The sequence below is a fragment of the Carettochelys insculpta genome, chromosome 5, assembly GCF_033958435.1.
Source record: "Carettochelys insculpta isolate YL-2023 chromosome 5, ASM3395843v1, whole genome shotgun sequence".
Lineage (NCBI taxonomy): Eukaryota > Metazoa > Chordata > Testudines > Carettochelyidae > Carettochelys > Carettochelys insculpta.
The window spans coordinates 19,177,806-19,321,984 of record NC_134141.1 but is presented as its reverse complement, the minus strand read 5'-3'; the positions used below and the strand labels follow the sequence as shown (position 1 = coordinate 19,321,984).

The 144,179-nt window shown below is 41.6% G+C and overlaps 1 protein-coding gene across 2 annotated transcripts; it reads right to left on the bottom strand.

Annotated features, from left to right (window-relative positions):
* Window positions 1-49,274: 49,274 nt before the first annotated feature.
* TLE1 (TLE family member 1, transcriptional corepressor) lies at window positions 49,275-143,479 on the bottom strand. Of its 2 annotated transcripts, none has more exons than XM_074994719.1 (20): window positions 142,962-143,479; window positions 141,827-141,927; window positions 140,130-140,193; window positions 139,976-140,020; window positions 116,233-116,295; window positions 115,215-115,319; window positions 97,224-97,428; window positions 96,465-96,481; window positions 84,974-85,090; window positions 80,959-81,012; window positions 77,863-78,015; window positions 76,807-76,951; window positions 75,899-76,089; window positions 74,364-74,440; window positions 61,165-61,414; window positions 59,247-59,494; window positions 53,879-54,026; window positions 53,356-53,506; window positions 52,800-52,876; window positions 49,275-50,431 (listed from the first exon to the last, which is right to left on the bottom strand). In XM_074994719.1, the coding sequence occupies exons 1-20, from the start codon at window positions 142,983-142,985 to the stop codon at window positions 50,324-50,326; spliced, it is 2,343 nt and encodes a 780-aa protein (XP_074850820.1). In that variant the 5' UTR covers window positions 142,986-143,479; the 3' UTR covers window positions 49,275-50,323. The 2 variants fall into 2 exon arrangements, with proteins under 2 accessions (XP_074850820.1, XP_074850819.1); XM_074994718.1 differs by having other exon boundaries at window positions 115,245-115,319; window positions 142,962-143,122.
* Window positions 143,480-144,179: the final 700 nt, after the last annotated feature.

Genomic DNA, 144,179 nt, shown 5'->3' with positions numbered 1-144,179 from the left:
GGGTTCTGGTTCAGCAGGCTCCAGCCTAAGAGTATACGTGGGTGGAGGGTGTTGAAAGCGAGAAAGGCATGGATGTGTAAGTGAGAGTCAGTGATAATGTATGGCAGAAGAAGGGGGGAGCTGTGTATTCTGGGGTTAGTAATGAAGAGGATCCAACAGATTTTTGCCTGTGCTGACAAATTGCCTTTGCAATTTCACATGATTAGATAAGGGGGGGGGGGTGTGGAAAAAATCAGTGGACAAAGTGACAAGCAGCATCAGCAGCGTTATATCTATTCAAAAACTGAGATGTGACAGATTTTAAAAGTCTACATTGGAAGTATGAAGGTAAGTCTACACAGCATAGTTATTTTAAAATAACTATCCCAGCATCTACACAATGCAACCTCTATTTTGAAATGATTTCAAAATAGCAGGTGTCTTATTTAGAAAATGGTAAACTTCATTTTATGAGGAATAACACATTTTGAAATACAAGCTGTTAAGACAAGAAATAGAGCATATTTTGAAATAAGCCATAGTGCATCCAATAGTTCTATTTCTAAATACACTGTGTGTGTAGACACTGAATTTCAAAATAGCTAAGTGCTATTTCAAAGCGCATTCTGTGTGTAGCCTGTGTTATTTTGTAACATGCTATTTCAAAAGAGCTCTTCCTGAATACCTTTATTTTGAAATAGGGCTGTTGTAGACATGTTGGCTATAGCTAGGCTGTGTCTACACTAGCACTGCACTTTCAAAAGAGACATGCAAAAGAGGTAATTGAAAATGCCAATGAGATGCATATTTACATATCAAATATGCAAATGAGGAACTAGATATATAAATCTGCACCTCATTTGCATGCCTTTTTTGAAAGTCCGATGCTAGTGTAGGCACAGCCCTACACTAGCATTCCTCTTTTGAGAGAGGCATGCAAATGAAGGAAATCAAAATGCAAATGAGGCACAGATTTAAATATCTGACACTTCATTTGCATATTATTCCAAAAGAAAAGAACAGCAGTGTAGATGTAGCTCTTTCGAAAGAAAACCCCATCCTCAAAAGAACCCTTCTTCCTAACAATAAATAAATTTATTAATATTGTCATTATTAATAATAATAGGAAGAAGGGTTCTTTCGAAGATGGGATTACTTTTGAAAAAGCCACATCTACACTGCTTTCCTTCTTTAGAAACAATATGTAAATGAGGTGCCCAATATGTAAATCTGTGCCTCATTTGGATTTCCTTCATTTGCATGCTTCTTTCAAAAGAGGAATGCTAATGTAGACATAGCCACCCTGAAATACTATCTGAACATCCAGGTTGTTCCACTTGTCCTTTGAATAGTACTCTCGGCAAGCCATAAACTTTTACGTCATTACTGTTTTGTGCTGGATCTGAAGAAAACCTGTGTGGACCATCATTCCTCACTACCCTATTTTAGAAGCAGCTTTTCCAGACAGAATAACATGGGTGATATTTGTTTATGTCTCCTTCCCAGAATTTCTCTGGGTTCTTGCTTTGGTTTTAAAGTTCCTGCTAAGTTCAACTTTTTAAAAATGGAAGACATTTTGAGCAAGTAAAGGCAGGCTTAGGGGACAAGGCATTTCCCAGGGTGCTCCAGAATATTTAGCCCCTCTTCTCTTTTATGCAGTAGAAGATTAAGCAGAGAATCCAATCAAATATAGTTTCGAGCCCTATGCTAGCAACGGGCCTTAGGCCTCACACAATTTAGATCTATAGATGCATCTAGGTAATTCTTCTCCAGCAATGGGACTTTGCTCAAGGGGGGATTTGGAACATATGCCAGGGCAGCCCCATTTATCCTCTGAAGCCTTTTGGTTTTGAATTTAGCTTAGTACTATATTATGATTTATGAGGGGTTTCATTCACACCAAGAGTAAAGCAGGTAAAGCAGAACAAGTGACTTTTTCACTAATCCCTGTGGATTGCTGCATCCCTGCATCTGAGCTTTTTCAAGGTTAGCTCTGTACTCTCAGTAATACTCACTCCAGGGACCAGGGGTCTCAGACTTCACTTCAGCTGAGCATGACATTATGTTTACATCACTGAGGTGGTGGTATTACAGCAGCATTCACCCATCATTGCTTCTACTAGACTTGGATCTCCTTCCTTCCTTCCTTTTCCCATTGGTTTTTGCCTGTCCAGTTACCACCAACAGAAATACTTTGTAATAGGTCCATTGTTTGTAGTTTACATGCCAACTTGTAAGGCAGACATCATTTTGAGCTGCAAGCCTCTAAAAATAGGGTTCTCTAATTGACAGGGAAAATGGCACCACTATGATTTAATAAGTTTTACTTGGCCAAGCCTATCATTTTAATAGGGTAAAAGGTTTTAAAATGTATTTGTTTAAAAATGATTTATTTAGACCACCACTGAAGCCTGCAAGATTGAAGACAGCTTTCAACTTGTTATTCAGCCGGAGGTTGCTTGAAAGAGGTGGTGATAAATTTCTGACATAAGTCCTACAAGTACAAACTAACTTCTCTACAGAGAGAAGTATTTGATTGCTATTGAAATGCAATTGGTTCTTATCAGCTTAGATTTCCCTGTAATTTCAAAAGCTGTCTGGAAGGCTAATCAGGTAACTTCTCACTTGAACTCCAGCAAGTTCTTGAAGGCAGAACCATATGGGATGAAATTCCAGGGCCCTGCTATGTAAAATAATTCCTTACTTGAACATTCTGCTAATTTATGATCCTGTGCTAATGTCTCAGGCTCTTTGAAGAACTATTACATAAATCTTTTGAAAACTGCATCATCATCTCTTGCACACAAACCATAATTTATTCTAAGGACTTCAAAGGTCATCCGTTATCTTGGCTGCAGCTCCAGCCTGCTTGGCAATCTATTAGAAACAGAAACACTTTGCCCAAAGTTTTGCACTTAACAGTTTCAGTCATCTGGTAATTGAAAGAGCTCACTTTCAAACACATAGTTCTCATATTTTCAGCATCTTAAAAAGCTTCTGTTCTACTTCTGCAATCTATTAAGACATCAATAATCGTCCTTGTGGTCCTTACACATGCCATGCAATACTCCATTTAGGATATGTGAATGTATACTTTGACCTCACCAAGTTCTGTTCTTTTTATCATTTTTGAACAAATAAGCCCATAGGACTGGAACATGCAACAGAGTCAAGCAGCTTTTTCTTTGCCGCTGGTTTGAATTTCCTCTTTATATCAAACGACTAAACCTTCTGTAAAAATATTTTGAATGTTTCTCATGCAAAGTCCAAAACAGACCTCCGGAGGAACTGAAACAATATACAACCAAAAGAGAAAACAAATAAAGGCTTGAAAGCGAATCAAAGAAAGGGATTTACCAAATGAAAGTGGCGCCTGTAATAGTTGAACTCCCTTTATCACTATGCTAACGAATAACAGCTCCTGTGCTTTAAATATTTAAAGTGAAACCCAAGGATTTATATATCTTACAAAATGCCAGGGGCTTATCATCTTTATAGTCTGCATGACAGGAATATTCATATCATCTGATTCCTCTAAGACAACAGGAATTCCTCCAGGTGCTAATGGTAGATAACTTGCGTGCTGCTTCAATAATCTACTAATTATAGAATCCCTCAGGTAGAACAATGTCATTAATCTGATTAAATTATTTATATTGCTGGAAAGCTAAATCTTATTAGGTTCTTGGTCTTTTATTTTCTATATTGTGCAGCTCTGCATGTAGTGGATGAAGTGTAGTAGTGGTACTGTACCTCCAACAACTGTTACCAAAACAAGCAAAGAAAGGTTGTGGGTAAGGATGAAGCAATGCACCACCCAGATACAGATACTGACATTTGTAATTTCTATGGTCCATTTTTGCTTTCGCACGGTGTCCATTTGTGGCTTCCCCAGACCTCTTAGAGCTATTATGCTTGAGTGCCTATTACTATATTATGTCAGCAATATCAGGCATCTGATTAGGTTTGTCAGAACATTTTACTGGTAGATCTACGTACGGGTTCTGTTACCAAGTACACTGGTATAAGTGTGTTAATGTCCATGGATTTACAGTGGTGAAAAAGAGAACAGGTTCAGACCCCTAACCTCTAAAGGGAACTGTGAGGGTTCCTTTGCATTGAGAGCAATAAAAAAACCATCAGTCTCTTTGTATGAAACATCAAATAAAAATCGCTAAAGCAGGGTGCAAGCCCCCTTGGAGGAAGCATGAAATTTTCTAAGGGGGGGTGCAGCACGATCGGCTTCTGGGTCTCAGGCTCACCCATCCTCATTAAAAATGTTGAAATCTGTTACTGCTTTTATGTCTGTGTATTCACATTTACACACCGATTAATAAAAATTTTACTTTCTATATACATATTTTCTTACATGAGCCAACAAGGGTTTGGAATTTTTTTTTTGTATGAACATATCTGAAATTTCCATCCATTTGGATGACATTAAATGGGGACGGGAGGAAGGCTGCTAATTGCAGGGATGAAAAGTTGGACCCGACGTAAAAAGTTTGCTCACCCCTGCTCTCAACCTAAGTTTTCAGACAGGACGCAGAGTAGAAGAGTGGCCTCCAAAGCTTTTACGCCCAAGATTGCTTTTTGAATTTATGATCCACTCTTCCCCTCCCCTGAGACTCCACCCCTTCCCCAAAGCCTCACCCACTCCACTACCTCTCCTGCACCTCATGTGCATGTGGCTGGGGAAGGGGTTGTAGGAGGGGATGAAGGCAGCAGGAGGGAGTATGGGCATTAGTGAGGGCTCCAGGCTGGGCAGAATGTTGGGTGTTGGACATGGTCAGGAGTATGGGTTCTTGGAAGGAATTTGGGTGCACAGAGAGGGGTCAGGAGTGCTGGCTGTGGCCAGGAGGTGCTTACCACAGTTGGCTCCCAGTCAGCAGCACAGGGAGGGGCTCAGGCAAACTGTGTTTGCCTGGTCCCATGCAGCTCCTGGAAATGCTGAAGTTAAAGAGGGAGAAATGTAGGCTGGATATTAGGAAAAACTGCTTCACCAGGAGGCGAGTGAAGCACTGCAATGCAGTGCCTAGAGAGGTGGTGGATTCTCCATCCTTTGAGGTTTTTAAGTCCTGGCTTGACAAGGTCCTGGCTGAGATGACTTAGTGGGAGTTGATCCTGCTTGAAGCAGGGCGCTGGACTAGATGACCTCCTGATGTCCCTTCCAGCCCTAGGATTCTATGCTGGCTTGGTGCAGGCATCCTGTGTGTGTGACCCCATGGGTGGAGGGGCGGGGTGGAATCTCCATGAGCTGTGCTGTTGCCCGTTCCTGGCCAATGGATGCTACTGGGATAGGGCTGAGGGTGAGGCCAGCACAGAGCTGCATCACACCTCCCCTCTCCAACCCCAGGGACTTTAGAGAGGAGCCTGAGCTCCATCCTGCACTCAGCCAAACAGCTGCTTCCAAGAGCAGTGTGGAGCCAGGCAGAGGCAGCCTGACCTGAGGATTGTGATCAACTAGCACTAGTATCTACCAGTTGATCACAATTGAGGGACTGGTGATAATGATGCAGAACAATACTATTTTACCACCATCATCCATTTCTGCGAGCTTAGGTCTGGTAAGTGTGGCAGTGGAAAACAGCTTGCTGTTTGCCTCATAAGTTCAGCTATTTCCTGTAATAAGTACAATGAAGATAATGAGATTACTTACTGATTTAGATCATTTTTGTATAGTTCAGTGCCACCCTTGGTATATCACTTCTGGCTCATTAGCTTATAGAGTATATTAATTTGCTTAAAGCTTATGCTTTTATATATCTATTAATCCTAGAAGCTTATGCGTTATTAGCAGTCGAGTGAATTTAGGTCAAAAGGGAAGGCCTATTTTTCTGTCTCTTTCAGCTGTAACCACAAGAAACCTACGGAAGGAATCTGCAAGAAGTGGCTTCTCACAAAGGGATTTTCCCCTTAGAACAAAGTGTTTCTCTTTTTTCTGTTTATGGTAGATTAGCCTGTATTGATGAATATCTACCTAGCTACATTATTTGTTTCAATTTTCCACCTTATTTTGTGCGCTGAATCCTGTCACAACCACCACCACCCCCATGCGCGCGCACACAGAGCTATTGACAGGAAGGTGTGATGGCAAGAACCAGCTACCACTCTGTTTACTCAGGAAGTATAGTTAAAGGTCATTCAATGTCATTGTGTGGTACTTTCCAGACCTCCTTTGGGAATTTGTGCACGAGGACTGACATCATACCTACTGCACAGGTGTATGGTCAAAAGAAAAACCCTAAATTAATTTTACCATTCAATTCTGGATATCTCAGAATTCCAAAGGGAGAGGATGCCTAATTTAGCATAGGTATTTAAGCACAGTAATGAAAATGGCCTATATAACACCCCGCCATATGTGGGGAAGATCCAAGTCCCACACCCAAGGCAGAACAGACTCACGCTTGTTTGAGCTCATATCCTTCCTTCTATATCTATCTTTAAAATCCCTGTTCTCTACTCATACTTCTGTCATATCCCCTTACTGGCTGTGGAGTGGAGCAGGCCTTGTCTCCAAGGGCTCTGAGGAGATGGTGAGTATGGCATTCTCTCTTATAATAAATGCAAGCCATAGGTGCAGTTAGTTGAGCAAGCTATATTAGAATAATTAAATAAACCAATTTTGTTTGTAATCTGATACTTACTCTGTAACTGAACATCATTCAGCTTGTATCAGTTATACCTGAGTGTTCGCTTGTCTGATACCATCATGTCACTAAAAAAATAAATGACCCATAAGCATTGCTGACAGTGCTGCCTGTGTGATCACCGGGATTCTTGAGAACCACCTCAAATCCAGGGTTTCTCTCACTTGGGTCTAAAGTTGACCAAGGGAAAAGTTCGCACCTTTAATTTTTAAATTAGTTTGGTGAGCCTATCCAAACAAATATTCCCATCATCATTGTCTGTGGTTAATACACTATAGCCGTGTCTACACGTGCACGCTACTTCGAAGTAGCGGCACTAACTTCGAAATAGCCCCGTCACGGCTACATGTGTCGGGCGCTATTTCGAAGTTAACTTCGACGTTAGACGGCGAGACGTCGAAGCCGCTATCCTCATCAGGAGATAGGAATAGCACCCACAATCTGGGGGATGTTGTTGGGGCCCGCATCCAGGCGGGTGAGGAGACATCTCCAGTGTCCTTTCAGGCGGCCAAATGAGCGCTCCACCACCTGGCACGCGTGGTTCAGGTGGTGGTTGAAGCGCTCCTGCCTGGCGGAGAGATGGCCCGTGTACGGGTGCATGAGCCAGGGCTGGAGGGGGTACGCCACATCTGCGATGAGGCAGAGAGGCATGGTGGTGTCCCCCACAGGGATCTCCCACTGGGGGATGTAGGTCCCCGCCTCCAGCCAGCGGCACAGGCCCGAGTTCCAGAAAACCCGGGCGTCATGGGTGCTGCCAGTCCAGCCCACATAAATGTCCTGGAAATGGCCCCGGCTGTCCACCAAGGCCTGGAGAACCACAGAATGGTAGCCCTTGCGATTGATGTAGCGTCCTCCACTGTGATGCGGGGTGTGGATGGGTATGCGAGTCCCATCCAGAGCCCCAAAGCAATTGGGGAAGCCCAGCGTGGCAAAGGCCATGATGGTGGCATCTGGGTCCCCCAGCCTCACGAGCCTGTGCAGGAGCATGGCGTTGATGGCACGCACGACCTGCAGGGAAAGCACATGGGAGAGCACCAATGAGGGGTGAGCCCAGTGTGCGTGGCCCTGCCCTGCCCTCCCCCGCCCTCCCCTCCCCTGCCTGGGCCCCCCTCCCCTGCCCTGCCCTCCCCCCGTGGGTCCTCTTACCTCCATGAGGACAGCCCCGATGGTGGCCTTGCCGACACCAAACTGCTGTCCCACGGATCGGTAGCTGTCTGGAGTGGCCAGCTTCCAGACAGCGATGCCGACCCGTTTCTCCACAGGGAGGGCATGCCATATGGCAGTGTCCTGGTGCCTGAGTGTGGGGGTGAGCCACTGGCACAGCTACATAAATGTCTGCTGGCTCATCCTGAAGTTCCTGAGCCAGCGGTCGTAGTCCCACTCCTCAAGCACCAGCCGCTCCCACCAGTCGGTGCTGGTGGGGTAGCTCCACAGGCAGTGGCGTGTGAGGCGGGTGGGGGGGGCGGGGTGCTGCAGGGTTGGGGGTTGAGCCCTGCTGCCCTGGGGGGAAGCTCCTTCTCCGGTGTGGCAAGGAGGTGCTCAGCTGCCTCCCACATGGCATGGATCAGGGCGAGCCCTGCTCCTGCCGGGAGGGCTGGGTGGACCTCTGGCTGCTGCTGCTGCTGCTGCTGCTGCTGCTGCTGGGGGTCCATGCCTGCGTCGCCCGGGGTGTGTGCGCCTATGGCTCCTCAGACCGCGTGCTGTGCAGGCTGAGTGTGTCTGAGAGGGGCCCTTTAAGGGAGCGGCTAGCTGTTGCCCCGGAAGCGCTAGTCCGCCCTGTGACCCTGTCTGCAGCTGTACCTGGCATCCCTATTTCGATGTGTGCTACTTTGGTGTGTAGATGTTCCCTCGCAGCGCCTATTTCGATGTGGTGCTGCGCAACGTCGAAGTTGAACGTCGACGTTGCCAGCCCTGGAGGACGTATAGACGTTATTCATCGAAATCGCCTATTTCGATGTCTCCAAATCGAAATAAGCTACTTCGATGTAGGCTTCACGTGTAGACGTAGCTTATATGTTGGCACATTTTAAAACCAGTAAGCTATGTGAGGCCATAATTATGTTTTCCTGAGTTTGGAAATAGCACATAAGTTGCACCAGCTGTGACTGGAGCCCCTGGGTGTTCCTGTAATAGAAGTCAATACAAATTTTAAATTTAAGACTAATTATCATTGCAACACAAATTCCTCTCCAATCCGTAAGCATTCAAGTTTCCACAATACTAATGGGACTTCTCACATGCTTAGTGTTAAGCAGGTGCTTAAGTATTTGTAGTACCATTCCAAGCAGTTCTTGGCTGGTTGGCAGGGGATGATGACTGGACAGGAGAGCGACTTTTCCCACCTAATTAGTTTTTCCTCCCGTCTTTTTAAAAGAAAAGAAATTAATATACACATATCCACACACACATACTTAATTTCCTGTTTTATTAGGTTTTTAGTATATATAAATGTTTAAAAATAGAACTTAAACCTTTTCTCCTCAGTCCAGTGAAGTGTCGAAGCCCAGTTGTCCAAATCTGCTAAGTATAGAGCAACTAGTAAAGAATAGCAGAAAAGAAAGAGGTAGAATTTTCAGTTGAGTGATTGATTTCTGTAACAAATCACTCTTCCTTGTAACTTCAGTTTCATGAGTCATCTTTGCTCCTGGCAATACTAAAAGTAAAAACACCAGATTTGCGTAGGACAGAGGTGAAGTGGCATCTAAAATGTGGGATGTTCCTCCTAATGAGAAAGAAGGTTTGTCTTTCAGAAACAGCTCCTGCAGTGAGTCATAGTGTATTATGATTTATGCTGTTTTCCACTTTTTCAGGCCAAATTCTCTGCTAGTTGGCAAAGTGCCACTGAATATAACAGAGCGATACACCGTCAGAAAATGTGGCCCTACATCGACCAGAACAATTTTTGATAGGCTTCCGAGAAGCTTTGTGTGTAAGTGTCAATAGGCTTCTGAGAAGCTGTATGTGCAAGAAAAACCTGTTCTCTCAGAGGAGTTCATGTGTAATCCCCAGGTGAGTGTGCTACACATGCCCGCTTGAATCACTGCCAGAGAGAATTTATAGTTCACTTTCAGGATGATAGTGATAATGGAAGGAGAGTTGCCTTAAGTCACTGGACTATTAAGCAAACCCCCAGAGTCAGAGTTCACTGCTCAATCACAGACCAGAATTTTCAAGCCTCAGTACCTGCAGTTAGGCACCTAAATCCAGGTATTTCAATTCTGGTGACTCATGGGATTTGTCCATCCTGAGGAATTATAAGGACAAAGCTCTTCCTTTTCTGTTAAGTTTTGCAATATTGTTGTAGCCATGTTGGTCTCAATACATGAAAGATACAGTGGGTGAGGGGCAAACATCTTTTACTGGACCAGTTTCTGAGACACCACCAACAGAAATTGATCCATTAAAAAAATATTTCCTCAGACACCTTGCCTTTCTGCTGAAGTCACATTCTTGTTTTAAGGACACACATTTACCCTATTTACAGAGGGTTTTTTCCCCCCCTAGAGGAATGCACCACAACAGTGTTCTTGGCACCCTTTTTCCTGGCACCGCCATTTTGGAAGTCAGCTGGGTGGCTCTTTAAGGAGCCATTTGCAGCTCCCACTGCTGTTGCCACTCACTTCTCTGGCTCCCTGCTGTACCGAAAGAGTAAGACACAATTTAATTAGTTTAGTGGCCAGCAGGAGAGATCCAGTCATTTAAACAGAGTCCTACTCTTTCACCAAAGCAGGGAACTGCCCTTGCCATGCTGTACCTAGGGGGATCCTTACAGCCACAGTGAAGAGGAGGTGGTGGCCAGCAAAGGAGCAGCAGGGGGCAGCAGCACATGGAATGCCTTGGTAAGGTAAGTGAATCCTGGTGTTGTGAGGAGCAGGTTGGGGCTGCAAGGGAGTTAAGCCTGGGGCTGTGAGGAGTTCTTGCACCTTTTTTCCCTAGGAGAAAAGCACCGCCTATTTATAAAAGATGACCTTGTGTTAATGCATTTTGGAGAATGCTCAGAGAGCAAGAATAAGTTTGTCTTCAATTCTTTTTATAAATTGGGTGGAAAATTATTAGGTTTTAGGGTGGTTGATTTCCAGTGAGATTGAGTTTGAGGATCTGGTCCTTTATCATCAACCTGTGTTAATCAATACAATGTAACTGGAGCCACACTGATTTATACCAGTGGGGGCTCTGTCTCTAAAATGTTCGGTAGGCCTGCTCCTCCCCCCATTTAAAAAAAAAAAGGGTTCTTGATTCCTGAAGTTGAAGAAAAACCTGTTTATACAAACTACATTGGAGAAATTATGCAAGAACGCTTTATTCCTAGGTTACTATAACCCTTTTCCAGATCCTTTGTCAATGAGGCCTACTATATATTTGCAGCAGATGCTTATGGCATGTAACAAAGAGACAGAAGAAGAGGGGAAAAATGTAATCTCTCACCCTCAGAATTCTTTGCCTAATTTTGCTGTTTATACTTTTACATTTCACAGTTCCATGGCAATTGAAATGTCACAAGGCTGATTTCTGGCACAGAATTTGCTTCATCCTTTCTGTGAATATAGCTGTGCAAATGCTCTGTACCATATGAAAAATGTCAGTGCCCCAGCCAGGAACAGAAGCAGACTGTGTGAGGTTGAATGTTTCATCCCACATGACACTATCTTTGCACTGAAGAGATCTGTCATTTGCTCATTAGGCGATCTTGGGCATTCTTTTTCCAGGTCCACGAGGGCTGGAGCTTTTAAGTCAGTGTTGGGGCTGACAAGTTGTGTCCACTCCATAAAGTGCTTACATTACCTAGCAAGCTAGCAAGCAGAGACAAATACGAAGGACTCTGGCAGCATGCCACTAAATAAGAAGGGTAGGAGAAGTCAATGAAGGCAGTGCCATTTCAGCAAAACTAGATTAATTCCTTGCTTTGATCTTCCCTGCAGCGGATATGGAGGAAATACCCAAAAAGAGCAACTGTGATGGGGGTGACAGATGTGATGGATTGTCACAGATTGATATAGAAGAGAAAAAGTTGATAAACTAAGCAGTAATAAAGTCACCAGGAACACACAGTATTAAACAACAGTTCTGACAGAATTTAAATATGATATTGCAGGACTACTAGCTGTAGCATGAAACCTAGCAATGGAATTTATTGCTTTATTAGATGACTGAAGAGCAGCTAATGTAGCACTGTTTTGAAAAGGGTTACAGTGGTGATCCTGGAAGTTACAATCCAGTGATTTCAGTAATGGGTACATTACTAAAAATTATAAATCACAAAAATTGCCAGGTACAGAGATAAATATGATTTGTTAGGGAAAAGTCAACACAGCTTTCATAAAGGGAAATCATGCCTCACCAATCTATTACAATGCGTTGAGAATGTCAAGAAGCACACGGTAAGGGTGATTCCATCAATAAAGTGTGCCTGGATTATCAGAAGTTTTTTTGACAAAGTCCCTCACTAATGGCTATGAATATACTGACCAATCATGGGATAACAGGGAAAGTCTTTCTGTGGGTCAATAACTGGTCGTAAGCTAGGAGACAGAATAGGACTAACCGTCAGTTTTCATAATGGAGAGAGGTACAGAGCAGGGTCCACCGAAGATCTGTACAGGGCTTTATACTGTCCAAGATATTCATTCATGATCTGGAAAAGTGGGTGAACTGTGAAGGGTCAAAGTTTGCCAACAATACAGAATTATGTAAAATAGTGAAACCCAGAACAGGCTGAAGAGTTACAGATGGATCTTACCGAACTGGGAGTTGGGGCTGGTCAACAAAATGGCACATGAAATTTTAACTCTATAGTTGCAAAGTAAAGCACATTGGAAAAAAAAAACAAATCTCAGCTCCCTACAATGATGGGTTCTGAATTAGCTGATACCACACAATACACTGACTTCGGAGTCACCGTTGATAGTTTTCAGAATTCTGGTCAGTGAAGTCAAAAGGCTAACAGTATGTTAGGAACTTTAGGCTAAGGAAAGAAAGTTAGACAAGCCATTGTAATAACACTTTAAATCCATGATGTGGTCACACTTTAAATATTGTGTCCACCTCTGGTTGCTCCATTTCCAAAAAAAGACATAGTGGGGGTGAAAAAGATGCAGAGAAGGGCAACGGAGGTGGTCAAAAGGTACAAAATAGCTTCTATACAAGGCAAAACTGAACAGACTAGGGCTGTTCACATTCGGAAAAAAAAATAGTAGGGAGAAAAAAAATAATAAAAAGAGTCAACACACAATACAGGTTGCACCTCCCTCATCTGGCAACCCTCGAGACCCGAGCAGTCCCCTACAAAAGGATTTCGCCAGACTAGGAGTGGTCAATGCCTTTCCCCCAACCACTTTCAAAACTTCCTGCTGACTTCCCAGTTCCATGTCCACTCCTGCCCAACAGCTTCCCAGCAGCTCCCTGGCCTGCAGCTCCCCAGTTTCCCTCCACCCGTAACTCCCTGGCAGCTCCCAGGGGACCCATCGTTTCCCAGCCCAACAGCTCCCTGGCTGGCTCTCAGCGTGTGGTTCCCTGGATGGCTTCCTGCCAGCTCCCTGGTTTCCCAGCCCCACTGCTCCCTGACCATTTCCACAGACACCAGGGTCCCACTGCTCACCGCTGGCTCTCCGGGCAATGGAGCACACTGGCTTCTGCTCCCCAGCTTCTTTCTTCCTCCTCCTGTGGGGGCTCTAACAGGGGCTCTGACTCCAGACCTGAGCTCCAGCAGGGGCTCCCCCCCAACCCCCACTGCATCAGGGCTGGTGGGGGCTCCAACTCTGGCCTGGGCCAGGCTGCCGACTACCACTGTGGCCCAAGTCCCTGCCCTGCTGATGCATGTCCTGCCCCAGCCCCAGGACTATCTGGTCCTGCAACATCCATGGTCATGCCAGACCATGGATGTTGCCAGATGAGAGAATGCTGAATTTAAGAGGTTGAACTTGTACAAAAATCATGGGGAACTCAATGCAATTAACAGGCGACAAATATACTACTAATCAGAGGAAGTAATTTCACATACACAATGTGACACTTGGTGTCATTAGATGTTGTGATAGAAAAAGTGCAACTAGGTTCAAAACAGAACTGGATAAGTTCCTGGAGGATGGGTACATCAATAGCTATTTACCAAGATAGCCAGGAACACAATAGCATGCTTGGGGGATCCCTAAACTTCTGACTATGAGAAGCTGGGAGCAGAAGATGGGAGGATAATGCTACAAATTGCCATTATCTAAATTTCCCCTTAAGCTCTGACTCTCTGAGACACACGATACTAGCCTATATTGACAGTGCTCTGACTCAGTGTAGCAGCCCTTATGTTCTTACACACTCAATTCTTACTACCACCAGTATGAGTTATGTCCCTGTTTCCAGGCTATGACTGAGACAAAACAACAATGAAGCCAGAAACATCCCTCTATTGCATTGCTAGTTATATTTGCTTGCAATATGGGGTAGAAATATATTTGTTTGTTTTTTCAGGATGGTGCATGGGCCATATTTTTGCTATGGGGGATTGATTAAAAATTCTTTTACTATGAAAATTGAGAACAGGTGGGATTCTGCAATTTTAAGAGAGTCAGACAGCCTCGCAGTGTCTGTGCCGCTTGCTTGTTCAGACTGATAACCTCAGGTATAAAACAAAACAATTCACATTTTGGGCACTGATAAATAGCAAAAATAAAACAAACTCCTGGAAATTGAAAAATGCTCTGCAGCAATGTAGCCTCCAGTACAATGGATTTGATGTCCTTTATGTGAGTTAACAACAAATAACTGGAAGTAGGAATGTGCTCATTAGCAGAAAAGCACTCAGACTGTACAGCATCCTTTTGTCTGCTCTTTCATACAGGGGTTAAAAATAGATATTATGGTGTCACTCAGACTTACATCTTTCATCCAGAAAGGTACATTGTTCCTCAGTATATTGGACTGTTTCTTCAGCTCAGACTGTTGTAGGATCTGGTTAGTCTGAGAACTCTGATAATAAGAAAATTGTTCCCGACAGCCATGGCCAGTTTCCTAAGAATGTACCAGACCTATAAACCTAAAGACAGAGGTCTACTATACGAAAGTTTAATTATTGTGATGCATTAAACTTCATCAGTATATTGCGATGATACATCAACAACCTTAACTCTTATATGTTTCTAACATGTCCATCATCAAGCAGTGACTTTCTAGGCACCATTATTAATTACCCATACACACATTTTAAATTCAGGTCTTCAGTGTCAAAACATGGTTAGTCCAATAAAAAATGTAAGTATAAAATGTTACTAATAGGTCAGCTAGTGCAAAATTACATCCAAGGGTCCCTCAGAGACAATGGTCTGCTGGCATTCCCCTTCTTTTAAACAAAAGCAACTCCAGTATGAATGCCATAGCTAACTGTAATTACAGCACCACCACATAGGGAGTGACACACTTTTGTGGTATTTCCACTTGAATATGTTGCGCAGAATTAGATACTTTTAGACTACTGCTCACCAAAGGACAAAAACCAAGCAAGATACACAGCACCAGCTACGTGAATTGTGTGGCTGGAGTCGATATACTTTGCATCAATTTTCTGCACTGTCCCCACACATAAGAACGGCCATACTGGGTCAAACCAAAGGTCCATCCAACCCAATATCCTGTCTGCCGACAGTGGCCAGTGTCAGGTGCCCCAGAGGAGGTGAACTGAAGACAATGATCAAGCGATTTGTCTCCTGCCATCTGTCTCCAGCCTTTGACTAAAGGCTAGGGGCACCATACTTTACCCTTGGCTTATAGCCATTTATGGACCTAACCTCCAAAAATTTATCAAGCTCTATTTTAACCTCTGTTAGAGTGCTGGCCTTCACAGCCTCCTCCGGCAAGGAGTTCCACAGGTTCAGTGTGCGCTGTGTGAAGAAAAATTTTCTTTTATTAGTTTTGAACCTACTACCTATTAATTTCATTTGGTGTCCTCTAGTTCTTATATTATGGGAACAAGTAAATAACTTTTCAATATTCACTTTCTCCACACCATTCATGATTTTATATACCTTTATCATATCACCCCTCAATCTCCTCTTTTCTAGACTGCAAAGTCCCAGTCTCTCTAGCCTCTCTTCATATGGGACCCTTTCCAAACCCTTAATCATTTTAGTTGCCCTTTTCTGAACTTTTTCTAACGCCAGTATATCTTTTTTGAGGTGAGGAGACCACATCTGCACGCAGTACTCAGGATGTGGGATCACCATAGTTTTATATAGGGGAAGTATGATACTCGTAGTCTGATTTTCTATCCCTTTTTTAAAAGTTCCTAACATCCTATTTGCTTTACTGACTGCCGCTGCACACTGCGTGCATGTTTTCAGAGAACTATCCACTATAATTCCAAGATCCCTTTCCTGATCTGTTGTATCTAAATTTGCCCCCATCACATTGTATGTGTAATTGGGGTTATTTTTCCCCAATGTGCATTACTTTACACTTACCCACATTAAATCTCATTTGCCATTTTTCTGCCCAATCACTCAGTTTGCTGAGATCTTTTTGAAGTTCTTCACAATGTACTTTGGTATTGACTATCCTGAACATCTTGGTATCATCTGCAAACTTTGCCACCTCACTGCTTACCCCTTTCTCTAGATCGTTGATGAACAAGTTGAATTCCCTTACTTCTTGTGACTGTGACGAGTACCAGAATATGCAGGGCACTGCAGTCAATCTGATTTCACACTACTAGACACACTAAATTGAACCCCAAAAGATTGACCACCGGTACGTTGACCTGGCATTAAGTGTACACAAGCCCTGAGTCTAGACTGCAAAAAAAGACGACCATGGCATCAAGTCTTACAGCCTGTGTCAACAGACTTGAGCTCACAGGCTTTTGCTACGGGTCTAAAAACAGCACTGCAGACACCTGAGTTTGGGCTAGAACCTAGCTGGCTGGGACGCTCGGGGTGGGAGAAGAGAGGCATCTCGGAGCCCCGGCCCAAAATTGAACATCTACACTGCCATTTTTAGCTCCATGGCTGCACTCAAATCAGTTGATCCAGGCTCCAAAACTCAATACTGAGACATAGTGTGCATGTATAATAAATATAAAACAATGCAGACGTATCCACAGAGCACAGCGCTTTGGAGCTGGTTTCTCAGACAATTACTGCGTAAACCCCCTCTTGAATAGAGGCACATGCTTCTTCTTTTCAACATGATGCTTTCAGATATTCAGTTTCCACACATCATACCTCAATGAATTTGATGTAATTATAATTATATTTGACATATTGAATTTGTTCTACGAGCTTCTGTATGGTCATTGCAGGAGGAACATGCTTCATTGGTTAATATTTACGTACCTCTTCAGCATGTCTTTAGAACACCGTGGCACATCATACCACCATGTGCCATGGTGTTCTAAAGACACACTGAAGAGATACATGAATATTGAACAAAGCATTTTCCTCCTTCAATGACCATACAGAAGATCTTAGAACATCCTATAATACTTATGTGAAATTCATAGGTAATTCTCATAAAAGTCAGACAGAAATGAATGCAAAACATATGTTGCTGGGTTCTACTGTGCCTATGCAGCATGAATGCTAAACTAGCTGCATTATTAGCAAAGCCCAGGCACTATAGTTTACTATCTGCATTATTTTTCTAATAGTTTCACTGACCTGTGATAGTAGGTAAAGCTCAGGGATGCAATGACAGAAATAATTTTCTAATGCTGAAATTCCCTAAGAATAGGTTCTTGGCAGTTGACTGTACTGTAGATAATTAGTTCTAATCCTGTCCAGAATTTGCATTTCAGGACAAATATAGGCCTTGTCTTACCCAGAAAACCATGACATGCTAGCTACCAAGTGGTCCTTCTTGTGTGCCTGTAACACTACTCACATTCACACATAGAATTGCTCCCAGTGGTATGCAGGCATTCGTGTCATCATCTGAATTAGAGTTTCTACAAAGAATGCTAACCAATATGTGGGTCCTCCAGTCACCACTTGTACGGTGCCAGCAAAGACATGATCAACCAATACTCCTGTTATAGTGGTTTGAGTCAGGGGCTGCAGGCAATGACCAGTGGTGTTCTGTTCTTGGCACAGCTTTCTCTCTGTTACTCCTCTTATAGCTATCCCATAGTGTACCCCTATTTAGGTGGATCACTGCATTTAGTTTAACTGCTTAGCTGGAGCCGCTTAACCGAACAATAGAGTTCCACACAGTGGAAGTCAAGTTAATTCTTCAGTGGTCGACTTCAACAACTTCTCCACTCTGCTTCTGTCCCCAACACATCCAAGAGGAGGCCTTCCTATGAGCATGTTGCCAGCTAGCCAAAGCTGATGTGCAACCATTGGTGACCATCTGTGGAGATGAGGAGATCCACAGCTGGCTGGATTCTGTCATAAAAAGGTGACTTTGAGGTAGGACCATATGTTTGAATTGGGCATTACTCAGAGCAGCACACAGTTCCAAATACACTAAAAAGAGCAAGACACTTATTAGCCATTATAACAGGAAGTCTAAAATAATAGTAGTGGGTCCAGCATAGCGAGAAAAGTCTATTCATTCTATGATGATATAGAGAAAGGTGGGCAAGATCCATCCCATATAACCTCTTAAACCCTCCCATGGCTTGCCCATCCAGCATGAAGAACTGCCACTCAAAGTGGCTGGCTGGTTCCTGGAGCTCTCTGTGCTCTCAGCTCCCATTGGCTGGTTTCTGGCCTGTTAAAGCAGAGAGATTTTGCTGGAGGCAAGGCCAGTACATGAAGCCTCCTCTCACATGGCAGATAGTCACATGGAACAGCCAGGCTAAAGGTCAGGCAGGTGTCCCTGCCCGAGTGTCCTGCTGACCAGGAGCTGCACCTCTCAGCCAGAGCCTGCCTCTGGCACCCCATCCCCTCCTGAACTCCAATGCCCTCACAGACCCCTGCACCCCCTCCTATATCCCTCCCTCAGACCAGAACCTTCTCCTGCACCTATCCCTCCTCCTGGACCCTGCACCCTGCCATTTGTTCGATGTTGTGACCTGCCCCAATTCCTAACCCAAGCCCTCTGCACCTTCCTCCCCCACCACCCCAGGTCACAAACTCCTTCTCAGTCCCTGCACCTACTCTGACATACCTCCCCCAGGCCAGTATTCTCTCCTGATCCCATACCCTCTCCCTGCACCTCAATACCCTGGCCACAGGTCACAACCTTCTCCTTCACCCAAACTCCCTTTTCAGCTCCTGCGCAATCTCCTGCACTCCAGTCCCCTAGCTCAGCTCCCTTCTGCACCAAATCTCCATCCTAGACCCCACACCACCCCCTAGAAGAGTGCTGTTTGAACTAGGCACTGTACAACAGGGCCCTGTTCTCAATTGGGTTTTAGTGACAAAAGAGGAGTAACAAATACTAAACATGATTCCTGCGGTCACCTCTTTCAGCTGGTGAGTTATACTATACCTGCTCCTGTTGAGGAGACAGAGACATAACCCCCATAAAAAGGGCCAGTCACCTTATAACATTCCCATTTTGGGATTCAAAATAACTATTCCTCAGAATTTGCCTCAGAACAAAAACACAGTCAACTTCCAAGATGGCTCAGACATACAAGGCGGCTGTTATGGCATGACATAGCGAGTCAAAACTGGATTAAACAGGAGTATTGAAAGCAAGACATGGGAAGTCATTCCTCTACTCTACTCAGTGCTCATTAGGCCTCAGTTGGAGTATTGTGTCCAGTTCTCAGCACCACATTTCAAAAAAAGACGTGGAGAAATTTGAGAAGGTCCAGAGAAGAGCAACAAGAATGATTAAAGGTCTAGACAACATGAGCTATGAGGGAAGACTGAAAGAACTGAGCTTGTTTAGTTTAGAAAATAGAAAACAGAGGGGACATGATGGCTTACAAGTACCTAAAAGAGAAGGGGGAAAATTGTTTTCCTCTGCCTCTGATGAGCAATAACAGGCTTAACCTGCAGTAAGGGATGTTTAGGTTGGACATTAGGAAAAACTTCCTAACCGTCAGGGTGGTTGAACAGTGGAATAAATTGCCTAGGGAGGTTGTAGAATCTCTATCGCTGGACATATATAAGAGCAGGTTAGACAGACATCTATCAGAGATGGTCTAGACAGTGCTTGGTCCTGCTGTGAGGGCAGGGGACTGGACTTGATGACCTCTTGAGCTCCCTTCCCATTCTAGTGTTCTATGATTCTATGATGCCTGATGGGTTCTTTCTTGACCTACTCTGATACAGCCACAACAGCAGATTTTCTCTGTCCTTACAAGAAAGAGACCTTTCCTTCTGCCATCTGTGTGACACTGTGACCAGAGACAATCCACCCAACATTTGGGTGGTGCTGTGCCTTTCCTGGTGAGTGACCAGTGAGCTGCCAGCTGTGCTGTTGGGTGTGGTCTTCCAACATGCCCAGGGCTTCCACATGCCTGCCCAGCTGCTTTTGCTACTGTCAGTAGCATCCCATGCACCCCTAAGAGCTCTGTGGCTCTCCTGGATGATTTAAATGGGCTGTGAGCTCCCTGCCATTGTCACTGCTACTTCAGGAGTAGGGGCGAGGGGCTTTTAAATTGCCTGGACCCCTGGGCTTTTTCCCCTTTTCAGTAGGCTTGATTTTGACTATCCCAAGTTATATGCTGTGCCCCTTCTGCAGTGCTAGAGAGTCCTAGCCTTTGGGACTACGGAAGGGTAATCTACTAATTTGTTTCACATCTTCTCAGGACTACCCTTTGCCTGGTCTGCAATCCTCAGATAACATCCCATCAAAACACCTTCCGTACCTCTTGACAATGGTCTGTGTGCTGCGGACTTTTGCCTTTCCCAGAGATACTGACAAGTTATTTGTTTGGATAGAAAATCTATCAGGCCTTGTCTGCTTCTTTGCAAGGCTGACTTTTTTTACTTGCATGCAATTTGACATTTGACATTTCAGTGTTCTTCCCTCATCCACAAAGATTACCTCCTACTGATAAGACAGTTCAGGAAAGTGCAGTTTGCTGTTGATCAAGATTTGCAATCTCAAATATTACTGGCTACGTTCAGAAGATTGATACCCTGACAGTCACCTGGCATTTTATCTCAGAAAAATTTGAAACTCACTATTCACTTGAGTAAAAAAAAGGGGCTTACCTTGAATTCTCCAATTATGAAGCCTATGCCTTTACAAAGCTTTGGAGAAAAATCACCATTTTTTCATTCCTATATGGACTGTCTTATGCTTCCATAACCGATGTTAATTTTTTTCTTGCAATACAAAGCTATTCAGGGGCCTATCACATATTGAGGGAGATGTAAAATGCTGTTCCTGATGGCCTAATTCTTTTAATGTTTCTTGTGTCTTTGGGGAGAGAAGAGAAATCTTGCAACTGTAGTTTGATTTTCTTTTAACTGTGAGAATTATTTGCTTTGGTTTTCTTCTTTTGCTGTTTACCTTCCTCTCATAATACAATTGTTCATCTTTCAGTCTTAGATCTTTAATGCAACACTTAAGTTTTACCAGGCAACAGCAAACTGAAGTGCTGTAACTGTAAACCTCAGATGTCCTTAGAAAATTCAAAGTGCTTGAATTAAGCTGTTCTGAGTTTCAATAATGTGGGTGTTTGGAATTAGCACTTGTCACATTTATCTTGTGTCACAGCAGTTACAAATGTATCACTGCAATAATGACAGTTTAACAGGCTGCCAAGGGAGGCTGAGGATAGAATACTAATACCTACCTCTTATATTATACTTTTGCTCCATTAACCTCAAAGTACTTTCCAAAGGAAGGCAAGTATCATCCCATTTTACAGATGGTGACACTGAGGTACCATGATAAAGTGACTTGATCAAGGTGATATAATAGGCCACTGACAGAGACAGGACTAAAACATAAGACTCCTGAAGCCCAGTCCTCAATCCACAGTGCCACATTACCGCTAAGTGAGACTTCACAAATATCTAGCAGGGAAGGGTACAAAATAATTTTTCACATACTGTGTAATTATGGCTCTAGAACTCATTGCTACAAGACAACATCTTCAAGGCCAAAAATTTAGCAAGACTGAAAACAGGACTGTACTCTGATCTAGATAAAGAAGATCTACTTATAATAGTTAACACTAACATACATAGTAAACCATGCGCTTCAAGGCATAAACCAGTCTCTAACTCTAAGGCTATGTATACACTAGAGCGGTCCTTCAAAAACAAGTTATTTTGGAAGCTCTCTTGAGAAAAACTTTTCAAAAGATCCCGACCACACACAAAAAAAAGCAGACTGAAGAATGAATCCACTCTCTCAATAGACAGAGCCCACACCACATCCACTCTTTCAAAAGAACGGGCCAGGAAACACCACAGACCAAAAAATGGGATGCTCTGGAGGACTGCTCTTATGAAAAAAGGGCCTCCAGGGTGACTACACATGTTTTTTTCCCCCAAAAGAATCTTTCAGAAAAAGGTGCTCTTCCTCACCCAGGAGCGGAAGAGGGCCGCTGGAAATATTGCTTCATTTTTCTGATTTAATATCAAAAGAACACATGTGTGTAGACGTTCCATGGGATTTTTTGAAAGAGCTCCAGCTTTTTCAAAAAAAGAAAAAACTGGCTAGGGTAGACATAGCCTTAGTGATTAGAAAAAATTTTTAAACCACCTTATTATTAGTATCTGATGTCAACCACTGTCGGAAACAAGCGATTGGACTAGATGGACCCTAGGTCTGGTCCATTATGACAATGCCCTTTAGCAACTAAAATAATCCTCCCAGGTGCAGGAAGATTGACTGAGTAACCTAATAAATGTTGTCATTTCCAACCAAAATGATTCATTGAAATTATAAACCAAGAGAAAATGGCATTAAAAGGGATTTAGAGTTAAGAGTGTCAGTAATTTAAGGGTTAGACACAACACCACTGTCATGGGGGCCTCCCCATGCTTTATAAAAATTAGCTTATGAATATGCATAACTCAGAGACAATTTGGGGAAAATGGACATGACACACTTTTAAAGTTACAATTTGCTGAATGCATATATTCCATTTCTGTGCATGCACCAGTCTTGTATGTGAAGTTAGAAATATGAATTATGGAACTGTTAATAATTTTAGATGGGATAATGAATGTCATTAGTAAAGATGCAGAGACATAATGGCCCAGTGCTCAAGTAAGTGATCTGTAAATCGTTTTGTTTTTCCTGTAAACCCAAATGTTAGTTGGTCCCCTAACGATGCAGCCAAACCACCAGATGCAGGAACCCATTTTGGATCTCATACTTTTCCCACACACAAACCGTCAAAAAGCCAGTTTTCCTTCACAACAGTTTCAGCAGAAAATTTTCCACCAGCCCTGACCTGAACCAAGCAGCCATTGTACTAGCCACTCCTTTTCAAGGGGTATCTTCCGCATTTCTTCTGCAAGCATACAAAATCATCAGCTACACAAACCAAATTCCTTTGCTTGTTCACAACAACAGTAATTAATGTGTTAACTTGTTTGATACTAATGTCAATGTAGTATGTACTTCCAGGGTAATTTTAAAATGTGCGGGTCACTGGTATCCTCTACTGTAGTTTTCACACTGCCAGTGTGTTGCACTCTGCACATTAAAATGGGCAAGTCATGTTTTTAGTCCATGGGTTGTTTTTCATATAAAATGCATAAAGAAAAGCAAACATTCAGTAACTGAACTCTTACCATCCAAGAGTTTATACATTTACCCTTTAAAAAGATTTATGGCATGAATGCTTAAGATATTTACATGCTTAAATACACACTGGTTACATTATTCATTGGTAGCTTTGTGCAGTACAAATATTTAACAATCCGGATTGTGAGAGGCTCAGGAAGTCAACAACGGCGCCATCAACTGTAGTTTAAAGAAGGAATAAGATGCATCCAAGATGGTACCTGCAAAATAGCCCTAGTTTGAACTCTGTTGAATGACAAGAGGATGAAGAAGAGCAAGGCCTTTGTGTGGTTATTTACTCCAGCAAACAACAGCACATGGCAGTTCATAAGCCTCCTATCCCCTGAGCTAATATTTGGAATACATGGTATCCCAGAAGCAAATTTCTCAAGTCCTCTCGCTCTCTCCCCATGACACAATGGGGTTGGGAAAGCGCACTTATTATCCAAGGTCAGTATTAAAAACTCTACAGTAAATACAAGATGGACTATTTTAAGTGACAGCGAATAGTTACATTATTAAACATTTAAGCTAGAATCCATTTGTGACAATCAATAAAACTTAAGATTTTTTTCTTCTTAGAGGAAGAAACATTAAGTCACTCCTACCCAGTGCTCCCTCTAACTTTTTCCACCCATGGGCAGAATAAAGTTTATGTGCACCAAGGTCTGTGTGAATGTGCACCACCACACATGCTGCCAGCTGTAGATGCTCTGCTATCCAGCTGGGCAGCACCTGACCCTCTCCTCTGTAGCTCTGTCCCCCGCCAGACAGCTTTGTTTCTTGGCATGTTTTCACCTTAGAGGGCAGCCCCCAAAGCTCAGCACCTTCCTTTCTTTCTTCCTCTATTGCCCGTGCTACCAGAGTGGCATTGTCATCCCCATCTAGCTGGAATTGCTGTAGTTTGGCCAATTTTTTAAGAAGTTCATAATGGAAAATTTACTCCCTCTTCTGTGCTGAATGAGCAAGAGGGACAGATTTCTACGTTCATGTTTGGCCCTGAGGCCTCCTCATAATGGAAAAATTACAGCTAATCCAGCTTTTAGAACTCGCAGGATTTTTAAAGTCATTACACAGGCGTTGTTGGATTTGACCATGCTACCTTCTCTACCCTTTGGACAAGGCCTGGGGCTTTCCAGGTTTATAAACACCACGTTGTTACTTATTAGGGCCCTTCCACCGCTTCATTAGTACAGCCTTGTGCAGAGCACACCCACAGCTTCCCCTTAGCTGACTCTTCAGGGGAGTGGGAGGAACAGATCTTCTCTTCCTGATACCCTGTACCTCTCAGTTACTGTCAGCCTCCTGCTCTAGCTCTTCCACTTCTTCTACTGCTCCTGGCTGATGGTTTTCGTTAGTATATCATCTTCTGGCCTAATTAAACCACTGAGGTCACCCCTCAGGGCACCTAAGTGACCAGAAAGCTGAGTCAGTTGTACACTCCTAGCAGTCCGATCCAGGGACACATTGTACAGATTTCAAAAGTGATTTCAAGTGATTTCTACCTGCTTGTTTTTTTTTCCCAGGTGGCAGAGATTGGCCTGTGAAAGGCATTGTTTGTATGCCTCCAGGGATTAATTGTGAACTGCAAATGTTTAAAAATTCTTAATGATGTATCAGATTCATGTACCTCCCTTTTTATTTAAACAATAGCAACATCCTTCTATTTTGCCAAGTGGGATCTTCAGCGTAAAAGAGGGATGAAATTTTAGCAGGTTTGCGAAAGAATAGCTGAATGGTGAGGGGGGTTTGGAAAAACAACAATAAAACTCTTAATGGGATTCAGCTTCTCTCCTGAAGGCTGGCAGCTGTTTAAGATGTCTTTCGCCCTAGGGTAAGTAACCCCCATCCCTCGCTTGTAATCCCGAGATATAATTTATGATAGATTCACAAACAAATTGGTCAACGGTTCACTACAATCCAAACATGAGCAGAGACATTTCTAAACCTGTCCGTCATGCTGCTTACACAATCTGTTGATCCACTGAACAAATATAGGTTGAAAGATTAGGCGAGAGTTGACTGCCATTCTGTAAGATAAATGTACAATAGACTCATTTTCTGCCCGAGTTAACACTTAAGGATTTATACTAAAGGAGGAGAGGGAGAGGAATTCCAGCCACCTAGATCTTTGGAATGAGATAATCCTGCCAAGGACCTCACATGGAGGTTCCTGCCAACCCTCCTTCACATACTGAGCTGCCTTTGTTTTTTTCTGTGCAAAAGTGCTAGGAAAGTAAACAGGTACTCAAGAAGCACTAGCTCTGGTTAGCTGCCCTTTCCAACTGCAGAAGAGCAGGGGGGGAAAAAAAAAAAAAAAAGGCAAAAAGATGAAGAGAGAGTTTTCTGTAGTGTGGTTTTGAAATGAAAAGAGCCAGCTGGGCTGTCAAAGTCTCTTTGTTATACTGTTGTCTCACAAAGGAGCTGGAAGCTATTAAGCCAGAGTGAGAACTGAAGGCCTTTAAGTCGGAAACACAGTGCTCATGCTGTCCAGTGCCATCCCCTGGCAGAGAGCACTTCTAACCTTTACTCAGCTGTTTTTTGTTGACATTTTCACCAGTGTGAGGGATAAGGCAGGTTTCCTAGAGCTGTATTTGTCCAGTTTTGCCAGCTGAAGGAGACAGCCCTTGACTAACAGAACTTGCAGAGCTGTAACTAGGTATTTTTGCACCCAGGGCAAAATATTATTTATGCACCCCACCTCCAAATTAAAACATGTCCCTCATTTACTAATTGTTTTATCATTATCAAGAAAAAAACCACAAACAATTAATTAGCACAGTAATAAAAATATTTTCAACAATATTAGGAACGTGTTTCACATAGATAATCGGAATATCAATAAATAAAATAGGATTCTTAAACACTGTTGTAAATAAAGGAATATAATAAATAACACTTATTACAAAGTTACTTTATGTGCCTTTAGCCTAGCAAAGTCATTATAAAATAACAAGCTTTAAAATCCTCTAGAGTTCTTATTTCACCTATAAGAGCAGACATCAAAAGTTTCAAAGGTCTGGCCTAGTGCACATGGAGGCAGCTGCAACAATATGGAGCTGGGAAGCCCAGCCCCAGATGTGCAGAGCTACCCAGCTCCTGCCAAGGAAGGGGGCAGAGCCCCACAGCATGAGAAAGGGTGAACCCTTTAGCTTATGGAAGCTGTCCGCCAGACTGGGGAGGAACTGGCACAGACAGTCCAAAGAGAAAGGGAGAGGGGTCTTGCAATTTATTGGAGCTTCAACCTAATTATGCTGCACCTAGGGTTAGTGCCTGGCTTGTCCTGGCTGCCCAGCCCTTGTTACAGTGCAGAGAACCTGTTTTAAAACCTGTATGGCCAAGATTAGCAAAACTATCCTGATTTGTAAACCAAGCTGGATGGATGGAGGAAGGTATTTCTGTTTCATGCATATGCATAGCTAACATGAGGAGCACTTGTAGGCAATAGTCCCTATTCCTCGTGCATCGTAATAGTTACCCGAGTTGATCTTGATTTAGTTAAACAGATGAGGGTTCATTGTGCTAAGCTCTGCTTATCCTGCCTTCCAAAGTTTGTTTAGTCTATCTGTTCGAACATAGATTATAAATCCTTGAGCACAGGGTGTTCTTTTAAATAAATGTTTGTACATTTTCTAGCATAATGGACAACTGATCCCGAGACATACTGCAGTACAAATAATGTCTTAAAAGTCTGCAAATATTGTGTAATATTATTAACATCGTTGAGGTAAATTGTCAAAAGTAAGAGTAGCTGTAGGTCACTCAGGCATACAATCATCAGCATCTGCATTTCCTTTAACGGTAACTTTACGGTAAATCTCACTAACATTTTATTAGAGAAAGATGTTTTTGCTTATACTGACCTAACACATATGGCAAGAAATGCAACTTCATTGGCTTTTCCAATGTGTTTGATATTAACTTAGTTCTGCTTTCTGACACAGTCTGTTCCTTCTTTGATCTTTGTATCTTTATTGTGGTACTGTGGACATGTCAGATGGTTTGTGTGTCCCTGAATACTGGTGTCTTTCATTCTAAAACCATATTCCAAATGCAACATCATGAGGCTCAGCCACGGAAATCAGTCAGCCCTTGGCCTGGGCACAATCTTGTGACAATGTCCTGCTGTACGACTGTCACAGTACATTTGGAACAATACAAAGTGACACCTGGCACACAGCAGTGCACTTCAGTCAGCTAAAATTTGATGCAAGTGTTTATACAGGCAGTCTCAGCAGAGATAGTATTGACCGGCCATGGAGACTGAACTGCTCTTTCAGCCATACACCTAGTCCCTCCAGGTCAGGATCAACACAGATCTTTAAGGAGTAGCATGAAAATGCCTGCATTGCTCCTGCATTTCCTGCACTTTTTCCATGGTCAGAGGGGAAAGGAGACCGTTTCTTTGGTCATCACTGATGCTAGGTGCACTTTAAGGGACAAAAGTATTACCAAAATAAAAGTCAGTTAGAGGGAGACTCTTTAAGCATGTGACTTTCATTGCGCTACTTTTCCCCATTGATGTGTTAGTTACTCCTTTCAAACAATTTCCTGCCAGACAGTTCCGAGGACCCACTCAATTTAAAAGTCATGTCTGTTTGAATGTTTTAACCTATTACAGCTACGACTCTGCAAGTACATTTATGACTGTAAATGAAAGACATGAAAAACAACACTTTTCATCTATTTCCACCCCCACAACTTGAATTGGTGCATTAAACAGCACTTAGTAGATAATTTCACTTTTTCTCTTGGACATCCATTGTTCCCAGTGTTTGCATGGGTCTTTCACACAAGAAGAGAGAGAGTACCTTTCTGGTTTTTAATTAGAAAATAACTGTCAAACCCCAAATTTACCATGGGGACATGCAATACCTGAAACTGGACTGTTTACTACTATTAACTTGATTGTAAGTTGACACTGTCCTTTTAGAGACTATATGATAGGTCACTGGAGCTATGATTCCCTGGTGCTCATTTTTATTCTATTTTTCAGATATTTGCCTTTTCAGTTTATCAGTGAGTTCAGCATCAAAAATGATTAATGAATAACACAACACTTATTTGCATCAGATTTGTTTAAACTTCACTGCAATTTTTATCTTTAAGAATTATTTGAACCTCACTAGTGCCTCAGACTTTTTCGCCCATGTAGTTCTAAACTTATGTTAAATTAACTTATTTAGATTTCTAACTGCAAAAGAAAATACCCATCCCATGGACTTCAGGCATCCTTAACAGTATGGTGCATCATAAGCAGACCATGGATAGTTACCTATTAATAGCACTTAGATAGGAGTGTGTGTCAAGGCACCTGAATGACTACTGACAACCCACGTGACTCAGGATAATTCCCCCCCCCCCCATACATGTATTTAAAGTTTGGTACCTAAATACATGACTTAATTGTCAGAGCTTCTAAACATATGGGCTGGATCAACACGGTGCTCCGCCCAGCGCCGTTGCTGGCAGAGCTAAGCAAAATGAGCGTCTCAGGATTGCAAATGGCTACTCTCAAAGCTCATCACCATAGCCCCGCAAGAGTTCAGCGTCGGTGGAAGAGGGTACCAGCACTGGAGAGGCTATGTGGATGCGCCTCTGCCGGCTAAACCCCGCCTTTGTTGCCAGTCCTTTATGCCTCAGACATTTGACTCCCACCTCCCCAGTACAATTTTGGATACCACTTAAGTACAAATTACCAATGTACCAACCTGATAGCTTTCCTTGATGGGATAGCAAGTCTTGTGGATAAAGGGAAAGAGGTAAATTAAATGAGGTATACCTAAGTGTTAGTAAAGCATTTGATGCAGTCTCACGTGACCTTTTTGTAAATAAACTAGGGAAATACAACCTAGTCAGGGTGCATGACTGGTTGGATAACCATTCCCAGCATGTAGTTCTCAACATCTCACAGTCATGCCAGAAGCGCATAACAAATAGAGTTGCACAGTAGAGTTCTAGGACTGGTTCTGTTCAACATCTTAATCAGTGACTTAGATAATGACGTTGAGAATGCACTTGCCAAATTTGTGGATGATACCAAGCTGGGATGTGTTGCAAGTGCTTTAAAGAATAGGACTATAGTTCAAAAAGATCTGGACCAAGTGAAGAAATGGTCTATAGTAAATAGGATGAAGTTCAATATAAGACAAATGCAAAGTACTCCTCTTAGGAAGAAACAATCAGTTACATGCACATGAAATGGAAAATGACTACTTAGAAAGAACTGCAGGTAAGAATCCAGGGGTGCATGTACACTAAGAACTAACTCCGAAGTTAACTTCAAAATTAGGCACTACTTTGAAGTAGCAAGCAGAGAGTCTACACACATTTTCCCTTAGTTCAAAGTCCTTACTCCACTCCCAGGAATGGAGTAGTGCCCTCCTTTGAAGTAGGTTGCATGTAGATGCTCAGCTTTGAAGTTGTACTTCAAAGTAAGTAACTTCAAAGTTGTTTTTGTAGCATAGACACAGCCTACATGTCATAGCCACAAGCTAAATATGAGTCAGGACTTTAACACTGTTTTAAAAAAACAGCAAATATCCTTCTGAGATGCTATAGCAGAACTGTTGTACAAAGGAAAAGTAATTTTTGCATTCTACTCCACACTGGTTAGGCCTAAGTTGGAGTATTGTCTCCAGTTCTTGGCATCATGTTTCAGGAAAGAGGTAGACAACTTTAAGGAAGTCCAGAGAAGAGCAACGAACAGTTTTAAAGGTTTAGAAAATGTGATTTATGAGGAAAGAATGGAAGAACTGGGTTTGTTTAGTCCAGAAAAGGACATAACAGTTTTCAAGTATTTAAAAAGTTCTTGCAAGAAGGCATGTGAGAAATTATTCTCCTTAACCTCTGAGGATAGGACAAGAAACAATGTGTTTAATTTGCATCTAGGAAACTTCAGGTAGGATCTTAGGAAAATAAATTGCCTAGGAGGTTGCAGAATCTCCATCGCTGGAGGATTTTAAGAGGAGGTTAGATAAACACTTGTCAGGGATGGTCTAGATGGCACTTGTCTTCCACCAGGAGTTCAGGAGGCTGGACTTTATGACCACTAGAGATCCCTTCCAGTTCTGATTCTCTGATTTTGCAGTTACTTTAATTGTGTATCCTCTTATAGGCCCCTTTTTATATGCTCTACACCATAATCTTGTTATGGGTGCTTATCTCTAGCTAGACAGTAATTAAACTGATTCACTTGTAAGCATCAAGAGAACAAATTCAGTTACTGCAGTAGGGGAAGCAATGTGACATTTCTGAACTTGTTGTATATGGGAACCACACTGCTTCATTTAACGTACCAATCTATTCTTCACATAATATGGGCAATAGTCAAAGAACAGCTCAACATTTTTCTACAGCCTGCTCTAGACTGAGTCATACATTGAGAAGAACACAGAATAATCTCATCTCAGTGTCCTCTCTTTTCTCCATCCTGAGGTTAATCTCTTGCAGCTCCATTCTCTTACACCCCTATGTCTGCTAATTTAGCATCTTCTCTCAGTGTCTCCATTTTATTTACCTCCACTGTCCCTCTATCACTCCTTACTATGATGTCTCTTCTTCACCCTGAGGCTTGATGGGGTTTGCTGTAACTTGCTGTCACTACAGAATACTTGTTGGTGATGCTGTTGGTACAGGTGGGTTTCCTAGTTCCTACTGTACTCTTCGTTTTGCTAAAATGAGGCAAACAAAATGCAAACTGGGAAAAGGGAGCAAGATAAATGCAAGACTCGGGTAGCTCTGCTCATAGAGACAACAGTTAGGAAGATAGCCTTACACTTCATTAATTTTCAAGACAGACCGGGAAATGCAGATGATCAAAAAGAAAAATAATCTGGGACTTTCTCAATGAAATCTGGACTTCTGGTAAGAATGAGTGGGAAGTTGAGAGGGAGCAGGACCTTAGACACCTTTCTGCGGTGAACAAAAAGATACTGACTTTTTCCAGAATGAGGGTTAATTCAATAAAGGAATCACGAAGAGGCTAAGAAATGAGAACTGAGGGACTTGAGGGGGGGGGGAAAAGCGGGAAGGAAAACTAAAGGAGGAGTAGAGTTCTTGAATAGGACAGAAAGTAACAGTCAAGAATGAAAAGAGGAAGAAAATTCATTTAGTAACCTGTGGGGGTGAAGAATAACATCTTTGTGCAAGAACAATAACTGGTGGACATAAGGTGGGAAGCTTGCCTGTGTAATTTTGTACTTCTACCAGTAGACAGGTTTGGACCCATGGAGCCTATGCAGAAAGACTATTTTCTTTGCCTGCTTATATTTCTTTGAGGGCCTCTTGAAGATAGATCGAGCTACCAAAAGTACAGAACAGCTTCTCTTTCCATCCTACCTACCCTTGCTAGACAGCTCCTCATTGGTCCTAGAAGCAGCAAAATGCCAGAGTAAATACTGCTTCCATATCCTGGGAACTCAAAAGACAGGAATGATGGGATGTATTGCCATCCTTAAAAGCACCTCATGTATGAAGTTGACCACAATTTACCTGCTCATATGAAATAGCACAAATAGCCCAGCCCTTTGAAGAACTTTAAGTACAACTTTATTCTTTTTAAAACAAGAAAAGATGGGCGCATAATCTGATAATTTAATAGACCTTTCTTATCAGCTGCATCTAAGACTAGAGAGACAATCTCTTTTTTAAAAAGCTCAAATGACAATGGGAAAGAAATCAGTTGAAATAAAATCAAATTAAAGTTCCTTTGCGAGGAGGTGGAAGTTGATTGTTATGGGATACTCCGACAACTGCACTGAAGTGAAGCTGTTCTTATTGTTTAATTTCTGTTTTCTTTCATTTTGCTTTTCATAACATGAGTTTCTTCAGACCAGCGTAGCAGCAAGCTACCTCCCAGGGAGCTGGAGAGACAGTCAAATAACTGGCAATGTTTTACTTTTGATTGAATGTCTTGCTTGAGGCACATTTTCAGGTGTTGGATGAAAGCTTGGGAAATTGCTATGGATAAACCTGAGACTTTAAAGTAGCAGTGTAGTGGTGAACACACTGCTATAACACATATTGTAGTACATTCCAAAAACAACACAGGAGAGCACAGTTCTATTCTTGGTAAAAGAAGAGTCCAAGCCACCACATGTGAGATTTTAACAAAAATTAAGAAAACCCACACAACACAAAATCTATTCTGACATTAAAAAAAAAAAAAGTACCCACAAAACCTAAAAAAGCAGCAATATCTCACCAATAAGAAGTATATTTAGTTACGTTATCTGCCATTTTGCACTACATGGAGAAGAACAACTGGAAAGCATTTTTAATCATTCAATCTAATGTTTTAAAGGTGACTTCCCTGTAACACTCAAAAGTTTGGAGCACTTGCAGCAGTGACCTATAGCCCCCTTCATGTTCTTCTAGAAAACAGTCTGGTTCCAACTAGCACAAACAAAAGGGGTGAACACACAGCAGAAGTCTCATTCATACTTGTAAGCCCCTAGTCCACCTTACTCACACCCAGGACATGGGTCTATTTTAATAGGGAAGTGTGGAGACTTCACCTCACCCACTTAGCTCACATCTGCTCCTATTCCTTGCTAGGTTCTAATTCTGCTTAAGACTCTTAAAAACAAACCACACACATGGAAGAGCCATGATCTCCAGACCCTTTTACACAAACCTGTTAGTGTTATTGCAGTTACGGAGGGAGAGGCTGCAAGACAAAGGCCTATACAGCTCAAGCCCCTCTAGAACGCAAGAGATTATTCTCTAGGGAGACACCTAGGAAGCCAGCACATATGCATGTCTCTCTGGAATTTGATATTGCGGAGTCTCTGGTAGTCATTTCTATGATATTTTGAGAACATGCAGGATTTCTCTACTTTTCCTCAAGGGCCAATATAGTGAGATCTCCAGACTGTCTTAATCACATACAAGGTCCTTCCCCCAGCCCTGCCCTTCTACCCAGGCCCCTCCCCTTCCAGAAGCACAGAGATGATCTGCACCTCAGGCCCACAGTCACTGTCAACCCAGCTGGGACCTACCAGATTCATAGGCATAAAAAACATGTTATAGACCATGAAATCTGGTCTAATGTACTTTTACCTTATACTGTACAGGCGTCACAAGGGACAGATCAGCATTTCTGAAATTGTGGGTCCTGACCCCAAAGAGTTGTGAGGGATTACGGTATTATCACCCTAACTTCTGTGCTGCCTTCAGAGCTGGGTAGGTGTTGTCTGAGGGCCCAGCTTTGTCAGAGTAGCAACATCATACCATGATATCCTTATTCCCGATAGTGGTGGTGGTTTCAGAACCAGGCTCCCAGGCAGTAGCCCCAGTTCTCCAGCTCTGATGGCAGTGCCAGCACAAGTGCAGAAGTAAAAGTAGTGGTACCCCTTACAATAATCTTGTGACTCCTCTCCCACCCTCCACCTCATCCACCATCCCTTTCCTTTGTGGGTCAGGATCCCTAAAATTACAATTCCATGAAATTTCATATTCAAATAGCCAAAATCATGACATTTACAATTTTTAAAAATCCTTTGCCTTTGAAATAGGCCAGAGTGGACTTTGACAGGGCCCTAACTATAGAATACTATCAGCTGGAGCTACATACCATGAAAACCATTTCCTTGATCAAGTGTGGTAAACTACACAATGAGGTAAACACTTGCCCCAGTGAAGTTTGGCACTTCTTCTCTATAGTTTCTAATAACTGATTTCTGCTATAGGTGTTTCTGGGGCAGGAGGGTGAACTAGTACATTGCCTTCAGGTGTTCTATTAGGTGTAGCCAGAAAGCTGATGTTCTTGCAAACTGAGTAAAAAATCAAACCCTGGTAAATGGAAACACTGGTGAGTAACTTTCCTCCCTACAGGCTAACCAAATGAGTTTCAGATGTCCACTTTGACAAACTGGAGAATTGTTCTGAATTCAACATGAAGAAATTCAGTAAAGACAAGTACAAAGCATTTTAGTAAAGAATGAAGAAAAAAAATCAAATGCACAATTTCAAAAAGGGGAAAACTATCTAGACAATCATACAGCTGAAAAGGATTCAGGAGTTATAGCGGATGGCAAATTGAATGAGTCAACAACGTGATGCAGCTGCAGAAATGGCAAGTATCATTCTGGGGTGTATTAGCAAGAGTGTCGCATGTAACACATAGGTGGTAATTGTCCTACTCCACTCAGCACTGATGAGAGCTTAACTGACATACTGTGTCCAATTCCAGCTGCCAGGCATTGTGAGAAAATTAGAGTCTAGAGGAGAGCAGCAAAAATGACTGAAAGTTTAGAAATCCTGAGTTATGAGGAAAGTTTTAAAACCAGCATGTTTAGCCTTGAGAAGTCAAAAAGCTCACAGGCATGCTGGATGCCAATATAGAATTTAGTTCAGAATTTGTTCTACAAAATGTTAAAGCAACACTGTGGAAGCATAGGGGCTTTGCTTACCTCTCTGGCATCACTTTTCAGCCACTGCTTCAGTTCCCCTTTCCACATGTCTTCTCCTTTGCAGACAGCATCTTACTCTGGCAGCTTGGTATCATGGCTTTCCAATCAACTCTAAAGCCATCCTCTTCTGAGGCAAATATGGAAGTCCAAACAAGCAGAATGGTTTTCTTATTGTGGAGCTCAATAATATTTTGACTTCAGGACTCTATAATCTGTCCCATGAAATGTGCTGCAGTGAAATGAAAAGAGTAGGGCTCCTTTTTCTATTACCCTTAACCCACGTTGACACCATGCCTGAGCCCCTTTTGTTTGTCCAATCCTTTTTCCTTCACTTATACCTGCTTACAAATCAGCTTCCCTAGGGCAGGGGCAGGGCTAATGTCTCTTTAGCTGAGAGTTTTCCAACAGTCCTGTTAATCAAACTGCTACACCTCTCCAGAGCTCCTCATTCTAAGTTAATCACTAACCAGCCTCATGGGGGCTTTTAACCTGATGAGACCCAGCTATTTTGTAACTTTCTTCCAGTTTACAGCTACTACTTCACAGGTACCTCTAAGAGAGATCTTCTGTAGCCCTGGCTCCTTTCCCAGTAAGCTTTGCTCTTCCCTGCCCTTGCACGTTTCTTTAGGCACTCCAAGCTCCAGCATACCCTTAGTTCTGGACTGACTCAGGACTAGGGTCATGCTTACCATGTAGCCTGCCTTAAAGAGCCCAGCACACACTGTTACAGAAAGGAAGATAATTTCCCATTAAACTATACAAGATGGTTTTAAAGCATTTTAGAGAAAGGTTGTCATTAGTGCCTTACCAAATTCATGGTCCATTTTGGTCAATTTCACGGCCATGGTTATTTTTAAAATAATAAATTTCATGAGTTCAGCTATTTAGACCTGAAATCTCAGTGTTGTCCTTATAAGGCATCTGAGCCAAAAAGGAGTTGTGGAGGCTGTTGGGAGGTTATTGAAGGAAGGGATTATGGTACCACAGCCCTTATTGCTGCACTGCTGAGGGTGGTGATGCTTCCCTCCGAGCTAGGCAGCTGAAGAGTAGTGGCTGTCTGCCAGATCCCAGCTCTCCAGGCGTAACCCAGACACCTACTGAGTGTGGTACACTTTCCCATGTACTGGCACTTAGACACAGAGAGAGAATTAATGACTCTCCTTTACAGCCTTAGCTGAGAGCTCGCTGGCTTTTCACTCAGGTGGTAGAGGCTCATGCACAGAGGTCCAAGGTTCAGTCCCACCTCTTGGTATTACATAGGCAGAGCTGGCACCAGCAGTAGTGCAGACATAAGAAGGGCCTGTTAAAGCGTTGCCACCCTTTACTTCCGTGCTTGTGCCTGTAGAGCTGGGCCCTCAAGTCAGCAGCCACCACTCCCTACCCTCCCAGCTCTGGAGGCTGCAGTGCCAAAGTAAGGATGGCATGGTGTGGTATTACCACCCTTACTTTTGCACTGCTGCTGAAGGTGTGCTGTCCTCAGAGCTGGGTGTCTGGCCAACAGCTGCAGCTCTCCAGCCAGCCAGCTTTGAAGGCAGCACAGAAATTACTGGGTCAATACTGTAAACCCACCCCCACCTCCCTGCAATGCCCTTTTGGGTCAGGATTCCCATGTTAAGAAATCCTGATCTCCCTCCATGACACCTGGCAGTTAGTGTGCTGTTTGTCCTGTACTGTACAGATGTCTCAGGGCAGCAGGAAGACCAGATGTCATGGTCTGTGGAAGTGTTCCCTCTCATTTTTCCCATCCGTGGGTGGAATACATTTTGTTATGCACACCGAGGCATGATGGATTCACACCACCTACAGAAACATGATGCCTGTGGTGTGTGCCATGCTGATCAGTGGGCAGCACCTCACTATCTCCTGAGTGGCCACTCAAGCACTCAGCTTACAGGTAACACTGGTCTGTGGTACATTTCTCATGGCCATGAATTAGGTAGGGTATGAGGGTCCTTTTCCATAGGAGATAGCTCTTGGGGCACAGTGGCATTTATTCACTCGTTGCATTTGATTATAATAGGCACAATTATGGTTACAAATTTCTCCATGCTGTTAAAATTTTCCTAAGGGGATAAAGCACTTACACTGGTATAGGGCTAGGTGATATGTTCACAGCATACTAGAGCAAATGAGAGCAGCTTTACGAAACTCGGCCAATCAGAAACGTGGACAAATCTTGATGTTCCAGTAGGACGACTGAAAATTCCTCAGATAACAGCCATAAGGCTTTTAAAATTTGAGAGATTCCAGTTGCTTCTACACTCGCCACCTCCCACCGGAGGTGCCATGGTAATGAGGCAATTCGAAGCAGGCTAATGAGGCGCTAAAGTGCATATTCAGCACCTCATTGGCATAATGGCAGCTGCACGAATTTCAAAGAGCAGACTTCAAACTGCAGATTGACAGTGCAGAAAGGGGGCAGCTTCGAAATAAGCGCCCCACTGCGACATTCCCTTACTCCCACAAAACCAGAGCGGAGTAAGGGAATGTGTAAGTGGGGGCCTATTCAAAGCTGCCCACATCTACACTGTCAATCTGCAATTCAAAGACTGCACTTTGAAATTCGCATGGATGCCATTATACTAATGAGGAGCTGAATATGCACATTAGCACCTTATTACCCTGCTTCAAACTGCCTCATGACCATGCCACCTCTGACAGAAGGGGGCAACTGTAGAAGCAGCCTCAGGCCGTGTCTACACGTGCCCCAAACTTCGAAATGGCCACGCAAATGGCCATTTCGAAGTTTACTAATGAAGCGCTGAAATGCATATTCAGCGCTTCATTAGCAGGCGGGCTGCCACGGCGCTTCAAAATTGATGCGGCTTGCCGCCGCGCGGCGCGTCCAAACGGGGCTCCTTTTCGAAAGGACCCCGCCTACTTCGAAGTCCCCTTATTCCTATGAGCAGATGGGAATAAGGGGACTTCGAAGTAGGCGGGGTCCTTTCAAAAAGGAGCCCCGTTTGGACGCGCCGCATCAATTTTGAAGCGCCGTGGCAGCCCGCCTGCTAATGAAGCGCTGAATATGCATTTCAGCGCTTCATTAGTAAACTTCAAAATGGCCATTTGCGTGGCCATTTCGAAATTTGGGGCACGTGTAGACGTAGCCTCAGTGGGTTATATACGTCGCATGGTATCTCTTCTGGTTCCCTTATTGGCTGAGCTTTCCCAAAAGGGTCAGAACCATTTACTCACGGCAAGGACCTGTAATTGTGCTGAAATCTTTCTGAACCTAAAAAGGCCATCACAGCTTATTGCATATGCCTTTTCCCCAGAACCCCAGTTCAGCAAGGACCCAAAAGCTGATTCAGTGAACAAGGTGCTAACCTAGGCCTTTACATACCAGGATTCAATGCCATGATCCGCCAAAGGGTCTCTGGTTGAAGGGTGTCAGCCTGAGGCACAGCCTTAAACAAGTTTGTGTGGCTAATTCTTATTGATATGAATAACAACAGGACCTCAGTTTGTCTGTGCCTTTCTTCTGTAAGATGGCGCTAACAGCACACCTGAGAGATGTGATGAGAATAAATATATTGAAGAATTTGTGAAGCACTCTGGTAACACAGACTATGTTTGTACCTTCAAATTACCTAGTAAATACTTAGATATTGTTCAAATAGAGAACGAAAAGAGAATTGCTGTTATACACAGAGGCCATGTCTACATTTGGGCAAAACTTCAAAATAGCCATTGTTAATGGCCAAATCAGAGAATACTAATGAGGCGCTGAAATGCATATTCAGCACCTCATCAGCATGCTGCCGGCCACGGCACTTCAAAAGTGCCACGTTTCACTCGTGCCTAACTCATCTACACGGGGGTCCTTTTTGAAAGGACCCTGAATACACCGAAATGTAGCCTTAGAGTGCTGCATCTACACACTTCCCACTTAAAGACCCTGCCAGGTGCAAGGAAAGGGCACTGGTCTCTTGCACCCTGCCGAAGACTCTGGGAGATGGGGGCTATGAAGACCAAGTATTTGATCTATAGGCCCATCTCTTGAAGCACTTTGAGCATGTGTTCCCTCCTCCTACTAGGGGGCAGATAATGACGCTTGACCTAATTCAAACCAATACGGTTGTGCAGGTAGAAGTTCTCATAATCTTATCAGCCAGGAGAATCCAATTTTTAAAAGTACCCACTGTACGTCAAAGGGCAATCAGATTGAGCAAAGATGTGTCATCATTGTGGGAGCAGACAAGAAAACTTTCACCCTTTTGATGATTCAGCAGCAATCCAGTGTTGTTCAGTGGAATTATTAACATCTGCAATAAAGCTTATAAACTTTCTTCTGCCCTGTTTCCACTCCTAACTCCAAATGCCAGATTTTCCTGCCACAAGGTAGAAGTATTAGCTACTACTGGTCTATATGCAGATCTGCCAGATTCAGTGGTATCAGGTTTTTATTTCTGATGATTATTTCCTTAATAAGAAGCCTGAGCCAGCCCTCCACTTTATTGTGCCTCAAGATGTAAAAACAAAGCATCGCACAATTGCCTAGCAAATAAAAAAAAATACATCACAGTGAATAAGGTGATTACATCAGTTTTACTGGGCAACAGAGCCAAATGCTCTGGCTTTTTTAAAAGACTTGATAACGTGATGTGTGTTGGGTGAAGGCCTAGAAATGAATGTCTTTTCCATATGGATTTTAAAAGACCCACCAACTGTTCTGTGTCTGGTCATTAAAGCTATTGTACTACTGTATATGCTTAGGCAGTTAGGAGCATGGTGTCTTTAATGCTCAGGAAGAACAAACATCAACTTGATTCTTAAAGGTCTCATGTGAACGTCCTCTCTTCACCCTCCAATGTACCCACTACAGCGCATGGAATTTAAAGTTGCCTGCCTCAGCACCCTTTTTGGCTTTGGTGCTATGGGCAGCTAGGCTTTGTACATTACAGCAGGAATATTAAAAAAAAACATGTAGGAGTATCTCATATAGTTGGCAAGGTACCTTATAGGAATTTTCACCGTTTGAGGCCACAATGCAGACTTGGTCCAATGGTCTGAATGTGCACAGCAGATCCTTTGTTCCTACCTTGGCTATTTTAAAAGACAAAAATGCATGCGTCTGAGCACTGCCTTGAGTAGCTGGTGTTCAAGTCACTCACTGACAGATGACATCACAGCTATTTTCAATGCAGAAAAAATCCAGTGCAGCAGTTTAGCACATCCTGATCACTACACATGCTCATGCATTGGTATGATCACTTACAGCCTGTAAAAGGTGCCCAACTGACAGCCCTTCAGCATGAAGTCATATTTACTTTCCCAACAGCAACTTTATGTTAGCAGCAGTGCACAGGTCCCCCCACTACCCTGACAACATGCCGCAAGCCTGACCTCAAGGGATTACCTATGGGATAATTTGGTTTCCATGGCCCAGTCAATTCTGCGACTGTCAATAAAGCTGCCAGTTGTGGTAGTTTGATTCCAGTGTGAAGCATAAACCATTTATCTGTCACAGGTCATTGGCCTGAGAAAACAATGGACCTCATCTGTGTTCGAGCCAGCAACCTACCGAGATGCAAAAGACTTTATATCCCCCAATGCCCACCCTTGAACCTTTCAGCTTCCCTGGTCACTAGGGCATCTTAGGTTTACATTATCATCCTAGCAAAACAAAACTTCTTCAGCAGCAGGTTCTGAAATAGCTTTTATAAAAGCAAGGCCTTGAAGTCAAGCCAGCATCTGGATTTCTTTTAAGTACTGAACTCAAAATTAATGCTGAATGCACACAATACACAATCCTCCTGTGATATAGTCCATCTATTAGGCAGTTTCAGCTGCACTAGAAAAATGGCCAAACCACTTCTAGAAGTAAGATATGGCTGAAGAATTCATTGCATGATGACTTGTAAGATATGTGAAATGAAAATTAAAATTTTCACCTACTTTCTAGCTATAAATGTCCAGTAGAAAATTTCCTGGCAGAGATGAACTCACAAATTAAAGTTGGCAGTTGCCTTTCATGCCAGTCACCTTTACACACCCTGGCATAGGGGGAATTGATTGGACAAGCTTTACTGATCCTCCACCAGTGTATGGACCACTGAGGGTAAGTCTATACTAGGGAAATAGGTTGATTTCAGATACGCAATTCTAGCTATGGCATTTGCTTGGCTAAAAAAAATCAACATGTTAGAATCAACTTATTGCCCAACTGTAGTCTGAGCCTCTTTAGTCTAGCGTTAATATACCTTATTCCACATGATAGTATGGAGTACCGTGGTTGATGGCTGAGTCAAGAGAGGTCAATTTTTGCCATGTTTTCAGAGATGCAAAAATCAAACGCAGCATGTCGATCTTCCGGTAAGTATAAACAAGCCCTAAAAATTTAATGCCATTGGTGTGAGACAAGACAGACATTAGGCTAATTTTACTCATGCCAAGACAGGACCAGTGCAGAGGATTATCAAATTTTGCAGCTTTGAGATTAGCTTGAGAAATTTCTTTCGCACATTCTGCATTTCAGTTTTAAAAACTTGCTGTGAAACGCTAAAAGGTAGCTTCTGGACAGTCCTACACAGCCTTTTTTTTTTTTTTTTTTTTTTTGGCGCACAAGTGCCCCAGCTACCCTGTTCCATCCTCCAGCAGAACAAGAAAAAACCCTATCAGTGATATTTGAGCTTCCTGAGGCAGATTGGCTACAAGCCTCGCTAGGATAATAATTTGTTCCCTCCTTCAACCACACATAATACAGTCTTTATTCAGAAAATAGCAAAGTCGTTTCACACCAAGCCAAAGGTCAGTTCTTGCTGTATTAATAGCTGCTCTGGGAGGGTCAGTGTCGTGCTATCCTACATATTTTCTAGGGCCTGGAGATGCAATTTCCTACAATCTGCAGGCAATTTCCCACCAATTTTCTTGGGGAGCTAATAGGCTGTGACAGGAGATGGAGCTAGCAAACAGCAGGCGGCTACAGAAAAGACAAATTGCATCTCTGCCACCTAACTGGGCAATCTAAATCGACAGAGTTTATAGCTTTGTAGTGTTATTGGGCCCCATGCTAACAGCAAATCATTCAAGCTGCTATCTGAATTTCTCATTTTTTTTCTTTTGAATTTGTTATCACCACATATCACTTTGTAGCACTTTTGCTGGAAACAGTTAAAAATCGATCACGTATGATTAGGGGTTTAACTGTCTTTTAAATAGCTTTCTAGACATCGTTTGCATTTTTGAGAAGAACGTACAGTGTCATTGCTAAATGTGGAGCAATGTTTTCTCTTTATTTTCATATCTGTTAGGGGTCTTTGCACAAGGCATATATCTACAAAAAGGGATTCATCTGTTGGCTAAATTCAAACATACTTCATTAAGCCCTAAGTACACAAAAGGCAAGAACAACAAAGCCTTTGAGGGACTCACATTTTGCAGGTTTAAAAACCCTTAACTTAGACCTCATTGATATATATATTTTCATGAAATACAATTATTGAAGAATTTAAAAATAATCCTATATGGCCAACACATTTTGGTCATGGTCATTAGTATCAGTGAGGTAGCCGTGTTAGTCTGTAGCTTCGAGAACAAGTAGTCGTCGTGTGGCACCTTATAGACTAACAGATATTTTGGAGCATAAGCGTTTGTGGGCAAAGACCCGCTTCATCAGATGCATGACTGGGGTGGGTGGTTTCAGAGGAGTATTTAAAGAATGGGGTCCCAGTAAAAGGGAGGGCCAGAGTTGACAAGGTCTATTCAGCAAGGTGGAAATGGCCCAGTATCAATGGTACGTATCAAAAGAGGAAAAAACAAGTCAGATCAGAGAGTAGGATCTTAGCAAGCAAGATGGAAACATGGAGAGACTGTGGCTCCCATGACTTGAGAGTTGAGTTTAATCAATATAATGCCAAACAAACATATATGGACTTACGGACTAAACGAAGGACATATTTCAAACTGAAATCTTCTTCCAGATCACTCAACTGATATCAGCAACACACATATTACACACTGTATTAATATACTATACTGTTCTCTGATTAGGTTACTTCAGTGGAAGTCTGGCCTATGAAAGCTCATCACCTAATAAATTATTTTGTTAGTCTTTGAAGTGGTACATGACTGCTTTTTTGTTTTGATAGAATACAGACTAACGTGGCTCTCTCTTTGTCACTATTGACTGGAAGTACTTTGTGTAATGGGCTAGAACATCTCAGGAGAACTGATGTGCACTCAGCTGGATGGATCATGAGGTATGGTGGCACACTGGGTCGCTGCATGGAAAGTGATATTGCTCTATCCTAGGAAGAAACAAATGTCATTTTACTTTCATATGAGCTCGGAATAAGGAATTTGAATCATCTGACCCCAAAGTCTTGGAAATCTTTGGTGCATCTTATGCAAATGCCAACTTGAGATTAAGGTTACTAACATTCTAAGCAGAAATATATGGATAACACATCAGCATGGAAAATATTTTTAAATGCCAATGTTCTTTTAGAATTTGCCAACAATAAAATGGTGCATTTACCTTAAAACTAATTTTAAAAAAAGTACTGGGGTTGTATTGAACAAACAACTGGGATCATTCAGAAGAGAAAAATGGGCATTTTCCAAAATATATTCTGATACAGTTAAACTAATCACTCTTATTTTGTGGATATCATAATTGCAGCCAATTTGTAAAGTAATGGAGTAATCCACTCTGGATTGCTTCAAGGAAGTGGAACAAAGGGTGTAGTTTATTTTAAACAAATTAGGCTCACTCCCAGGGATGTAACAAATGATTTCTTAAGTTTTCCATGATATAGGTTAGCTTTCTTATGCGACTTTTTGGTCTGCTTGCTAATTTTTTTCCTGCCATTAAATGCTGTTCTTGAATAAATAATGTTTATTATTTTCAGTTGCAAGCACCCATCTTCATTTTCTATGCTCAAAAGAGGGTGCAGCAAAAAGCCGAGCACAGCAGTATATATGTTTGCTTAATCTCCAAACTAGGTTGTTTTAATCTCCTACTCAGTGATGGCAAAATGCACAGATATAAAATGTTTAGGAAATAGTACACCTTTATCCTGTGAAAACAGCAAAAAGGCAGCCTTTGGAAAGCTGCATACAGTACCAAAATTCCACAGTACTATTACCAGTATCTTGATATGAATTAGTGGGGCCTTCCCTGATCAATATGTGCATGGAAAATTTTAAAAAAGTGTTAGTCCCTCTAGCCCAAACTATATTATAAAGGGTACATATAGATAATGGACCTCTCACCCACAACACCTTAATAGGTAGCCCAAAATGAACCAGATTGGCAGAATGTTGAGTGTAAGAGATTACTGCATCTGTATTTATGCTCCTTGCTTTCAGACAAGAGATATACCACACCTAGGCTGTGTCTACACTAGCCCCAAACTTCGAAATGGCCATGCTAATGGCCATTTTGAGGTTTACTAATGAAGCGCTGAAATGCATATTCAGCGCTTCATTAGCATGCGGGCTGCCGCGGCACTTTGAAATTGACGGGGCTCGCCGCCGTGTGGCTCGTCCAGATGGGGCTCCTTTTCGAAAGGACCCCGTCTACTTCGAAGTCCCCTTATTCCTATGAGCAGATGGGAATAAGGGGACTTCGAAGTAGGCGGGGGCCTTTCGAAAAGGAGCCCCGTCTGGACGAGCCACGTCAATTTCGAAGCGCCGCGGCCACCCGCATGCTAATAAAGCGCTGAATATGCATTTCAGTGCTTCATTAGTAAACTTCAAAATGGTCATTTGCGTGGCCATTTTGAAGTTTGGGGCTAGCGTAGACACGGCCCTACTGTGGTTACACTATTCTATATAATAATGAAAACTACTCATTTTTAAACAATGATGAAAGTAGTGACCAAGTAATTACTATTGCTAGAGTGACCGCATTGCCCTATGGGAAATACGGCACACTGGCCTCTGGGGATGAGGGGCTGCTTTTCCAGATCAATGCTCCTCAGTGATGGGGGCAGCTGCCTCAGTGAGAGGCACCAAGGATGGGGACTCCACAGCCTCCTGATGAGGGGGCGCCAGGGAATGAGGCAGCCGCCCCATGGTAGAGCTCAACAGCCATGTGAGCTGCCTCTGTGGGGTGTCAGGGAATGGGACAGCCTGCCAGTGGAAGAGCACCCTGGCAGCAGGGGCTAAGGCCCCAAGACAGCGGGTGCTGGGGAACAGGAGCCCTGCAAAATATGGAGCAATTTACCCATTTTCTTAAAGTGAGACAGATTAAATAAGGGACTGTCCCAGGAAAAAACGGGACAGATGGTCACAAAATATTGCAGACCAACAAACTCATGTCTCACCATTTCTGACTGGAAGAGTTCATCTCCACCTATCATCTTACATTTACCCCACAGAAATCACCAGACAATTTTACTAGAGTGGCTTGTTTGACCCCACTGATTTAAAATGTATTTTTTCAAATAAGGTACAATGTGGATGTTCTGTTTGTGGAACAGTGGCACCTTCATACTTCAGGCTTCTCCCTGAACAGTTTTCTTTCCCTATGGTGAGCAAATAAAGATACTATAGTTTGCTCCTGTTAGAACTGCAGAGACAAGATTCAAGTGGAAGAACAAACCAGATTCTTTTCTGGCCCACGCATCACCAACAGATGGATTAACTAAGGTGCAATTGCAGAATCTGTACTGCTGCTGATCTATGAACCCAAAAGAACAGCTTGTTTTTCTACTCCAGGAGGACCTGTGGCACTAGCACTTACGAATATAAGAAAGCCATTTGTTTAGTTGTAAACTGTACAGATTTGACAAGATGTCACTGAGATAAACATGGAACTTTACAATGTCAATTTTAGTCATTTTTCAGAACAGAATTTCACTTTTAGCTCCAATCTACCTTTGTAAAGAATTATGGTCACATACACACTGCCCCAAAGAAAGCATAATTAACAATACTGGGGCCTCTTAACACAAACTGCTTCTCATTCATTTTTGTTATATCCTTTGTGTGTTTTCATTATTTCTTATGTTCAAATTTATAGCGTGGTCTTTTTAAAAGGATTTTTTATTTTACATCTTTCTTTGGTTATACATTTGCAGAACGAAATTTGCAAACACAATAAATACTAACAAGAATGAAAGCAAGACACAGAACAAAATGTTGTATTAAGTATTTTTTTAGTCCTATTACTGGACTAGATCCTAAAGGTATTTAGATACTTGAGTAACTTTACTCATGAGAAATATCTTGCAGTTCAGTAGCACACTGGCTAAAATTTTCCAAAGCACCTAAATGGCTTAGGTACTTTTGAAAATATTCCCCACATTGAAGAATGATGTTGCTAACATAGTGATTTCAGTCATAGCCCCCATTTTATATCTAAATATGTATGCTAGATTGCATTGTAGACAGAGAATCAGTTTTGACATTTATACTATGGTAAAATGTAATTTTACCATTTTAAATGTCTATGCACTTAATATTCCATTAGCTACACATACTTTGTTAGTAGAACAGCTCTTGAAATATTAAAGGCTCTTGAGAGAATCCTGCATAAGTATTCAGGGTCTGTTAGTGAGGGCTGGGGGCTTGTGTGTTGATGTGGGGAAAGTTCTTTGCTTTGAGTGATATACATAGACTATTACATAAGATACATTACTGGGAACTCTCTCTGACAATGTCGTATTGTAATTCATAATATAAACAGATAAAATAGATGGATGAACTGGTAAGATGACTTTGTTCAGATGACTTGATGTTTCCACAAATCTTTTCTCCATCAGTCTTTGTATTTACAGCTACCCACAGGCAGATTTGAACCCGGGACCTTTGGAGCTTCATGAAGGTGCTTCTAGAGTGCAAGTTAAAAGCCAGCTGGCTCTCAGTTTAGGCTGTAGGGGACACTCATTCTCTCTTTGTGAAGTTGTCTAGGTGCCAGTACATGGGACAGTGAACCACACATACCTGTGTGAGTTACACATTGAGAAACAATTTCTCATTGTAAGGCTTCCCCGCATCTGTCTGATATCAAAGTGCTTCTGTGTGCTGTTTAGGAGATCCAAAATATTAAAGGCCACTTGTTAAGTCAAGAGAGGTTTCCAGAAAGGGGCTACGAAGGAGATTATAACTGAAGGCGTAGAAAAATAGTGAGACAAGGCGAGTGAGGTAGTATCTGTCTTCTGGTAAAAGAGAGAAGGTTTCAAGCTCCTTGTAGCTCTTCTTTAGGTTTGAAAAATGTAATCAGCATCCTAGCGAAATACAAGCAGAAACAGAAAGCTAACCATAAGGAGTTAAGACGTTGCGCAACACCTCGCTGTGACACACCAGATTTCTCTCTCAGACCTCAAGAGCTCTGTGGCGCTGAAAGGGTTGCCTCTTTCACAAAGAGAAGTTTGTCCAGCAAATGATATTACACCTCATCCATCTTGTGTCTCATATCCTGGGACCAACACAGCTACTGTAACACTGCAAACAAGAAAATTATTTTAAACCTCTTTGTGGTTACTGTGAGACTAGCCCAAATGCTCACATCGTTGTGTGCTTCTTTCAGTGCCATTTTGGCTACTGCAGGAGCACACAGCAGAGGAAGAATTTTGGCCGGTCTCTCTCTACAACACAAATCCCTAGTCCACGCATTATTTTGAAAAAAGTTAGAAGTTCTACTGCTGCTGGCTCATGTTGAGAAGTTTGCAGATGTGCTCCAAGATTTTACTGCGTCAGACAGCATATCTTTATGAAAAAAATTGGAAACATATTTAGGAACTCGATGTGGTCTTTGAAGTGCTGGGTAGGGAAAAGCTCAACAGTGATGTTGAAATGTAATTACAAAACCTATAATAATGTCCAGGAAAGTGAAATGACTGAGGCCAAAAGGCAAAAATACAGATTCCACAGTAAGGGCCCAACTACTTATGGGTGATAGGACTTTGCTTTAGCCTCACTCCTCACACTGGACTTCAGTGGGGTAGTTGGGGACCCAGCAGTCTTCCATAGCACACCAAAAACTGGTGGATCAGTACCTGAAACAGATGTGATTAGGAAGCTAGTTTTCTCATCCAGAAACTGGACTGATAAATTCCTCAAATCATTTATATAGTGTAAACTTATCTTTCCATCTCTTTGGTGCACAGATTAACCCTGTAAATCTATTAGTTAATGTCCAGAGCATTAAATATTTTAAATAAAATATAGAGGAGAGGAGACATCCTAGGTATGCGTAGGGTTTTCTGTTGCTGGTGGATTTCTCATGAAAACTGGTATTTGCATAGAGGACATGAGGCATCCCAGACTCTCAAAAGCAAGCATTCCAGTGCCATTTCCTGAAAATAAGCATGACATTTTTAAAGGGATTTTTTTTTAAATAAAGTAAACGTATTAAAAACATTTGCACTAATTGTCCATCTAGCATCAGCCCTCTTGAAACAACACAAAGACCAACTGTTAGCTACAATCAAGAACTCTTATGAGCAAAACAAGTTACAAGATGCGTTTGGGAATCTGCAATTAACTGGTTAGAAAGTGAGGCAGTAGGCTCCCAAGAATGGTAAAATTTTTGAAGTTTAAAATAGTATGGCTATTTGAATGAGTGATTTTTAGAAAGCTTGTAGTTTTTAAACTTTTTTGAAAATGGTTTGACATTTTTAAAATCGATTGTGCAGTCATACCCAACAGCATGCTTCTGGATGGTCAAAACCAGAGTGCTTCAGTCTCACTCTTCACATTGCACCAAAGGAGCATGAAAATTTGTAATCACACCTGGTTGGTCTATCCTTTTCAGACAGATGCACAGCACAAAGGCACATGTAGGGATATGTACAGATGAAACACTAATTTTAAAAGGCTACAAAACTAGACCATCGAGAATGGTTAACATTTTACCTTTCAAATGTAAAGTTATACATTAGGGCTATTATAATCTTGAAGCACAATGAAGTGGTTTCAGTAGAATGGTCACATATATTGAAGCAAAACAAAACAAAAAACCTAATGTCTCTTCAGGTGCAGGAAACCAGAGAGGAAATTTTCTCCAAAATGGGACACTGAAGGACAGCCTTGTCTTACTGGTACCTTGTCTTTTTGTAGGAGCAGAGATGTGGGCCACTTCATGAAACACCAGGAAGAAAATCAGAGAGGTCAATTTTTTGCAAATAAACTTTCATGTGTCTCCCATTTATATAATCTGAAGCATTAGTTCAAAGACGTCCCTCCTGTTCCTTTGTATTTTTCATATATAATACCGTTATGTAGCCAATCATCTAGAATCAAGGTACATACATGACCTCCATCAGCATAGTATTTGAGTGCATCATGAAATTAGAACTATCATAGCAGACAGTTTTCCAACATATACACAAATTAAGTGCATCAGAAGTAACGGTTCTCCCACATACTCCTTCCAGCTCTATTTTTCAAGTACATGATGCCAAGTCAGATAATTGTGAGGCTTCTAGCTTTCACAATTGACATCTAAGCATGGTTCCTCCAAACTACCATATACAATGACACAATAAATGGCAGGGACACCATCCAATTTATCTCATGCAGCCCGCACTAAGATTTCAGAGAGTCTTGGATATACAGAATGACCATCTGCTGCCAGGCAACATCATTTCTCCAAAGAGAAACTAGAGCCTAGAGTAGTACAATTTGTCCAATAATGTTTATTCACTTTACTCTCCCTTTAATACACCAGAGATTGGCTGTATTAGTTTGAAATGCAGTTCCGGATGCATTTGAAAAGTCACACCTTACTGTATGTGTTTTGGAAAGAGCTGAATGAGTCCTAATTAGACTTAAATATGCATATTACACCTGCCAAATGAAATACATATTGGGACTCTGAGGAAAAACTATAATTAAATCAACAGCGTTATGAATTGTTCTTCAATTTTTATATTGACACTAACTGATCAGTTTCAAAATTTTTCCTGTTAGGTTTTCTGTAGCACAAAGAACAGTTGCTAATGAATTTTATAAACCTGTATATGAAACTATAGTTTCAGGAATGATAATGAACTTTAGAGATTGTTAGTAAATAAAGTTTAGGACATTGTTCTCAAACTTTACATAGTTTTTGCATTTTCTCCATGAAAGTTAATTATATCCCCCAAAAGTCTCAAAATAGATCACTTAATAAGTGAGAGCAAAAAAGATTGTTGGTACTAAAGCATTTACTGTAATAAACCAAATATATTTACAATTTATACAAATGTTTGACCTTCAACAAAAATAAAAAAAAACATATCACAAGATGCAAAACCAGGAAACAAATTCATCTGAGACACCACTGCTCTACACAGGACAGAATGCAAGTTGAACTTCAAGAAAAAGAAAGGTAATCCCACATACTCAAGCAATGAGAAAGTTCTGCATGAGTTCACAAAGAAAGAAAATAAAAGGCTTCAGCATTCATCAGCAGACTCAGTTCTTGGGATTGTTTGTTTGTTTTTCAATTTTGTTTTTTAAATCTCAGAAACCTAGGGTACATCTGTCCATCTTGCCTCTGGTGTTTCATTTGGTCCAGGTAGCTGATACCTAGTTGCTGGATGTTACCTTCTATTTGGTTTCATGTCAAAATCTGGAAACTGGTATTTTGACACCCCCCCCACTTTTTTAAAAAAAAAAAAAAAAAAAAAAAAGGTAAAACCTTTCTACATCTACAAATTAAGAACATTTGGCCCAGTTCAACTCTAAGGTATGTGCCCATTATATTTTTCAGTAGATGACTTCATACACTGTAGCTTTCTTGTCTCCTGAGCCAGTGACTATGTATTTATCATCCACAGAGATGTCACAACTAAGCACAGATGAGGACTCTTTGGACTAGATGGAAAAAAAACAAAAAAACAAAAAAGGGTTAGTACTTTGTTCAGTAACTGCTGGTCTTTTGAGACATGTTGCATGCCTCCATCCACTTCAGGTGTGTGTATGTGTACACTCAGTGAACCCAGTTTTCTGTCTCTTGTGAGTGACAGGCAGCCCAGCTGGGTTAGTTTCCCAAAGTGTCAGTGGCATCAGAAACTGCTCCTGTCAGGGCAGCAGCCTGACTCTTGTTGCCCCTGACAGCAGCAGGGAAACGGGGGGCTGAAAGAGATTCCTGCATATGGGAGTTGCAGGCACTAGTACCACAAACTCCTCGCCATGGGTGGAATAAATTTTATGTGCACCAAGGCATGTGTGGATGTGCACCACCAATAGAAACACATGCTTCCCACTGTGGGTGGTTGTGGGTGCTCTGCTAATGAGCTGGGTGGTCAGCAGCCCAAGTGCTCAGCTCACAGGAAACACTGCTCCCCACCCCCACCTCACCAACACTAACACCCCTCCCTCCACATGCCATGCAGTCTGAGTGCAGGGTTTCTCAAGAACTGCTGTAAACCAAGTAGTCTCTCTCTCTTCTGGCTGCCACTACCTAGCTGGGAGACAGGACTCCCCAGAACCCCCTTCCCTCCCTTCTCTTCTCCCTCTTGACCCCCATCACTATGGGACCACAATCACTTAATCCCGCCTTCCTCCTTATATTCCAATCCTACTGGATGGGAAAGATAGGCTGCTCCATACCCAGCAGGGAACTGCTGCTGTAGCTGAGGGAGAAGGGCCCTTCTCCTGGTCAGACAGCTCTGTGCATGACAACCCTTGAGCCTCTGGGTGGGTCTCATTAAGCAGCTGGTCCATTCCACTTGAGGTGACTCACAAGAAGTACAATCCAAAGTTGGCTTTTGGAGCCTACGTTGACAAGGACTGGAATACTGCTTTCCAAAGATGATGCCACTTTTGGACAGGCTGAGATGTAGCATAATGAGTAAATGTACAATGATGACCAAGTTTCTCTACAAAACGTCTGCTACAGGTACATGAACCAAAAAAAGCTTCTGAAGCTTTGGAGATCTTGTAGAGTGTGCTTCCACCCTGTCTGGAGGGGTTACATAGGCAACATCATTGCAGAGATGGCTGCATGATGAAATCCTCTGAATTGACGCTGAAAGTCCTTTCATTTTGACTGCACACTGACACAAACAGCCAGGATAATGATTTTACAGGACCTAATACTGTCCATGTACTCTAAGATCCAAGATACGGAGCATCACCTCACCAGAACAGGTCTCAAGAAAGAAAGTTGGTAAGCAATCTGATGCTGCCACACAGGTCTCCAGCATCATCATCAGTATCAAGAGACTTTCCTAGTGCTATCATTGTTGCACTGAAGGAGTGGGCACCGTAGCAAAGATCCTTCCCAATGGTCCAGGCATGCATGCTGGAGTCGATACCCCTTGATGAGAAAAGGTTGGTAAGAGGCAGCATAACCTCCCAGAGGATACCCTAACCTGTTCTCAAATTGTTTAGTAATGGATAATCCTTGGGACCTTGATCTGTGAATGGATCCAAGATTTGGATTCTCTGACAAATGGTCTGATCTTCCATGTTTCTTCCTCATCAGACGTGCCTTCAGGAACAGCATCCTAATTTGATGCCCTCCTTGACAGGAAGATGGGCAGAAGGTGGATGCAGGGTGGCCTCCATGAGGATGTGGCACTGTCTTACCTATCAGTCCTTTTTTGTCTGAGGTTTGAAGTCCCTGCAAATCTTGCAGGAATTTCAATGTGATCCACAAAAAGGCAACCCTCAGGCAGGTGAATCACTTGCTGGCATAGATTTCTTGTAGCCAGCACAAGACTTAAAACCCTTAAGACCAATGTGTACCCCAGTACTGGATGTCTATAATCTATGAATAAAAAGGAACCAAGAAAAATAAATAAATCCTACGTTAATCTAACACCAATGAATAGCACTAACTTAACTATTTACATAAAGGAAGATAATTTCCATATAGAGAGAAATTTGCAGGAGCATGCTGAGGCACTCTGCCTACAGATCCCAGGCAAGCCGAAGAAACTGAGGGAGGTATGGGCAGCAGCACACGGTGCCTGGGGACACAAATGCTGTCCCTATGGGTACTGCTAAGGGGAAAATTTCCAACTCTGGTGCCTCGGGTGCAGACACACCAAAAATGAAATGGACATTGGTAATCACTCAAATATAATGTTCAAAAATAGCTCTTTCATCTTCCCTACAACACACTAATTTCTGGCTTCAAATAAAGTTGAGCATGTAGTTGAAGATAAAGTGCAATCTTTGCAATGCCACTATTCCTTTTTTTCCCTAAACAAATCGAAAAAGCTGTGACTAATACCTGGAATATACTGGCTCCATAGGGGGTCCGCCAGGCATTAAGAAGGTTATCTTTTCCAGTACTCACAAACCATTTACCTAGAAATTTAACAGAAAGTCTGTGAGAATATATAATAAAACATCCAACAACTGACAGATTTTACATTTTCAACTCACATTTATGAAGTTTAACTCAATAAGCATATTAACCTCACAGATCATTAACTGGCTGGTTAATACGAAGAGCTTTAAATAGTGCTAATCAACAACATGTTCTTTTTCTTACATTTGTGTGGGGAGGAGGGGTGTGAGGGAATGTGAAACCCACCACATAGGAATGTGGTCGCTCCTTGTAATAATACTATTATAAAAACAAGTGTTTGCAAACAGAAAACACTTTACAGACATTAATTCTCAGAACCACCATGGGAGGAAGACAGATTGGTATGATCATCATTTTAGAGATGGCAAGTAAGAGGCAGAAAGACAAAGTGAGTTCCCCAAGTCACACAATAAACAGAACAGAGATTAGAACACAGGAACTCCTGGAGCCCAGTGCTGTGCTCAGGCCAACTTACCACAGTAAGCAAACTTAAGTGACAGCACGCAGCTTTCATGAAGATGTAGTTGATACTTGTCTGGTTTATTTACATGTAGTACTTCTACATTGCTGCTTTCCATTCCCACAGCTAGCCATTCACCAGTAGGGCAATAGCCAAGGGAAAAGATCTGGGGGAATTAAATGAAGAGAGTGTTTCTCTCATTGCGATGTTACTGAATGAAATAGCACAGTGGAGGAAAGACTAAAATTCCAAAATGTTCGCAGGCAACACTACAGTTCCAATTCTGACAATTAAATATTTCCCTATTCTCTTATCTACTCATGTAATTCGAACTATGCTTTGGCAGGGGGCAAGTGAGCTGTCCATTAACTGTTGCCATTTGTGAGCCAATAATCTATAGGAATTCCAAAACACATAAAATGTTTTAGCTTCTAACAGCAAAGTAAACATTCCCTTCTTGCACTGGATTTAGTTCTCGAGTATCATCCTAAATAAACTGGCAAAATTAAAAAAAAAAAAAGTTGGAAAAACTAGTCACCTGTGATGTGAAGTCATGCTGTTGTAGCTGTCTCCCCTCTCTCAAGTCCCAGGATCTGACTGTGTTATCCAAACCTCCTGTCCAGAGCTTGGTACCATCATTAGAAATGTCAATACAGCTGGCTCCATCTGTGTGGCCTTGGAATTGCCTGATAAAACAAACCAGATTGAATAATGATTTCCTGCCAGAGCTCAAGGTAAACACTGTTGTGTTGTTGGTTTTGGATTCTGCACGTGTATGTGTCATCTCTTCTGTGTCTGCTGATGTACAAGAGCCAGCCCCGCCCTATGGCAGGACATGAAATGCACACATTGCAAGAACCTATTTGCAGGTGTTAGGGAAATGATTTGAAGTACAGCTAGCTAAACAAAAGGAAGCAAATATTTCCCATCAGATTCTGGAAGGGAGGAAGGAAAGCTATTTAAAACCTAAAGTACGACAGTCATGACACTTGGGAAAAATGACTGGATCACCAGGATTCAAAATCTATACACGGGATGAACTAGCTACTTCTGGGGGCGTTTTTTGTTTGTTCATTTTTTTTTTCCATTTATCTGTGAGTCAAGATAAATATCTGGACATTCTGGCTGCATAAAAAACAGGAAGGAATCCAGAAAACTAACACCACTCTCCCCACAACTGAATCAGCAAAATTTTGCCCTCAGTTGTAGTAGGTCATGAGATCTCGTTGTCACTAAACAGTATGTTTTGCATGAGGAAATCCCAGCTCCCAGTGACAAAGGGCCATTTCAAGTTTTCCTTAATCCTTAGGCAGACATCTTCATAGATGTCTGCATTTTTTCACTAGCAATTGTCATTGGGGAAGTCCTATGCCTTAGTGTCAAAGTTGCAGGGCAAAAAAAAGACACTTTTGGGACTCCACTATAAATCATTTACAACTACCATACAAAGGGTCATGTGGCAGGTTCTGTTTTGAGTCACTGGTCTGAAATCACAATTAGCAAAAGTAGCAGGCAAAGGAAGATGCAGCAAAGGACTATGGCAGTTAGTCTTGGTCATTCATTGGAGCATCATAAAACTTAGAAAAATATAATTTGTACACAGACAATTTAAACATATTACAAGAGGGTGCACAGAAGCTCTTAAATCCGTATCTTAGGACACGCCAGAACTTAATTAGTGGATCAAAACATTCAAAGGGCTTTTCATTTATCTTTTGTACACATATCCAGGCTAGGGATGTAAATCCCGTTTAATTGGTTAACTGGTAGGTTTAACCAGTTACCCAATTAAAGGTGTGCGTGACTGGAGTGGCTCCCTACCTGCTGTGCCACAGGCAGGGACACTCCAGCCAGGCAGAGCAGCCCCTGTCCATGGCAGTGGCTGGGCTGGAGCGGCCTGTCCAGCTGCCCTGGCCATAGGGACTACTCCAATGGGGCTGGAGCAACCCCCAGCTTGCAGTTGCAGGGGGATGCTGCTCCACCCTCCACCAGTTAACTGTAGCTAGTAAGATATTTACTTAGCCTAAATGGATGAGGCTTATCAGTTAACCACTAACATCCAAATCTGGGCCTAAATTCTAAAGAGTGACTAGGATTTGGGGCACCTCTGTTTGGTGCCCACTCTGAGACAGATATTGTGTACACTCAACCCTTTGTGAGAATCAGGCCCATTCCTAATTTAGGCACCATTTCCTTAGAATACCATGGATCTTTACAAATTTAGTACTAACGGACCAAAAGCTGGTTTTTCAATGGACCACAACATTATTATACAATCAACGGTCCCAGGCAACTCCAGATCCAGCCTCTGTATAATGGCAGAAAAAGATATTACCATGTTAGCCACTCACATTTAGAAATGTATGCTGCCTCTCGCACATTCAACTGGTTTGTCATGGAGGTTAAGAAAATTAGTTATGTGAGGATTAAGTTGATTACATTCACCGCCAACTAATCCCAAAATAATTATAAACTGGCTGCAAAGAGTATCACTTATTAACCACAAAAAAAAACCCTGCAAAAACCAGTATCTTAAAAATGTGAAAACTGGGAAGGAAGGGCATCGAAAACAGAATGCACGAACTCATTTCAACTTTAATGTTATTTATACTATGATTAAATGAAAAACTGGAAGAGGTGCCCCAACCCTTGTTTAACGCCTTTGGTGCATCCCAATGCCAATGTAATCAACTATTTGTTAAAAAAGTCAACTGCAAATGCCAAGAAGTTACTGCACAAGAAGTTTTCCAAAGAACACATGGTCAAAAGTTTAAAGCCTTGTCAAAACTCTGTTCTCATGCACAAAGAATGATTGGTATTTCATGTCTTATTGATATAGTTGGCAGAATCCACACTCTTCTAAATCAGTTTTGGATAATCCAATTGTTACCATTTATCACCTAGTGATTTTTAATACTTATGTAACAAAGCTCAAGCTAAAACAAAGAAACAGACGTCACCAATAATGTGTGTGCACACGCGCATGACGACTAGGGACTCATTCAAAATTCACTGATACCCATGCAAATTTTTATATTGACTTCCTGGGCTCTTGATCAGGGCTTTTATGAGCTGGGAGAATGTCTTCTACCATAGGTTGAAATCACTAAACTAACATCTACTTAAGCAGGAGTCACTCTTCTGTAGACATCAGGATCTAGCTATAAGGCACTTTTAGCATGGAAGCCGCTATGCTGTTACAACAAATATTTAGACAAAAAAAGCAGTCCAATAGCACTTTAAAGACTAACAAAATAATTTATTGGGTGATGAGCTTTCGTGGGACAGACCCACTTCTTCAGACCATAGCGATACCAGAACAGACTCAATATTTAAGGCACAGAGAACGAAAAATAGTAATCAAGGTGGACAAATGGAGAAAAATATCATCAAGGTGAGCAAATCAGAGAGCAGAGGGGTGGGGGGGGAGGATCAATAATTAGATAAAGCAAAGTATGCAAAAGATCTCCTGTAATGAGCTCGAAAATTCCCATCCCAGTTCAAACCACGTGTTAATGTGTCAAATTTGAATATAAAAGAGTTCAGCAGCCTCTCTTTCCAAACTGTCAGGTAAGAATGGACGTCCAGTCTGTCCAAGGACATCTAGAAACTATGCCAGAACAGGAAGGACTTTCAATTGTAGTGACCCAAGGGGTTTTGGGGCTAGATATTTTTGCTGTCTTTCATCATCACAACACGGAAATTCTGGATACAAGACTTTGTGGGAAGGGGTGCATTCTCCATCCTGCTCACTCTAGCCCAGTGAATATCTAAGTATTCTAGAGTTAGTGAGAATAGCTCTATTTCCTGACGGTTAGGACACTCACTGGTGAAATCTGAATTCAAGTTTCCTCTCCAATATATATTTAAGTGTTTAAAACTAAGTTTCGATAGGCAAAACTGGAACCACTTGTCCCCAAATATCCCATAGACCAGTGCAGGTATTAGAGCATCGCGTGGCAGATGTGGCTTTAAATCCCTGCTCTGAGTTATGCAGTTAGGATTTGAAATTGAAACTCCAGAACCTGAGTGAGAAACCTAACTTTAGGTCACTATGTATTTGGTTTGTGCAGGATCTCATCTGGTGTGAACTCTTGGGTAGACAGTATGGACAGCTACTAGATCAGGCCCCAGAGGCAATATAATGAAAGATGCATAATTTAAGGATCCCCCTGGTTTTACAGCAATTTGGCGTTTAAAATATGGGCAGCTTTGTGCATATACAGTGGCAGAAATATAGGGGTCTAAGGACGTCAGAAAACTACAGCATTAGGCAGCCACTGAGCATGAATTTTGAAGATTTAAATTTTGGGGCTAGCTGCTTTAATCCCTTTGTGGATCTTGCACTCAGAAACTATGGTATCAAGAATGGTATGAGAACTAAAACAGAACAGAACTAAACCAAATTAAAATAAAAAAAGCAGTCAAGTAGCACTTTAAAGACTAACAAAATAATTTCTTAGGTGAGCTTTCATGGGACAGACCCACTTCTTCAGACCATAGCCATACCAGAACAGACTCAATATTTAAGGCACAGAGAACCACAAAAAGTAATCAAGGTTGACAAATCAGAAAAAAAACCATCAAGATGAGCAAATCAGAGAGCAGAGAGGCAGAAGGTTGGGGCGGGGGGAGTCAAGAATTAGATTAAGCCAAGTATGCAAATGAGCCCATATAATGACCCAGAAAATTCCCATCCCGGTTCACACCACGTGTTAATGTGTTGAATTTGAACATAAAAAAAGAGTTCAGCAGCCTCTTTCAAGAGTGTTGTGAAAATTCCTCTTCAGTAAGACGCAAACTTTTAAGTCATTAACAGAATGGTCCACTCCATTAAAATGCTGGCTGACCGGTTTGTGGATGAGGAGTATTTTTATGTCTGTTTTGTGCCCTTTAACTCTTTGTCTAAGAGTCTGAAGTCTGTCCAATATACAAAGCATCTGGGCATTGTTGGCACATGATGGTATATATGATGTTAGCTGAGGAACGTGAGAATGTGCCCATGATTCTGTGAATAACGTGGTTAGGTCCAGTGATGGTATCTCCAGAATAGATATGTGGACAAAGTTGGCAGCGGGCCTTGTTGCAAGGAAAAGTTCCAGGATTGGTGTTCTTGTGGTATAGACTGGGGTTGTTGGTGAGAATCCTCATAAGGTTGGGAGGTTGTCTGTAGGAGAGAACAGGCCTGTCACCTAGGGCCTTCTGGAGTGCGGCATCCTGATTAAGGATAGGTTGTAGGTCTTTAATAATGCACTGCAGTGGTTTGAGTTGGGGCTGTAGGTAATGACCAGTGGTGTTCTGTTTTTGGATCTATCTTGGAGTAGCTGGTCTCTAGCTATTCGTCTGGCCCTGTTGATTTGTGTTTTGTTTTTTGTTTTTTTAAATGTCTCCTGGTGGGTAATTCAGGTTTATGAATACTTGATGGAGATACCGAAGAGGTATTTTCACAGCAGTTTGGAAAGGGAGCTGCTGAACTCTCTTTTATATTTAAACTTGATACATTAACACATGGTTTGAACAGAATGGGAATTTTCTAGTTCATTATAGGGGCTCTTTTGCATACTTTGCTTTATGTAATTCTTGACTCCCCCCCACCTTCTGCTCTCTGATTTGCTCACCTTGATAATATTTTTCTGATTTGTCAACCTTGAATACTATTTTTGGTTCTCTGTGCCTTAAATATTGAGTCTGTTCTGGTATGGCTATGATCTGAAGAAGTGCGTCTGTCCCACGAAAGCTCATCACCTAATTATTTTGTTAGTCTTTAAGGTGCTATTAGACTACTTTTTTTTTCTGATAGCGTATGGACTAGCATGGCTCTCTCTCTGTTACTGTTCAACAAATATTTAGGTAATTATTTAAAAAAATAACGAGTAAAAATCCTTTGGAAAGTAAGAATAACTCACCTGACCAACGTCTGGTTGTGCAGATCCCACACCGCAATGTTCCCATCACTACAGCAGGAGAAGCAGACCTTGGAATCAGGGCTGATAGCCAGAGCGTAGCAGGCTGGAGCAGAAGATGTCAGCTCTGCCTTTATACGAGGAGTTGGTGCTGCCAGGTCCCATATGGATAACGTACTGGCTTCCCCACCAACTATGAGGGTGCATCCATCAGGCAGCAATTTACAGGAGCGGATGTAGTTATCTCTGTTCTGTGTAATACAAGTCACCTCAGTTATATTAATAAATGTCTATTGCAAATAAACAATGACAAGGTCCATGCAGCATCCAAGTTTTAAAAAGGTTGTATTCTCCTGGTGCCAAAGTACACAAAATTCATCAGTGGAGTCTATGGCTTCAATCTCCTGCCTCTCACCACTGAGCAGAGAGTACAGCTGTAGAAATTAAGCGACAGTTTTCATATTGCAAGCACGGAAGCCTACTTTATTTTGAATCTGATGGAGAGCAATTCTTACATCTCATTACCAATTGACAGAGCCAAGCTAACAGAGCCAAGAATTTGCTTGCTATACAAGTGCTCTCCTCTTGCTGTGACTGCCAACACTGTAGGAATATTTCCGAAAGAGCAAATGACCTTTTACTTTGGCAGTGCGAAGAAACCATCTTTAAAAAACAGTGTGCAAGACCACTGTAGATTTTTCCCCCTTGAACAATATTGTGCTTACCATTTATAGCTACTCATTCTGTGCATATCCTGACTGCTTTTAACCTTACTGCTTTTGACGCTTACACTGGGCCTTTGTTTGTCAGCAGAGCTCTTACCACATTTGTGATAATGTTGCTGACTAGGAAGTACTAGGGGGGGAAAAAGTCTAGGCTTCAGCCATCACAAGTTTTATTCTATAAATTATTGGCTATCATGATCACCTCATTTTAAAGAGCAAAATCATTGTAGTGAGAGATTTACAGAAGCCAAAGGATAATTCCTATAACTCAAAACATTTAGAATGGAAATATTACTATTTGTTTTGCGAACACTTCCCTTACTATAGAAGAGCAATCATTTCTGTGGTAGCAGACCTTGCTGACCTTCTTGTATGCAGCAGTAAGACTGCATAACCTACACTTAGACAAACACAACAAGAAGTCCTGTGGCACCTTATAGGCTAACAGATACTTTGGAGCATAAGCTTTCGTGGGCAAAGACCTGCTTCATCAGATGATGATAGTTACATACCTACACTTAAATAGCTCTGAACACCGCTTCCAGGACTGTGCGCTCCACAAAGCACGTTGTACATATTCAGCAATGACATTTGATGGCTAACGTGGGGATAGATAGCAATGAAGAAAATCACAGCAAAGCTTGTCTGCATACCTTCGTTTGTACCTACACCACTGAATATTGAGAGCAACCTTGCTGTATTTTAAAATAGGCACTATACGGATTTACAGCTTACACCCTTCACAGAGCACTTGGCTTCACAATGCATAGTTTACTGTTTGCTTTTCTTTTCAATCTTTTTCAGTTGATTTTATATGTTCTGGAGCCAATGCTCCATGTTGTATACAGCACTGAACTCACTGTCAGCTCTCAACAAATATAAGTTTTTGTTCTGCATGAGAGCCAAGGCATTTTAGTGCTGTATCATGTTCAAGGCCAATCCCTGTATTGTAATCAGACACGTTGCAACTCCTATTGAAGTGATTATTAGTGATCACATCTATGAAGAACAAACCACAATTCTTCCCTCACCACTGCAACTATTTTATTTTAAAAAAATAATTACGTACCTAAAGCAGGAAACAGAACTGCCTGATATTTCCTTATAATATGAATAAAATCCAGGCCTGGAGAGCAATTTCCTTATTGGGTCTCCAAGGAGAATTTACCCTTGTGCACAAGTTCCTGTTTGCTTACCAGGCAGTCCAGCTGAGAGACAGGACTCTTATTGCCAGGTTGGCTAATATCCCAGACTTTGACACATCCTTTTCCACCAGTGTAAACGTGTCTTGTGGGGTTGCTGATGGTAACTGCACACACTACTTCCCCATGATTCAGAGTGTTGATCTGACGAGCATGGCGAGGGATTCCTGGGCCAATGAGGGCATCGGGAGGGAAAGGTACAGGCTGCATCTGACCATCCGCAGTAACATGAAAGGAGTATGCTCTTTTGGAGGCAAGAGAGAAATGGAGAATTAGGACAACCATTACATTGCTGAGTTGTGACAATAAGAACAATCTTCAGCAGCTCCTTTGCTTAGATGATTTTATTTTTAACATTAAGTCAATCTAAGCTGCAGTGCCAAATGTGATATACATGGGCACTTTGGGGTGGAAAGGAAGGAGTTACGATAAACAGTCGCATGTCCTCTTGTTCGAGAAGTAATTAGAGCAAAAATGAAAGCACATTAAGTAGCACAATTAACAAGTCCCTTTTAAAAGATGTCTATATCTATGATGTCACAACCTTTAGGAATTGAACCAAACATCTAGACTGCAAATATGAACAAACAGAGGCCAGACAGCTTAAGTCGAAAGGCAGATACTTTTTTCTTAATTGCGGTTCCTCTGCATATTTGTAGTGTGTCATTTCTGCAAAGAAACTGACAAGACCAATTTCCCAAGCCTATTTGATTATTTGTATAGCTTTTGATATTTGCATTCTTGCCAGTGTCCGAGTATGAGTCAACCGAAACTGCTGGCTGGGACATGGAGAACCGTGGCTGAACAGAAATGTATTTTTCCTTGGGGAAAAAAGGAAGATAGAATAATAATGTGAGGCACCTGCCAAAAATATTCTACTAAGGCTGCATCTACACTAATCAGCCAGACCTGGGAATGATCATGAAGTGCTGCAATGAACATGCAGCACCTCATTAGGCTAATTCTCCCTGCGGCAACTTCTAAGTTGTAAACTTCAAAGTGCTGGCATGCTGTATAGCCACGGGCACTTCCAAGTACCTGCACAACTTCAAAGTGCCCTTACTCCCAAAATTTTCCATCAGTATAACAGGCAAAACTCAGTATTACATACACTTCTATATGTTGCACTAGTTAATTGCCATTCTATCACCATCATCAACAGCCATAGTCTCAGTGCCCATTGGTGTCTGACGTCTCCCTTGCTATTTCCTTCCATCTTTCCCTTTCCAGTCTGGAGTGGCTTAGTTTCTGCAGACTAGCTCCACACCAATCTACTACATCATCTGCTCATACTCTGTGGGGTCTGCCTCTCCTATTCGAACCGTCCATTATACCAAAAACCAGGGTCTTGATATTTCGTTTGTCGTTCATTCTGCAGATACACCCAAACAGCTTTAACTTCCATTGTATAACCTTCTGCAGTAGGTTCTCTTTCGGTTCTATCTTCCTATATGATTCCTCGTTGGTGACCTTCTGCATCCATCCTATTCTCAGGATCTTTCTAGAACAACTCCTCTCAAACATCAATATCCTTCTCTTTGACTCTTTCATTATCACCCATGTCTCACGTCCGTAAAACATGTTTTCAAGATGCTCACCTTCCTTCTGAAGCTAATCGCTTTGCTTTCCCAGATCCTAAAACTATTACTATGATTTTTTAAGGTTTGTGTTTTCTGTATAGCATGTGCTATAGCCAGGGATTTAAACACCTGCTCAAATGGGGTGCGAACACTGATCAGGGTGGGGAAGAGATAGAGAAGCTGGTTCCTTCCCTTTGAAGAAAAGGATTAAGCCTGAGAGCAGAACAGTCCAGGTATCACTCATGACCTTTTGGTATGGAAGGAAAGAACAGAAGAAAACCAGCCTTCAGACTATTACTGTTTTCTCAGACAAGTAGAGGGAAAGCATGAGAGTGAGAAAGCACAAGCTGCACTTATGTTAAGGCACAGGTGTTTCTTGTAACTGGCCACAGGTGGTGGAATCCTTCATACGTAAGAGCAAGAATCTGAATTAGTGGGCTACATTAGTCAAGAAGAAGAGGAGAGTGAGATCTTCAGGAATATATAAGTAAGCAAAAATGTAGGAGTGGAGATCAAGAGGAGATAACATTGAGAAAGAAAGAGTATGTCAAGAAAAATAAAATAGTATGTCAAGGAAAAAAATGGAAAGACACTCACGCCAACACCACAGTGCACATAATAGGATGGAAAGGTAGAGTAAAAAAAGAGGAGAGAGAAACAAGATCCACAAAAAGCAAAGGAGACAAGGTTATATTGTTGTAAAGCTTACTAACAGGAAGCAGATTGATAATGCAAATATAATCATGGCCTTGCACTGAGGGCTGTAATGGCACAAGTGTGGAGTCACACAGGCTAATAATAGAGGATGAGAATTTTTGAGGCCCCAAGCATAAAAATTTGAATGTAAAATATTCAGATTTTGCCATGAGACATTCCTTGCATTGAACTGAGTATACCATTTGTCTTCATGAAATGAATAGTCAGAGTCATATCGACTATTGTCTCCTCTGTGTTATAGCACTTTTTCTTAGTTCATTTCCTCTTTCAGGGCACAGGAACAGAGTGAACTGTAACCTCAACAGTTAATATCCTGTAAGTGATTCCACAAGTTCTTATTTCAGCCAGAGTAGTTTTCATTTATAAGTACTATTACTATTTGATTTACAGGACAGTTTTTTACTCATTCAGAAAAGCCCACCTTTCTAAATACTATAACTGCCAATGCTTACTCTAAAAAAAAAAAACAACACAAAATGAGGCCCTGTTGAACAAGCATTACATGATTATGTAATTAAAGACTGTTCCATAATCCTTGTGAATGGGACCAAAATTAAGGTTGTACAGACGTCCACAATTCTGGCATCTCCTAACTTTGGAATTTGCAACCCTAATATTGTTCTTTTGCACATTGCTTTTTTCATGCGTAATTTCCTAGGTTTTAAAAATAATAAACCAAAAAAAATCTGACATTCTACATCAGGCTGACGCCACCAGGGGTCATCAACAGGTCTGGAATCTTCATAGCCACCATACTCCACGCCACAGTGCCACCTGAGTTAAGGGGTAAACTGATGGAAGGCTGTTATCCACTGCCTGGACCTGCAGGTCGTCCACAAGTTCGTTTACCTCGGGTCCACCATCACTGACACCCTGTCCTTGGAGACTGAGCTAAATAGTAGGATCGGTAAAGCAGCCACAACTCTGTCCAAACTCAACGAGAGAATGTGGAATAACAACAAGCTGTACACTCACATCAAAATGCAAGTCTACAGAGCTTGCATCCTCAGCAAACCTCCTTTACGGCAGCGAGACTTGGACCCTGTATGCCCGCCAGGAAAAGAGGATGAACGTCTTCCACTTACACTGCCTCAGGTGCATCCTTGGAATATTGTGCAAGGACAGTGTCCAACACTACCATCCTTGAGCAAGCTGGAATCCCAACCACGCACACCCTCCTCAGGCAGCGGCGGCTCCGCTGGCTTGGCCACGTCCACAGGATGAATGATGGAAGGATCCCAAAAGACATCCTGTATGGTGATCTAGCCTCTCGCAAAAGACCTCCCGGACGCTGCGCTTCAAAGATGTTTGCAAGAGAGACCTCAGGGAAGTAGACATCAAGCCAGACAGCTGGGAGGAGCTGGCAGACGATCGCAGCAGATGGAGGCAGGAACTATACAAGGGCCTTCAGAAGGGTGAGTTCAGGATCACACAGCTAGCAAAGGAGAAGCGAGCCCACAGAAAGCACAGCAAGGACCTGCCAGACACCCATTACATATGCAGCAGATGCAGCAAGGACTGTCACTCTTATGTGGGTCTTCACAGTCACAGCCGACGCTGCAAATGAGGATGCCAAACGGAACTATGAAGGGCGTGATCCATAGTCTACGTAGACAGAAGGATGCTACTACTACTACTACTACTACCTGCACTACAGTGCGTTTCACAGACGTTTAGGGAGAGCAGACTTGTGATACTCAGGAATCTTGAGGTTCCATCCAAACTCTTCAGAGGGCTGTAATCAAGTGGGCAGACACTTGTGTCTGTTCCACCCAGGACTGATCCCTTCTGCTCTGTTCCCCCAACCCATCCCCAGCCTTTTTTCCCCCCAAATGAGCTCTTCCATCCAGTCTCTGTTCCCTTATCTAGTCAACCTAATCTCAACTCAAAACCAGCAAGTGCTAGTCTCAACTCCATCAAACTCTCCATTCCAGACTCAGTCACCACATCTTTTCCAGTACCAGACTGCTTATCAGCCAGTCTAAGCCCCCCTTACCTACTGGTTGCTAAACTGATCCATATCCCTGGTCTGCATACACACCTCAGTTCTCTAGGCCAGTGGCTCCAGTCCAAGGCTTCTCATCCAATATTATGGCCCTCCTACCCCCGGACTACTTAATCTCTTTGTCCAGTCAGTCCTGGCAATCTAGCTGCTAATATCTAAGCTTATTACTAAGCTGGCTCAGTGTGCTGTTCTGGGAGGACTCAGCTATAAGGCCACTGATACTCCCTGCCCTTGCCCTCCCTCTTCCCCCACCACATTGTTTGGTTCCCCACTTTCTATCTCTTTTGCCCAAAGTGGGAATTCTTTGTGTTCAGTTCAAGATTTTCTCACCCTGAATGGAAAAGTACCAAATCCAAAATGAGTTCCAGAAACAGATGGCCTGGTCACGTATCTTTATAGGACCAACTACAGTTTGGGCTTACAGGAAAAACAAAAGCGTTCATGGGTTGTTGACTTGATCATCCAGCCATTAACCTCCTAAAGTTTCACTAATGTCTTATTTGTAAAATTGATCAGATTTGTTCTGACTGAATGAGAGAGAAGAAATGAAGGCCTCTACCCAAGCCATTTCTTCAGTCACCTTTCAAAGTAATAGTCATACTTGTGCATGATTTTTTCCTCCCAAATGTATGATATCTTACTTTTAAGATAAGGTAACTGCTTCACTCTCAACATTTTCAAAACAGATTTTCTAATAAATCAGTTTACTTCTAAATTAAAATGCCCAAATAATCTTCTTGTGTGTAAGTGCTGGACACATCATCATTCAATGTATCACAAATATTCCTTGAATGAAAAATCTTGAATTTAAATTTTAACATTCACACCAGTGCATGCTCATTCTCTTTCAGTGCAAGAAAGACAATTTTTAATTAGCAACATCAAGCCAAAAAGATGCAGTGATGTTGTAGCCATGTCCCAGGATATTAGAGAAAAAAGGGATCTCAAGAAGAGCTCTGCATAAACTCAAAATTTTGTGCGTCTCACCCGCAGAAACTGGACCAGTAAGAGATACTACCTCACTTACCTTTTCTCTCTAAAACAGTAAAATGGCATAACATCCTATTGCTTTTTTTTCTTTTAAATAATCTTTAATGCTTGTGAAAAGGATATGATCCTTCTTTTAAAGGAGTACAGCAGTGCAAATGGCTTTACTTATTCTTCAAATTTTTCTTGCAGATTTCCAGGCTCTCTCTCCCTTAGCCATCATATAAATAAAGATGGCTTCTTCTAGAGAAGAATTCTATTTCCATCACCAGGACTATTATGTGCATGTGCGCGCGCACACACAAAAAATAAAAGCCAACACAAAAGCAAAACAAAGATGAAATGGAAAGAAAAACACAAATACACATCATTAAGCATTTACGCTCATCTTCTGAAAACATCTTTTCCAATAAACTGGGTACTTTGTCACTTATGACTACGGTAAGTACTAGTGGGAGACCACTACCCAAAGGGTAGTAGTCAATGGCTCAATATCTGGATGGCGGTCTGTTTCAAGCGGAGTGCCACAATGCTCGGTTCTGGGGCCGGTGTTATTCAACATCTTTATTAATGACCTGGATGAGGGACTGGATTGCACCCTCAGCAAGTTTGAGGATGCCACAAAACTAGGAGGAGAGGTAGATATGTTGGAGGGTAAAGAGAGAGTCCAGAGGGACCTGGATACATTGGAAGACTGGGCCAAAAGAAATCTGATGCAGTTCAATAAGGAGAAGTGTAGAGTCCTGCACCTGGGGCGGAAGAATCCCAAACATTGTTACAGGCTGGGGACTGACTGGCTCAGCAGCAGTACGATGGAAAGGGACCTAGGGGTTATGGCCGATGAAAGGCTGGATATGAGTAAACAGTGTGCCCTTGTAGCCAAGAAGGCTAACGGCATACTAGGAGCAGCATTAGGAGGAGCATTTCGAGCAGATCTAGGCTACGTCTACACGTGAAGCCAACACCGAAATAGCTTATTTCGATGTAGCAACATCGAAATAGGCTATTTCGATGAATAACGTCTACACGTCCTCCAGGGCTAGCAACGTCGACGTTCAACATCGACGTTGCACAGCACCACATCGAAATAAGCGTTGCGAGGGAACGTCTACACGCCAAAGTAGCACACATCGAAATAGGGGTGCCAGGCACAGCTGCAGACAGGGTCACAGGGCGGACTCAACAGCAAGCCGCTCCCTTAAAGGGCCCCTCCCAGACACAGTTGCACTAAACAACACGAGATCCACAGAGCCGACAACTGGTTGCATACCCCGTGCCTGCAGCATGGATCCTCAGCTGCCGCAGCAGCAGCCAGAAGCCCTGGGCTAAGGGCTGCTGCCCACGGTGACCATAGAGCCCCGCAGGCGCTGGAGAGAGAGCATCTCTCAACCCCTCAGCTGATGGCCGCCATGGCGGACCCTGCTATTTCAAAGTTGCAGGACGCGCAACGACTACACGGTCCCTACTTCGACGTTGAACGTCGAAGTAGGGCGCTATTCCTATCCCCTCATGGGGTTAGCGACTTCGACGTCTCGCCGCCTAACGTCGAAGTTAACTTCGAAATAGCGCCCGGCGCATGTAGCCGTGACGGGCGCTATTTCGAAGTTAGTGCCGCTACTTCGAAGTAGCGTGCACGTGTAGACACGGCTCTAGAGAAGTAGTTATTCTTCTTTATTCGGCACTGGTGAGGCCACATCTGGAATATTGTATCCAGTTTTGGGCCCCCCAGTATAAAAAGGATGTGAATTTGCTGGAGTAGGTTCAGTGAAGGGCAACAAAAATGATTAAGGGTCTGGAGCACAAGACCTACGAGGATAGGCTGAGGGATTTGGGCTTGTTTAGTTTTCAGAAGAGAAGACTTAGAGGTGATTTAATAGCAGCCTTCAACTTCCTGAAGGGGAGCTCTAAAAAGGAGGGTGAGAAACTGTTCTCAGTGGTGTGAGATGGCAGAAAAAGGAGTAATGGTCAGAAGTTGAAGAGGGAAAGGTGTAGGTTAGATATTAGGAAAAACTACTTCACCAGGCAGGTGGTGAAGCAGTGGAATGCATTGCCTAGAGAGGTGGTGGATTCTCCATCCCTTGAGGTTTTTAAGTCCCAGCTGGGCAAGGTCCTGGCTGCGATGACTTAGCGGGGGTTGATCCTGCTTGAAGCAGAGGGCTGGATTAGATGACCTCCTGAGGTCCCTTCCAGCCCTGTGATTCTGTGAGACCATATTTCTGCCAAGAATTCCCCGGCTACATAAAAACTGATGACTGAAACAAAAGAACATCATCAGAAATACACTTGAACAGCTTTTAGCCGACAACTCTGGGAAATCGGATATGTGGGATTCCTGAATTTTCCAGGTCATGGAGGGTGCTGCGGTGTCTGAGGGTGGGGTGCTTACCTGGCACCCCACTTCAAGGGGCATATGTGAGAAAAGCCTCCATAGAAGTGCATTGCTGCACTGCCATTCTCCCAGGTGGGGACAAAAGGGGAGAGGCAGCCCTTCCCCCTCCTCTAGCCAAGGTCCGAACCACAAGTGTTCATGGATTGAGAACACCCAGATTAGAGAAGAGCTAGTGTATTTATTTAAATCAAAATGCAGGGTTCTTTTCTACAAACAAAACCTATTTATAATCACTTTTGAAATTATGGTACCTTGTCAGGCTTAAAATTGGCTATATACTATCAAACCATTCAAATCAAATTTTAAAAGTACTATTAAACAATACAATATTTGCTACCACGTTTTACAGAAAGTCAAACCACTGAACTGGTTGTGAAGAACATGGTGACCAGAAGCAATCAGTACAATTCACTAACTATAAATGATACACCATTTGTTTTAGTAAATCAGCATGTTTTAAATGCAGAATGTTTTGACCAATTTTTTTTCTTTTTTTCTTGGGACTTCTGTATTCTACACATAATCAGCACTCCCTGTAAGCTGAGCAGTTGGGCACCCACTCAGGAGACATTCACATGTGCCCAGCTGGTTAACAAAGCCCCCACAGCCAGGTTTTTATTTCTACAAGTAGTGCACATGCTTCAGTGCACATAAAAATATTCTGCACTTGGACAGAAAAAATCCACATGTGGCTGAAGAAAAGATTAGAGGGAACATCACATAGAAGGTAGTTTCACTTAAATAATAAAAATGCTGGGTTTGTGCACTTCAATTGTTCAGAGCTTGACAACCACAAGTCAAAAAATAACTAATAAATTAGAAACCAATGTAAAAATTAAAAACCTGAAAGAATGTGTGTTAAACTATACAAATATTTAAATTAATGTGTATTACAATAGTGTATCTTCCACATTAGAAACAAGAAGCACCAAATTGAGTGTAATATTATATTTATATCAGTTATATAAATATATTATATAACAACTTTATATTTATATTTAGTTGCAAATGGACATGTCTTTAGAGTTACCAACCAATAACAATCAACTTTTCATTCAAAAATAACTAAAAAGTACAAACATAAAATCAAACAAAAATAAATTATTTGAATAAAGGCTTCCTGCTTGCTGGTTTAAATCATGAATAAATTTTATTTCCTTTTAGTTTAGTTTAAATCAATCTTCCCTGAAATAATCTCTCTGACCCTGGTTCACTCAGTAAGTTTCTTTTCCATTGTACCAGAACTTTGGATTGCTACCAGGAATACAATGGCACTCCAATGAATTACCATAATGCAAATAATAGTAATGTAAGATAGTAATGTGTAAGATTAATTTGGTTCAAATTTAAGCTTAATACTTTTAGCTCTCTGTTCTCTAAACAGGATAATTTTGTTTTATCATCCCAGCACAAGTCTTGAATTGTTCTTTCCATTTCAGAGAAAGATCAAGTACTAGTATTTTCACGATAAAGTTAAACTGCAGGATCATATTTATCATGCTCATTTTGCCTTAAAATCAAGAAACCAATCTGACTCTCTCTCTCTCATGGTAGGTATTCAAAAGGCCAGTTGTGAGCTCGGCAGAAAGCATACCAGTCAGCTTCTAACTAGGACTTGCATGGTAAGCATTTGAAATATGACTTCCTTAGCACTGATAAACTCAAGTACTTAAAATCATTTCAATTACGCTTTAAGACAGCACTTTCTTTAACTGTCAGGTTTGTGACCACAATGTTGCTACCACTGAACTTTAGTATCAATGTTAAGTGCAACAACCTAGAGCGAGAAGGAGAAGTCAGAGCTCTTGATGGTCTGGGAAAAAACATTAGAATCTTAATACAACAGCCACAGGGGACTGTTCAAAAAGTTAAGGACTCCACTGGAATGACTAATCAAATAAGGAAATATGAACACGCCACTAAGCCAAAGAGTATAAAACGTTGTGCACTGCTTACGGTACAGTAGAGAGCAAAAGGACAAGGTGCAAGATCTGTCAGTGCCAGACAGCCATCTTTGAAAATAGCACAAATTTCAGGAAAAAAGTAATTATTTGGGGACCACACCAGATAAAGAAGAAAAACAACAGAACAAGTGCTGCCAGGAAAATCTAAAGCAGCTCATTTTTGGTGCAAAATGATGAATATACACCAAAATCAACTCAGAACTGGCCAACAGCTGAAGAAACTGAAGTAGTTTTAGATCATCTGATGATGAGTTTTTATAGTATGAGTTTGAGCCAGGGTTTCACAAACTTTATATAGCTGCGACCTGGTTTTTTTCAGTACCCTTTTTTGCAGCCCAGAAATATAAACAAAAATTAAAAAACGAAAAATGATGAAATGTGCACTGTTTATTATTTATTCGCAATAATAGCACATAGCAATAATTTGTATATTTTCTAAAGGCCGGGATTTTTTTTCCCCCAGGACTGGTACTTTGGGAAACACTGGATTGAACCATTCATTATGAAGATGAAAGCATCAAATTGGATAAGAAGAAGTTAGTCATAACAGATAAAAGCAGAGAAGTGGAAAAAAAAAAAAAAAAAAAGACTACATGTAGAGGAAGAAAGAGTTCCCCAGTAACAGAAAAAATTAGCAATGAGCTTCAGCAATGGAGAAAATCTAACAAAAGGATATAGGAGAAAGGGAAACCTCCATAAAAATCACAGAAGAAGAGTGAAGGAAAACTGAAGAATAAACACTAAATATAGCTTGACAGGAGGATAGAGAGAAAATGGAAGGAATGTTTCTCAGGAAGAGGAATAAAATGAGAGTGCATCTAAGGGACACCTGTTATTAACTGCCAAGACCAACTAATTTGTTGCAATGGGAACCAGATGAGTTGAACCACTCCACAGCTTTCTAGGTCAACGTGTAATGGCCTAGTGTCACTAGTATCAATGATAACAGGAGCTGGCTCGGAAGAGAACAAACTTGCCAATTGTAGGTTTTGAAAAAGAAAAAAAGAAAAAAAAACAAAAAAAACCCAGAAAACATTGAGAGGAAGGGATTAAAACTTGGTGACACAACAGAAGATGAAGCAATAGAAAATAAGGGTTTTTCTAAAAGGAATTCTTGCAACAGCAGGCAACTAGAAAACAAGAGCAAGTTCCTCAGAGGCAGCTTATTCTACTAGCTGCAGCCTATTCTATAATACGATCTCAGTCTGTACAGTGGTCAAGGAAGAAAAGGCACTCACAGAAATGCTGGTCCTTTGAAAAGAGCGCAACGAATCAATGGCGCTTAGAACAACAAAAGGCTCCAGAGTAGTTACAGTAGCCAGCAGACAAACATGGCAGAGGATTCAGTATTTCTTTCTGAAAAATCTTCCTCCCTGTTTCACACATGCAACATGACACACTAAAAAAATGTCCTATCTCATTTACTACATAAACACTATGCGGTATCTCAATTTGTGAGTTTGGGGCTAGATCTATACTGCCGTGGAAGATTGACCTGCTCAGGGTCGAACTTCAGGGTTTTGTTTTGTGCATGTGAAAACTGTGCTTTCAGAGGTCAAAGTCAACACCAGGACTCCTTGGAGTGGTGAGGATTAAGGAAGATCAACAGAAGAAACACTCCCATCATCCTTCTTCCGTACAGATCACCGTTTAAGTTGACTGCTGGTAAGTCGATTTTAGCTACGCAATTTCTGTAGCTTAAACTGCATATCAGCGGTCGAGTTCTATGTCTGGTATAGACAGAGCCTGGAAGAAATAGTTTACAAATATAAAGAATTCCCTGGAGTTTGCATAATGCTGTGGCAAGTGCCACATTACCCATACTCAGTACCAGAAATTTTCCATTAATCCTTATGAAAGAGGAATGAGCGAAGGAAGAAATGCACTGCACAAGGCATCATACTTACTGCACAATTTAAGCATTGTCTGTGACAGGTGTGGTGGGATATAAGGCTGAAAAGCATGGCAGAAGTAAATCTAGGTGTGTTTAAAAATACTTGTAAGGGTCAACACAGTAAATGCTGCTTTTAACTTATAACTCATATGAAATTTAAAAGTGACTGCATGCATTTGAAAGCTGTGCGAAAGAGTTGAATCTGTAAATACAAAAGTTCACAATAAAGTCATGAGGCAAATCAGGAGGCATATGATGCACCAGTGAGAGAAAGATGCGAGTGAAGAAGGGAATATATAAACCAGTTTCACTGCTAAATCAGGCAATATAATCAGAAACTAAAATCATGTTGCAGAATAGTTTTAATCAACAGGAAGGATTTTCCAAATTAGGTAGGCATTCTAGATAAACACTGCCAGGAAACAGAGCAAAGTGAAAGGGAAACTATATACCAGTTTTAAAGGAAATACCATCAGAAAAATGGAGTTTTTAATCAATAACGTATTATTTGCAAGTCGTGTGTTTTGTGTAAAAACTGTGTAAAAGTATTTTAATATTTAAAAAAAAACTTCATATAAATGTTGAAGGCTTTTTTCCCCTTTAATGAGGCTGTGTCTCCAAGTTTCTACCCTAAATGTGGAATCTAGCCAGGTTTGATTAAGACTACTTTTTAACCTTTGATTAAGACTACTTTTTAACTACTTTTGCCCTGCTGCAATTTCTCAACAAAATGCTCACCTACCAAACTGAAAGACATATGATTTCCAAATATTGCTTAGTACAGCAACAAAACACTACACTGTGCAAATATAAAAAACAAGACATCTTTAAGCAGATCTCAAAATTCAACTGACTGTATAGAATATTAGCTAATAGCCAATGTTCTGCTTTAATTTTATTACTGATACTTCCTCAGTTGAAAAAAACAAACTACTCTAAAACCCCAAAATATATTTACCTTTGTATGCAAAATAGCCTTGTCACGATCAACAAGATATGGTATTGTAAGCTCTCTTTTCCTTTATTTAGCATTGCCTATTAAAACAAGCATCTATTTTCAAACACTACCGTGAAAATAAAGCCTCCTACAATTACATGTCCAAGGTACAGGTACAGCTGCATACCTCTGAGGTAGCTTTCAGAAGCACCTACTTCATTATGAAAGTTACGTATTAGTTACAATGTAACACCAGGTACCACTTAATTTCTTAACCTTGAGACCCAGTAATTTCATCAGACCTTCCCCCCTCCTCCTAAAATATTGAGAAAAATAAGGAGGATGTCATTTGCACCCATTATTTGTAGAGGCTGAAAGTCAGTTTCACATATTTTAAACGTAAAGGTGAAATCATATTTCTTCTGTTGAGCATTACTATGCCAACTCAACTAGCTACTGCTAGCTCAATGGCAAGGCTTGAGAGAAAGGAAACACAAGAGTCATATCCTATCAACCGAGTCACTCCAGAAACAACTAAACATTCATAAATGTGCATGATTAAGATGACAGCTGCTGGTTAAGAATTTATAAGAAATGCTCCTTATCAGGAGAGGACAACAGCAATCTCTTTTGAAACACCCAAGATATCATTCCATTTGGAAGTCTTGTTTGCAGACACAACTAAGTGCTTTGGCTGTTTAGGTGTTAAAGGTTACTTACGGTTTTCCGCCAGGAATGCCAGCTAGATTTGGAGGGATTCCAGGTACTCTCATGTGAGGCGGAGGATCAAATCCAACCTGATAATGAAAAATGAACAAATCTCAAGACTGTTGAATGAGAAAAGAACTCCCCTTCCTTCACACCCAACTCACTACCCATTTTTTAAAAAATGCACATAGAGCATTTTAGAAATGCAAATGTTTCTTAAAGGAATCCATAAAGGGACACTATTAAGAGATTTATTTTTACATTTTCCAGTGTTCACATTTTAAAAATGGAACAAATAGATGTACATGATCATAACTCAAATATGACAGTAATAATATACTTAATACATTATGTGCTCTTTTAGCAAGTTTTAGCATTTTAAATCTTACTATATTAATTCATCTAGCATAAATACATACATCAAGCAATCCCTACAACAAATACAGGCCAGAGGGCATTCAAGTTCATTCTTTGAAATGGTATCCGTAACTTGGCCATAATGCATGTGCTTTCAAAGACATGTATATGCAGTCTACAATTTCTGTCCTTCCTGCTCAAGACAATTGTTTTGCGGTTAAAACATCAGTCTCCTTCAAGAATTTAGAGAATGTAGCACCAAGCCTGACATCCTGGAAATAATTTTGCCCACAACTTTGTTTACAAATTATCCCAGTTAATTCACTTGGGACTTACTTGGTTGGGTCTACACTACAAAAATAACTTGAGTTGAGTGGCTACACACAGGCTCCTTTGAAGTTAAACTTTGAAATAGGCCACTACTCCATTCCTGGGAATGGAGTAAGGACTTAAGTTGGGCTCCCTTTACTTTGAAGCAAGGGAAAGTGTGTGTAGACTCTCTGCTGGCTACTTCGATGTAGTACCTAACTTTGAAGTTAGCTCCTAGTGAAGATGCACCCCTTGTGTGTGCTTCAAATTACACATAATGCTGAAAAGTTTGCAGAACTGGGACCCTACTCAGCTTTACTTTATGGTGGTGGTGACTACAGTGCACCTTATTTGCACTGTTGCTGGGCATAAAGAATATTTTAACTTTCCAGGCCAGAAAGCCATAAAAGAGACACCACCCAACTTCAACATTTTATTTTCATAAAATATAAAACTACAAGTACAGAAATGTGGATAAAAAGCCTTCTGTGTGCTGCAAGATTAATTTAGGATGTCTGAAGTGTACAAATCTGCTCCAGGAGGAGAAAAACAGATGTCCAGAGAACCAATGAAGTGCCCTATAGCTTCCAAACACTACCTTTTTATTTAAAAAGTAAATAAAAAATAGTTTGGCATTTCTTAATGAACCGAACCATTGATGAAGGCTAACAAAAACCAAAACATACACAAATACACCGAGATTCTTTGTTTTCCAGGCACGACTGTTTCTCTAGCCATATAGCAAAATGAAACATACAGCAAAGCAGTTAAGCCTCTGGCGTTGTTATGGCCTGGGAGTTTGACAATGCTAAATGAAGCATGTAGCTTTTCCCAGTGAACCAAACCTCATCCTACTGAGACTGCAAGCAATGTTTCCCTACCATAGGAGATCGTCCATAGGCAACCACGGCAGCTGCAGCTGCAGCAGCACTCATCTGCGGGGACATGTTGTGCAGACTGGCATAAGCTGCCCCTGGACTGGTCAACTCTCCGTTCATGCCAGCATGAGGTACCATTCCAAATGGAGCAGGATATGGTCCTGATACCGCCAAGGGTGTCCTCAAGCCAGCAGCTGCAGTTTAATGAAACAACGTGCTCATTTTGAATGGAAGTAATTTTCTATTTTTCTGCACACAGGGAAGAAAACATCATTCCAGATGAATACTATGTTTGCAATACCCAGACATCCCCTCTGTCCACAGTCCCTTTTAATGTTGCCAGGCACATCCTGAACTAGTCTCATTCTGGCTCTGTGTAAATGAGCTCATATACATATGGCTCTTCTGATGACTTTTAATAATCCCTAAGCATAGTGCCCATTCCTTCCTTCATATTTTCCTCCACATTGTTCATTCCCTGTTCATGTTATTTGGTATTGCTCCAATTCCTGCAATAAGGTTGAGAGGCATAGTTTAGAAAATTTATGTCTGAAGACTGAGTGGCAAAGATAAGCATTGCTCTGAATTTGTCAGGATTCATACATTTCAGCAAATATTAGCTGACTCAAATACAGGATAATGAAAGAGGAAAGCGCCTGCACTCAGAATAATTAAAGGAAAGTTTAAAGTCATTCTGTAGTTTAGATTATGTGGAAAGAAGATAAAAACAAATGTAAACAGTCAGAAAGAGGTACAAACTGCTGAAAACTAAGTCGCAACATCTGTTTCTTATCAACCCTCTTCCACAGTATAAAGAAAGAAGCATACATTTCTTTAGCATTCCCAGATAATTACATAAATAAAAAGATTACTATAAGATTCAGAAAGACACATAAGAAGCAATCCATTACCAGCTTGGTTAACCAGAGGGTCCATTGTTGGAGGTTTGCCAAGGCCTGGCCGAAGTCCTGGAGTAGCACTAGTACCTGGAGTTGGCACATCACTTCGAGGAGTTGGTGTGTTGGATTTCAGAACGGGCGTGCTGGCTTTTTCATGCTGGTATCATTAAACAAATTAAATGAGCATTATTTTTAATCCAGGCCATATTACACAATTTATCACAACAGCAGCTGGGACGCTAGGCGCCTACTGCCTACTCCCTCAGCCAATTTTCATAAATCCATACAATGTTGACAACATTAACTTGCGAACAAAAATGTTGACCTTTCCTATTTCTGCCAAAATTAAACAAGCAAAAAAATGTAGAAGGTCATTTTTTCCTTCCTCCACAGGCATTAAAAATGTCTGAGATGATTTTTCTTCAAGACAATATTCTATGTATCACCAAATTCTTTCAGTCTGAAACTGGCATTTCAATTACAATACCAATGTTTAATATCACAGATTAAAGTCCAAAAAAGAATGACCCCAAACTGACAATCTCCTAAAATAAAGCAGTTTAAAAATCTGTGCCACTGTAATAACCAAAAATAGTATGATCAAATAATTTAATAACATTTTAACAAGATAAAACAGTCTATGTAGAAGAAGGCACCCTGGATTCTGCAGAACTTTCTAAAGGGGGTGTGTGTGTGTGTGTGTGTGTGTGTGTGTGTGTGTGTGTGTGTGTGTGTGTGTGTGTGTGTGTGTGTGTGTGTGTGTGTGTGTGTGTGTGTGTGTGTGTGTAAAAGCTATTTCCATTTCTAAAAAGAAAGTGCTATTTAAAGTGAACCGGTTGCATTATACCATAAACATTAGCTATAAGTGCACTGGAAAGATCAGTGTGAGGTAAAATTTATGAGTGAAAAAATAAAGGTCTAGGGGAACAAGAAAATACTCCAAATGAATAAAATCAGACATCCGCTGCCAACAAGCAAGCCACTGTGCACAGTAGTTAGTAGGTAGACCATACACGTGAGAAACAGACAGGTATTTCCTCTGGGCTACAGACTTCTTTTAATACTCACCAAACTCATTTCTTTGGATTTCAAGGAAGTGGAGCTTCCTGAGGAGGCTGTGGATGCTGGACTACTAGAGGCATCTTTTTTCAGCAGGCGGCTTTTATCTATGCCATTCTCACGGGGTGAGTGTGCAGGACTCACCCTTGGGGAGGAAGGATCCTAAAATAAAAATACTACTAATAAAAACAAACAAAGGGCAGGTCTACAGTTACGGAGAAAGTCAACTTAAGATACAGCACTCCAGCTAGAAGAATAGCAAACCTGAAGTCAACACACTTCATGCGGAATTTCTGCACCGTCCCCATATTGGGAGGTCAACAGAAGACTACCTCCCTTACTCCTTGTGACTGCGTGGAATACCAGGGTCAAAGGGAGAATCACAAAGCACATTCCTGTTAGACCTGCTAAATTGACCCCTGGGAGAGCAACCTCCAGAGCATCAATCTCCAGTTAAGTGTAGAAAAGCCCTAAAAATATTTGTGGGTAGGGGAGATTGAACAGCAGAAAACCACATCAGAATCAGGAGCTTGAACAAACCATGCCAACAAATTATCACCATTAAAAAACTAGAAGGGTTTAAACTAGAAGGGTTTAAATAGATAAGTTTAAATAAATATATTTTTTAATTATTAGTTTTCATTTGCTTCCCTCCGAAAATGTCTCCTCTTCATTTGGTCAATGGGGTAGTCTGAATAAAATAAACCCTCTGCATTTGAGTTTTACATAACAGGAAATTTTTCTTCAGTATATAAAGAAGAGATTGCAATCGAATTACAGATAAGATATGACAAGTGCGTGACAAACAGCGCGGGGGAAGGGAAGACAAAAGGAACAGCAATAAGATTATGAACTTCACAAGTTGGCAGCATGATAGTTCTGAATAACGAAAACATTCAAAAATTTCTTTTCAAACTAGAACCAACTTTTCTTACCCTCGCCAACAGAGAAAACAATCCTGAGCTCCTGGCCCACTGAGTACGTATAATCTATTGTTTTTTGACCCTCTGTACCAGCAGTGGGCAACCTGCAGTACACATCAGGGTAACCTGATCACAGGCCACAAGTCAGTTTTTACGTAGACCTTCTGCCCAGAGCGTCCAATGACTGTGATTCACTGTTCCCAGCCAAAGACTGTGGAAAGCTGCACCTGAAGGAAAAGGAACCACAGGGACATGCTGGCCACCACTTCCCACAGCTTCCACTGGCTAGGAAGAGAGAACCACGACCACTGGTAAGCAGAGCGGGTGGTGCCAGTGGACAATCAACATCAGCAAAGTGTCTTGCGTCCTGCAATCAGAGCACACATGTGATTGCCCACCGTGCCCCTATACAGACAGTACATTTTACTCTTCTAGGCAGCAAACCCTCCTCCGCACTCCACCCACACATGTTCCATGCTCTGTGCAGAAGCTTCAAACCCCTCAGGGCTCCAATAATTTCCCACACGCCCTGCTGTTCTTCTGATGGCAGGATGGATTCCTGCCAGTGGTATTAGGTGCAAGAGGGCAGAAAGTCAGTTCTGTACCATGTGCTCAAATATTACTGTGGTTAGCCTTTCTGGGGATGTTGCTGGTTACCTAGCTGCCTGCTTAGATACTCACTTTCCATAGCCAACCGTATGAAAAAAAAAAAAACTGACAGAGCCGACCTCATTTGGACACAACAGTTTGGTAAAGGTCCTATCTCCAAGGCCTTGTCTACACTAGCCAAAAACTTCAAAATGGCCATGCAAATGGCCATTTTGAAGTTTACTAATGAAGCGCTGAAATATATAGTCAGCGCCTCATTAGCATGCGGGCGGCCACAGCACTTTGAAATTGATGCGGTTCACCGCCGCGCGGCTCGTCCCAACGGGGCTCCTTTTTGAAAGGACCCTGCCTACTTCGAAGTCCCCTTATTCCTATGAGCAGATGGGAATAAGGGGACTTCGAAGTAGGCGGGGTCCTTTCGAAAAGGAGCCCTGTCGGAACGAGCTGCGCGGCAGGGAGCCGTGTCAATTTCAAAGTGCTGCGGCCGCCCGCATGCTAATGAGGTGCTGAATATGTATTTCAGCACTTCATTAGTAAACTTCAAAATGGCCATTTGCATGGCCATTTCAAAGTTTTTGGCTAGTGTAGACATAGCCCAAGTGCCACAATAAGGTAGATGGGACTAAGCAAAGAGGACTAAAGGCATCTTTGGCCAGGTCTACACTAAACCTTAAAGTTGGCTGTAGATATATAATTCCAGCTAGGGCAACTCCATAGCTGGAATCAACTTATCTACGATTGTCTTGCCTTACTGCCCTCACTAAGGGAGGAGGTCGATGGAAGACGCTCTCTTGTCAACCTCCCTTACTCCTTGTGAGATTGAAAAGTATAGGGGTCAACTGTTGACCTGATGGCTCGGTTTTGCATGTCCCTACTTGACATGCAAAACTAAACCCTGGAAGATCGACCCTGGCCAAGTTGATCTACCGGGTAGAGTAGATGTACCCTTATGCTGTCAAACTAGTGTAGCTGCAGGACATTCAAAAGGGGAAAGAGGGAGTTGTTTACCTCCTCCCCTCCAACACACACACTCCTTGGTGCTGCTGGAAAGAACTGCTTCCACCTAGACTGCCTTTCCTGAGAATGGTAGGGTCTTCTTAAAGGGCCACTCACCCTATGAAATTCTGTGGACATCTCTAGTTGTTTCTTAGCTCTAAGTTCACGTCAACTCTGGACTTCTTCAAATGCTAGCCTCAAAGTGGTCATTTAGTTGAGTGTTCCAACCCCATCCCCTACCACAGACACTTTGACTTAAAGTACTGCCTGATCAACCAAGCCCTGTACATATATCCCCATTTTAACTTTTCCCCCCACCACAAAGAGGCTGTCATGACAACAGCTGTGAGATGCTGGAATTCATCTTATGGAAAAACAAAGGCGAGAGAACCAGTCAAGAGCGAGAAGACAAGACAGCCTGACTTGCTCTTCCCCTATAATATGATTCTGTTAAAACCCACTAACCTGGGTTTTCAGGCAAATTACTAATATTTGCAAAACAAAGCCTCTCTTTATACAGATTTAGATGACAGCGAATTTTAAGTATTAAAAATGCAAAAAATGGAAACTAAATTACCTCATTGGATACATCCACAACCAAGTTATCATCACTCTTGTCCCCGTCACTATCCTAGGGGAAAAAAAATGGTTCATTCACTTTAATGCACTTGAAAAGCATGGGTGAGGGAAGCCAAGCATTTGGTAGCTATACAACCTGTATAGTAAAAATTATCACTGTCTGAACCCAAATTAAACAGAGACAGGAAAGAGGAGAGACTCATCTCTAGAGGTAGAGAGCATGTATAAAACTATAAAATATAAATGATGTGTAGCTAGTCTGGTGATTGTTTACATGCTGTGGAAAAAAAAGACATCTATAACTGCTCTCATTGCTAATCTGTGTTTCAATCCTATCAACTGTACAAGGAGAGTTGTTCAGTAAGGGTAGGTCTACACTAGATCAAACAGTTGACTGCAGATATGCAATTCTAGCTACTGCACTGTCCTCACTGAGGAAAGTCGACAGGAGTTTTTCCCCATCAACCTCCCTTACTCCTCAAGGGAGTCAACTGTGGACCCCAGAGAGATCGATTTCGAGGGCATTTACCAGACATGCAAAGTCGACTGTTCAGGTTCGATCTCCCAGGAAGTGTAGACATATCCTAAGTAACAGTATACAAAATGCTTTGAATGCGAAAAGGACAATAGTTAAGATTTTCAAAGACATTTCCGATATATACTATTTGTTTCAGATGTCTCTCCTAAGTCCAAGATAAGGCCATTTTGAGACCATCCCAAATTTCCATTTTAAAGCTTCAAAATAAAGTTTTAAACAGAAGTTAAAATGGGAGGATTTTGATTTTACTGTCATAATTCCAATTCCCACAATCAACTAATTTCTAGACACAAATGGCTTGTTCTTGTCATTGAAAGTGCTTCTTCTAAGAAAGCCGGAAGTCAGTAGCCACATGAGTATAGTCTGAAATCTAGTACACCTCTGAAATATTAAGCCTGTTCCAAAGTTGAGTAACCCTTAGAACAAAAAGGATTTAAAATACGTAGGTTATTTCTAAGCCAATTCCCTTCCAACTGCTTCTACCAAAGCAAAGTTGTCCTGTTTTCCTTAAAATCAACAGTTGCACATTGCATACGGTGCCCAAACAAACACACAGTGGTTTAAACATGATCTCTTTTGAATAAATGAGGTGATTAATACCCTTTTCACCCCCCTCCAAAAAAAAAAAAAAAAAAGCCTGCTACCTGAATGATTTTAGTACATAGGAAAGGTTGTCAAAAGTTTCCAGCACTAAGACATGGGTTGAACCTCTCTAGACCAGCAATATCCACAATCTAGCATGATTTTGGTTAGCCAGATGATCTCTTATCATGAGTGTGGCCAATTTTCCCATGGTCCCATAAAGTTTGTTTACAGCCTTTAGTTCCGGCCGTCAGTGTTCTGTGCTGCTATTGAGCTGTAATTTACCCCTAAATGTCTTAAGAGCCCAGTAAGCAGTGGAAGTGTTGGTAATGCAAACAGAAAATATTAAACCCATGGTCTGTCAAATTCTCTCATTCAGCACTGGTCAGGTCCTGAGGGTGTCAGACTAGAGAGGTTCAACCCGTACAAGACAGGGGAAAACATCAGAGAATTAGGTTTCAAAGAAACAGGGGTAGATTGACAGGAGAAATAATAGTCTGTACAGGCTAGGTTAACAGAAGAGGGATGTGCCTCAATTTTTTTTAATTTTTGATGGTAACTCAAAAATCTGAAAGAGTGTGACTGTGAATAGAACTGGACTTACGGTGGCCAGTACAAGCCTCTGGCAAGAAGTTGGGATCAAGTGAAGGAGAGAAACCATACCCAGAAACATTGAAAATTACAATAGAATCTAACTTTGTGGGGTCTGAGTGACCAGCAATGCAGTTAGTGCCTGAAGTCACACATCCAGGGCATTCATGCCACTGTACAATTGTATACTCTCTCTGTTTCTCTGTGCGAACAGCATCTCCTTTCCCTCTCCAATTACTATTTTTTCTCTTTAATTTACATTACTCCTGCTCTGCTTAGGGGGAGAAATGCTAAACCATGCAGCCAGTGCCTGCCTGCAAGATTCATAAGACCTATGATCTTTCCTGCAGTTAGTTCTTTGGAAGTTAGTGGCAAGCAAAGCTGGTCAAAAGGCAGTACACAAGTTATGCAAACACGTTACTGGATTTTTTTTTTTTTTGGCATTGATTTTCATAGACATTTTGCAATTTCAGCCAGCATAAGTAGTAGGTCTTTTTGTTAAGTCACTTGGCAAGCAGAAACCTGTGGACGTGCGTCTCCAAGATTCTATGGAGCCAGGCTTGTGGGGCTTGCACTATGGTACTAAAAATAGCCACCCAGACATTTGGGTTTGGGGCTGAAGCTGGGGGCAGAGAAGAGGTGGATTTCACCATAGGTTTCTGCTTACCTTGCAGATGTAGTCTTACAGACTCTGAGGCATATACAAGCTGCAGTAGTGACTACCATTATAATTGGAAGAAGGGGAGGAAATTGAGGAAAACCAGCAATTCTCAAACTGTGGGTCAAGACTCCCAAGTGGGTAAATGGGCTGTCAGGGCGAGCTTAACTTTGTTGGGGACCAGGCCCAAAAGCCAAAACTGAAGGAGCACTTCAGTACTGGGCAGCTGGGCTCAGGTTACAGGTCCTCTGTCTGAGGCTGTTCCTCACCCCCACCCTCCCACCGTCCTCAGGTGGTAAGGCATGGGATTTGGCCCCATCGCCAAGGATGGCGGGACTTGGGTGGAAGGCTTCAGTTCCCCTGCTCTCCCCACCCCACGCTCGGGGGGCCAAGTAGTAATTTTTATTGTCCAAAGGGGGTCATTGAGCAATGACGTTCAAGACCCCCCAAGGTAAAAACTTGTTTAGGAGTCAGAAGCCTTCTCTGATTCAGAAAGACAGGTACTGTTGGCTCCCAAAACCCCAGTGGCAGTAATAACCTTGGGAGTAGGAAAATCTATTCAGTCTTTGCTCTATGTGGCACGAGTGAATATACATGCTCCAGAGATCATCATCAACTACCACTTGAAACTTCATATGCAGCTTTTAAACAGGATGGATAAAATTAAAATTTTAAATCAGAATTTTAAAATTTAAAATCAGTTTTTATTTTTGTTTGTAAATAAGCCTATTTAAAATTGAAATTATGACCATATGAAATTAGGAATAACCTAAACTTACATGAAAATAATTTAAAATAGAAAATTAATATTAAGTAATAGATATTTGAAAGTGCAGAGAATAATTGTCTTCATTTCAGTTTATTCAACTATTTCCATTCAGTGACTGATTCATTCAAAGTTAAGTAACTAACGGCAGTAGAAAAAGCAGGGAAGCTTGTGTTCCTCTTCTAGTATATGAATGAAAACTAACAACCAGAAGATCTGTTAATTTTAAACATCTTAGGTACGGGGTGACCAGATTTACATTCACCAACCATTTCCTCTATTTAATAAATCAATCAGTTTTCAATGTGAAACATGTTTGATACAACTTTGATACATTTTACGTGATATATACACAACACATGCAAGATAGTTTAATTAAAAATTAGTATGCTGTTTATGTGCTCTTTTAATTGAATTTCCATTAAAATAGAGCTCAACATAAATCTTAAGTTAAAATTAATCATCACTTAATAAATAAGTGCATCATTCATGTTTTCTAACAAAATGAAAAATTAAGAATCCAAATAAATTCAAATTATTCCGTATAATTGCTTAAATCAATGTGGTATATCCTCCTGATTAGCAAAAATGAACACCAAATTTAACGTAAAGCTATATTTAGTTGCAAATCAACATGTTTTAATTTTTCCAACTAATGAGAATTAATCTTCTTAAGGAAAATAACTAAACTAAAAACTCAAAGCCAGATTATAATAGATTATTTAAATGAGGCTGCCTATTTGCCAATTTAAATCATTATTAAAATGGGTGATTTAACTCGCTTTGATTTCCATCTGCCCTGCTTTTTACAACTATTCCACTCTCACCCACAAAGTATCTGCAAATAAATGAATCATTTATTTGACACATTTGCTTACATAGTGGCTGGAATCCTTATCATCCACCTTTCTTTTTTTGATGTCATTGGAATATTCAGGACCATTCCTGCGTTTATCTGTGTTTCGCAGGCTGTCCGGTACCAACAAAGAATTACTCTGTAAAGACAAAAAACAAGGTCAATCAAAAATTCCTTCCAGAATTCCTTTATATATATCTGCCTGAAAACCAAAACTGGATGCAACAGACATCTTAGAAATGCAGACCTTCACAATCATTTGATTTAATTCAATTCAAAGTCTTCAATGGTAAATTATAATTACAGGGACTCATGCATTTTACATTTTGCTTTTGCATAAATCAACCTATCAGAAATTTAGTTCCTACGTCAATAACTATTTTTTGGGTCATTTAATTTAACTGACATTGTTTCACTGCAGGAGAAAGGTTATTTATTTATGAACATACAGCATCTTGCATGTATTCACATGCAGAAGCATTTATACATTGTAACTGTAACTTTAAAGTTATCTAATGATGAATTTCTAATTATAATGTCAAAAGCAAATAAAGTTCAGAGGATCTGCCCATTGCATATACCATTATGAGAATCCACTGCTTAAAACAACACTGAGCGTTATCTACACAGTAAGATTACCCTGTGTTCATTCAATAGCTATGATAAAAACCTCAACAGGATGCCCTCAACAAATTTCCTGCAAACAGAAAGATCAAATATTTTCACTGCCAACATAAAATTCACCATTAGTGTGAAATTAAAGCTAACACATTGTTTAATCAGTCTTGGGTTGAAAAACCAAGGCCAATACACACACAAAAGAGAAGAGGAAAGACTAATCTTTTCCACAAAAGAGACAGGCTACTTGCATTCACATATGCTAAATACAAACTGTTGACCCAAAGAAAAAAGGTATTTTAAATATTTTTGGGTCACATGAGACAATTTGACATGCTTCTGATTCCCATCTCCCCTCCAGCTAAAGCATTAAAACATGTTACAATGAGTTCTTTTAAGTATGGGATTAGCATATGCAAGAGAGCAATTTGTTCAGTGATGTGTTAATGCCACGAACAATGCTGAATGAGTTGTGCAAAGAACTCCCATAAAAAAGGCCTGATAAGTGTGGTTTCTAAAAGCCATCTAAAAAAACTGCACACATTATGGGGGAGAAGAAGATGGCATGGTGCTAATGCACATTTACATACTTAAAAGAAAATTTGCTTTGGCACAAATCAGATATAGTGGTGAGTCCATAAAGCAAATTTGTGTATATTTAAAAGCCATAGATATTTAAGATATCATAAACGTAACCTAATAGTCAGTTCCCTAGTCACTGAATGACTCTTCATTTGAAACCAAATCTTTGCAGTGCTCAAACATTAATGCTCAACCACACGGAGGAAAACAAAACAGGGTACACAATCTGAATCCTCTTTTGCCTACTTCAGAGGCTGTACTTTAAGCTAGCTCTAAGCTCTTTTATTCATGACTATTCAAGCTACACAAATGCCAGAGGGCTTACACAAGGCATATGGGAGGGTCCAATGAAACTCAGTATAAAGAAGCTCACAGTAATGTCTTTACCACAATGTTTTGTGGCTAAAAAGTGGGCTTGTTGGATGACAACTAACTACTGTACCTTGATAAGCACAGGCTAAACTTAACCCATCTTCTACTATATGCATTTAGGAATTAGTTTACAAAACAACAGTTAAGGGACAAGAATCCATACACCTTCCTGGATATCACTTGCGGCTCCCAATAACCACTAGTAGCATCTATCTTTCTTTGTTTTCTTTTTTGTTCTGTTACAAACTGGAATTCCTAAGAGAATGTAGATTACTGATCTTGAAAATACCTAGTAAAATACTTAAGAACATCTCCAAACTTCCTACATAGCACCACCTCTTCACCCGCCACCCCAGAGCTCTGGGGTACAGGCTCTCAAATAGCAGCACCCCAGAAGTTCCAGAGGGCATATTAATTCATAGGTATCTGCCTAGTCTTACAACAGACTACCTAAGAAGTACTAGTGAAGTATGAACACACACTGTCTTGTTTATCCTGTTCTATATACTATACACAGAAATGTAAGTATAGTATTTATATTCCAATTTATAATTAAAGGACAAAAATGAGAAAGTAAAGTAATGTGCTGTGACACATTTGTATTTTTAAGTGAGGTGAAACTTCGAGCATGCAAGAAAAATGAAGCTCCTGAAAGGAGTACAGCAATCTGGACCAGTTGAGAGCAGTGTTCCCTGTAATTTGCGTATCTGTACAGCCAATCAAGAGAGATTCCAGTGCCACCCAGCTGATTATCAGAGCCTCCACACTTAGATATTGTGTTTCTCTTGGTGATGCACATGAGCACATGCCTTGGTGCACTTTAAAATTTATTCTGCACATGGATGGAAAAGATTAGAGGAAATACTGGTTGAGAGCCACCGGACTCTGGGGCATTAACAATACAATTACACTACCCTTCAGGGGCATAAGGGGCATGGATAATGAGTAGCGAGGAGCAGTAAACGTAGCATTTTCACTTGATGGCACTGCAGCAATTAAGCACAAACTAGCCCTTATTCTGGAATAAAAATATCTACGTGAGAAGCTACTTCAAAGCTATTCCAGTCAATTACTCTGAGCAGCACTGAGACCTATGGTGTTACATTCCTGCTCACATTCCTACCTGACATGTCCAACATCCTAGAGTCTGAGATTTTGGATGGTTTGGTAGTTCATTTGCAGATTATGCCAAAACTGTTTTGAGTTGTGTAAAATCACAGACAATAAAGGATTTATTTTAAGAAAATAGATTTTACTCACTATTCAAAAATAATTATATTAAATGCAGCCCTGAAAATAAGAATAGTACATTAAATATTGAAAAAGATTAGGAGGATGCTTCAAAACTTCCACTGAAACTCATGCAAGTATGCTTTCTTAAAGAAGCAGAACCCAGACATGCGCACTCGACTTAGGTGTATCTCAGGTTAAACACAACTTTGAGTGGCACGGAAGTGGCGCGTAGCTCTGGGCTGCCAGGTGCCAGCTCCCTGCCACCGGTCTGTTTCCCAGCTCCTGTCAGGGGTGGCAACCGAGAGCCTAACTCTCGGCTTTCACCGACAGACTGGCTGCCACCCGACAGGAGCAGGGAAACTCCTCCCATCAGTGGCAGCAGCCTGACACTTGCTGCCTCTGTCAGGACCTGTCGGGGTGGCAGCGATGTGCTGGTCAGTTCCCCAGCTCCTGCCTGGTTCCTGGCTCCTCCCGACTTGCATGTAATTTAAGTTATGCGAGGTTGTCCAGGAATGCAATCTTTGCATAACTTGGGGGTCGACTGTATATGTATGCTAGCTATTGCAGGCTACTCCTTCTTTAGTTCTGCATGTCAGCGGCATGCAATTTCATCAAGTGGTATCAAAAGCTTTCCATCTTTCACTCGTGTTTCTAGCACTTTCTGAAATACTCACGTGACAAATGACAGTATCAAATTTTGTTGTCCAGGTGCTCAGTGTGCCTCCTATCAGCAGAAGTGACTTGAGGATTCAGGGAAGAGTTACTAGTTAGAACAGCAAACTAAAGATGATCCTCCCATCACGTCTGGTCAAGTACTATTTATATTTCCCATATGATCAGTGCCCTGAATGGCATATAAGGATCAGCATTTTCACAACATTTTAGCACAGCTGGTATTTCTATAGAGCTCTAGCCAGTTCAGTTTTGGGGAGAGAGGCCGGGAATAAAAGTAAGTAACTTTGCCGTTCTCCCCATGACCCATTTTGTAATGTTAAAATTACTATTCCCCCTCTAGGAAGAATACAGATTTTATAGATAATAGTACAGACTTTTCATTTTGGATTGACATCTACTGCGTTAACGATTTATGTGATGTCAAAAATATCTGGTCGACTCACTAAGAAAAACAGCATGACACCAATTTTTTTTGTCTTAATTTCCAGTAGACTAGACACTTAATTGAAGATAATCCTCTCTCGCAGGCTAAGAGCCCAATTTATCAGGGATTAAGAATGCAAAGTCTACATACAATGGATCCACATTGGCATAAATGATTAAATCAATTTTATAACTAACATTTTATTTTTCTCCAATGGCTCCACATTATGTGCACAGATTCCCTTCTCGAAGTAATTCTTGAAAGAAGAAAAGAAAAAGCTTAATGTGGTAATACTTCCTGTCATTGCTACCAGACAGCATAAAGGCAATCTTGGACCTCAAAGCGACTTTGCTGCCAACAAAATTCAAATACTGAAACCATCAGCCACAAATATGAAAGGAAAACTTACTCACAGATGCAGAGAGAGAAGGCAGGTTCCATAATGTGAATATAATGCACATTATTCAAATGGATTTCCAAAGCTGCCATGCTGATTCCCCTTAGGAACACTTTCCAAACCACAAGAAAAGTATGTGTGTCAGCAGTGCAGACTTGGAGCCCAAAACACCTCATTTATCCTCTGTTATACTAGGGGACAGGGAAGTTAATTTGCTAGCACAGACCACATTGACAATTAGCTGTACATTTAACATTATAACAATTAGGTAGCAGAGTTCCCATCACTTCTGCCTACAAGCTTTAACCACACCTGGGACCAATTAAGACATTCTTCAGAGCTGTATTTTTTCCACTGTGCTTGGTCATTTTATAGATTCTGCTGTACATCTATCCAGCTGCAATGGCTGACCTCAACCTTAGAGCAGACTGAACTCCGCTTGTCTTTACTGTCAGTGGACAAAAAGGCTGATATGTTCATTTAACTATTACAGTAGACCTGAGCTGCTACACCGTACACCAGCACACCCAATCTGCCAATATTCTGTGTCCCAGGAAAACAAACATTTACCCCCATCAGAAAGAAAAGCAGGAGCAAATCATACATCTATAGCCAAATTATCAGAGGGTCAACAAAGTCTGGTGCTCACTTTCAAGAGGAAGATGATTATCAAGCTCCTCCAATAAGCAAGGATAAACTGTATGAATTGAAAATAGAAGATAATTTAGCAGTTCCTATGTTCTTTTTTTTTTAAAAAAGTAACGACCTGAGCAAAGATCTGAGTCAAGTCCTAGCACCTTACAGTTAACAGAGACCCTACCAGTCTTCTCTATCCAATCCTACAACAAGATATGGGAACTTTCTTTTCCAGAAGAGTAAGCTGTAGGAAATTAAAGTAAGCCATTTATTTTATTAAAAATGTGCAATGTATTCATAATATATGAAACCTGACTAATCTTTTGACATCTTCCCTCATTTCTCTTCTTTTTAATCCTCCCTTATCCCTGCTTTTTCCTCTACTTGAAAATAATCATAAATATTTTATATTTTTACAGGCTAGAGCAGTACCTCAGGTACTATTAAAAAGCTGCCAGTTATTTATGTGCTCAGTGGGAAAAAGTTGCTAAAAACAGAGGCTGTAATCAGCAAACATTTCTATGGCATGAATCAGAAGTTTCATATGTTGAATAGACTGAAGAGTGGTGTGCTTTTGAGGAGTGTGGGGGAAAGGGGACCAACAAGCGACTGTGCACACTAATTTAATAATTATTGATTTACATGACCACAACTGTCAGCACCAATCGTAAGCTAGAGAGAAACCACTACTGTTCACTAATGTAGTGTCCTGCAAAGAATGGAGAGGGCTTGCTCTGTGAATAGTGTATTTGAAGATGTCAAATTACAGCTGTAACTTCAATCTAATAATGGGAGTAACCACTATAGTAAGAACTGGTATCTTCACATTAATATGGAAACACAGTGGAAAAAGTCTGAACTGCTATCCCTCCACACACTATAATCAGAAGTTTACAACTCAGTATTTTCTAGCTAATGCCTGTCAAAAGGAGGGACAAGAACTATCCATAAATATTTATGCCACCACCACCCCTGTTTCTCTCCTGTCTCTTTTTGTAACTTTTGTTGTCAGCAGTCAGCATATGCTACTTCTCCTTAGTTCCACATTAGACTGCAAAGTATTCCCCAGCTCTTGCTTGCATTTAACTCTAACTAGAGGTAAACTGCTGTTCTGCATGCACAGGATGGGGCTTTAATGTTTCTCTTTTATATCGTCCTTAAAAATAAATGAGTAAGAGGATCAACAGAGGGTTAAATGAAACATGGAAACTTCCCTCATTCGAGACCCAAGAAAGGGACTATTTTCTTGATACAAGTATGAAAATGCTTGGTTTCATTACCTAATATATAAACTCATACTAAGTTTTTAATACAGTTATTTATTCAAAATTTTATTTTAAATAGTTTACATAAAACATTATGTCCTCCACAATCACCTCCCCCAGAAAAAAGAGAAGCAGCCAAAGAAATATATTAGACTGTTGCCTTTGGATATTGTTTTGTTTGGGTGCTTTTTAGGGTAGAGGGGCATAGATGTGTGAGAGAATTTTCTATTCACCATACAAAGCAGCTGACCATTTTATAAACAATATTACTATTTTCATAAATAGTAATCAAGGCAAGAACTATTTTCAAACCTAAAACCTATTTTGCAAGTTTATAAAAAACAGAATTCATGTCTGCAGCCAGTGCAAAATTAACAAAAAGGTTAAAATTCCACTATCTGTGAATTACTCTTGACACAATTGTATTTGAAAACATTTTTATTTCTATGTTGTCTGAGTAGACTGCTAGAACAATGAGAAACCAAGTGATAAATGAATACCTGAAATGACAAATTGTCTCAGAGTGGTAGCTCTGCTAGTCTGTACTTCACAAAGAGTAGTCCTGTAGCACCTTAAAAGATCAACAATATAATTTATTAGGTGATGAGCTTTCATGGGCCAAACCCACTTCTTCAGATCTGGGGAATACTGATCCTGAAGTGAAGAAGTGGATCTGTCCCATGAAAGCTCATCACCTAATAAATTATACAGTTGACCTTTAAGGTGTTACAGGACTGCTTTTTTGTTACCTGAAATGAGTGACAGATGCTGTCATTATACCCATTAGATGAAAATGTGGACAAAGTTTGCTTCTATTGAAGTTGCCTAAAACCCTTACTAAACTCAGCTACAGAATTAAGTTAACATAAGTGACCGGTCAGTTTTATTAGCTGTAGCACAAAATGGTCACAACAGTTAATATCTTGTTTTGCCATGCCAAACTATTAAGATGTCTCAATTTTAGACAGGTGAGATCAGTCAGATGAGCAGAAATGAACAAGTTTACAAGTGCACACCTCTGACTTCAAAACTGGCCAATGTGAATGTTACAGAGGTAAGGTTTTTGTTTTTTTCTTTTAATAAGCATCTTAAATTGTACGCAAAATTGCACTTACAAAGGATTTCAATTTTTTTTTTTTAGGATAAAAAGTGCGAGAGGATAAGGAAAAGAAAAAAAAAAGTTTGTGTGGTCCAGCCATCCAGACCAGTGAGTATGTACAACATCAACTTTTATAGGCTTTGGTCATAGATGATCATCCAGAATTATAATAAATATGCTCAATACATCTTAATATATTTTACTCAAGTTTTCACTAATTCATGTGTGTGTCTCAAATCATACAGTTTCAAACTCTGACTGCATGCATAATCTGGGTCACTTTCTTGTTTCAAAAAGAGGCTCACAAAACAAACCTGAACAACTTTAACCCATTAAGTTATATTAATACCTAACAAATGAACATTAAAAACTTGCTATGTAAACCCTTTTATCTTGCAATTTAGGAGTAATCAACATACATTGATTGCACTGGAAGTTCACACCAGTAATTTTACTGGAAATTACAGTTAAGTACTACAAAGCAATACTGCAGCAACTTTAGATTAACAAAATGGTTTCTAGTGTTTTGGGTGATCAGAGCTTATTTCTATCAGCAGTTTTGGCAGCAAACCATATGCAATTAATATGCAAAGCCCCACTGAAGTACATATGTAGGTCACCAAGATGACTGATTTAAATAGTAAACTACATGATAAGAATGTAGTACTAGGTTAGGAAACATTGTATAAGTCACGACTCTGACTTATGTAACTATTACCACTTGAATATTAATATTAAAAAGATATTTAAATATAAAACATATTTCAAAGTTACATTAAAGATGTAACCAACTGAGGAAGAAAATTCCAACCAAAGCTCAATGTTAAGTTTTAGCCACAAATTTAGTATTTTGATAATGTCCCATGTATTCTAAGATATTTTTTAAAAAAATGGAAAAAACATATCCCAAAAATAGCAATGCATTTTATGTGCATCAACTCACATACTTATGTTCATCTGTATTCAGCAAAATATGAAAACCTATGAGTGTTTTGCTAAACTGCGATCTAAAGTTCAGATCTAAAACTGGCACAAAACTTGCATCCAATACTAGGAGACATATCCAAACAGCAAGGACAATCCACATATATTTTACATTTATTGTTCGTTCTCCAGGGCCCTGAAGAATTCTTCCTCATTCCTGCAGGATCCTACAGGATACCTCAAATACACTATGTGAGTTATATCGTACCCACATCTGTGTAACACTCAAGAAAACGTGAGATTTGACATATGGCGGCGGAACTGTTTTAGTTGACTGCATGAGTTTAATTGTAATTAAGAAAATGATACTGCAAACCCACACAATGTACTAAAATGGCTTTTTCTGGCAGTCCCACTCAGAAAATAGGATTTACACTGTATCTACTTTGTTTATGCACTCTATAACATGATGTTATCATTCTGCACATCTACACTTTAAAAGCAACATATCAAGTGTCTCACAAAACTAAGTGACTGGGCAACAAAATGGAAAATTAATTTTAATGTGATAAACGCAGAGCAATGCACATTGGAAAGAATAATCCCAACTGTAAATACAAAATGATGGGAACTAATTTAGCTATCACCACTCAAGACAGATCTTAGCGTCATTGTGGATCGTTTTCTCAGAACATCCATTCAGTGTGCTGCAGCAGCCAAAATAGCAAACAATGCTTGGAATCATTAAAAAAGGATAAAATGAGACAGATATTTACATGGACTCTACGTAAGCCCATGATATGCCCTCTTTTTGAATACTAAGTTCTCAAAAGATATATTGGCACTGGAAAAGGTTCAGAAAAGGGCAACAAAATGATTAGGGGGTTTGGAACAGGTGTCATGAAGAAAGATTAAAGGACTGGAACTTTTTAGCTTACAAAAAAGGAGATTAAAGGTGGATATGATAGAAGTACAGTAAACCAATTTAGTGGACCCCGATTCAGTGGGCATCAGGAACAACGGACGTCTGCCAGCCCCCCATTGTTCCTGAAGTCCACTGAATCCACCAACCACTCCACCCCCACACCCCGCAGAAAAAATACATAAATGCTGGAGATTCACCGAAGCTGCTGCTAGAGGGGCTGCTGTGGCTAGGGACCCTGGAGGAATCGCCTTGGCCACCGGAGCAGCTGCAGGAACCATGTAGTGGCTGGAGCTACAGTCACATGCTCCTCCTTCCAGCAGTGGGGCACATACATGGGCAGAAGACACTTGCATACATGGCCCACCCCTGGTGGGAGAAGCACATGGTGGCTCTAGGAGCAGCAGTGGCCCAAGCCATGGTGAGGCTCCAGCTGTGGCAGAGGCTCCAGCCATGGTGGCGGCTCCCTCGGCTGCAGCAGTCGTCCACAACATAATGAGGCTCCAGCAGCAGCTTTGGCAGCTCTGGTGAGTCACCCATTTACAGTATTTTAGGGGGACAGGGGCTGGGGAAGCCTGGAGAGAAGGCAGGGGTGGGGTGTGCTATGCGAACACAAGTAAACCCTCACATTCAACGAGCTTTTGGCATTAACAGACACCCTTCCCCCATATTAGTCAATTAAATTGCACATAAAATCATGACAGGCCTGGAAAATAAATGAAACAAAAGGAAGGTTTTCTTCACAGCGCCCAGAATCGGCCTGTGGAACTCCTGGTCAGAGGAGGCTGTGAAGACCAAAAATTTAACAGGATTCAAAGAAGAACTAGATGAATTCAGGGTGGTTAGGACCATCAATGACTATGAACCAGAATGGGTAGGAATGGTGTCCCTAGCCTCTGTTTGTCAGAGGCTGGAAATGAATGACAGAGAGAGGGATCACTTTGGTGATTACCAGTTCTGTTCACTTCTTCTGGGGCATCTGGCATTGGCCTCTCTTGAAAGACAGGATGCTGGGCTGAATGGACCTTTCGTCTGACCCAGTATGGCCCTTCTTATGTCCTCTGCATATTGCCGTTTAAACATACTGCCTATTTTTCAAACTGTTGCATTTTTTCTGATTATTTGCAGAAATTTTTTAGCCAAGTAGTTTGCACAGGACCAAGGAAAAAAAAAAAGGTGTGGCAAGATTCACAATTTGACTCCAAGAAAATACTTAAGCGAGATTAGACTCCCCACAGTACCAAATAGATTTAGGAACACAAATCCCAGTGTAACATAATGGGACTTGTGCTCCTCAACCCTTTCAGTGCTTTTGAGACTTGCACACTTTTAACATTTCCAAAGCTGTACTGCCATTAATGATGTCACTGTATTAAGCAAGGAAAAAAACCCTATTATTCCACGTATAAAGCAATAAAAAACACATAAAAAACATGCAGGAATCTTTTTTTAGTTAAAATATTCCCAAACCCTGTCATTCAAACAACTGACATTTATAAGCAATATGAACAGAAACAGGAGTCTTAAGACTATCAGACAATAACCCTTCTTAGTAAAACTGCATTATACATGGTTGTGTAATTGAGAGTAAAATAGAATAATCACAACCCATTTTGCCATATAAAAGGACCAAATTCACCCATGGAATCTGTGAATACAATTTTATTTTATACATCGAAGTAGATGTGTGCTGACACTTGAATTTGACATCATTACTCAGACACAAAAGGGTGGAAAGAAAAAAAAAAGAGAAAAACCAAAGCAGCACCCTATGACTAACTTTTCTAGAGATGGGGGTGAAGCTAGATCCTTCTTTCAACAATGAAGTTTTATTAGATTTATCTACAGGCATAAATTGTAAGGAAAATTGCAGCTGAGGCACAAATATAGTCATGAAGACAAGTGTATGGGTGGAGAGATTACAAAGCCCAAGAGATGACAAATGGCAATATGTGGATTTTGATTTCTCATTTGTTCTTCCACTTAAGCTTCTGCAAGATATGGGTGGGAAGGGGTTTGTGTTTGTTTTTGTTAAAAGCACAATAACTTCCCTTCAAACTATGAATGACAATACACATGACTAAAAAGATAGCAAGCTGAATTAAAATCATTCTAGTCAGATTAAAGTTCAAATCTCCTCCATTACTATGATTTTATTATGACCACAAAAATTTGTAATTAAAACTTTTGCTTTTAATTTTTCCAACTTTAATTATTACATTATCTGAATGTATCATATTACAACTATAACTAAATAGCAGGGAGAGTAACGAAACCTGCTGAGAAAAACCACGTGAGTAATTCTTGTTTATCAAGTACTGTAGAAGCAGAAATGTTTTAATGTTAACAGAAGTATTGGTACTTACTGTGCCCGGCTCTCTGTCTGCTCCCGTAGTAACCAAGAAATGCATAGACATGCCCGTTCAGACACAGAGGCAAGAACAGAAATAAAAAAAGGGGGGAAAAATTAGAACACAAGCCGCGAACAGTTTTAAAATGGCTTTTATTTATATAAGTCATTGCACATTCCTAATACAGTGATTTCCTGAAAATTACAGTATTTTGTAAACATGATAGATTTACAGTTTAAACATACACAAAGCCTAGTTTTTATTTCATGACAAGAATAAATTATTTTTTTCAAAAATTAGTCAAGTGCAATTTTGCCCAATATTTAAATGTTTACTAGAACTTATGCCTATGAAACTAGAGTAACAGATACAGTTATCTAAACCTTGTATTTAACACATTCACTTCAAAATTTAATTTCTCTTTCCCCTCTTTTTTTCTCCCCACCCATTTAACAACAGTTTCTTTGAAAAGTTTACCCAGTTATGCAGTTTAACAGTTATCAACAATATTGTGCAGGCACTGGTGTTACACTAAGCATTCCCCAGGAGGTCAAAATTCCCTGCAATCTAGAAAGCAGGCAACACCTAATCGATTGCCTATTTCAAATATTGAAAACTTCCAAGCTCAATTTTGCTTCAGTGGTAGAAATGCAGACACTTAAAAAAATTTACAACAGTTTGTTCTCGTTTTCATTCTATATAATTCGATTTCTTTAGAGTTGGAGCAATGTGCGAATTTGACAACGTCCTAATCAGGCTTGCCATGCCTCTCACCTCTGTGGTGTTCTGCATCATGATGCTTCTTGTCATCTTTTATTGCCAAGTGAGACTGCCCACCCAAAGCACTAGAGAGGGCAAGAAGGCCAGCACTGCTTCCAAGTGGAGGAATTCCAGGAGGCTGAAGTCCTGATGGGTGTGGTGTAAGAGGCACTGGAGGTCCATGGCCATGGGAGAGATGCTGAGCCTGCAATTGTTGCTGCTGTTACAGGTGGTATTGTTATTCCCATGAGGAAGTATGTGAAGCACATAGGTGAGGAAGAAAAGAGAAGAAAAGGGGGATTAGCTATTCATAATCAATACTTCCCATTTTTATCCCATCTGCCTCCCTCTCCACCTCACCTCACCTCACCACCCTCTCTCACCTACTCCTGATCTGAGTAAAGCTAAACAAGGCAGTTAAAAACATATTAGTCCTGTGTACAACAGAATTGCCTTCTCTGAAATGGACTATTTTTAAGAAAAAGTATCTACTAAAAAAGCCTGCAAGGCCACATTATTTCACACTTAAATGCTCCACCTGAGATTTTTCAAGAACCTTTGTTCCTGACACAGTTCAGTGCCTAGACTCTAAAAACCCTTGCTATCACAAACCAGTTCATATATTAGCATAAACTAGCAAAAACCAGTTCACATTCAAATACAGCATTCCCTCCAATCATTGTGGTGCTTATGGATGATCTCTCTCAATCACATGTGCAAGTGGCACCACTACCTTTATTTAAGGTTGCCTAATGCTTCTCATTATAAGACTTTGATTTACATTGTTTATAAATGAACTAAACTTCAAACATTTAGCAGGAACGCTCCCATGCTGGAGGTGCATCTTGAGCTGAAATTGTTTGTGGGTAAAAACAACGAGAAGTCCCGTGGCACCTTACAGACTAACAGAGTTATTGGAACAGGCTTGTGTGGGCAAAGACCCACTTTGTTAGCCTCAGATGCATCTAGACATAGAAGTCAATCACAGATAACACAATTTTAGCTATGCCAACTGCATAGTTAAAAATCAACTTAGCAGTTGACTACAATGTCTGTCTACATGGAAGAAGGTCAACAGGAGCATTTCTCCCATCGACCTTCCTTAATCCTCATCACTCTCAAGGAGTTCTGGGGTCAATTTTGACCCCCAGAAGATGACATTTTGCACATGAGCAAAACAAAACCATGGAAGATCGATCCTAAGTGGGTCGATCTACTGTGGTAGTGAGGCTTTAGCCTAAGAGGAGGGATACTTGTCTTCCCAGTGCTTCCAGTTCTTCCTGTCCTAGCACCAAGGTAGTAGGAAAAAGGCAGTGGCTTCAACGGAGAGCAAAGGAAACAGGAATAAGACTGTGAAGGAGGGCAGCATAGCAGAGGATGCAGATTGGGACAAGGAACTATAAGGTAAGGGAGGGAAATAGGATGAAGAGAGGAATGGGCTAGGACGGAGTAGCCAAGGAGAGAGGGACTGGGGTGAATGGAGATTGGTACAGCGACAAGAAGCAATGGGGACAGGGACTGGGAAAAATAAATGGCGAGAAAGTAAAAGACAGGACTGGGACTGAGAAAGGCTGTGGAGCAGAAGGGAATCGGAGCCCTGCTCAGCTACAAAATTCCTCTTTGCATCTGCAAAATGAACCACTGAAATCCACACAGACATCCACAGATGCATACACGGGTGGGCATCTGCCAATTTGCAGGATTAAACGTACAAATTTTGTATCTACAAAAATGAGCCAAGGATAGTTATGCTGACATCCGCAGATGTGAATACTGATGCCAATATAAAGCAAAAGTTAGGAATGCCAGCTTCCATTGATCCCTCCCTGCAAATACGCATAATGCTGTCATCTTTAACTACGTGATTGCACCCACTTTCCTACAGGACCTGCATTTCATTCACTGCAAAGGATTGGCCTGGTGTAGCTTTGAAAGAGAACTGAGTAGCAAGAGAGCATATTATTTTCAGGACCTTTGCCTCATTTGGTGCAGAAGTTGGAATGAGACAGGAGATTGCAGAAAACCAAAAAAAGATAGCCTCATGGTTAAAGCAGGAAGAGCTATGTTGAAGAGCTGAGTTCTGCCCCGTCAAGGACTTCTTATCTGACGTGAAGTCACTTAGACAAAACAGTCTGAAGAAGTGGGTCTGTCCCATGAAAGCTCACCTAATAAATTATTTTGTTTGTCTTTAAAGTGCTACTTGACTGCTTTTTTGTTTTGGTAGTATATAGGCTAGCACGGCTTTCTCTCTGTTACTATTTTAACAGGTGTTCACTCATAGTGTGTTCCTTGTTATTTGATGTCCAACTTGAAGCCACGAAATCTGATTTTTGTTAGTGCAGAATGCTCTAAACTGCAACTGAAGTTAATGGGAACTGCACTTAGAACATGAAGTGCCACATACACACTCATCCCTCACTCTATGAGCATAACTGGTTCCAACTTTGTGCTCATAGGCGAAAACTTCTAAGAGGGACACTAAATTCTCATTAGAATACACGTAACAGTCTCTGATTGGTTCCTAGAGCTCACGAAGGAGTGGCAGCATGTGATGGTGCTTTTGGAACGAAAGTGAACCTTGGGTTTGGGGGGATGGAGTTTAAAGGCTGGGTGCAGTTTAGGGCCACGAGAGGGAGGGAGGGTTAAAAACTGGTGGCCGGTTGGGTCATGGGGGGTTCAGGGTGCTGAAGGATGGGTGTGTGGTCCGGCGGTGGGGAGGTGGGGGTCAGGCTGCAGTGGGGCCAGTCTGCGGGGCCGGGGCGGGGCGGGGTGCGTGCGGTTAAGACTGCCGCAGGTTGGGGCCATGGGGCCAGCCCAGGGGTGAGACTGCTGCAAGGCTGGTCTGCGGGGCCGGAGGATGGGGAAGGGGGTCAGGCTGCCACGGGGGGTGGGGGTGGAGTCAGGCTGCCATGGGGCTGGCGGAGGTGGGGGGTCAGGCTTCTGTGGGTAGGGGTTGCAGGGCTGGTGGGGGGGGTCAGACTAGGGCAGGTTGGAACCAGGGGGAGGGGATTAGCCTCGTATTAGCATGGGAGTTCACTCAGAGTGAGCTATGGTAAGTAAATATGTCCCTCGTTAAAGCTAGTACTCCTAAGTGAAGTACTAGTTTAACAAGGGATGAGGGTAATGGTGAATACCCTGAATAATCAGATCCTATGCATCTTAGATTGGGCACCCATAATTAGAAGACCCTTTTGACCTTAATGTCTCTGTTCCTCAGTTTCCCGCCTAAAGCAGCCTTGTTGGGATGTTGTGAAAATAAGTTATTTAATGTTTGTGATGCATCTGAATAGTCCATAATGAACGGCACACAAAAGCCCAAGAGTAAATGTAATAAGTGTCTTCAGAGCAGGGCTGGAATAGCATGTGCTAAATGGGGCATGATCAATGGCAACAAAACAAAATGCTGAATAGTAGCTCATTAAGTGATCAATTATTTCTGTGCACACCGAGGGAAGAGTCCTGTGGAAAAAAACAGCATGCAATCACATAATTGAAGATTGCATCATAATGCACATGCATAAAGACACCAAACTATTGTTGCAGAAGTTACTTAAAGTGCTGGACTTTGCAAACTTATTATATTTAGCTTTTGTGTTCACATGGAAAGCATCAGGTACATTTCACTGATCTAAGCAATACTACGACTCTCATGTTAGCATAAGAAACATTTGCACCTTTTCAGTTTGGTCCAATTACTGTAGTGGGGAGAGAACTACTGTCTCTTACCAGATCCCCACACAGTCTATAGAGATGGCAGAGGATGTATACACCATCCCCATCCTGATAATCTGAGTTTGTATGCATGAAGAGGAGGGGGGGAAAGGCTGCATTAAAACTGCACCTTAAAAAAAGCTGTTTGTTTTCTTCTTTAAATGTCCCGAGGTTGGGTATCAAACGAGGCTGAAAGGATGCAGAGCCAAAAATCAACTCAGATGCTCTTGAGCTCACATATAGTCAGGAGCCAGATGGCTAACACTGATCCAGCCATCTGAGTGACCAGAGGTATCCCAAGGCAGAGCATTGTGAAACTATACCAGGAACATTGAAATGGTGCAGCTTCAACCCTACAGCTGTACACCAAGAGTTCAGACAATGACAACGTTAGCAAAGCTGTTATTGGACTAACACAGAGCTGGAGAAGCTATAGCCATACTTGGAATGAGTATAGAATGTTACGAGCATTCTAGGGCTGCTGTTGTAGATACCTGTGTCCTCTAGTGTAGATCTCCTGAAGTGCTTGGATTAACCTATCTGTAAAGGTCTGGGGAAAGCACTTCAGAGAATTACAATACAGGCTGAACCTCTCTATACCAGCACACACTGGTCCAGCAACATCCGTAATCCAGCATGATTTTGTTAGCTGGCTATCCACTCTTCATGGTTGCAGCCTAGTTTCCTGCGGTCCAATTAGGTTTCTTTACAGCCACCAGTTCTAGCTCTGTGTTTTGTGCTGTTACTTAGCTGTAATTTAGCCCAGTAAGAACCCAGTAAGCACTGAAAGTGTTGGTAAAGCTGCTAGACAGTACTGACCTCCCATGGTTCAACACAGATCAGGTCTCACGGGTGCCAGATTAAAGAGGTTCAACTTGTATTAACAAAACTGAATTGATTTTGTATCAGCCATCTATTCCTGCATCTATTCATAATGGCACAAGCCATGCATTTTGTTAGGACATCAAAGAGAGTAGGGTATTCCTCCCTACACCATCATCACACATTGCACCTGCTGTACTCCAAAGTGCCTTCACCAAACCTTTAAAGCAGCAACAGCAGGGGAAAATATATTCTCCAGTACAACCAGGGGAAGAATCCTCAATGACCCTTTACAGAATTGCTTATCTTGGTCGTTGTTGTGTCAGCAACTAGAGCAGGGACATTCCTTTACCTGTTTGTAAGGACTCTCTGTAATATAACTTATTTGCAGAAGTATAAATACAGCAAAAGATTGATTATTCAACATCCCTGGGAACAGGGATTACCGGATGATCAGATCTGCCAGTTAGTCAAGTGGGGCCACTGGCTGACCCCGGGGGGAGGGGAGGAACACCCATCCCAAGGAATGGGGGGCCACACCACTGCCACCACCCCAGCAGTGAAACTGGCCCTATTCAGCCGGCCCTGACTGGGATGCCAGCCCTGGGGCAGCCACCCCCTACCCAGGGGAGCCAGCCCCACTCAGCTGGTCCTGTCAGCACAGCCAGCCACAGTGGTAGCTGTCATGAGTGCTGGTTAATAGAATGTGCCAGTTATCCGAGTTCCAGATAACACAGCTTTTACTGTAATTGATAATTGCTATGAAATAAGACACTAAATTTGATCTCTTGCTCAACTTGATCTGTTGCACTTGAGCAAGTATAATTTTAATCTAGAAACAATTAAAAAGAAGTATTTGAATACTAGCCACACAGTAGTGTGAGTGCTATAAAACACAGATCAAGACATTCAACAGCCCCCCCAAAGCTCATGGATTGTCTCCTTTAGAAAAACACTCAGCATCTATGCCAAACAGAGCACTTGTATTGTCTGCAAATGGGGAAAATGAGAAGAGGGAGTGAGAGAATGGATAACAACAACAATCTGAAGACATAGCTACAAAGTAGGCATTCACCACTTTGGAGGATAGTAACAATTACATTATGCTTATAATCACTTTCTTGTCACTTCAAAAGACATTAACGGCTGTTCTGTCTCTCTTTAAGAGCTCAGCAATAGTGAGAGATAAAACTCAAAAGTTGGTAGCAGTTATATGGTCCACTAGGCATGCTCATTAGCACGTAATTAAAATCTAGACACCTGCCTTAAGAAATGTGCTCAGAGAAGGATGAGTAACAGGTCTGTCTTACCACCAATTACTATGATAACTTGAGCAGCAAGAGCTGTGTTGGTTTTTAGGGGGGGAAGGGGGCGGGGAAATGGCAATGATGCAGGTGAAAATAATAGTATTGTGGTAATTAACCACAGTATTGGTTTAAAAATGATCTCAAATTCAACCACAACTGCTTTGCTACCATACCCATTTCTCTAAATCCATTTAATATCAGCAGAAGAAAAATTCAGCTTGTCATTTGGAAAGCTGTATTAAGCATTATTTATTACCTTAAGTTTTCTGCCCCAAATTCCTTTCACCCCCCAAAACAACCCAGAGATTAAATACTGAAAAACTGAATTACATTATCAAGGTGGCAATATTTCACTAGTCCTCTGGTTTGGAGTGAGTGTGTTAAAGCCCAATATTTAAAGCATGCAACCTGGACCCAGTAAATTTAGGTCCAGTTCCTAGCTCTCTAAGATTTTATGTGGTATGCTAAGAAGAAATCTCTATAAATTCCCCATCTGCAAAATGATGATACTTTTCCTTTCCTTAACTCCTCATCTACCCTATGCAGATTGTAAAAACTCTTTTTATAAATCTCTGTAGTGTATCAAGCATCTAAATACCCATGGTCAACTTAAAGTTGCCTGTAGTTTTAAGATTTCCACTTTTCTTGCATTCTTCAACTGCTGCATAGTATGTTGTATGCTACCAGAACCGGAGCTGTGTTTCAAATACAGAAGCAGTGGCCCACATTACTCAGAGTTGTAAAGCAAGACCGCATGTTTGCAATAAGGCTTAGAATCCTTTGCTTTAAAAAGGTACTATTAAAGTCAGTTCTAATGATTCAAACCACTAATACTCTTATGGCTGCCACGTCAAATTCCTATGTAAATCTGCAGAGGTGTATCCTGTTAGCAGAAGATTGTACTTACCCACATCGGCTGGCCTAGCCTGGACTGCCTATCTTAGGCATGTGTTCAACTCCCACCACAACTGTATCTCAGCACTTCACACTTGAAAGTACGGTAAATCCTCAAAATGCACAATTTCATGTTGCACTTCTCTCTCATTAACGTGAGTTAAGCACAACTCAAAATCCTGCTCCCCTTGTCCCTGGTTCAATTCCCCCCACCTTGCCCCAAGCAGTCCTGGTTCAAACCCTCTGCGGCCCAGCTCACCACTGGCGAATGGCTCCAGCTCAACATCCCCCCACCCCCACCCCATGCGTGGCTCCAGTAACCCTTGTTCAACCCCCACTCGATTCAACTCCCCTGCCTCCAAGGTTCAAACCCCCCTTCGAGGTTGCTCCAGCTCGGCTCAGCTCAGCTCCACCCCTCCTGGCTACAGAGCACATGTTCTGCCAGGGGAAAAAGCCACCCCTCCCTGATTTACGTGAAATTAGAGTTACATGAAGTTGCATGGGAACGCAACCCTTGCACAACTCTAGGGACTACTGTATTTATCCTCACTACACCCCGTGAGATAGAGAAGTACAGGTTGAACCATTTTAGTCCAGCACCCTGGGGACCTGACCAGTGCCAAATGAGAGAAGTTGTCATACAATGGGAGGTCAATATTGTCTAGCAGCATTACTACTTACTGGGCTCTTGGAGACATGTAGGGGTAAATTTGAGTTAAACAACAGCCCAGAACACAGACCCAGGACTGATGGCTGTAAGGAAACTTTTTGGGACCACTGGAAACTTAGCCACACCCACTGTAAGTGGTTAACTAAAATGGTGCCATGTTACAGATGTTACCAGATGACCGTGCCAGACTAGAGATTCAACCTGTACTGATGCTCTAATTTCAAAAGACAGGAAGCTGAGATATTGGCAAGACCTGGACCAATATTGACAAAGATCCTTACACAGACAATTTCAGAGCTACCACTGAACTGTCAACTAATTCTGTAGGCATCTTAGTCTCCAAAGTCTCTACCAAATGGCATATGGAAGATAGGGTTGCCAACCCTCCAGGATTGGATTCTGCAATCAGCATCCGTCTCCCAGTGACTACTGAAAGGGTATTTCAAGAAAATGGCATTATGTCACACTGGGGGGGGTGGGGGGGGAACATCTCCTGAAATAGCTTCAGTCACAGTTAGCAATCCTATTTGGAAAGCCTCCTGTGCTGTGACATCAGCCGACAGCTAACAAGCTACTTGGAGCAATAACACAAGTCAAAGCTACAGAGACCCTAAAGCAGGATTGTGAAACTAAGAAGAAGCATCTCTCCCTTTAGCATGGCCCCGTATTGTAGGCACACACTGAGTATGGCTAGGCCCTGTCAGACCCTGTAAAAGTACGGCCAGATGTAGGCCACTGATTGTAGAAGGTGGCCAGCATCCACACAAGACAGCTGGGGACAAGTGGGATGCATGCATGCTTGTCTTCCCATCTGTTCCCTGGGACTTATGATCTTTCCCTGGGATGGAGGAGACCTGGGTTCAAGTACCTGCTACAAAACATGTCTGGGTCTCTTAGGCATGCAGTGAATGTCTTAAGACCGGACGACACACTAGCTAAGTTGTTAAATGTGCATTTTGTCCCAGTGATTTTAGCTGCCAACTTACGGACTACAGAAATAGCTGGCCTAACTGCCAGAGAAGGTTCATAACTGATCCCACAGGGAAGCATTTATCTCCAGCCTGTCAACCAGGCACATAAGCCTCTTTTCCCTCACTAACATTTCACTGCTGGCTAGCTTAGGTGCCTTGCCATCAACTTGCTGACTTCTGAGGATTTCTTTCTTAGGCCTGCCTCTCTCCCTTCATGCACTGTTTAGGCAGCACGAGCACCTAACTAGGGCTAGCAGATTCCACGGGGTGGGTGAGCACCTATCAGGTGTTGAGTGGAGGAACACCTAAATAACTTTGTGGGACCTGGGCCTAACACAATTCAATCAGGGTCACAAGAGGCCTGTAGCGGAGGAGGGAATTTAATCCCAGACTCCCAGCACTCAGGTTATCAATCCTCGCCAGAGCCCATCCTCCTCTCCACACTCTAGTTTCTAAGGCCTTGTCTATGTGAATGCTTACTGCACAGTACATAGTGAGGGACAGATTTTTGCTCAATCTCACTGTGAACTAACTATTCACTTAGACAAGCCCTAAGGGCTGAGACCAGGTTATAGACTCACAAAAAGATGACTCTCAGCAGCTGTGACATTGAGTAGATGCAAATTTATACTGCGATTCACCCTACTGCGATCAGGCAATGGATGGTGCAAGTAGAATTTGTAGGGCTCTCCCCTGAGCCACAGATCAACACAGCCCCCACCAGCTATTAAAAGCTATTGAAAAGCCTAAATGTGTCAGAGTGGAGAAATCCTCCCTTCCCTGCTTTCTTACAGACAAATGCATGAAAATAGGATCTTCATTGCTCCTGCGACTTATTTTGCCTTCTCACAGAATCATAATCCTCTTCAGCATTATTTGGTAATGTGGAGATGACAGAGGACAACACAAAGTAATGACAAATTGCAAACACAAAAAATTTGAGTATGTTTGTCTTATTTTAAAGCAAATGCCCATCATAATAGCATATTAGCAGAATAGCTTATGACTATTACCCACATTTTCCATGTGAAATAAGCTAACATTCCAGACCTCCAGCCGTCTACTTCAGTTAATCCATGCTAATACTTCTGACATCTCAAAAACAAAAGTGAAAAACACCATTGCCAGTTTCCTTAAATTACCTCAAACTTATCCGACTGTGATGGGGTAAATTAAGTAGAGGGAAACACTGGTTTTGATATATAGAGATACACCTATCTTGAAGAACTGGAAGAACCTTCAGAGGTCATTGAATCCGGTACCCTGCCATCATAGCAGGGCCTATCACCATCTCTGAGAGATTTAAAAAAAAAAAACAAAAAAACAAAAAAAAAAAACAAACCCACAACTATTTGCCTCAGAATGCTAAACAGCCCCCTCAAGGGTTGAACTCACAACCCTGGCTTCAGCACTCTCGTGTTTCTTAAACTGGGGACTCAGGAGTTATTTTATAATTATATGATTTAAAACAAGAAAGCAAGCAATTTTTCCAGCAAAAGTATACTGTGACGCTTCTGTATTTTTAAATCTGATATTTAAGCAAGGTGGGAAAACTATTATTTCCTCAAGCTCTCTCCTGGGAGGTTAGGTCAGAGAAGGTACAACAGCTCGTCCTTCCACTAAACTCCTGGGAAAGATGTGCAGAAATCCAGCAAAGACTAGTTTTTATCTCCCTCCCTTCTGGCACCCAAAGGGCAAGCCCAGGCACAAGATCAAGAAGATGAAAGATCTTACTGCAGAGCTGGACAATACAGTTTAACATGGTACACTTTTGAAACAATGGGCGTGAATCATCCCACTTACCTGTCTCTCATGCAACTGTGATTGAGCATACTGGTTGATTTCTTCTGCTTAATATAAGCAGTTAAGCTTTCACTGAGTATTTCAATTACCATATTCTTAATACTCATTGACTTGGAGAGAACAGTTACACAGCACTACAGGTGTGACTGACACTTGAACAAATCAGATGTGGTCTTTGGCTCAAAGACCTTAGAAAAATGGAAAAGAAAGGAAAATTAAATGAAGACAGCTGGAAAACCTGAGAGCAAGAGAGACAAAGTGGCAAGCAGTGGTCCCTGTAAGCTGAGTGCTCGGGCAGCCATGCAAGAGAGATTCAGGTGCTGCCCTTCTGATTAGCAGAGCCCCCACACCTGCCAGCATATTTCTACAGGTCATGCACATCCACACATGCTTTAAACAACAAAATTTATTCCACCACCAGGTAGCAACAGAGGGACCATTGGGGCTGGGATCAGAATTGGTGCAACAACAAAAATCAGAAAGGATTGAGCCTAGGCTACTGGAACATTACAACGGGAGAGAGGATGATGAAGTACAACAAATGAAAGCATCTGCAAAGTGCTGGTTCTAATTGGGAAATAAAAATATCTCCTTATTTGCCAAGGGTGTCCCCAAACCCCAAAGGCATTAAGATGTCATGAAGGTCTAGAAACTAAACCTAGAGTAGGTCTACAAGCTAGGCATCTTGATCTAATCCACATTTTAAGTGATTTTGGGGATAGAAGACTAGACTTTAAAAAACAATGAAAGCATGCTTTTCTATTTTAAATAAATAAGTGCCATTCATTCTGGAATTAGGTCCAATGAACATTACTAGAACACATCTGTCAGCACACGGGTACTGCTCTGAAATTCTTCAGCCAAGAAAGAGCGAAGAATAAGCTTTTATGGGTCAACCACACATTCCTTGTAATGCTGCCCACCTCCAGTTACATTTGCCGCTTTTGTCATCATGCCTCTAAAAAATCTAACCAATGCAAGCATGTCCACACTGTTTTGAGATGCAGATGATTTGCTCAATTATACACCAGTCTAACAGAGATGTATTGTTTCCTTTTTTATGACTGATGTAGAGAGAATGCTTTCAACTCTCTATACGTATTTACTTTAAACAAGACTTATCCATGATGAAGACTGATCAGACAACTAGCGAAGTGATGACAGGACAGAAGCCAAAAGTGTTGTTTAATAATGGAGAGAGGAAGGGTTTTTAATCAGTTTAAAACCAAAAAAGATTTAAACAATTCCACTTCACTTACTGATGTTTCAGATACTAATCATTACGGTTGAATTGTGTGTTTTCACACTTTGGGTTGATGCACCATACAGATATCCCTCAGATCCTCCAGCAAAAATAATGGAAAATAAATAGCACCAAGAGATTATGCATAATTGTTGCCATCTCGCAAGAATGGGTATTTTGAGAACTGTGATTAGTTTGTGGCCCACCTTTTGAGAAATGGGGAGCATTTGGCAAGAGGAATCAAAACAGGGAGGAATCCAGTAAAAAAGAAGAGCTGAAAGTCAAGGTACCCACTTAATCCTCATGTTAAACATGTCAATTGCTTTCAAAACGATAAATGTTGCCTCAGTAGTGTTAACTAAATGCAAACTGACTACTTGTTCTCGTATTCAATGCAAATATGTGCTAAGAAAGTTCATGTACACATTTTGTGCAAACTGTAAATATCTGATCAGCAAAAGTTTTAGCTCGTTTCTTATTGGTTGGTATATGAGGTGTACCAAGATGCAGGTTATCTTGCACTCAGCCTTCTGTTTAAAGAAAGCTAACAAGCCATTGCCCCAGAAATTCCCATACATATCACTTGCTACAAAATACAGATCACCGGTAAGGTGACTAAAGCAATGCTACAACTGCTTAGCTCTTCACTTGTACAAAAGTTTGCATTCATTTCTGTTCTAGTCTGTATTTCTGTTTTATAACAAAACATATAGCCTAGTTATTTATAGGCTTTCCAAGGATTAACTACACACTCATAAGAATAAACCCTCAAGAGGTTAACTTCATCCTCTTAAGCTTCACAGGCTACCATCCCAAAGATAGCTGGCAACCACAGCTAAGGAGAGAAAAATAATTCAGTATTTTACTAATCCTTTAGCCAATCACCTCATGCAACAGTGGAGAGCTCTTTTGGAGGTCTGTAACCCAAATCTCCCTCAAAAAGTACTGTCAATCCAAAAAAAATGGTTGTGCGAAACATCCAAAGTATTCAGGATTGTATGCTACATTCTCTATACTAAAATTTGCAGATTTGTAGATCTAAATTAAGAATACACACTTTCATAAACCATCTGGATTTTATTCACGTTGTCAGGATACAAAGTCTTACAAAGTTACATTAATACTGACAATAGGATAGACCAGCAGTTCCCAAACTACGTTCCAGCGGAACACTGGTGTTCCATGAGCAATTGCAAACTGTTCTGCCAGTGAAATTGATTAGCAATGGTCTCCTCCCCATTCTCAGGGGAAAAAAAAAGTTTTGGGAAGCAATGTGTTCAGTTTTACACTTTTGCTCACCACTGGCTTAGACCAACAGTAAACTGTGCCTCAACCTCCCCAGCTCCAGCTTAACCACCCACCCCTGGCCCTGCGCAGCCCCGTCTCAAACCTCCCAACCCCGCAGGACCACGGCTCAACCCCTCCAGCCTGATGCAACACCCCTTGGGCCCCACATGGCTATGGCTCAACTCCCCATTCCCGGTTCAACACCCTCGCCCCCATGCCCCTGTGGCTCAACCCTCCAGCCCCAGATCCCCCCCACCCCGCAAGGCCCAGGTCAAACCTCCCAGTCCCACATAGCCACTACTCAACCCCCGCCGGCCCCACATGCTGGAGGCTTAACCACCTGCCCCGCCCCACCCGCCCGGCCTGACATCACCCCTTAGCCCCACACAGCAGTAGCTCAACTCCCTGGCTGACTCAACACCCCCCCAGCCCCATGTGGCTGTGGATCAACCCTGGGGCCCTGGCTTAACACCTCCCCAAGGCCCACACAGCCACAGATCAATCCCCCATACCCCAGATCAAACCTCTCAGCCCCATGCAGCCACGACTTACCCCACAGCTCACCCCTGACCAGCCCCACGCAGCCACTGCTCACCCCGCTCCGGGCTGCGGCTCAACACCCCCTGGCCCCACGTGGCTGTGGCTCAACTCCCTGCAGCCCCAGTTCAAACCTCCCAGCCCCACGTGCTCACAGCTCAGCCCCCCACAGCCCCAGCTTAAACCTCCCAGCCCTACACACCCCTGGATCAACACCTTCCCTGGCTCAACTCCACCCCCGCACCCACTCATCCATCACATTCAACTTATTAAGTATGCTGATTTTATTTATGTTTTATCTGTCATCCCTGCTCTATTTCTTTTGTTAATGTCTGGCTTCACTATTTGAGTTGTGTTTACTATACAATAATTATAATTAGTATTATGAAATATCCATTAGTAACATTCCTCAGTCAGCATGATGTAAAAAAGATGAAGTGTTCTGTGGAGAGCGCTGTGACATCCAAGTGTTCCACGATGGAAAAGTCTGGAAACTTCTCAGAAAGACTCAATGTAACTGTCCCTAAGCTCTTCTTCTTGTGAGCGATGGACACCTTTGATTTTTCCAGCCTGTTGCTCAATCAAACCTGTAAAAAATCCCTTCAAATTCCACCATGATAATCCACTTAATCCTTTCATGCCACAATCTGGATTCTCCCAACTGCCAAAACAGACTTCAGGCACAGGACTGAAATCTGTGGCCCCAAGGAGTTAAAAAGTGCAGCTATCCTTTACAATCAAAACCTTTGAAATAATATCTAGTAAATCCACTTAATCAACTTTAGAAAAAAAACAGCAAAATGAACACTGGTATAAATTCAAAGAAATAACCAGGTATGTAAAATATTAGGTATTCGTACACAATGGTTAAAAAACTAAACACACCTCATCCAAACTAACATATGTAATGATTTAACATGAGTACTCAGCTAAAGCTCAATTAACATTCATTGCAGTAACCATCAGTAAGGGGCTGGGAACAAGAGTATGTGAACACCTCACAACTGACCTTCCACCAATTAATTAATACTATCAATATCAGACAGTTTTAAACCTGAACTATTTCATTTTTAATCTTTAAAGTTTCTGAATGCAACAATGTACCCATTAGTTTCCCCAGTCTAAATATACTTGGTCTATATAGACTGCCTGAAAATTGCCTTTACATCAAATTCAGAAAAATTCAACTTTCCCAGCTTTCCTCCAAGTAACTAAAGGAGTGGAGCGCTTGTGTCTTAAAAGTGGCCTACCATAAAACTAGTCTTAAGGACTGTCTACACCTAAATATTACAGTGGCACAGCTGAGTTGCTAAACTGCTTCGGTGTAGACTCTACCTATGCTGATAAGAGGTGCTCTCTCATCAGCTTATGTCAGTTTTTTCCAAATGGAACCTCTGAGTTCCATGAAGTGAAAATTAGGGTTTCCATGAGAGAATTCCTCTGCAGCTCCCTGTCCTGCTGCCACTGAAACAGTAGAACTAAATTTAATTGGTTAATGGCCGGTGGAGTGGTGGGAAGGATGAGACTGTTAAACCAACTGAATTTAGTTCCATTATTTCAGCAGTGGCAAGGCAGGGCACCACAGAGAGCCGCTCACTTACCCTGCTACTTGAGCAGCCACACCCCTACGGCAGGCATGGCTCAGCTCACCCTCACCAACAGAGCACCTTTACGCCAGCCTTCTTTCTGCTGGGCACATGTGGCTGCCTGGTGTAGGCTCCCCAGACAGCGCCAGATAGGTTAGTTCTGGGGACGGGTTTGAGGTAGAGGGGATTAAGCCTCCCCTAGCTTATCTGTACACCCAAACTCAGTCTTTAAACTCTTTAATAACTCAGTAAACAATGCAAGACTGAATTTGGAAACGGTTATTTTATTTTAAATCACTACATCATGTCAGGAAGTCACTTTTTTTTTTTTAAATAAAGGAAAAAAAAAATCAGTGTTCAGACAGAAATGCCAAATACGCAGCTTTTATCTAGTCAGGGAGAACACCTCAGTCAACATCTAAGAAAATGCTTAAACTTCCCTCCCATCACCAACATTCACTGTACAGAAATTTCTTGAGTACTATGATGCCATAAGCTACTTGATGTACCTTACACTGTTGGAGAATGCTTCAGCCTATTTGCATTTTAAAGAAGCCTTTCATGATCTTTCACACTCATAATAGCTGTCTAAACCGTTAAATTACTATTTCTTTTCTTAGACTGAAAGACACTGCAGTTTAAGAGCATGGCCCCTCTATTGTTCTTTACACTAAGTTGGGTCCCTGAACAATACTGACAGCTGCTATCAAACTGGGCTGCGTTTACTTTCACTGCAGCTGCCACTTGTAGGAACAGCCAGCCTCCTGATGCCTCCTCCCCTTCGGGGAGACAGGTTGACACACTGCATGTTCAATGAAGGGGAGCAAAGGTCCACTGAATTGTCAACCCAATTTTATGCTACTCTGATTCTTCAGGATGCACACAATCCCTTTCAAACAAAATAAAGCATATGTCCAAGCATGAAGCTTATTGTGCAGCCTAGGATAATTACTGATCACCTAAAAATGAAAGAAATTAATTTGGCATGCAATTGATTTCTGGAATGTGTAAAATAGTTTTAGATTGAAAATTAGAACTTGTGCTATGTTTATTCCCTCATTCATAATATCTAAGCTATGACAACACTGATTAATACTGTTTCATAAAACATGAACATGCTTCAACTGAAGGATCAATGGTAATTTAAAAATTTGAAATTTATAATTAGATTAACATACCTTCTCCTACCACCAAAAAAACCAATGTCTTAACAAAACAAACAAAAGTCTTAATTGTGTGCTGGAGTTTTAAACCAAAGAGCACAGAACTGAATACTTCTCATCCAGCCATTCCCTTCAGGCCAAATAGGACAATACTATTGTAGCAAATTTGGTACAAGTTTTGCTTAACAGTAAGGCTTCACAGTCAGGACAAATCTCAAATCTAATGTTGGACACTTTTTTTTAAAAATATTTTTAATGAGCATGCAAAAGTGTGCTACAAGTTGAGTCCATAATGGAAAGACTTTTATTCAGTATCAAAACAAAAAAGCAGTCAAGTAGCACTTTAAAGACTAGCAAAATAGTTTATTAGGTGAGCGTTCGTGGGACAGACCCACTTCTTCAGGTCTGAAGAAGTGGGTCTGTCCTACGAACGCTCACCTAATAAACTATTTTGCTAGTCTTTAAATTGCTACTTGACTGCTTTTTGTTTTGATAGCGTATAGACTAGCATGGCTCCCTCTCTGTTTTTATTCAGTATCTGCCCTTGGCAAAACTGTTCACTTTTAAACCAGAAAAAACCCCACAGCTCTATTAAAACTTTGCTAATCAAATATTATATATGAAAACACACTATACAATCTGTTCTTCAAAATAAGGCAATTCATTACACAAGCAAAGCACAGAGAAGACTGCAGTCAAAGGCACATTTAACTTTTATTACTGAGTGAATTCACTAATCATGTGTAACAGTCAAAATTTGAAAATAAGAGAAAAAACAGGGCTCAGATTTGAAGGGGGTATGTTTATGCAAAGCTAATCTGTCAAGTGTAATAAAACAGCTTGAATAAAATTTAAGCTGCAAATTCATTGAACCTCCCCATTTGAGGGAGGAAAAAGCTATTAGAAGGAAATGAAGGTCACCCTCCCAGTTTTTTCTCCAACCTAATTGACTGCCAATAGCTTACCACAAGCAAACCAACTGCAGATCTGCAATTGAGAAACTGATTAAAGGAGCGTTTTTCAAGCTGAGGCTCATTCTTTTAAATCCTCCCTTCCTCTTATTCCCCTCCGCCTCACATCTCTAGTTGGGATGTAATTTTAAGCACAGATGGATTAACTGGTTCCATTGTCTGTAGACGTCATTGGACTATGGCACTGTTAATCCATACAGCAGCATGTCTAATTATCATTACAAAGTGTCTGAGGGAACTATAAAGACCAGCAGGGCATCTTCTCACAAGCAATTAACATAAATTGATAAATGAGTAATTTGAATCAGCTCAAGGAGCTCACATATGAATAAAATCAGAAAGGGTGGCTTCTTGTTTCGGCTACTTTTCACATAGTCTGGAAGCGGAGAAAACATGAGAAATATTCTAGACTTAGTGGTGGGGGAAATGAACTCGTGCAGTGGAAGGAATTCATGGTTCACAGAGTTCATTAATGCAAAACAAATGACTTGTGATTGACAACTAGTCACAAGTAAGCAGTATTAACTTATTTCAGCATCGTTAGAAGCACAAACTTGGTGAAAGGCTATTAGACCACTATGTCAGACAATTAATACTACAATACTTGAAAAAAAGTCTCTTGCTTTTGATTAGCCTGCTACTTTAAAATTCATGAAAGATGCTGAAGAAAGGAAAAGGAAGAAGACTGAATAGTTGTATAGAGGCCAAAAATTCAAATGTCACAAAAAGCAGGAAGGAAAACAACGGTAACTTAGATCAAATAGTACACAAAACCCATGATCAATAGATAATAAATCTTTCAAACTCACTGAGCTTTCTTGTAGCAAAGGTTTTGATATAACAACATATGGGTGCAGAGAATGAAAAGACACTGTCATACAATAAACTGTCTTTAATTCTACCCTCTCTAAAATTAGAGTGAGCCACGTCAAAGTTTGAGCAACAATATTAAGTATCAAAAGAGAATTAGATATTAAAAAATTCTCAAGTTTATCTTAAAACTACTAAAATCAATAAGAAATGAAAGCTGGTTATACACACTGTAGGAGGTAGACCTGGAAGGCCACGTACCCCGATGATGGCATTTAGTTCAGCCATGGTCACTTGTTTGGCACGTTCTACTGCTTGGGCCACTTGCTGCTGATGCTATTTTCAAGGAGAAAAAAAAAGTTAATATTGTTAAGTTGTTAAATGATTAAACCAACTTTTCCCCAGTTCACTATAATTGAGACCAGATACATTTACAGTATGCTCAGAAATAGCGTCTGTATAGAAGCATGCAAAATAAAGACAGAAGCTTAAGTTGATTATTATAGGTCATCTCTTACCAGTTAAGATGTAACAGTACTTTGTTACTCATTATTTAATTAAAAGTTATGAAGTAATTGAGAACTTTCAGTAATTATTATCACCAGATTCTAAATGACATGAGAAGGTGCTAACCACTTTAAACTAGTGTCTGTTTTAGAAGTCATTTATAAGCCCTGCATCCAATACAATGAACGTAGAGGAGATAACAAAAAGGTTTCCTACATTAAATCTAACAAGAGCTACAAATAGTCTGAATAGTTGCAAAGCATTTGAAAGTCTAATACAAAGCAGGTTCCAAAACTGAATAGAAGTATTCTTTAACACTCCACAGATGTAGTCAGGCAATGCTTTGTACCCCTGCACATTTTGCGTTTGAGCTACCATGCATTACCTACCCAAAAATAATACCTAAGTATTTTAGTACTGAAGGCCAACACTCTTATTTACACCAAATTTCACACTTGACTAAGTAGCAGTTAAGTTAGTATTGTCCTTAAGAAAAAAAATTGGAAACAAAAGTAGTACAGTAATTTTACTGAAGAGAATTAAATTTGAAGTTGAGCTACTGTCACCAGTTCTTCAGTTCAAACTCAGATGTTAGACCAAATTAGCAGGGGGGTTGTACACTTCAGCTATAACAGATGTTCCTCACACTTGTGTGTTGTGATAAAATTAACATCTTAAAACTAGCTAATTTGCAAACAGAAGCAACATAATTGCACTTTAACAGCTGAACAGTTTTACTTACTTCCTGAGACAAAAATGGGATGACTTGTGCACAAATTGTATTCAATCTCTTGGCGATTTCTGTCTATAAAAAAGTAAATATTTTAATTAAAACATCCATGAAGTATGTTATCACAGCTCAGCTACTTTACAGGCTCATATTTAAGTACAAGCATTGTAAAAATTCATAAAGATGTCTAGTGAAACTATAAATGGTTACTATATAAGCCCCTAATAAGGCCATTGACCTAGTTCATTACTATAGGACATCTGCTGTATCTCAAGACCTAATCTCCACACACATTTATGCAAAAATCTGGTCTTTATAAGTAGCTCATTACCAAGGCAAGGATTTGTTCAAATCCCACACAAGGTAAAGCCTTTTTAAAAAAGTCAGATTTATTACTCAATTTACCAATTTGCACAGAACAATCTTCTACAAAAATGCTACTGAAGTAAAGTATCAGAGGTAGCCGTGTTAGTCTGTATCTGAGAACAAGAAGTCCTCAGCACCTTATAGAACAACAGATATTTTGGAGCATAACCTTGCATTGGCAAAGACCTGCTTGCTTCATCAGATGCAAAGATTCCTTTATGGGGCTTTTTTTTTTTTTTTTTTTTTTTTTTTTTTTAAAAAAAGATCAGGTACTGTAGGTTCACACAATGCTTTTAGAGACCACAATATACCGCCAGCTATGAAGAATTTACAATTTAAAAACCAGGGGAGGGGGACGATGGCACAACACTTTAAATAATGGAAAGGGTACAGAAGGAAGGATTACTGAAGAGGTGCATATAAAAGGGAAGAAAGTATTTGGCAGGTAAGTGGTTGTGGGGAGGACTTCATTACATGGGCATGACATGGACAAAAGGTGCTGAAAGCAACGGAGGACTGAAAGCATAAAGAAATAATAGATAGAGGTGAGGTGGGCAGGAGGAGGTTGCAGGACTTTGAAAGTAAAGACTAAGAAGGTGACAAAAGAAGCAGCCAGTGAAGAAACTGATCTAATAGAGACGAGAAAGTGAAGATAAAGTAGGAATTTTTGAGACAGTAAGATGGAACCAGAAGTATACATGAGATACCCAAGAGACAGAAGCAAGAACGACAGTGCAGAGACTTGGCAGAGAGATTCATTTCAGAAACATTCATTTAGAGACAAGTGAAATAATGAAGCAGATGAAGGAGGGAACAGAACCCTTAGGGAAAACATACAGGGGGCATGGAAAGGATAAGGAACTACTAAAGCAGCAGGTAACGTGACTACAGAAAGGTAGAAGTGAAGAAAAGAGCTTAACAGGCAAATTCAAATATTTCAGTTTTGCAAAACTCCCATTCCAATTAGACTACCTTCCACCTCAGACACAGTACAGTCTAAAGTTGAGCCTGCTGGAGCCAGGCATTCTAGATTTTATACGTCAAAGGGGAGTGTCTGCACCTGCTCACAAAGTCAACTATCAGAAGGGTAGCTGTCTTACTCTGTATCTGCAAAAATGAGAAGTCTTGTGGCACCTACAGACTAACACATTATTTGGAGCATAAGCTTTCATGGGCAAAGACCCACTTCATCAGATGCACGTACCAGCCTCTCAGGGGCCAATCAGCCCCCAAGAAATATTTGCCAATGGGGGCCAGGCCCCCGACATTAGTGAGCCCCAGAAAATGAGGCATGCAGAAGCCTTCACCCTACACAAGCCAGGACATGCTGCTGTCTGAAAACATGGTCTGCACTGCACAGCCGGCATATGGTGTGGCGTGGCAGAGGCTACCCTGCCAGCTGCATGGCACCTGTGGGGTTGGAGGGGGGCTGCCCGGTACAAATGTGAAGCACAGGAAAGAAGTTTCTCATCCTCTCCTACTAACCCCGTGCAGGGAAGAAGACTTCATCCCACACAGGGCAGGTCTGATGGGCTGCTGTCTTGTCCTCACAGCCAAGCTGCCATGTGGTGTACTGGGGCAGGGGCTAGCCCACTAGCCAAAAATAAGATCGGAGTTCTCCTGATGGCTCCATGCTGGGGCTGTTTCATGTCTAGATGTGACTGCCATGCTGATCATAAAGAAATGAACTCAAATTGCCAGCCTTCCTGTTTCCTACACTCCTGGAGAGCAGGGGAGGTGAGAGCACCTGGAACACACACATTCCGGGCATTGTCGGTCACCTCTGGAGACCAATCAAAGGGCTTTAAACTAACATCATTTCCACACTAGCATTAATTTGATCTTTTAAATTTGAATGTGGCATTACACCACATCCAAGTGTTGAGGGGAGAAAGTTGACCTTAGCACCTGTTAAAAATTATCCTCATGACATTTACAGTGAAGACAGTCTCATTACAAAATTCAGCTAAGTGCCTTAAAATCGACTTTGTGCTGAAGCATAGACATAGCCTAACTGACTTTCATCCATTTATTTATACCTCACTGCACATCTATCAGAGTCCACCAACTTAAATAAATTTAAACTCAGAAGATTAAGGGGGAGATTTTCAAAGGCACAAAGACCAATGAAGCACCCAGCTGCCATAAATAGTTAATGGGAGCTGGATGCTTAAATTCCTAATTGTCCCATTCCAGGGAAGGGGGAGGAAAAAAAAAAGAAGCTTCCCCTAAGTAATCTGTCTAATGTCAAGCAGCAAGTCAGTAACAGATCAGTGATAGATGAACCTAGATCCCCTAACTCCAAGGACTGTAAATAACACCCTACCTGAATCCTCTTCATCCCCTGTTCAATCACTAAACCCTAAATCTGTTTCTGCATCTTTAAAATAAGAGCTAGGCAGTCTTCCCTCTAATTTTTTTCATCTGTATGAAGAATAGGTTTTCCTATGTGCACCAAGCCATGTCAGCGTGCACACCACCAGTAGAAACACATGCTGCTGGCTGTGGATGTTTGTGAACACTCTGCTCATCAGCTGGGTGGCACTTGACTCTCACCTGATGCTCAGCTTAAAGAAACACTAGAGCTGGGGTCAACAGAGAACTAATTGCTGAAAGGAAGAATTCCCCATCAATTTACCTCAAGTGAAATTCCAGTATTACTTCTTGTACCTTTTCTTCCCATTCCACAAGACAAATACCCACAAATACTTTTTTTAAAATAATAATAATAGGCTGGCAGGAGTTGTTTGCATTCTTAATTCTGTGGGCAGAGCCTAACTGGGACCTTCAGTGATAAATTAAACACAATGAATAGCAACAGCAACATGGGAAAACTTATGTTTGATCATTTTAAAAAAGTGCTACAATCTATGGCTCACCAGTTTTTGTATGATGTGCATTTCTTCCAAGTTTCATGTCTGCAATTAATACTTCGTTACCAAAATTCACTTTTTGCAAATTGTTCCTAATACCCTAACTCCTTCTGAGCTGGAGATCTCCAGCAATTAGGCAGCCAGCTGTGTAACAGACTTGCAACCCCATGAGGAAAGGGCAGTAACATACTGGTCCTGACTGACTGAATGCCCTAATTAAAATTAGGTCACGAGTCCTTGTTTTTAGGATGGGAGGAGATGAACTCTAGTTTCAAGTGGAAAGCAATTCTGGTCAGAAAAGATGACGTCTGGGATTTGCAAAAAATAGCCTGTAAGCTGGATCTGGCCAGCCAAGCTGCAGGATGCAGCCTGAGGGCACAGCAAGATCCTCAGCCCAGTCCCTCTTGCCTGTCCCGCCTCCGCATGTTGCTCATAAAAGCTGGCTGTGCGGCCCTGTTTGTCTGCACAGGTGGAAGCCTGAAGGAGAAGCTTCACTGCACTGCCCCACCCCCAGCAAAAGCTTGCCACTCCCATTGTCCAGTTTCTGGTCAACGGGAGCTGCCTGTTTGTAGAACAGGCAAACATTAATTACCCCTTCCCGTTTGCTTGCAGCTGTTCAGACACACGTTGCTCTGTGTGGCTGGGTGCTTTGAGCAGCTTGCCAGGGCATGAAAGGCAGGAAACCTGCTGGACAGTAAGCTGGCAGTTGCCCAGGTAAGTGCCTCCTGGGCAGAGCTTGCCTCTGGCACTCCAGTCCCTTCCCCTCCCAACCTTATAATCCAAACCCTCTGCCCCACTTCCTGCACCCATACATCCTCCCAGACCCTGCATCCACTTCCTGTGCCGCAGGTCACAACCCAAACCCTGCAACCCAAACACCTGTACCCGGTCACAACCCAGTCCCAGACCCTGCACCCTCTCATACACTCCTCTTCTGCACCTAAACCCTCTCCCAGACCCTGCACCCAAATTCACAACCCTCTCCTCCACCCAAACTCTCTCCCAGATCCCCCCCCGCCCCCTCCAGTAATGGGTCAATTAAGAGTTTTCGAAAGCAGGGATTAAAGAAATCAGAGTCAGTAAATCAAGATCATAGCATCACTGATAACTTTCTAGTTCCACGTACACGCTGAACTTCTACAGTCCAGCTTTCCATTATTGTGCAGCATCTGTGGTCTGGCATCCCTGTGGGTGTTCCCAGGCCGGAACACCTGTGAGAAAGAGCCAGGCCCCACACTCAGCACTTCTCCCCAGCCCTCCTAGAGCTTCCAAAACATGGTAAATAGCTGATGTGTGGTGCTCAAGGGATGCTTGTGGGGAGGAGGAAGAGATAGGGTAGTTGTGAGGGTAAATGCACTCTTGCTGAGCTGCCCAGGGTCTCCACAGCCACCCCACCTCTTCCCCCAAGTGCCCCTGTCCCCACAGTCCATGTTCAGTCAATGTCATCCCTTCCACTGCCACCAGAGCAGAACCCTGCAAGTGGCAACAACAGAAGGGTCAGCATGGGTCTGGTCAAATGCCAAGGGTGCTGGATTAGGGAGGCACAACCTATAGTGGGGTGTGAAATTTAAACTACTGAGGGAATTCAGATTTTGTTTTCCTGAAAAGCTACTAAAAGCAACATAAAAATGTGTCTCTCTTGATATGGGGAGAAAATAATCAGCTGTCTCACCTTATACAACCCTGAAATGTCTCCATTATTTCTTAAGCATCTGAAGATTAGTTTATATCATCTGTATTTCAGAAGTTTTGGAACATTAAGCTATGTACCTAATACAATCAAAGTCAGTCAGCAAAGACAGTTGTGACATGTGGGGAGAGGGGGAAGCCTTTTTATTTCCCTCAACTTTCTATTGGTTCCATCCAAAAGTCTCATCTGAACTTAGGTGGGGAAGCACACCCCTTAACATTTTTGGGTATGGTTTTAGGAGGGGTGTTTAAGCTCACCTCCATCTAAAATCACCATTAGTTACTGAAGATCTCAACAATCAGATTGTAAGTCACCTGCAAGCCCATTAATGGTCTTCTGAGTCCCTCCAGCTTCCTTCAATTCCCTTGGACCTACCCAGATTTAGGAAAATACTGCTTTAAGCAAAGTAGGTATTTCATCAACAAGCCTGAAAAATGTTTTAGATTGGGGAACTAAGGGATGAACTCATCCAGCTACGTACTCCTGCACAATGCATCTAGCCTTCACTTCCTATTATATTACCTTTGCAATACAGTTCATGAAAAAGGTGACTCCATATGCACAGAGTGAAATTCTCACAGACTTATGAATAAAAAACGTCACCAGAATATGCCAAGTTTCATCACAGCTCTCACAGTCCTTTCAATCCAACAACAACAACATTAAATGTATGTTCAGGAAGAGATATGCTTTGGAAACTTTCAATGTGAAATCTGATTATGACTAAACCAAGTAACACCACATTGATGAAGAATAGTGATTCTGTACATCTAGCTATATCTGCAATTCCTATAATACCCATACATAAAACCACAATGATAGTTTAATGTTTTCTACCTTTGATAACATGACTGTAATCAGAGGATCATAGAATACAGGACTGGAAGGGGCCTCGAGAGGCCATCGAGTCCAGCCCCCTGCCCCAATGGCAGGACCAAGCACTGTCTAAACCAGGCGTATCCAACCTGCAGCCCGCATGTGTCCCCGGACAGCTAGTAATGCGGCCCCACAAAATCATAAACTTTTAACATTATTATGTGATTTATATACATTATATATGTTATATGTGGCCCAAGACAATTCCTCTTCACTCAGTGCAGCCCAGGCAAGCCAAAAGGTTGGACACCCATGGTCTAAACCATCCCTGATAGGCATCTATCTAACCTGTTCTTAAATATCTCCGGTGATGGAGATTCCACAACCTCCCTTGGCAATTTATTCCACTGTTTGACCACCCTGACAGTTAGGAACTTTCTCCTAATGTTCATCCTAAACCTCCCTTGCTGCAGTTTAAGCCCGTTGCCTCTTGTTCTATCCTCAGAGGCCAAAAAGAACAAGTTTTTTCCCTCTTCCTTATGACACCCTTTTAGATACCTGAAAACTGCTATCATGTCGCCCCTTTTCTTCTCTTTTCCAAACTAAAACAAGCCCAATTCTTTCATCCTTTCTTCATCGGTCACATTCTCTAGACCTTTAATCATTCTTGTTGCTCTTTTCTGGACCCTCTCTAATTTCTCCACATCTTTCTTGAACTGCGGTGCCCAGAACTGGACACAATACTCCAGCTGAGGCCTAAGCAGCGCAGAGTAGAGCAGAAGAATGACTTCTCGTATTTTGTTCACAACACACCTATTAATGCATCCCAGAATCATGTTTCCTTTTTTTTTTTTTGCAACAGCATCACACTGTTGACTCATTTAGCTTGTAGTCCACTATAACCCCTAGGTCCCTTTCTGCTGTAGTCATTCCTAGACAGGCTCTTCCCCATTCTGTATGTCTGGAACTGACTGTTCCTTCCAAAGTGGAGCACTTTGCATTTGTCCTTATTAAACTTCATCCTGTTTACCTTGGACCATTTCTCCAATTTATAAAAATCATTTTGAATTATGACCCTATCCTCCAAAGCAGTTGCAACCCCTCCCAGCTTGGTATCATCTGCAAACATAATAAGTGTACTTTCTATGCCAAAATCTAAATTGTTGATAATAATGATCTTCTACTCAAACTTATGTGCCTAATTAGCAATTTTCTGTTGCCTCTCTCTCAAGGAGCCTTTTAAAATACATGACGTTAGAAATTCCAGTTTGTTGACTTTGTTGAAGTATCATCCAAAATCAATCATCAGCTAAGTCTTTTAAAAATAATTATCTGAACTACATCAGAGTACTTTCTCAAACAGTGGAAGCAGGATTAGTGATCAACAAAACAAAAAACACACCATTTAAGTCTTCAGCAGTACAGGGACAAAGTTCACTCCTCATTGGTTTAAAAAAAAACAAAAAAAACCCACCACATAAACACTATAAACTTAGGCTACCTAGAAGCACACGTACTTATGAGTTCTACATATCCACCCCTACCACATTACGTATCTCCAAGAGTACTAGTTGCTTATTTAGCAATCCAGAGAAGAACACAGAGTGTATTCTGTGTTCCTACATAATTGCCAATCGTGAAAACTTCAAATGCAGATCCAGAGATGACTACAGCTATTTAAACCCATTATTGTAAGTGCCAACTGCCATCACAAATCTACTAGAAAGAAATATGCTTGAAAGCCAAACTGAAATCCTTTAAGAAAGTCTTAACAGTTTAGCAACTCATGACTTAAGTCACTAATTTTTGCATCTTATAAACATATTTTTATAGTTAATCCGGCAGTTGCTCAAACTGTTCTTTTAATGGTTACTTGGGGAAGTCTCCAATCTGATGCAGTTATCCATGGATCATTTTAACTGTCCTATATATGCCTGAAAATCAGCAATGAGGGGTGAAAAAAATTCACACAATGTTTCTTGTGCACAGTAATGAACTCTAATTGCTCATGTGCTCTTTGGCTCACTATCAAAGCAGACTGCGGAGGCCTGCACTGCCTGCGAATGCTCTCATATACGTATGGCAGCTCTGAGCAGAGCATCTCAAGTGCCCTTAATTGTTTATGTTCTTAATGCAGAGCCTCTTGAATACATTCATTTTTAATAGGAGGCTGGAGTCTGGGGCCTATCAAAGAATGACAAAGCAATGCCATTCATTGGTTCGTCCTGTTGTAAAGATGGTCTTTTGATTTATTTGCAAATGACAAGCTTGTCAGGCTCCCGATTCAAGTGCTGCCCTCCTTTTTGAAACATCATTAAAATTAACATGAAGGAATTCAGCTGCTGAAGCTGAGCCAGCAGTGTTTGCCTTCATGCAATTTTTTTTTCTTTTTGCCTTGGTTCCTTCTAATTAATGACAAATGTTTTGACCTAACTGTTGCCAAGCATAAGTATTTGTGTTTTAATGTCATTTTGCTACAGTTGTGTTACAGACATGTGACCAAAAAAAATTAAAAAAAAATAAAGAGTGACACGTACTGATAAATAAGATTGTCAGACCTTTTTGGATCAAATCTGTACCACCAAAAGAAACACATGCACTCTGCTAAGCAGGAAACACTGGTCTCCTCTGAATAGAGAAAAATCAACATAAGGCACATGACTCTTCTACACTAGGATCCCCAACACAGGTAACACTGTAGGAACTAACCATATATTACTAATGTAATAACTTTTTAAAAGAGCATTCTACTACTGTAAATAGGGCATAAGTGGACTTAGCAACAACCTTTGTCCCTGTAAATAGGATACTGGATCTCATTCAACCTCATCTTAAATCATATTTGGAATATTTCGTGAGACAACATGTAAAGTATTGGTACTCAATAACATTAGCTGTTTTCAAAATCCCCCTCAAAACTTACAGCCCAATAAAATTAGCAGCATACCACGTAGAAACAGTGGAGTAGGTGCACCTTGTTAAAGAGAAGCTTGCCCTCACAGATCTGCAGAAAGCCCTTTGTGGGTTACAAAACTTTATCAAGATACAAAAACATTCAGTCTGATCTTGATGTCTGCTAGGCTTGAAAGAACAACATTTTATGTGCCCTATTTGCTGCCTTTCTAGGATTCAGTTTTGTAAGCCACATTTCATATCCACTTCAGAAGAACATTATGATAAACGTGGAGAACAGCTTAAGAGGGGAAAAATAGGGGGAAAAAAATCCAAGTCTCCGTTACTTGGTCTTTTAATTTAATTAAAAGTAAATCCTTTCCCCATGGTGTTAGAGAATCTAAAATATAAAAATCCTGATAGTCAAAAGACACCTGTCTTTACTTTAAAATGACACTATGGCGCATGTTAAAACAAAAGGCCACTAACTGCAGAGTGTCTGCACCTTTCCAGTGATATTTGTGATTCTAACAAGCTTTATAATGTACATAGCAGAAAAAGAATGTACACTGTAGTCTGGTTTAACAAAGTTACTGAGAGCAAGCATTGCAAGATGTCCATTTGCTAAACTTCCATTAACTTCAATGGAACCAGGACGTGATAAGCCACACTCACTTTGTCACAGATGATGATCAAGGTAAAGAAGTTACTCACTTGTGTAGTAATAATGGTTCTTCGAGATGTGTCCCCGTGGGTGCTCCACGTAAGGTGTCGGGCTTACCCCAGTGCCATAATTCAGAGATTTTCAAGACCTAGTTAACCAAACCACGCATGTGCAGGAGTGCGCTGGGCTTTTAGCGCGCTTCTAGTCACATGCGCAATCGCTCCAAGCTAGTGCCTCAAAGCCACCCCAGGAACATCGGAAAAAACACAAAGCAGAAACTCAGAAGTGGGGAGGAAAGGGTGAATAGTGCAGCACCCACAGGGATGCATCTCGAAGAACAATCATTACCACGCAAGTGAGTAATGTCTCATTCTTCTTCACTTGGTCCCCATGGGTGCTCCACATAGGTGACTACACAGCAGTGACCCCACAACATGGAGGGAAGGTACCAGAGTTGTGCGTTGCTTGCCACGGAAAGCACTGCTGCCAGAAGGCATGTGTCCTCATCCATATGGCAATGTATCATGTAGCATTTAGTGAATGTGTCATAAGACAACCATGTTGCTGCTCAACAAATGTCCTTCAAGGAAACTCCTCTGAAACAGGCTGTCCAAGTCGCCATTGCTCTGGTAGAATGTGCTTTGGGCAGAGCTGATAGTGTGACTTCCCACAACAAGTAGCACACCTTGATACAAGATGTGATAATATTTGAGATCCTCTGTGATAACTCTTCGATCACGGGCGAGAGATATGAATAACCTCTCCATTTTATGGAAAGGTTTTGTTCTGTCTATATAAAAGGCCACGGCCCTTCTTACATCCAGTGAATGGAGTCTTATGTCACTATGGGTGCATCTACACTAGCTGGCTACTTCAAAGTAGCTGGCACGTCGAAATACTAAGCGTCGTGTCTACATGTGCCATGAGTTATTTTGATGTTGAAATCGACGTTAGGCGGCGAGACGTCAAAATCGCTATTACTATCCGAAGATGGGAATAGCTCCCTACTTCAACGTTCAATGTCGAAATAAGGTGTGTGTGTAGACGATCCGCATCCTGCTACTTTGAAATAGCGGGGTTCTCCATGGCGGCCATCAGCTGCGGAGTTGAGACTCTCTGTCCAGCCCCTGCGGGGCTCTATGGTCGCTGTGTGCAGCAGCCCTCAGCTCAGGGCTTCTGGCTGCTGCTGCAGCTGGGGGTCTATGCTGCTTACACAGGGTCTGCAACCAGTTGTCAGCTCTGTGGATATCATGCTATGCAGGGTGAGTGTGTCTGGGAGGGGCTCTTTAAGGGAGCGGCTTGGGGCTTTGCTGCCCCTTATTTCGACAAGGAGTGCTTGTGTGTGTGGACACTCCGCATTTCCTTCCGGGGCGGCTCCTTTCAATGTTGAACATCGATGGCACCAGCCCTGGATGATGTGTAGATGATATGCATCGAAGTAGCCTATTTCGATGTTCTTACGTCGAATTAGGCTACATCTACCACTCGCACACTATGTCAAAGTAGCCTATCTGAAGCATGTGGCTTTGGATAGAAGGATGGTCATATTAATTAGCTCATTTATATGAAATTCCGAGGAGACCTTGGGGAGGAAAGCAGGATGTAGATGAAGTATCACCGTGTCCTTAGAGAAGGTTGCATAAGGTTGAATAGCCATCACTGCAGCAAACTCCCTGACCCTATGGACTGGAGGTGGTTTCCTCTAAGTAAATGAGGCAAAATAGTAGCCAGTGGTTCAAAAAGTGACCTAGACAGCATGTCCAGCACGAGGTCCAAGCTCCATGGAGGTGAAACTGGCTTACGAGAAGGGTACAAGTCTGCGAGGCCCTTCAAAACATGGGTCATAATAGGATGTACGAAAACCTTTGATCCTTCTACGGTATGTCTAAAAGCCGATATAGTTGCATGGTGGACCTTTAAGGACGGCAGGGCAAGTCCTCCTTGTTTAAGGTCAAGTAGGTACTGTAGAATTGTACGTATGGGTGCCTCCCAAGGGTGTAGCTGCTTAGAGAAACATCAAGAGGTAAACCGCTTCCATTTGTAGATGTAAATCTTTCATATAGAAGTTCATCTACTACCTATCAGTACTTCTTTGACCTGCTCAGAGCATAGGTTCTCTGAGGCATTGAACCAAGAATCAGTCATGCCCTAAGGCATAAGGTTTGTGGTTGAGGATGAGTCAGGGCCACTCAATTGTGTGTAAGGAGGTCCAGGACCCTGGGGAGGGGGTGTGGAGTGCAATACAACATTCATTTTAGAACTGGGAACCAGTGTTGATGGTCCCATGCAGGGGCTATGAGGATCAGGTTAGCCTTCTACACCCTCACTTTTTCCAGGACCTTGTGAATAAGTACCTTTCGGGGAAAGGCATAAAGTAAGGGTCCTTTCCAGGATATGACAAAAGCATTGCTGAGTGAACTGGGACCAAGACCCACCTTGGAGCAGAAAACGAGGACATTTTCTGTTGTTGCAGGTTGCAAATACGTCTATTTGAAGGAAGCCCCAACTCTGGACGAGGTTGTGAACCACAGCGGAATGGATCTCCCACTCGTAGTCTGACGTGAATTGCCTGCTCAGCAGGTCTGACGTGACATTGCTGATGCCCGTTAAATATGAGGCTCTTAGAGAGTTGTGTTGCTTGCAATGCACCAGTTCCATAGTCGAACAGCCTCTGCACATAGCACGTGAGACCTGCCTCCACCTTGGTGAGTGACATAGTACATTGTGTATCATTTTCAGTATTGACTCCAACCACTGTACCCTGTATGTATGGCAGAAAGTGTTTGCATGCATTGAACACTCTGCATTCCAGCATATTTATGTGTAGGGCCATCTCCTGTTGTGACCAGCATCACTGCACTGATTTGTCTCCCATGCGTGCCCCCCTGCCTATGCTGGAAGCATCCGCAACTATGAAGGCAGAAGCCTAGGGCTGGTAAAAAGGAACCCCTGACAGTAGGTTTTTGGGGTTCATCTGCCACCACAAGGATTGTAGAATCTCTGAGGTTGGCAACACCCACTTGCGAATGGCGTGTTTCATTGGAGGCAGTGAAAATGCAGTTTGGCATTTTGTACTATGAATGGAGTGGCAGCCATGGGACCCAAAAGCTGAAGATAAGCTATCACCTATACTGTCGGACTGTGCATTAAGATCTGTATTAGTGACTGAATGGTGTGAAAGTGAGGAGCAAAAAGGTACAACCTCAGCGTGGTAGAATCAAGGCGGGCCCCTACGAATTCTATATCCTGCATGGGTTTGGTTGTTGATTTCTGAAAACAGACAAGACCCAGAGACTGAAGCATCTTCATGGTGATGTTTATCAGATGAAGGACATCTGCACGTGAGCGGCCTTTCAATAGGCTGTCGTCCAGGTACGGAAAAATGAACACATCTAAATAGAGTAGGTATGCCGACACTACTGATGAGAGTGTCTGTGAAAACTCTGGGTGCCAATGAAAGGCTCAAGGGCAGAACTTTGTCCTGAAAATCTAGTGTGAATCACAGAAAGCAGCTGTGCGCAGGGTGAATAGTTATGTGCGCACAGTCGAGGGCGGCAAACCAATCCCCGTTGTCCAGTACCATAATTACAGAATAATGACCATCTTGAAAAGTTGTTTGTGAAGGTATTAGCTGAGGGCTTGTAAGTCTAAAATCGGTTTCCACACCCATTTTCTATGTTTTGGGGGAGAGTTATGAGATAACAGCAGTCACGATGACCAAGTCAGGAGAGGAGCTATGGTGCCGTGTTTTAGTTTGAGCCTTCCTGCCTTGTTGAAAAGAATGACTGTCAGAGGCTGAAGGGCATGGTGTTGATTGACCTGGAGCCAAGACGGCTGGTACGGTACTCAGTGCCGAATCCAGTAGTGTCGCTGGTCTCAATGTTGTGTTTGTCAGTGCCAGTCGCAGTTCTGATAGCCCCAGTGTGGGTTCCATGAGTTCTGAAACCCTTGGTACCATGGATCTATGTTCCAAATCCTCCAGTGCTGATGATGTTCTCTGTGCCAGGGATGAATGTCTCAGTGCCACAGGTTCCAGTGCTGGCTGCTTCGAGGCACGTGAGCTCCTTGGTTCAAAGCTATGTCTGTGTACCTGGGCTAGAGCCACTGATTTCTGCTCTTTGGGCTGTATGTCCCCTTTAGATGCAGAGGGATCACGGCTTCTGGTCTCACTCGTCCTGCTCACAGGCAATACTGGCAAGGATTGAGTAGGAAATGATCTCTTCTTCTTGTGGCCTGGTGAAGCCAATGAGGCTGCTTTGTGCTTCTAAGGTGCTGCTGAACCCACATGGGGTGTAGGTTTAGAGGCAGTAGGCTGAAGAGCCTTGTCAAAAAGGATCATCTTCAGCCTCATCTCTATCTTTCTGAGCCCTTGTGGTGAGCTTAGGGCAGTGGGGACATTTTTGAGGCACATGAGCCTCCCCCAGGTAGTGGATACATTTGTTATGGCCATCAGAGGCTAGCATATCTTTGGAGCATGACTCTCACTTTTTAAAACCTGCTTCAGGCTTTTTTTTTTTTTTTTTTTTTTGGTAGAATGGTAAAAAGTATGGTAAACAGTATTTAACAGAATTAGTACCTGCCATCATTAAGTAAACAGCAGGTAAAGAAACTTCTAAGTAACTCTTAAAATGTATTATGTAACTTCTCCTTTCTCTTCCCCTTCTTTTCTTTTTTTTTTTTTAAATGATAACGATGTACAGTAAAGAGTTCTAAAACGTTCAGAAGATAAAGACAAACTGTTAACATGTGAATTCTCTTTACTTTCAGGCGTGCAATGGAGCACAAGAGAAGTCTGTCTGTAGCCACAGGCAGTTGAGAGGAACTGGCTTGGACCGGATCACGCATGTGACTACAAAGCGCACAAAGGGCCCAGCACGCTCCTGTACATGCACAGCCCAGCTAACTACGGCTTGAAAATCTCCAAACTGCGGCACTGGGGTGAGCCCGATGCAAAGAACAAACTCTTATGTATTCTTGTAATCATGAAATAGCAAAAACAGTCTGACGGGAATTACTAGATTAAACACACTTCAGAATCAGTAGTCAAAGTATTTAAAACCGCTACACCAAAATTCCGTGTATTATAGAACAAAAGCAGTTTTAAAAAATAAAAGCAAAGCAGCAAATGAAATACATACATGTAAGTGATAAAGTAAGCAGGGGTGGGGAACCTCTAGCTCCTGGTCTGGGTCTGAACTGTAGCTTGCCTGGACCTGGACCTCGAGGCTCCCCAGAATCTGGCCCGCACAGGGGTGGGAGATAGGGCACCCCCAGCCTCACAGGCAAGCTGGGAGTGGGGGGCAGGCACTGCTTCCACACAGCACCACTACCGCTCACTGCCATTCCTGCAGCCTAGAAAAAGGGAGAGGGAGCAGCAGGGTTCCTGAGAGTTCATTCCAACGCTGACTGGCTGGAATTCCAGCCAACCCATTAACAGGGCAGGGGGAAGGTGCAGAGCCCTGTGAGTCTGGGGGTGCTACCCAAGTAAGCTGCACTCAACACCCAGAGCCTGTGCCCCTTGAGTGCTCCTGTGCCCCCTCCTGGTCAAACCCCCTCTTTTCAGCCTCCCTCTTATCCAGATCCCTACTTCTCCAACCCCCACCCCTGTCCTGGGCCCCTATTGTCCCAACACCCACACCACCCACCTCCATACACCAACCCTATACTGAACCCTCCATTTTGCCCCACCCCAGATCCTAAAGGAACCCATTAAATATACTAGCCTTGCACCACTAGCCTCTGGGCCTGGTGGGCAAGGGTAACATCTTTATTTTCAATCAGAGACCACATCAAGTGATGGTTTGAGGAGGTCTTCTGTTGTGTGCCCCCCCCCCCAACTGATCTGTCTGAGAGTCAGTGGCCCCCCAACCCATAAAAGTTTCCCCAGCTCTGACCTAAAAGAAGAAAAAGTATTTTAACTGCAAAGGACTCAATACACCAACACTAATTAATGACCTAATCACAGTGATTAAATCGGGGTATCAAAGTTCATCCTGTTAAAGCCACATGCCCTAAAGTTTAAAAGGGTTGGAATCTAATACTAATATTTAAAAAGACACACAAGAACAAAAAAATTAGACTGTCAAATATAGTTTCTGATGTGGTTTTAAACTTGAATTAAGTACTCTGCCTTCATTTGAACTTCCCAACATGGAATCTCCATCACAACAATGAACTTCGGGATCAAGAAAAGTACTTCCAGACATTTATATTGTGTAACACAGTAACACACCAGGGAGTAGAGGTCACTGTTGCACTTCTGGTCATTACTGAATCATTTGAAACGATCTGTGCTGAGAATAAGATGAAAAATCGAAGGATGTGAGAATGTTGCAAATGGCTTGACCTCAGACTAATTTTCATCTCCATCTGTCTAGCAGACATGTGGATAAAAGCTCTCTTTATGGGACTCACTTGACTATTTTAAATCCATGCTGCGAGCCAGGAATCAGTTAAATGTTGCATTAATAATGCAAAAAATATCCTTTCACACACCACAATTATGCTTACAAATTTTCTTCTTCAGCAACATCTATTTTCTCACATTCCTACAGCACTGATGAAAAAGCAAGAGTACAATAATGAAACTTTTTTCCCCAGAAAAACATAAAAGTATAGTCTACCCATCACACACATGCACGCACACACACACTTCCAAACTTGAGTTTCCAATATACCGAGTAAACACTGGTGGTATAAAGTTAACACTTCTAATAAATGTTAGTTGCAATTTTTTAAAAAAATGTATAACCTGAAAAATATTAAAAAGCCTCAAATTATTTAAGTTCAGTCTAACATTCTATTAACGTTGCTGTTCATGCATGTTAATGAATCCAGGTTGAGTATTGAAATAAGCATACATTATTAATAACCCTTTATTTAAAACTAAAACACTACCGTCCTTTCCTTTGGCAAAGACTGCAAAAAGAAAAAGACAACATGCCATTTAAAAGTTGAGGCCCCCACAGTATATCAATGTCAAACAACAGCGTGTCAAGCTAAGATTCAATTCAGGTAAGTGCCACTGCCAAATTTTCTTGTTCCCAGACGTGCTTTAAGATTATTTTATTGCTTAAAATTTAATTTGTTCCAACTCGCGTCTCCATGACAACGTTGGCTAACCCTGCAAATCATTTGGGTAATTGGATATCTTATCTTTCTATTGCTCTCAAATCGAATGATTCTGCTAGAATTCTAACAGCCAATCAAATTTACGGGCCTCCTGAGTAATAGACTCAGGAAAGTAGCCACATTCATCTCCTTTTTATAAAAGCCATATTAACTGGTACACAACAAAACCGTAGAAGTTGGCTTTTAAACTATATTTTAAAATCATAAATGCTGTCGTTACTAATACTCTCACTAACAAGAGAGGTGAGAATTTTGTACTCTGTGAAAGGAAATCTGTCTAAAAAAGCAGCAATGGGTACAATTTCTTTATTTTGGACAAAAGCCAACAGTTTAACATGACAGCAGCGCATAAATGAAGTGTTCCCTCTTCCCCATGTTTGTGTTCATACTCACTTTAAATCACAAGGTAAGGCAGCCACAACACTACCAGACTAAAAACTGAAGAAGGACATCTTCACATTTGTAACGTTTCCCCACTGAAAAACCAGGCATGTAGCTTGTTTTGGAAACAAAAAATATCAGGCTCACCATTACAGTCTCAAAGCGCACTATGCAAGTTTCACAAGTGTGGAGAGTTACAGTTCTGATTCTGGATCCTCTGCGACATTCTTTTAAAGCCTCTGAATTATTGAAGATATAAAAAGATCAAAATATCCAAACATAAGGAAAATTAGACAGATGGATAGATGCACAAATCAACTTACATTTATCAGATGTGATTTGGACTGCTTTCAACTATAAAGTATAGTCACTGGAGACATTTCTCTTTTCCAATTTTCTCTGAAATAGCACAGTAAGCTGCTCTGCAGCAGCTATTGACCAGCACCATAAATAACTGCCCTTCCCACTTTCAGCTGAAATGATGTTGAACCCAGGCCAACTGGCAGGAATGAGTAACACTCAGCATCTTGACAACAGTCCTACACACATACTTAGTATGTCAGACCTCTTTTTAAATTAAGCTTAATAAGACACTTTTAATCACATCTCTAATATGAACTTCCAGCATGTACCACTTCATGAATTCTTACCTACCACTCAACAATTATGCACATTCAGAGACCCATAACTAGCCTTATAGTTCCACAGTTTTGTTTCTATATGTAGCCTGAAGGACATAATGAAATTTTACTAGGCTTCATAACTCCATAAAATAAGCTTTATCTCTGGTCAACTGTTTCTCACCTAATTCTCTGCCTGAAGCCTCAACTCCACTAACAAAGGGAAAGTGCACACTCCGCACAGAAACTGTCAGACACCAGAAACAGCGAGGTATAAAAATAATACACTAAGTCTTTTTTGAAAGGTATGCAGGTTAATTATGAAAATTTTATACATCAGAATAACACCATCAATGGTGTTGCAAGTTAGATGGCCAATTAATTTTTTAAATAAACATTTTAGGGCATTATTAATAATACCAAAAAAGAAGTTAAGTGTTTATGTCAACCACATTCCTTTAACAAGAGAGTTTAAATGAAAGAGACTTTGCATTGATTTTGCAGCTATTAAAACCCACAGGACAGGCTTCTACACCGACACCAATAAGTTATGCATGTGAATGGTTTCTTATACTACTGCAGACATAACTCCATGAGCAAAAGTTGAAGTACTGCCCAATACCCAAAATCTTCCATGTTCTATTGTACAGAAATACTGAAGCTCTCACATTTTCATCATTTCTTTTAATTAAGCTAAAAATAAAACCTTAACTGCATCTATTATTACGGGGTAGAGTACTAGGACTGGGTTTAATCAGAAGATAAGCACTTCGAAAACAATTTTAGAACTAGAGACACTTAAGCAGATTGTGTAAAACCCAATGCTTCAGTTATAGATGCCCTTTCCTTATCTTGACCACACAATGCTGGTGTTTCTCCCCTCCCCACCCCATCTCATGTGCTTAATACCCGATCAAGATACAGCTAAACAAACAGACTCGTTCTGCTCCCTTTCTCCTAAACTGAAGCTACCTTTTTGTTTTCACTCACTAATCCATAGAAGCCTTTCAAAAGGCACAAATAGAGGCAACAGCATTTTGTTCTCTAAATCAATTTTCTCCTTGGCCATCAACTAGATGTTCCAGCACAAAGAAAGAACAGTCCTTCCCTTCTAATTCAAAAATCCATACTGCCATTGCCCTTGCAAACTGCTAAACAAGCAGTATCGGCAATTCACTTGAGTTGTGTAATATATTTACTGAAAATCCCTATGGCTTGCCTCCTAATGCAGTTTTCTATTGTGTCTGTTCTTGTCAATACACTGACTGGTCACCTTACTTGTAAGTTACTTTGACCGACTGTTTATCCAAGACATCAGAAAGGTGCAAGAGGAACAAAAACATCACTTGGGAAGAAACTGTGTGTGCTGCCCAATATGGGTGGCAGCTTAATTATTACTTTGCAAAAGATGATTTGCTTTTAAACATCTTCCCAGAAAAGTGCAGGGCACACTCCCAAATAGAACACACAATTTTGTTTCACAATTTAGTTATTAGCACCAGTTTACATAAACATTTAAGGATACTGATGAATGAAAGTACAGGTAAAGCTGTATTAGTTCTGCTTGGGTCAATGAAGGTTTGCTGAATTTCCTTGAAGTCCGCTTATTTATGGTTTTGTCAAACACTTTCTTTTACTAAGAGAAGGATTGTGGAATTCTTGAGAAATGCCATCTAATTAATTTATCCCCAGAATTGTCAATCATAAAAATTTCAAATTAGAGCACACAGAAGATTGAAAACCATTTTTAAAAAGGCACAGCAACTTGAAAACTAAACTATTTTCAGTCTTCTGCTGGATAGCTAGAACTTGTGTGGAGAGCTTGCCACCACTACATAGTTAATTATGTATGGTGTTCCAATTCCCACAAGATGGGTGTTACCTATTTAAACTGTAACCTCTCAGACAAGGACCATTCATTTGTTTCATGTTTGCATAGCACCAAGTGAAACAGGATCCTGGTTCACAGCTCTTCAGTGCTAAAATAATCTGAAGATAAACTATTTATTTGACCTGTGTTCAAAGCTGGTCCAACTGCTGAGACTGGTTAAAAGAACTGACAGGTGAGCTACCTACTAAGAAACAGATGAGGACTACCACCTTGTTTTGCATAATCCAGTGAATAACTGACAGATATTAGTAACTACGTCATTGACTGGGGCAAGCCAGCGACCAAAGAGGTGAAATGTTCCACCTCATTACCAATACCCTCAGCTTTCTAGTTCCCAGAGATCAGACTGGGTACAGCGCTGAGATCACTACGCTTATTTATTTAGAAAAGCTGATATATATTTAAAAAAAATTTAAAAGTAAATACGCTTTTTTAAAGTTGAAGAAAGTCGTCATAATTTTACCCTGATACTTTAGACAGATTGTGTGTATGTTAAAGTTTCTATAAGTTCACAGAGCCACTTAGTGTCATTACACAGCAAAGTCTTGGAAAAAAGTTCACTTCAATAATTAAAATGCAATTAAAGAAAAAGGCAAAAATTTAATGCATCTTTAAATCCCTTTCAACAATAACTGCATCCTATTGAAGAGCGGCAGAGAGCCATGTAAGCCTCTTAATTCCCCTCTATTTAACCTAGTCCTGGAGATCGTGGTGTTATAATGAGATAGCAAAAAGCTTGGGCAGTGAATACTTAAAGTGATTTCACATGTTATCCACTGAACTAGACGAGCAAATTCTCGTACTATTAGTAAGTGTATATAAAGGTTAGAGTTCTGTTATGTTGGAAAAAGTAACAAGCCAAAGAAAACAAAAAGACAACAAATCATAAGTTTGCCTAACAACAGGTCAAAGATCAAAGCAAACCACACAAAAGAAAAACCTCAGGGAACACCTGTCAATTTTAGGATTGCAGAAACTCACCACACACACTATAGAGGTATGTGTAACTTTGTTAGTAGGTTCAACAGTGAAGGAGGCTCTTTTGGCTGTCAGCTACATACAGAACAGAAGCTAAACAATCTGGAGTTCAGACACATGGTAAGCTTTATTTCCTGACTTGTTCCAGAAAACACCAGACATGGCTGATGAAAACAGGCTTTTCTCTAATGCCGATGACAACAGCCCTTCAACTATAGGTACAGCTATTAACACAGGACAGCCATTATACACAAGACAAGTATTATACATTGGTACCAGCAACTACCAAGCATCTGTTGCTGGTCACTGATGTCACAGTTGGACATTCTACATTAGAAAGAACATAATAATGAAAGACCTCCAAAAAAAGAAAAAAAATAAGGCTTCCCCAGCTTTAAAAAGTAACATCCTAAAGAGTACAAACACCTATTCAAGTCTATCTATCCTGTGTAATATCTCACCATTACCACACACATCCACACACTAGCTGAGGGCAATTCTAGAGGTTTTTTGTTTTGGTTGATTAGTTTTGCTTTTCTTTGTATCTATTTTCATGGGCATACGTTCATAACTGAATTAAAATCTTTATTTACATAGTATAAAGAGTCTGATTTAAGTCTACTACAACTAGTTCATGCTTAAAAATTGCTACAAACTGAACAGTGAGGATAAACTTATTTAACAGACACTTGGCTCACTAAGCATTGTCCACGCTCCAGGTTTAAAATAAGTCAGAAAACCTAAGAGAGGAATATGCAACAACATAATACTACCGTAACCCATATGTACAAGGGTCAGAGTTAAGGCTGTGGGGGCAATCTTAATATTTCCATTTCATGAGCTGAGTGTCACTTTCTATAACGCAAGCATTTTTTTTAAACAGTGTATTTTTAATAGCACCTTTACTTTGTTAAAAGGTGTTTATGCCAACGTTCAATCCTTTATGAATTTATTCCAGCCAATCTGATATTAACTCCTGAATTAAAAGATAATGGAACTGTTGACACAACATTAAACACAATGTCTGTGCAACAAACCAGCTTTTACATAAAGCAGGCAAGCTATAATTACATCACTTTTTATTTGGGCAAGACTTATTTTAAGACTCATGCAGCTCTTCACACCACTGAAATAGCTTTAAAAAAAAAAAAAAAAAAATCAGACCAACTCTGAAGGGCTTCACACAGAGAGCAAGGGTAACATCTACATGGGAGACAGGCCTTCAGAACATTAAAGCTTGTTCACTGGAAAAGCTTCCCCATCACTGCATTCTTCTGTAACAAAGATGTTGTCAGAAATGACAATTTGTGTCCCCTGATGATGCCTTGCTAGCATTTGGTTATAAGCCATAAAGCAGGAGTAATTTCAGCCTGTCAGAAGCCTACCTAATGCCCAGTTTCCCCCTAGAGAGAATTCCTGTCAAATGTAATGAGAGCTCCAAATGCCCCCTCTACAACATAATGAGCACTTAGGCCATGCTGGTGATCAGCCAGCAAAAAAAGCATCAATTTGAGATTGGCTACACCCTAGGGACTAGACATCACCAGTTTTAATAAGAATTACGATTATCATCTAACAAATGCCCCCTCAGAACACAGTATTTGAAATTGAGAAAGATGTTTTTAAATTTAAGATGATTCACGCTGAACTGCAACACCTTTATTTTACGCTTCTGTAAATTAGGTCTGAACTTAAAAGGGAGATGTCATATGGAATATATGGGAACCAAACACTAAGCTTACTTTGTCAACTTTAATTTTTTGGCTCATCGTGCACTTCCCCAGAAATTTATCCTTTCAACCCTTAGATTACCGTTAAAGAAAATAATTAGGCACACACAAAAGAAACTGCATTCACTGGCTGGATTATTAGAACACATTCTTTTATTTACTTTAAAAGTTTATATGCTATATCACCACAACAAATAAAGACATACTGTCAGTGTAATATAAGCTCTGAGGCAACTTGGTTATGGACGTAACACCAAACATCAACATTTTTAATGCATTTACACAAACTGCACACTCTTAAACTGGTCCATTATTTTAATTCTATTTTGGGGGTAACTGAAGAACTTTTAATCCTGTTGTAAGTTTGTGTGATACCTGTACCAGAAGGTTTGCATTTAGATAATTTTATCAGGCTATATCAAGTCACAGCTTACCATTAAGTTATTTGAAATAAAGGGTTTTTCTAACCAAACAAGCCCAAAGTTATCTCAAGTCAAAATAACCTTGTTTCAAATTTAAGTTACAAAAAAAAAAAAAAAGCTCTAAAACTAACATGACATCACAAACAGTAGCCCAAATCTCCCTATAAAATGCATGGTTACTTCAAAACAAACTTGTCATATTTCTATATTACTTAGTACTTTGAATTTGGAAAAAATGCATCCCCCAATAAAGCATTTAAAGCCACACATCCAACACCACAATACCAAATTTGTTTTTTTTCAGGCATGATAATTAAGAAAAAATATCTAAGAGTTCAGAGTTGTAAAAACAGAATTCAGCAGTGAAATATACTTGCTTAATGAAAGTCTGAGTATACTGCAGATCAGAAACCTGAACTAATCAATTTCTTCGCTGTGCCCTAGCCGGTCAGCCATGCTCTTTAATTTAATGAAACAAGAGTTTTAGATGAAATAGCACATATACATCAAGAAAGAATTGTATTGTTGCACTTTGAAATGTGTCCAACTGTGCAACTTCATCTAATGATAATTTTTTTTAAGAGGCCATCGATTTCTGAAAGACTTATTGTACCAGCTTCTTGATGAAAAAGTGAATGTCAGCATATCTACGGAATACTTACACCCTGCCGTTAATGCTTTCTTTGGCAGACAATGACTACTCAATTGAGGGTCCTCTGGGCTGAGCAATCATTTAGCTTTTCTTCTCTTACAAGGTCCTTAGTGCCTTGTTCCAGTTCAATACCTCTTTATTCACCATTATAGTGGCCTTAAGTGTGAATTTTATGGGAACTTGCAAACTCAGTCATAACTAGAATTTTCCAAGTCACTAATCTTTTCATACTTTTAGATCACTAGATTTCAAGCAACAATCAACATATGCTGCAGATGCAAAAGAAACTGGATTAGAGAGATCCAAAAGGTGTACCAACTGGAAATTCCGCGCCCCAAAATCCCCCCCCCCCAAAAAAAAAAAAATCAACTTCCTCATAAACCATATACACTTAATATCTGTTTACAGAGACAAGCCATTTATCCACATTCTTCAGACCCAGGACCAACACAACACGTCTGCAGACCTTATTTCTCCCCTCATCTTATATTAGGTAGGTTAACAATATTTACTAGTCAGAACTATGACTCGATCCACTTTCAGACTTTCTGCACTAATTCAAACAGAAATCCAGGAACTGTGTTTTAGTACCATAAACAATACGTTGGTTTATATATTTCGTAGTTATGAACTTAAAAGAACATCTTACCTGTTTGTGCATTTCAATGTTTAATCCATAAGACATTTCATAATACTGGAAATAAAGGAAATGCAAAATATAAATGTAAAATCAGCTAACAGTAAAATATGAGAAAATATTTGCTGTAAACAAAAAGAAAAACCACACAAATGTTCATGCTTACCATCACATAATGCCTCTGCATTTCTGTCTTTTCACTTGCCAGTTTCTCACATTCCAATTTAAGGCTACAAAAATGAAACAGATGCTTTACTGTAAATGTTATGAAACTTGTTTTAACATCTACCTGTCCTATTTGCACTCTAAGGCCTACGGGTACTCCCATTAATAGTTTATTAGTATTAGCACTAACATAATATAAAACTGAACATGTTAAGAATACATAGCACCTATCAAAGCATATCACTCATTTTAAATACTAAATAAGACTTTAATACCAAAACGCTATACTTTGTGATTACCAAAAATTGTTCAAACTCATACTATAGGACTGCTTAAATTTACAGAGGGCAAAAATAAGGCAGAGAAACTGTAGTTTCAAATAACTGGTACCTCTATTACTCCAATATCTTCAATTAAAACAAAATACTAAAAACATTTTTTTTTTTGTAATCTGGACAAGTAAAAGTAGTAAGCAAAGTGGTTGCAGCACATGCTGACCTTTTTATGTGCAACAATATACAGTTTAAAGTGAAGTTGTGCAATTTTAAATATAAGTTATCAAAAATAAGCAGAGGTCTCAGGGACTCATTGTTTATCTATCCTGATAAAAATCAGCCAACATGATCATGAAGGTCCAGTCCAAAAACTTTCAAAAAATGGAAATTTGTGCATAGAGCCCTCTATTCATTGCTGCTCAGCCATAGGCTACATCTATATACCAAGAGACGTTCATTCTTAATGTTAGAAGTATTGGCTTCATACAATGGGTGGAAAATACACTTCTGATATTCGTAAAAACCTCATCAACAAGCACAAGAACTAGCAACACAGCAGCATGGCACAACCACCGTAATTCAAATCTACCAAAGCTATGAAATTCACTTATCTGTGGTAGCACATTAAAATATCTGTATGCTTTTAAAAAAAATAAAAATGAATCTTTATTTGCTCTTTAAATTCTTATTTGCCCTTTTATCTCTTTGCATTAAGATGGTATGCAAAAAAGTGCACAATGCACAGTACCTTAGAATTAATCTCTCACATTTTTCTCAATAGCGTTAGAGTGGATATTCTCTCAAGAGTATTTTGCACTTATGTAGGCTTTTCACAGAAGGACCCTATCAAAGAGTTAAATTCCACATGCCCATCCTGGGTATTTTACAGATGGTCCCACGCAGAATATTAACTGACAGAACTGGGCTTAGAACCTGCTGGTCCCAAACCCACTCATTTTCATCACTAGACTACACTGCTTCCTACCGAACTTCTAGGTCTTATTAAAACCTTATTTCAACAGTACCTTGATACTAGAATGCGGGAACATGAGGACAAAGTCACCCATTGACCTGCTGTTCTCAATACAGCCCATTACAAAATTCCCAAGAGTAAATATTGACAGTTATTGTGAAGCTCTAAAAACACACAGAAAAAAGTTCATGGGAACAAAACAGGCAGTTGAAAACAATGGCAAGGAAAGGAGAAGTGAATGACAGGGCTTAACTGCAACTCCACACGCCACCATCTGGCCACAGATGTAAAACACAGCTTGTCCAACCAGCAAAAGTGGAGACAAGAAAAACAGAAACACATCCCAGTGAACACCACGTTGTGCACCAGCGTGAAATCCTCAAAGGCGGTTTGCGCCTGAGGCTTATGGTGCAGGAAGAACTGGATATGAAAAGCGCATGCTGCACCCACCTGTGATATTGAGCCTGAAGGAACTGAAACTCCTCTTTGATCCGATCTAGAGATTCTGGAATTGTGAATTTAAAAGGCTGACCTGCAGCCTGGTGCGGTGTCTGGAAAGGGCAAGCAGAGAAAGGACAAGGAAAGAAAAAATGTGTAAACAAAAACCAGTGAGCAAGCCCACAGGATGGTCATGAAAGATAAAACTGAGCTTTACTGCCTGGGTAGTGTCAGAGGAGTAGACCAGTTAGTCTGATTCTTCAAAAACAAGACTGGACTGCCAGTCTGACAAAGCGCATCTTTGCCCAGGAAAGCTTATGCTCCAAAATATGTTAGTGTATAAGGTACCACTGAACTTCCTGCTGGCTGGGTAGGTAACTTCTTAGGAAGCACCTGCTCCAGCATCATTTGCCACCCTCCCTCCCCCCCCTCCCCCTGCCCCTCCCCCTCCAACCCGGGAACCACCAACAGCAAAGGACCCCAAAACTCATGTCTAGTGCACCCCAGGAAAGAGAAGGGGGCTGAATTCCAGGGTAGGATACAATAAGTGAGAACACCACTAAGGAAGCGGGGGGGGGCCCCACTTAGGGACCCAAATTCTCCCTCCACTTGCACCTCTGCCAATTTAATGCCTTGGTCCCCCTCCGAACACGTGGCACCACCACTCTCCGGAGCGCAGGAAGACTAACGATGCTACCCGCTCCCTGCGGTAAAAATCACGTGCGGGGTGGGGGGGGGGTGCGGGAAGGGGCGAGCCCACATCCTGTCCCTGGTTCCAGCTGCCCTCGTGGATCTGGCCGCCGCTGAAGGGGGCGGGAGCCAACCTGGCGGGGAGGCGAAGGCGCGTCCTGGCCCCGCCGCTGTCATTTCGCTGCAAATAAGTGACCCAGTAAAACAAAAGAGGCGGAAGCCGCCCCTCCCCCACGCTCTGTGTTCCGGGAAAGGGACACAAAGGGGGGGCGGGAAGTTGCCCCGGGCTCTGTTGTAGGGCTATGGCTCTTAGGGAGCAGGAGGCCCCGGGGCCCGCAGGATTGGGGGAGCAGGAGAGGGGAGTGGAGTCGAGCTCCGCAGGCGGGGTCCCGGGGAGCTCTGCCCCCGCTCCCCCTGCAGGGCGGGCAAGGCTGGGGCCGCCCGCGGGCTCACTTACGGGATGCCGGCTCTGGGGGAACATGGCTCCGGCCGCCGCTTGGCGCCTGTGCAACTCAATCCTCCACTCCGTCCCCAAGTTCAGCTCCCGCGCCCCGAGCGGCCCCCGCGGGCAGACGCCTCCGCTCAGCGCCCCGGCAGCGGCATCCTCCTCCGCCTCCTCCCGCCGCCTCCTTTGTTGTTGTCGGGCGGGGGGATCGGCGGGCCACGCGCCCCCGCCGCTCTCGGAGAAGTCACCGGCAGGTGTCGGCTCCACGGGCGCGCCGGCCCCAGCCGGTCCCCAGGCCGCGCGGCTCCGCGGGGCGGGGGCGGTGCAAGGCGGCGGGTGGCGGCTGCTCCCCTCCCTGCCTGGCCGCCGCCTCCTCCTCCGGCCGCCGCGGGCGTCTCCGGAGTAAATAATCCCCCCTCGCGGGCTCGTAACTTGTGCAATTGTAACACCGGAAACTCCCAGCGGAGGCGAATCCTCTCGCCGCGGCTCCGGCCCGCAGGGGAAATCCAGGCCGGGCACGGGCGGGCAGCGGCGGGACCCTCAGCGGAGCAGAGCGCACAAGAAAGTCCCCGGCGAGCGCCGCGCCGCAGCTCCCGGGCGTCAACGAAGCGGCCGGTTGCAGAGTGGAGGGCGCCGGCTCCAGCGGCACATACACTGCGGGAAAGGGATCCGCGCCCCTCTGGCCGGAGCAACGAGAGGCACCAACACCCACCCCCGGCGGGGCTAATAAATTCCTCCGCGCGGCGGCAGCGCCTCTCACCAGCAGCGCGGCGCACGCTGCGCCATACCGGGCTCGCCCCGCTCACGGCCGGGACAAAGTTCTATCCAGCGCCCCGAGGGGACACATCCAGAGCCCGGCGCCGGGGGAAGAACCAGCCCCTCTCCGATCACAGCCGCACTCCCATCGGTACGACCGCGCAAACTCCGCGGGGTGGGGTTCGGGCCGGGGAGCGCAGCGCCGCGGCACCAGCACTCTCTCAATACGTGGGACACAACCTATCCGCCCGCGCTGGCTACATTAACACGCGGTTTCACACGCCTCTTGCTAACCAGCCTCCCCGTCCCGCCCCCTCGAGGGGGTTGGGGAGTCCCTGGCCAATCAACTGCCCCGGAACCAACGTGGGGTGCTGATGTACACCTCTCGACTGCCCAATGAGACAAGCCGCTGGTCCCTTCAGCTCTCCTGGCGGAGCTGCATGATTCTCCCGAGCGGACCAATCGGAGGCCGCG

What these genes read in the sequence shown, in the direction of transcription:
- TLE1 (XM_074994719.1), bottom strand. Translation starts at nt 142,985, where the DNA reads ATGTTCCCCCAGAGCCGGCATCCC. An exon ending in GGCATTCCTGGCGGAAAACC is followed by an intron (nt 61,415 to 74,363) that starts GTAAGTAACCTT and finishes TGCCTCCAAAAG; the next exon opens with AGCATACTCCTTTCATGTTA. An exon ending in TCTCTCAGCTGGACTGCCTG is followed by an intron (nt 59,495 to 61,164) that starts GTAAGCAAACAG and finishes TGTATTACACAG; the next exon opens with AACAGAGATAACTACATCCG.